This window comes from Geotrypetes seraphini, chromosome 16 (genome assembly GCF_902459505.1).
Source record: "Geotrypetes seraphini chromosome 16, aGeoSer1.1, whole genome shotgun sequence".
Lineage (NCBI taxonomy): Eukaryota > Metazoa > Chordata > Amphibia > Gymnophiona > Dermophiidae > Geotrypetes > Geotrypetes seraphini.
The window spans coordinates 6235694-6374793 of record NC_047099.1 but is presented as its reverse complement, the minus strand read 5'-3'; the positions used below and the strand labels follow the sequence as shown (position 1 = coordinate 6374793).

The 139100-nt window shown below is 45.1% G+C and overlaps 4 protein-coding genes across 11 annotated transcripts; 2 read left to right on the top strand and 2 right to left on the bottom strand.

Moving 5' to 3' along the window:
• Nucleotides 1-44309: 44309 nt before the first annotated feature.
• On the bottom strand, nucleotides 44310-90698 carry ACIN1 (apoptotic chromatin condensation inducer 1). Of its 4 annotated transcripts, none has more exons than XM_033924407.1 (18): nucleotides 90503-90698; nucleotides 85631-85696; nucleotides 84422-84533; nucleotides 83333-83403; nucleotides 75670-77376; nucleotides 69762-69977; nucleotides 68810-68937; nucleotides 56872-57007; nucleotides 49986-50028; nucleotides 49641-49792; nucleotides 48437-48586; nucleotides 47339-47507; nucleotides 47099-47244; nucleotides 46844-46951; nucleotides 46559-46666; nucleotides 46124-46454; nucleotides 45938-46038; nucleotides 44310-44852 (listed from the first exon to the last, which is right to left on the bottom strand). In XM_033924407.1, exons 1-18 carry the CDS (start codon nucleotides 90638-90640, stop codon nucleotides 44589-44591), a joined length of 4146 nt encoding a protein of 1381 aa, XP_033780298.1. In that variant the 5' UTR covers nucleotides 90641-90698; the 3' UTR covers nucleotides 44310-44588. The 4 variants fall into 4 exon arrangements, with proteins under 4 accessions (XP_033780298.1, XP_033780300.1, XP_033780299.1 ...); XM_033924409.1 differs by lacking the exon at nucleotides 90503-90698 and adding an exon at nucleotides 89721-89890; XM_033924408.1 differs by lacking the exon at nucleotides 90503-90698 and adding an exon at nucleotides 89556-89591.
• Nucleotides 90152-93870, top strand: C16H14orf119 (chromosome 16 C14orf119 homolog). Of its 5 annotated transcripts, none has more exons than XM_033924412.1 (2): nucleotides 90152-90308; nucleotides 92364-93870. In XM_033924412.1, the coding sequence occupies exon 2, from the start codon at nucleotides 92365-92367 to the stop codon at nucleotides 92722-92724; it is 360 nt and encodes a 119-aa protein (XP_033780303.1). In that variant the 5' UTR covers nucleotides 90152-90308; nucleotide 92364; the 3' UTR covers nucleotides 92725-93870. The 5 variants fall into 5 exon arrangements, with proteins under 5 accessions (XP_033780303.1, XP_033780304.1, XP_033780307.1 ...); XM_033924413.1 differs by lacking the exon at nucleotides 90152-90308 and adding an exon at nucleotides 90336-90577; XM_033924416.1 differs by lacking the exon at nucleotides 90152-90308 and adding an exon at nucleotides 90819-90956.
• Nucleotides 93254-119641, bottom strand: LMLN2 (leishmanolysin like peptidase 2). Its single transcript, XM_033924411.1, has 15 exons — nucleotides 118858-119641; nucleotides 109266-109359; nucleotides 105275-105326; nucleotides 104094-104243; nucleotides 103799-103924; nucleotides 101600-101684; nucleotides 97366-97511; nucleotides 97014-97200; nucleotides 96861-96930; nucleotides 96014-96110; nucleotides 94895-94996; nucleotides 94667-94789; nucleotides 94345-94586; nucleotides 94079-94249; nucleotides 93254-93535 (listed from the first exon to the last, which is right to left on the bottom strand). Exons 1-15 carry the CDS (start codon nucleotides 119177-119179, stop codon nucleotides 93364-93366), a joined length of 2139 nt encoding a protein of 712 aa, XP_033780302.1. The 5' UTR covers nucleotides 119180-119641; the 3' UTR covers nucleotides 93254-93363.
• A 10342-nt stretch (nucleotides 119642-129983) lies between these two features.
• On the top strand, nucleotides 129984-136660 carry NRL (neural retina leucine zipper). Its single transcript, XM_033923446.1, has 3 exons — nucleotides 129984-130139; nucleotides 133994-134444; nucleotides 135556-136660. Exons 2-3 carry the CDS (start codon nucleotides 134007-134009, stop codon nucleotides 135919-135921), a joined length of 804 nt encoding a protein of 267 aa, XP_033779337.1. The 5' UTR covers nucleotides 129984-130139; nucleotides 133994-134006; the 3' UTR covers nucleotides 135922-136660.
• Nucleotides 136661-139100: the final 2440 nt, after the last annotated feature.

Genomic DNA, 139100 nt, shown 5'->3' with positions numbered 1-139100 from the left:
CAATGGTGAGGTGGTGAATGGGGATTCTAGAACTATAGCAATGGAGGAGGAGTCTAGTGGTTAGAGTGCTGGGTTTAACATCCTATTTCCAATCCCACTGTTGCTTCTTGCGATCTTGGGCAAGTTGATTAACAAAATTAAATTGTGAGCCTTCCCCAGACAGGGAAATATCTGAAAGTAACTCACCTTGAGCTACTGCAACCCCCCCAAAAAAAAAAAAAGTCTGAGCAAAATCTAAAATCCAAATAAATTGAGATGGAGCAGAATAAAGATGATACCTCTTCCTGGTCACGGTCAAGACCTCCTCTGAATAGAAACCCTCTAAGAAGGATTATGAAAACGGTGCAGAATTTGCAGCAAAAGCCCAGTGAAATGCAGTGAAGAAGGCGATAAGCGACAAGAAAGCATCGTTCAGAAAATGGAAAAAAGACAAAACAGAGGAGAACCAAAAAGTGCACAAAGAACACCAGAAGGAGTGTCACCGAGCGGTTAGAAAAGCAAAAAGAGAATATGAAGAGAGACTGGCAGAGGAAGCAACAAACTTCAAGTCGTTCTTCAGATACGTCAAGGGGAAGCAACCGGCAAGAGAAGAAGTGGGACCATTGGATGATGGAGACAGGAAGGGAGTGGTAAAGGAAGAGAAAGAAATAGCTGACAGGTTAAATGAGTTCTTCACGTCAGTTTTCACGAGGGAAGATATAACCAACATCCCAGAACCTGAAGAGAGCGGAAAAGGAGACCAAGATGTAAAACTGGTCAATTTAGAGGTAAGCCAAGAAGATGTACTCAAGCAGATAGACAGACTAAAGAGCGATAAATCTCCAGGTCCGGACGGCATTCACCCAAGGGTACTCAAGGAACTAAAAAACGAAATAGCGGAGCCACTTCGACAAATATACAGCCTATCCTTAAAAACCGGAGAGATCCCGAAGGACTGGAAAATAGCAAATGTCACGCCCATCTTCAAGAAGGGCTCAAGGGGAGACCCAGGAAACTACAGGTCAGTGAGCCTGACCTCAGTCCCAGGAAAGATGATGGAGGCACTGATTAAGGACATCATCTGTGAACACATCGAAAACAATGAGCAGCTAAAACCGAGTCAGCATGGCTTCTGCAAGGGTAGGTCATGCCTCACAAACTTATTGCACTTCTTCGAGGGGGTAAACAGCCAGGTGGATAAAGGGGAATCTATAGATATCATTTACCTTGACTTCCAAAAAGCCTTCGACAAGGTACCACACGAAAGGCTGCTTAAGAAGATATGGAACCACGGGGTACAAGGGGTGATCCACCGATGGATCAAAAACTGGCTGGCGAACAGGGAACAGAGGGTTGGCGTAAAGGGCCATTACTCAGACTGGAAAGGGGTCACGAGCGGAGTTCCGCAAGGGTCGGTGCTGGGACCGCTCCTGTTCAATATCTATATAAACGACCTAGAGGCGGGAACCAAGTGTGAGGTTATTAAATTTGCAGATGACACCAAACTATACAGCAGGGCTCAAACCAGGGGAGACTGCGAAAATCTCCAAAAGGATCTAACGCAGCTGGAAAAGTGGGCCGAAAAATGGCAAATGAGCTTCAACATAGGGAAATGCAAGGTCATGCACGTGGGGAAAAAGAACCCGATGTTCACATACAGAATGGGGGGAAAACCGCTAGGGATCAGTAACCTGGAGAGAGACCTGGGAGTGATGGTAGACGCAACACTGAAGGCATCGGCGCAGTGCGCTACAGCCTCAAAGAAAGCTAACAGAATGTTGGGTATCATTAAGAAGGGTATTACGACCAGGACGAAGGAAGTCATCATGCCGCTGTATCGTGCAATGGTGCGGCCGCATCTGGAGTACTGTGTCCAGTACTGGTCGCCGTACCTCAAGAAGGACATGGCAGTACTTGAGGGAGTACAGAGAAGAGCAACTAAACTGATAAAGGGAATGGAAAATCTCCCATATACCGACAGGTTGAAGCAGTTGGGACTTTTCTCACTGGAAAAGCGGAGACTTAGAGGAGACATGATAGAAACCTTCAAGATCCTGAAGGGCATAGAAAAAGTAGACAGGGACAGATTTTTCAAATTAAGGACCACCACAAGTACAAGGGGGCACTCGGAGAAATTGAAAGGGGACAGGTTTAGAACAAACGCTAGGAAGTTCTTTTTCACTCAGAGGGTGGTGGATACATGGAACGCACTTCCGGAGGCTGTGGTAGACAGGAACACATTAAATGGTTTCAAAGAAAGTTTGGATAGATTCCTAGAAGAAAAAGGGATTGAAGGGTATAGATAGATATAGACCACTACTCAGGCGATGGGCCTGATGGGCCGCCGCGGGAGCGGACCGCTGGGCAGGATGGACCTATGGTCTGCCTCAGCGGAGGCAACTTCTTATGTTCTTATGTTCTTATGTTCTAAATGAGGATAAGATTGGATGAGATTTGACAGCGACATGCAAATACCTCAAAAGCTATAAGTAATGCACAAGAGGCATTTTCCAGTGGGGAAAATTCTAGAACGAGCGTTCATGATATGAGTGACATACAAGGAAATAACCCTTTCCAGAAAATGTGGTAGATACACGGAACAGCTATCCAAGGAAGTTGGGAGAGGCCAGCACAGGAGCTTTAAGATTTGCCTGGGGTAAGCCCAGAGGATTGCTAGGTGAAGGATATAAGGGCTAATGCCAGAGATTGAGTGGGCTGTACAGTACTGTGTCTAGAATGGACAGACTAGATGAATGTAGGATCTTCTCTGTGGGGAGAAGGGAAGAGATTTTGGATTTATTTATTCAATTTTCTATACCATTCTCCCAGGAGAGCTCAGAACGGTTTACATGAGTTTATTCAGGTACTCAAGCATTTTTCCTTGTCTGTCCCGATGGGCTCACAATCTATCTAGTGTACCTGGAGCAATGGGGGGATTAAGTGACTTGCCCAGGGTCACAAGATACAGCATGGGTTTGAACCCACAACCCCAGGGTGCTGAGGCTGTAGCTTTAACCACTGTGCCACTTATGCCTTTTTCAGAAGCAGCTCAAGACAAATTACATTTAGGCCTATGGAGGGCTGACAATCTAAGTCGTATCTGAGGAGATGCAAAATGAAGTGATTATTTTAAACCTTGGCTTCCGTGGTTTTCAATCCACTGCTCTAGCCATTAGGATCCTCCTGACTGCAAAACCCCACTAGGCCCTATAAATGGAAGAGTTTCTCCTTTGGTGAGTCTCATACAAGGCCATGTTCTGTAGATCCCAATTCCCTTGGACGGATGTGATGCATGAGACTACATGCTATGCCATGAATGTTGGGAAATAAATTGGCAATCCCTTACCCTGCCAATAAGGACAGGTTCTGGTCCAGCATATTCCTCGATGACAAAAAATTGATTCCAGACCCAGCTCCTCCGTGATCTCACCAGGGACCGCGGTGTGAGATCTGGCATGAGGCCGGTGGCAGAAAGTCCCTTCTTCTTCTCTGGTGTAGTCTCCCTTGTAGGCAGTGGGCCTTGGCAGCATCCACAGAGCCAAGCAAGGAAGAGGAGGAGGAGGCAGCGATGGGGTTTCATGAGAACGCACCTCTATCTTTAAAGTCTTTTCTCTTTCTTTCTCTGTTCCCTTCCAGCACACTTTTTTGTCCTCCGAGGGGCTGCAGATCTGCCTCAGACTTCTACCAGAGGCCGTGAAAAGCTTGGCTCTGTCTGTGGCACTGTCCATGTGTGTTGGCACAAGTTAGGGACAGGCGGAGGTCTCCAGAAAGGGAGTGTATGGAAAGGGTTTATCTCATAGACTGGACCTTAGCATTACATCCTTCTGCAGGGAGAGAGAGGAAATGAGAGGAAGACAGGGTGAGGGACATATGAAGGAGACACAGATGTCGGTTTGTTTTTTCTCTTTATGCTGCCTCATATTTTTGGTTCCTGCTCTTTCATCCACTTTCCTCTCTTTTTGCTTGTGTGTCTTTTCCACCCTCATTCCTGTCTTGTGCTCTCTCTTTTTTATTTTTTTTACCTCTCTCTGTCTTTTCTCATTCCTTCCATTTTTCTTTTCACGTCCTTCTCTGCTTCTGTTTTAACCTCTTCTCCACCAGGCCGCCCCCCTCCCTCTCCATCTGTCCTCTATCCTCATTCTCCTCTCCACTCATTCTCCTGCTCTTTGCATCCCCCCCCCAGCCATAGTCTGATTCTCATGCAGGTCATGTACTCCTCCCCCAGCGCAGCGGCCCCCCTCCCCTCCTATAAATCACCTGTCACAGAGCAAAGGAGAAAAAGGGACAGAGAGAGCAAAACCAGAAAACCCACAAGCAGTTGAGTGATTAAAGGGGTGCCTTCTCCTCTTCCATCCTCTGTCATCCCCTGGGGTGGATTATTGCCCTGGGGCTGGGAAACTGTAGGAGCATCCTGTGGATGTGAACAGTGCAGGGCTGACAGATCCAGAGATCTGGGGATTGTCAGAGGCAGATGGCAGTCTCTTCTGAAGGGGTTTTTTGAGGTCTCTGGGCTTGGTTTTCTGCAATCATTGCCCACTGAGACGAGAAACTGCAGGACACACAGGCACCTAACCTCCTCTATTTCTCCTTCTTCCTTCTTTATGTGCTCTCTTTAGCCATCCTCTTCCTTCCTTCATTCTATATGTCTCTCTGACTCTACTCTCTCTCTCTCTCTCTCTCCATCTCTCTGTCTTTGTTGATCTCCCTCTGCCCTTCCCCCCCCTAGAGTTTTTATTGAATTTTATATCCTGACAATAATATTATACTCCATATCAAACAAGACAGCATAATGCAGTGTATTTTTACTTAAAATGCAATGTGGAGATCTATCTCAATGCCTCTGTTTCTCTCTCTCTACCTCTACGTAAGTGTCTCTCTGGGACAGCAAAAGAGTGCCTTCCTATCTGAATAATGCTGCTTTTTCCTCCCAGCCCTCCTCCCCTCTAGATTACTGTCCAAAAACCTCCAAACCCATTTCTCTACACCCCCTCCCAGCCCCTTTTTTGCAGCACACCTTCAAATCCGCTTTTGTAGGCTGCAATGTCTGCTGCACTGAATGGAGAAGGTTCTTTAATAAAGAAAGAAAGATGTTGTTATATTATGGGTAATCGATGAAAGTACGATCCCAGGCTGACTTCTGCAGTCCTTGGAGGGCCATTGATGCCATCCTCAAGCTTCATCACTTCCTTTTCTCTCTTTTTATCAGCTTCATAATGAAAAAAACTGGGCTTTGCGTCCTTCTGCTGCCTGACCTTAGCCCTGGCCTCCTTCAGAGTAGTGACCAGTGTCCTTCTGGTCTCTAACCTCAACCCTGACCTTCCTCAGAGCAGTGACTAATATCCCTCTTGTTTCCTGTAGTTAATTTCAGGCCTTGTCTAGCATTGCGGTTTGCTGCCTTTCCCAGCTTTATTAAATAGCTTTAAGTAACTAGAGACATAGAAACATAGAAAGATGTCGGCAGCAAAGGGCTATAGCCCATCAAGTCTGCCCACCCTACTGACCCTTCCTCTTAAGTCTATACCTAGTGACCGATGTTTCAGTTCGACCCTCGTAGGGATCCCACATAGGTATCCCATTTATTCTTAAAGTCTAGCACGCTGCTGGCCTCGATCACCTGCGTTGGAAGCCTATTCCAACGGTCAACCACCCTTTCTGTGAAGAAATACTTCCTGATGTCGCCATGAAATTTCCCCCCCCCCCTGAGTTTGAGCGGATGCCCTCTAGTGGCCGAGGGTCCGGCATCCACTCAAACTCAGGGGGGGGGGGGGGAAATTTCATGGCGACATCAGGAAGTAGATTGGTTAATTTTTTTTGCTCCTCAGAGATATTTACAAAATGGTTTACGGGGCGAAAGGGGAATACGCTCTCTCCCACTTTCCCAGATTTGAAGTCCCAGTCCCCAAGATTAGGGACTTGGACACACACAGTAAGCAGAGACCCTGAGAGGGAGAAATTGTCTTGTGACTAAGAGAGCATATGGGCCTCAATTTCTCAGTGATTGCTTTGAAACCTCAACACCATTTACTGCATAGCTCTCTAAAAATCAGCCAAAAGGGAGGGAGGCACTTCTGTGGTGCATCTCTGACAAAACTATCTGTGCCTTACCCCCGGAGCATGAAAAGGCACTTCTCTCTCTTCCCTACCAATCCCTCCAGCTACCATTGAATCCCCTCCATCTTTATTCCTTCTGCTTTGTACCCAACTGGCACTCCTTAACTATTCCCTAATATTCCTCCCTCCCCCAGTTGTGCCTTCCTGCGTTCATTGCTCACCCCCAGCCAGTACTCAACCATTCCCTAATATCTAATATTTGTCCCCCGAGCTAGCACTACTCTTCCATTCATCCAACAACAATTTAATATTTCTATAGCGTTACAATTGAATTATCCAATCCAATCCTTGGTCTTGTATACTAAGTCATCCCAACTATGGGGCTCAACTCGGTGTACACAAGAATTAAATAATAGGACAAGGAAAACAAATTATTAGAGCAAAGAAGTCATCAGTTGTAATCTCAGTTAAAAATTTATGAAATAGATCAGTTTTTAAAGTTTTCCGAAAAGTTATCAGAAAGGAAAGGAGTCTAACTTCTGTAGGAAGATCATTCCAAATTTTTACAAAGGAAAAAAACAAAGATTGACAAATCTTACCTAAATTTAAATTTATGAATTCCCTGTTGGGAATTAGGGTTTTGGATGTTATACTGGCACATTTGAATTGGACTCTCCAATAAACCGGAAGCCAGTGCAAGGCTTTCAACAGAGGAGTAACATGATCATATTTACTCTTACCAAATATCAATTTGGCTGCCGTGTTTTGAATAAGTTGCATCCTTTTCATGTTACACTTGCTTAAGCAGATATAAAGAGAGTTTACATAATCCAAATGAGCCAGTATAATTACCTGAACTAAAACAGCAAAATGTTGCTGATGAAAGAAATGGCGAACCCTTCTCAACATCCGAAGACTGAAAAAACATTTTTTTGTTATTTTATTAATCTGATTTGACAAAGAAAGAGTAGAATCCAAAACAAACCCCAGGATTTTTGATGAAAATTCAATCTTCAAAGAATCACCAGAATTTAGCCGAAGTAAAGATGGTAATCGGTCTAGTTTGGGACTGAACCATAAAAGTTTTGTCTTGGTGGTATTTAATTTCATACACACAGAGGAAGCCCAGTCTTGAATTCTTGACATACAAGAATTAATATCTGCTGTTAAATTTATTAATGAGGGAACAACTTCAAGTAAGATGAAAGTGTCATTTGCGTCAGTAAACATCAATTCTGATATTTTAACATCGTCAGATATATATATATATATATATATATATATATATATATATATATATATATATATATATATAAAATAATATTGGGGACAAAGGTGAACCCTGTGGTACTCCACAGACAGGAGTCCAAGCTGAAGAGAATTTACCCTCAGCATGCACTTATCGTAACTTCAAATTATGACAGACACACAAATGGACAAAAGGGGGGAGTCAGAATATAATGCTTGTGTAAGGAATTAGAGGGGACTGAATGGGTGGTAGGAGACTATAGAAGGGATGACAAGGGTTCAAATTTAAAAGCAGCTTCAAATAAGTGGGCTTTCAGCCGGGATCTCAATACTGCCAAAGACAGAGGCTGATGTAACGAGCCAAACAGGTGGTTCCAAACATGCGGGAGTTGGCAGTAGAGGAGAAGGGTACATAAGAATAGCCTTATTGGGTCAGACCAATGGTCCATCAAGCCCAGTAGCCCGTTCTCACAGTGGCCATTCCAGGTCACCAGTACCTGGCCAAAACCCTAGGTGTAGCAATATTTCATGCTACCGATCCAGGGCAAGCAGTGGCTTCCCCCATGTATTTCTCAATAACAGACTATGGACTTTTCCTCCAGGAACTTGTCTAAACCTTTCTTAAAACCAGCTACGCTATCCGCTTTTACCACATCCTCTGGCAACGTGTTCCAGAGCTTAACTATTCTCTGAGTGAAAAAAAATTTCCTCCTATTTGTTTTAAAAGTATTTCCCTATAACTTCATCGAGTATCCCCTTGTCTTTGTCATTTTTGACGGAGTGAAAAATCGATCCACTTGTACCCATTCTACTCCACTCAAGATTTTGTAGACTTCAGTCATATCTCCCCCTCAGCCGTCTCTTTTCCAAGCTGAAGAGCTATCACTCCTCTCCCAGCTAGCACCACTTACTCATTCATTATACCTTCCCTGCACCCAGCACTCTTAAACCATTCTCTAATATTCTTCCCACCCTCAGCTAGTGCTACTGGTTTCTGTGTGACAGAGCTGTCTTAGAGGTTACAGGAATAGAATGGGTGCTGTAGGGCAGGAGGGAGGTGCATTGGCACTTTGAGGGGTCTTACTGTTGGTGGAATAGCAGAGGGTACACAGGGGAACTTTCATTTATTCATTTCATAACATTTACATTCTGCTGCTTGCTAGTCTCTATTTGTCCCTTATCATCATCAGGAAAGTGTAGTTACTTACCTGTAATGTAGGTTCACCGTGGACAGCAGCATCCTGCTGTCCACGGAGAACCTACGTTACAGGTAAATAAATACACTATTCTGCTGCTTGCTAGTCTCTGTTTGTCCCTTATCATCATCAGGAATGGAAGTGTTTGCTTGGCACCAGCTGGAGGCACTGTCACCAGGCTGGGAAAGGCACGTCCAGCACACGGAGAGGGAGTGAGAGTGAAAAATAATTCAATATAAATGCAGAGATAGGATCCCTTCTGTGTCCTGTTTGAAACCTGCGTCTTTTCAGGAGACCCATTCTCTGAGACTGCAGCTCCCTCCCTTTCTCCAGCCTTTCAGTTCCTTATGAACAAAAGAATTGAAGAGATAAGGGAGAGGAAAGAAAGGGAGGGCAAGGAATCTGTACTGTGAGAGCTCACAGGAAAAAGGAAAACAGGATGCAGATGGAGAAGGAAGTAACAGAGATGGGAGAAGTGAGGGGAGAAACAGAAAGGGAAGGAAAAGTGAGGGATAGAGGAGATTGTGAGACTGGGAGCAGGAGTGAAGGATGAAGAGAGAAGGGGGGAGAGACTGAGAGAAGAGGAGAGGATAAGATAAAAGATGGGGTGAGGGAGAGAGAAAGAGGAGCTGGGAAGTGGGTAAGAGAGACAGGAAGAGATAGATGGAGGAGGGAGGGAGAGATAAGGAAAAGAGAGATGAAAGAGTAAGGGGTGTGGACAGAGAGGAGGATGACCCTGCACATTGGTACACACACATACGCACAGGAGTACCCTTGGGGAAACAACAAAGGCCAACCAGTGTGTGTTTCTCTGGGATTTCAGTGACATACAGAGGTCCTGGCATGGTGGCCGCCTAACTCACATGTCAAGGTCCTAAAATGAGTAGGGCACATTCAGTCTGAAGACCATGGCTCAAAAACAACCCTGGTTATCAGTTGCTTAATTTAGACTTCAGACTCTGCTTAGAGGTTTAACCTGTTTATTTGAAAATTTCTTTAACACCTGGAGCTTTGAAATTCAACCCTGGAAAACAGAGCTGAAAAGAGATGCTGGGAGAGGTTAATAAGATCCTCTGGGGAAGACTCCGCCTTACCTCAGCCGCTAGCATCAAAGGCTTCATCAAAAGCCTGGTGTTTGATGCAAAGTGCTGCAGAAACCCAGGAAAAGTATCGCAACCTGTCTCCTCCCTAACTGCCTGTCTGCGATTTACTGTTTCAAATTCTCCTCTTTTGATGTCTTTTTCAATCTTCCCTCTAGTCAGTGGTGTAGTGAGGGTGAGAGGTGCCCCTCCCTTGTTCCTTCCTCGATCCCCCTTCCCCCGTACTACCACGATAACAACGTCAACGTGCTCCTCGCGACCCCTGCAGCGCTCCCTCTGACGTCACTTCCTGTGCACAGCAAGAGCTGATGTGGTCGCGGTGGTTAACAACTAGAGGTGCGGGGGAAGGGAAAGAGAGCGCACATATGGCGAGGAGAGGGGGCATGGCGCCCAGCACGGACCACCCCCCTTTACTACACCGTATTTTCTGGCTTCATGGAGATACCAGAAAATATTTCTTCACCAAAAGGGTGATCGCTGGAACAATCTTCCGCTACAGGTAATTGAGGCCAGCAGCGTGCCAGATTTTAAGACAAAATGGGATTGGCACGTGGGTTCTCTTCATAGAGGAAGGTACGGGGTAGGGGTGGGTCATTAGTGTAGGCAGACTAGATGGGCCGTGGCCCTTTTCTGCCGTCAGTTTCTATGTTTCACTGCCTCATGTTCCTCCTATTAAGCGATTCCATGGGCACTGCTCCACTGATCGCATAAATCAGCCTGTGGTCACATTTGCTTCCACGGTGGACTCTATACCAATACATCACATGGACACTACATTCATTGCACCAAAGTATCTCACCAACATTGTTCCTTCCATTACATTTAATCATTCCACAATCACTCTACCCTACCATCCCATGGTCACTCTTCTGCCCATTGCACCAATTGATAACACAGTCGGTTTACTAAACCTTCTTACGGTCACTGATGCATCCATTGCACCAAATCATTGGTCAGTTACTGAAACAAACCATTTCACCATCTCTGCTCCACCCATTGCACCAAATCTATTGATTTATTCCATTTTCTATACCGTTCTCTCCAGGGAGCTCAGAACGGTTTACGTGAATTTATTCAGGTACTCAAGCATTTTTTTCCCTGTCTGTCCTGGTGGGCTCAAAATCTAACTAATGTACATGGGGCAATGGGAGGGATTTAGTGACTTGCCCAGGGTCACAAGGAGCAGCATGGGGTTTGAACCACAACCTCAGGGTGCTGAGGTTGTAGCTTTAACCACTAAGCTACTAAAATCTAGTAAAAGTGAGCCAAGTCTAGGACAATGAAGCCATTGTGACATCACTGATGAGGTTGGCTCTTATTGGTGGAATGAGGCATTATGATGTCACAATACCAGCTCTGGTTATCAGAGGCTGAAACTTTTCACACTATTTATTTATTCATTCAATTTTCTATACTGTTCTCCCAGGGAGTTCAGAATGGTTTACATGAGTTTATTCAGGTACTGAAGCATTTTTCCCTCTCTGTCCTGGTGGGCTCACAATCTATCTAATGTACATTGGGCAATGGGGGGATTAAGTGACTTACCCAGGGTCACAAGGCGCAGCTTGGGTTTGAACCCAGAACCTTAGGGTGCTGAGGCTGTAGCGTTAACCACTGTGTCATGCCATCCTACAGTTACTGATCCATCCATTGCATTGCACCCAACTAGCCCACAATCACTGCTCCTTCCATGCACCAAATCATTCCACAGTCACTGTATCAAACCTTCGTAAGCCATTGCTCTATGCAAATTTTCCCACCATACTACTTCCCATGACCCCAAACCATCTCACAGCTCTTCCCACTTCCATGAAGTCAGTACCCCACACAAACCATTCGCCTTTTCCTCACTCCCACTGCTCCAGACCAGCTGTCATTACAAATAAAACCAGGGTATTTATTTCTACTTCCCTTTTATTTCCATGTGATAATAAGAACATAAGAATAACCTTACTGGGTTAGACCAATGGTCCATCAAGCCCAGTAGCCCATTCTCACAGTGGCCAATCCAGGTCACTAGTACCTTGCCAAAACCTAAAGAGAAGCAACATTCCAGAATCCCAAAGAGTAACAAAAGATTCCAGAATCCCAAAGAGTAACAAAAGATTCTAGATCCCCAAAGAGTATCAAGATTCCAGGCAGAATCTGAAATAATAGAAAGATTCCGGAACCCCAAATTGTAGCAACATTCTATACTACCGATCCAGGGCAAGCAGTGGCTTCCCCCTTGTCTGTCTCTATAACTGACTATGGACTTTTCCTCCAGGAAATTGTCGAGACCTTTCTTAAAACCAGCTACGCTGGTGCTACATGGTTTCCTTTGGCTCTCTTCCAGTTGCTGAGCTGAACAGAAAAGTCAGAGGAGGGCAGTGGAATGTAGCAAATTAATTTGGTTAATGAGCCAGGGTGAAACATCTGTCATTGGGATTGGGCAGATTCTAATCTCAGTAAGGTGGGATTTTTTTGCTTGATGTGTGTTGCTGGTCTCCACCATATGTTTGGGTATGTGAAATTTCACCAGTCCTTTTTGTAGACCAGGAATGGGTTTTCTAGGTTGTTCCTGGTTGTTGTGAATGTTTTATGTTCTCTTGGGCTTCCACGGTTGACGTCATGATGGTTGCAGTTGTCCAGGTCTTGCCTCATCTGGGTAGGTAAAACTGATGTTTCAGCCATCGTGCTATGGCTTTCCTCAGGGTATGCATACACTAAAGCAGGGGTGTCCAACCTGCGGCCCCTTGAAGTATTTTGTGCGGCCCCTGTCGAGGGCAATGCAGTGTTTTCCTCTGCTGCCCCCGGGTGTTTACTGTCTTGCTGACTCCCTACTCTGTCTTGCTGCAGCGTTTGTGCGGCCCCAGAAACATTTTTTCGGCCAGTGCGGCCCAGGGAAGCCAAAAGGTTGGACACCCCTGCACTAAAGTAAGCCACAGTACATAGAAACATGATGGCAGCTAAAGACCAAATGTTCCATCCAGTCTGCCCATCCGCAGTAACCAATATCTCTTCCCCTCTCTAAGAGATCCCTCGTACCTATCCCAGGCTTTCTTGAAATCAGACACAGTCTCTGTCTCCACCACCACTTCCGGGAGACTATTCTACACATCTACCACCCTTTCTGTAAAAAAGTATTTCCTCAGATTACTCCGGAGTCTATCACCTCTTAACTTTATCCTATGCCCTCTCATTGCAGAGTTTCCTTTCAAATTAAAGAGACTCGACTCAAGTGCATTTACATTACATAGGTATTATGTCTCTATCATATCTCCCCTCTCCCGCCTTTCCTCCAAAGTATACAGATTGAGACCTTTAAGCTGAAGTAGCAAAAAAAAACGCTACTTCAGCTTGTCTGCGGTGTTCTTTGCTCACACGTTTAAAGACAATAGACTGTTTTCAGTCCAAGTCTTTATATGTGCGTTTGCAAACCATTGGACCCCTGAGGAAGGCATATTTACCGAAACACGGACCGTGTAGGGTCCAGTTGGATTTTTATCACTGTATTTTTATCATTGAATTTTCATGTTTTTATGTCAGTGTACAATAAATTATCTCCAGAACATCTGTATCCACAGTTTTTGCTTTTGTTTTCATCTTAAGATCATCACATCCAATCACACCCAAGTCCCGTTCTTCACCCCCTAAACTGTACGATAGCTGAAACATTGGTTCTACCAATCCAGATGTGGCAAGACCAGGACAACTGCAACAATCATGATTGTGCCCTTCAACTGCAAACCGCCAAAAGACAGTCCTACTCCCACTTCACACTGAGCCACTGGAATTGACTGCACCCACAGATCAGATCCCTTGAAGGACTCCTCAACTTTAGAAAAGCAATAAAACATACCTTTTCACCTAATCCCCTGCCCTTGATCGATGGACTACAAAGAAATGTATTCTGTATTGGCACCAGAACCAGTATAAGACACATAAGGAAAACTTGTATTGCAAAATCTTGCACTGTAACTGGCAAATCTAACCTGTAAACTGTCCATGTGTATCAAATTAGGATAAAATCTTGTACTGTAAGGATAACTATGTCAAATTGTAACTGGTAAACTACTTGGGACCTGGGTTGGCCACTGTTGGAAACAGGATACTGGGCTTGATGGACCTTTGGGCTGTTCCAATATGGCTGTTCTTATGTAGTATGTGTCAAATTAGGATAAAAACTTGTATTGTAAACTTGTACTGAAATTATGTATGTTTAGCCTGTAACCTGTTCTGAGCTCTATGGGGATAATGTTGTCTATGAGAGAGGAGAAGAGATGAAGGGGAATTTCTGGGAAAGAGCAGGCTGTATGTAGGTGGGATAAAGAAGGGGTTACACCTAGAGGAAAAGACCCTAAGATGCAGATGAAAATTAAACCAAGCCCCTGGCCAATCCAGATCCCAAAGAAAAGATACAATTTCTGTGCATACCTCGGGGAAATCAATGACTTTCACAAAACTGTTTATGGATTTTTCTTCCAGGAACTTGTCCAACCCCTTTTTAAACTCAGCTATGCTAAGTGCTTTCAGTTCATCCCCTGGCAACAGATTCTGCAGTTTTACCGTGTGCTGAATTAAAAACAAAATGTTTTCAATTTGCATTAGCTTCAAGGAATGTTCAGTATTCCAAATACAATTTGAAAAGGTAAATAACACAGTAAAAGACCCTCATGGTCCATCCAGTCTGCCCAATAAGGTGGCCAAAGACATGCCTGTTACTCTGTGCAGACCCCAGTCACCACGTTCAAGTGCTGGTTGGAAATTCACCACTGGGCCAGCCATACAGGCTACCAAACACAACGGGGATGAGACGTGATTATAACTATCTCCTATTTTTCCGCTCCACTCAGGTTTTTACAGATCATTATTATGTCTCCTTTTGGCCATCTCTTCTCCATGGTGAAGGTGGGGTGGGGAGAACCATACTGTTTAGGTCTTCATTGTCCATGCGAATGTACCAAATCATTACTCTTTTTCTACCACCAGCACTCTTGTTATTGCTCCACCCAGCATAGGCCCTCTCCCCTCCCACTTCCTGCTTAAAAGCACCATACCACACCACAGCTCCATGGGCTACTGCTTCACTCAAGCTTCCAAGTTCAAGCTTCTAAGTTTCATCGGTATTTGATATACCACTCGTTTCATAGACCTTCTAAGTGGGGCACAAAGCTGCACAGTATTCTGGGAAATGTAAAAGGAACAGGAAATCAGGAACCATCAATAGAACAGCATAAAGGATAGGTGAAAGCAGAGTGCTTCCGTCCAGGCCTCAAGAGGTGCCTGAGAAGCAAAACAGAATCACTGACTTCTGCCAGAGTCACATATCATAGGCGTCCCTGAATAAAAATGTTTTCAGACCTTCCTTAAATATCTGTAAAGATTGTTCAAGCCTAAGATATAGGGGTAATGTATTCTAGAGGGTGGGGCCCATGATGCTGAAGATCCCGGCCAAAAATGAGCAGAGATGACCAAGTTATTCAATCTGGCAAAAACATGCATGGAACACACTTTAAACGCACCCGACACGGGCCGTGTTTCAGGGGGTTTATAATCTCCTAAAATTGTACTACTGTATTAAGTCTGTTATTTAGAAAATTTACCAATAGCACTCAACATTCTCAAAGTGAAAATGAATGAGCAAATAATATAGTGTTGAGGTAGATGACATGAAAGGATGAAATAGCAAGAGTGTTCTGTTGGGAACATCTAAGGGACCTATTAGGGGTGGTTCACTCACTGTGCCCAATTATTGCTTCTCCTACTATATCAGATGGTTACTCCTATATCAACTGTACTAGATTATTTCATGGTCACTGGTCCATTGATTTTACAGAACCAAATCATCTCATAGTCCAATGGTTCCCAAGCTGTGGGTGAGGATGCCAAATAAGGTTTCCTCATCAGTCAAAATGGGTTCATAGAAGCAGTGCTACATACTCCCACTCTGGACCTCCACTATGAGCAATGCCCTGTGGTGGCTGTCACTATTGAGGCTTGTAAGGCAGTGAATGTTCACAGGTTTTGCCTCCTCCTTTTCCCTTATAGCTTCCTATTAGACTGGAAACCCATGCAGAGTCTGTGAGTGCACACTGGTACCCGGGGCCTTGTGCTGACTGCTGCTACTGCCAGGAGCAAGTAGATGAGAGGGGGAAAGAATGGGGTTCATTTATTTTGTTTTCATCACCGTCTGAGGGCCTGTTTGGGAAAGGTGCCTAAGGCCCCTCCTGTGGGCGGGGCCTAAGGCGCCTGGTCCAATCAGGCCCTAAGGCCCGACATTCGGAGGATGACGGGCCTGCTAGATGGACGTGCTCCAACTAATGTAAGTGAAGGGGGGTGTCGGGGGTGAAGTGGGATGTCATGGGTGGGGGGGGTCACGGGGTTCGGGGGGCCGATCGGGTGTTCGGGGGAAGGTCATGGGGGGGTGCGTCATGGGCATGAGGGCCTGGGATCTCTCCTGCCCATATTGTAAGGTGGTGGGGGGTCGCCGTGGGCAGGAGGGCCTGGGATCCCTCCTACCAGTATGTTAAAGGGAGTGGGGGGGGGGGTCGCAGGGCTCGCACCTCGGCAGGAGGGGTTGGGCTCCCTCCTGCTGGTATTGGTTGAACATCTCTCCTGTCATGATTACGATCACCCCTCCCCCCGAACTGCCATGAACTGCGGCATGAGAGATTGGGCATCTCTTCTGCCGCGAGTCACGGCAGTTTGGGGATGGGGTGATCGCGGCAGGGGAGATGAGCCATCTTTCCTGCCGCGATCATTGCGGGGGGGGGGGGGGGAGGATTCTGTAACCGGTGTTGTTTTTGACAAATGCTGGTTTCAGAATCCAGCTTTTAGGTGAAGGAATGGCCCCTCCTTCGCCTAAAAGGTCTTGTTTTGGGTGTTTGGGACTTAGGCTATTTTTTGGTTGATAATGTGTTGTAAGTTTAAATGTAGTGGGGTCTGGGCGTTTAAACTGCTGAACGTAGAGGTAGGCCATTTAAAACAAAACAAAACAAAACCAACCCTCAATTTGGACGTTTTTTTGAGAATGGACATTTTCCCTGCTGTTACTTTCAGTGTTTAGGGTCTTAAGCTAACAGGGGACTTAGACGTTTTTTTTAAATTATGCCCTACCAAGTATCCTAATGGTTGAGACAAGTGGGCAAGTTATTTTCTTGAAAGTCAAGTTTTCCTCATCGTATTTAAATGAAGAAGCTAGGAAGAATCTGGTTTCTCTGAATTTAACTTGAGTTTATAATCTTTCATCCACTCCTCCACCGTTGCTATTATTGATGGTAATATTTGTAAAGTATTTGAAATATGAGAATGTAATGGAAGTACAATAGTTATGTCATCAGCGTAGCTGTACAATTTTATTCCGTAATGACATAATTTTTTGCCCAACGATGCCAAGCAGACGGGGAGCGAGGGGAACCCTGGGGAGCTCCACAAGGGTTAGCCCATGTTTCTGATAGCTCATTCTGAAAACCCTGAAACCAATGCAGCGCATTCCCTCAAATGCCGATTCCATCCAAACAATCCAGTAGCATTCTGTGATCCACTAGATCAAAGGCACTACTCAAATCTTATATTATGATCGCTCTTGAACCGACTGTAAACAAAGAGAACAAGTAATCTAGTAAAGATGCCAATACGGTTTCCGTACTAGGTTGAGAACAGAAACCTGATTGAGCAGTATGCAAAATAGAAAATGTATCAAGATATTCTTGTAATTGTAGATTAACTAAGCCTTCCAGTAATTTAAGAAAGAGAGGTATAGAAGCAATTGGTCTATTGATGGAAACTCTCCATTGGCTAACATATAGTTCAAGTAAGCTGAGGAAATACTGTACTTCTTCAGGGAAAGGGTGGTGAATGCGTGAAACGGCCTCTTGGTGCAGGTGGTGAAGATGTAGGGTTACCAAATGCCTGCAGAAAAAGGAGGACGGATTGAGACATCCGGGTTGTACTTCCATTGAAAGCAATGTCTTAATGCAGCCTTCTTTTTCGGGAGCCATATGGTAACCCTATGAAGATGAAGACTGTATCTGGATTCAAGAAAGCTGGTTCTCTAAGGGAGAGGGATATTAAATGGCATGTTTGGGCAACTGGGAGGCCATATGGTCTTTATTTGCCTTCATGTTTCTGCGTTTCTATGTACCCTGCCATGTACTTTATTTGACAAGAGAAGTTATAGATGAGATTAAACCCCATTTTCACTGCTCCACTGACTGTACCAAAATGTCCCACAGTTACTGCTCCATCTGTTTGAGTACTGTAGGGACTCACAGAGCAAAAAGTGCGAGGACATGGTTTGCTTTGGGGATTCATTTCTGCGTTGCTGCATGGAGAAAGGCCTTTGCTTTCAAGCTGTCTCCACATTGTTCCCATGGAGGAATGATCTCACTCTGGAAATCTTTTCTAGTTCTTTGGGGCAGGGAGAGAGGAAACTCCAAAGACTACTCTTCTGCCCTCCAACTGTTCTCCTTAACTGTATCCATGACATCCTGTTTGTTTGTTTAGATTGTAAGCTCTTTCGAGCAGGGACTGTTTTCTTTGTGACTCTGTATAGCGCTATGCACATCTGGTAGCGCTATAGAAATAATTCATAGTAGTAGTGTGAAGAGTTTCAGTCTTTGGGAAGCAGAGCTGAGATTGTGATGTCATAATGCCTCATTCCACCAATAAGAGCCAACCTCATCAGTGATGTCACAATGGCTTGATTGTCCTGTACTCCCCTCTGCCCTCCAATCCAGCCAGCAGATTAGCCATTCCCCTTAATTGTACCCATGACATCCTGTTTGTCTGTCATGTCTGTTTAGATTGTAAGCTCCGTGGAGCAGGGACTGTTTTCTACTGTATACAGCGTTGCGTGTGTCTGGTAGCGCTGTGGAAATAATTCATAGTAGTAGTAGTAGTAGTAGGGTAAGGATCATGCTTGTGATATGCTGCCTTTCTGTAGTTTACATACAAATACTTTCCCGGGGCTCACAACCAACGTCTTTGTCCCCCCCTAAGGCAATGGAGGGTTAAGTGATTTTCCCAGTGTCACAAAGAGCCAGAGCAGGAATCAAACCCAGCTCCCTGGGGTCTGCACTAACCCTTAGGCTGCTCCCCCATTCCAGTCCATCCACTTGGCTTTTTGCATAAACAACTTTGTCATATATTGCAAACTCCCGTCTCCATTGTGCCTGTCTCTTAAGCAGCCAACTTCAGGATTCGATAAGGTACAACATTCTGATATCTCTACAACAGCTGGATCTGCAATGAGGAGCTTTCCGCTGGTTGTACCACTGCATCACTGTTTATACCAGATATTCCCCACTCACTGCTCACCGATTGCACCAAATCCTGTCACGCATCATCCTCTGTACCAAATTGTTTCCTGGCCAGTGCTCCAAACCATCTCACGGTCACTGCTCCACTGATTGCACTAACCAGTTTTATGAACTTTTATTACCTCTCTGCGTCTTGTCTTTCTTGCGGCAGAATATTATCTACATCAGAAGCGAGGAATGGACTTCTCTGCTAGGACTCATCCCTGTTTAAGATGACTAATCCGCTAAACCTCCCTCTTCTCCCCTTTTCCCTCCCCTAGACAACTAGAGAAAATTCCAGAGTGAAGACATCTCTCCATGGAGCAATGCAGAGATGAATCCCAAAGCAGTATTCTCACCATCCCGGGAGAAAAAGGAAGGGAAGGAGGGGCCAGTCTCTGTCTCATACATTGCTAGGGATCTCCATCTACCTTTCTGCTCTGTGGGTCCCTAAGGTACGCAAACAGATGTTTCCGGTGAATACCAAATCGTAAGAACATTCATCTCCCCACATACATGTACAGACCCTGGCTTACAGTGTCACATGGGGGCAGTTGTGGAGACTGAACAGCAGTGTCACATACACAGCAAACAGGAGGCATCACGAAGAAACATGCTAGCAGTATCGCATGCACTCAGTACTCACGCACACGTCCACTCAGTTACAGACCATGTCTTCAGGTGAATGTACAGGATGCCTTTAATCTGCTGGACATGGAAATTCGGAAGCGTGTGTCTGCATAAGTTCTATGCTCAAAGGTGCAACGTGTGACTGTTCACATTTTAACACACGCATGCTTTTGCAGCAACAAGTACAGGATTGCCTTGCCCCATGTGCACACACACTCTGGCTTTAGACAGACGTGCAGACTGACTTGGACTTCATAGACCCACCTCAAAGTTCATCTCTGGTTCTGAACTTCACCTGTGATATCCAACTGCTCTCTGAGATCACCTATACCCTGAGAACCCTTCTGTCCATCTCATCCCACCTGAACAACCCCTTTGGCCATCACGCCCTTACAGCCCAAATGTCTATCCCACCAGAACAACCCCCTATCCGTCTATCCCCAGCAGACCAAATGTCCATCTCATCTGGACAACCTGTGTGTTCATCACTTCCTAGCACCCCAAAGTGATAAACTCCCCCCCCCCAGTCCACTACTCCTCAATACTCCAAACATCCGTCCCACCTAATCAACCCCTCTGTCCATCTCTCCTCAGGAACCCAAACCCTACCCAAGTGTCCATCCTACCCAAACCCTCTATTACTTACCAACATACAGTCCCTACTATTGATCATGCCTTCCCTCTGTACACGACACCCCTAAAAGTCCATCCCACTGAAACCCTCTCTCTGTCCATTGCACTTACATACCCATAACATTTATCCCATTGCATCATCACTTAAATCCCCTCCATTCATGGCTCCTGCTTACATCCCTAATACCTTTCCCACCAAAATATCCTCTCTGTTATCCCACCCAAAAGCCCCTCAGCAGCCACCATAGCTATTTCTGCCATGGGTTCATCCCGTGACTGATTCAGTGGCATCCCACTTTAACATCCTCACCCTCCACCCCCCACCCCCCTCCACCCCCATATCTATCACTCCCTGATTTCCCTTGTGTGCAGGTAGTGGGTGGAGTGATGAGTTAGAGAAGGAAGGTTGTCCTTACCTGCAAGTGTGAATCTCTCTTGCTGCAGAAATCCACAGACAGAAACGCAAGGGAGAAACTGAGGATTCTTCAGCAAAGGAAAGGGTGAAATTGGGAAGACGGTCTTATCTCACATGCACATCCACACTGTCTCTCAGGAGAGAAGGAAAGAGGACACCCTCCTGCTCACACACAAACCTTTCTTCTCCCGTTTCCCTTCAACACAACCACTAGGAACTGGAGAGAAAGCAGGGTTAGAGAGAACCCTAGACAGACAGACGGTGAGCGAGAGAGGAGCAGACAGACAGTGAAGCAGGCAGAGAGACAGAGAGGAACAGAGGCAGATAGTAGGAAAGCAAGACAGAGAGAAGAGGGCAGGTTTCAATATCAGATCGCCAGCATCTGCTCACCTGTCGTTCTCCTCAGAAAGGAGAGGGGGGTCTCTGTGAAGCCCCTGCCAGCTGTGATAAGAGCGGTGAATGAGCCCTGCTGGAGTCTTCTCTCTGCACAGTTGCCTTTACTGCTGTTCTGTGACAGTTTTTCACAAGCTGCAGGATGTGTTTCCATCAATAAATGGAGATAGAGTGATATTTCTCAGGAGAGGGAGAGAGAGACAGAGAGATACAGAGAAGGGGGAGGGAGAGAGAGAGGGGGAAAGTGCATAAGAGGAGTATGGGAGAGACAGGGAAAGGAGAGGAGAAGAGAGAGAGAGAAGTACTGAGGAGAGCTTGTTCTCCTTCTGAGCTTATATTTCTCTCCTCCTCTGCTTTGGTCCAGGCTTCCTCTCTCCTCCACATTAAAAAAAATTAGAACCCCCCCCCCCCATATGTAAGAATGGTGCTATATCTGTGTCTGTTGGGATATAGTTTTTGTGAAATGGGCCATGTCTATATCTATAAAGCACATAAGAACATAAGAATTGCCATACTGGGACAGACTGAAGGCCCATCAATCTCAGTATCCCATTTCCAACAATGGCCAACCCAGGTCCCAAGTACCCAGCTAGATCCCAAGTAGTAAAACAGATTTTATGCTGTTTATCCTAGGAATAAGCAATGGATTTCCCCAAACCATCTCAATAATGACCTATGGACTTTTTTAGGAAATTATTCAAAACATTTTTTAAACCCTGCTAAACTAACCGATTTCACCACATTCTCCAGCAATGAGTTCCTGAGTTTAATTCCAATTTGTGTACAAGGTAGTGTGTGTGTATATATATATATAGTTTGTGTGAAAGCTGTTATGTGTCTGGAAGTGCTAACAGGGTAAGTCTATAAAGGGACACTTTTAGGCACCAAAAATTTAGCTGTTTGGATTCTATTCTCTAAGAAAAAGCAGGCAGCTCTTTTTCTTAATCAGATACTAGTGTAATACCTGATAATGTGCCGTTATTTTAAGCCCCAGCCCCAGAGCTGGTGTAAACATCCACACAACATTTTTAAACAATATTATAGAATCCTATGATGTACACATGTAAGCATCCTATCTACACTCCACCCACCGAGAACTGGTGCAGCATCTAATGGGAAAAGGGTAATTTAAATGCGTGCGCATATGCATTTATTTGACTCAAATATCTGTACTGATGCCTAACTTGGGGCAGTTCTTTTCAAAATTACTCCCTCGGTCTCTGTCTATAAATGCTTTGGATAAAACAGTGCAGTGGCTCTGTTAGTCCACATTAGTCCTTCAGGTGACAAGTTAGCAAAGTTCTGGCCCTATCCACCTACCAGTCAGGATTCAGGAAATTTCTCAGCATCCTACTTCACATTATCGATGACTGCTGGAAACTCCTGGACAAGAGAAACAATGTCCTTCTGGTGCTACTTGATCTCAGCGCAGACTTCGACACCATTGACCATCACCGCCTCATTATACGACTCGCTGAGATTGGCATCCAAGGTGTTGCATTGCGCTGGTTCACCTCCTTCTTAAGTAACACAACCCTACTAATGGGCTCTACCCTATCAAAACCGAAACCAAACAAAGAGAGAGTACCACAGGGAGCCCTACTGTTCCCTCTCTTATTCAACCTCTACCTTAAACCCATCCTAGATATAGCGCACAATCCCCAAATTTGGATCCTCTCCTTTGCTGATGACATCTAACTATACCTTCCTTTAGGGAAGAGATGTGACTCCCAGATTGCGAAACTTCTCAACGGTCTAACGGAAATCAAAACCTGGGTGTCTATAAATAAACTGCAGCTAAACACCTCAAAAACAGAACTCCTTTGGATCCGCAACGAGCAGTGCACCTACACCCATCCCTCTCTTATCTGGGAAACCACTACCCTAACTGCAAAATACCAAGTACGCAGCCTGGGAATACTTCTCGACACAAACCTTTCACTCTCCTGTCGCATCTCTCAAGTAGTCTGCTCCTCATTCTACTATCTTTGACAGCTCCGGAAAATAAGAAGCTACTTCTCAGAAACAGACTTCACCCAACTTCTCTATGCCTTTGTTCTATCCCGCATGTACCACTGTAACGCACTATTCAATGGATTGACTGTAAAAAATCTCCAGCGCCTACAACACGTGACAATTAGACTCCTGAAAACCCTCCATGCCTGCAACTCCGTCTCAGAAGCACTATCATGAGCCCACTGGCTACCCATTATCAAATGTACCTTCAAGGGCCTAGTAATAACATACAAGTGAACGAGCAAATTGATAGTGGAAAGCCGGTGGACATAATATACTTGGACTTCCAGAAAGCATTTGACAAAGTTCCACACGAAAGACTTCTCAGGAAGCTACAAAGCCATGGCATAGAGGGAGATATACAAAGATGGATAGGCAAATGGCTGGAAAACCGAAAGCAGAGAGTGGGCATAAATGGGAAGTTCTCCGACTGGGAGAGAGTGACTAGTGGTGTGCCCCAGGGCTCGGTACTTGGGCCGATCCTTTTTAATATTTATATCAATGACCTGGAAAACGGAACATCCAGTGAGATCATCAAGTTTGCAGACGACACAAAACTCTGCCGGGCAATCAGATCGCAGGAGGACAGTGAGGAACTCCAGAGCGATTTGTGTCGGTTAGAAAAATGGGCGGAGAAATGGCAGATGAAGTTCAACGTGGAGAAATGCAAGGTAATGCATTTAGGCAGTAAAAATAAGGAATACGAGTACAGAATGTCAGGTGCAACTCTGGGGAAAAGTGAACAAGAAAGAGATCTGGGTGTACTGATAGATAGGACCCTGAAGCCGTCGGCACAATGCGTGGCAGCGGCAAATAAGGCAAATAGAATGTTGGGCATGATAAAGAAAGGAATCTCGAGTAGATCGGAGAAAGTTATAATGCCGCTTTATAGGGCAATGGTCAGACCCCACTTGGAATACTGCGTCCAACATTGGTCTCCCTACCTAAAGAAGGATATAAAACTGCTGGAGAGGGTGCAGAGACGAGCAACTAAACTAGTGAAGGGTATGGAGAAACTGGAATATGAGGATCGACTTAAAACACTGGGATTGTTCTCCCTTGAGAAAAGGAGACTGCGTGGGGATATGATCGAGACCTTCAAAATACTGAAAGGAATTGACAAAATAGAGCAGAGAAGATTATTTACAATGTCCAATTTGACACGGACAAGAGGACATGAAATGAAGCTAAGGGGGGGCAAGTTCAGGACCAATGTCAGGAAGTTCTGCTTCACACAGAGAGTGGTTGACATCTGGAATACTCTCCCAGGGGAGATTATTGCGGAATCGACAGTCCTAGGTTTCAAAAGCAAACTAGATGCATATCTCCTTGAGATAGGCATATAAAGATATGGTTGGCTATAAAATAAGCCAGGCGAATACCTAGCAGGGCCTCCGCGTGTGCGGATCGCCGGACTTGATGGACCGAAGGTCTGATCCGGAGATGGCGCTTCTTATGTTCTTATGTTCTTAAGTTCCTACACATGGCACTTGGCTACATATCAACCAAACTTCCTCTATATGTCCCAACAGACCACTCCAATTCCAGAGCGCCAGACACCGTTCCTACTCCCACTTCCTACCAAGCTATTGGAATCAACTGCTTCCTCACATCAGATCCCTCAAAGGGCTTCTGAACTTCAGGAAAGCAATAGAAACTTACCTCTTCCCACAAATCCAGTCATTCTCTTCCAACCATATGTATTTTAATGTACACTGAACTAGATCCACTCTGGTTGTTAATTGAAGATGTTATTTGGATTAGCTCCGTTATATCTATTCTCTCATTTTGAGCTGTACTGTTCAACTAGGCCTACTCAGCGCACTGGTTTATTCACTTTTCCTAATCCCCAAAATTGCCGTTATTAAAAGTATTTTGATCGATCTTTGGCTTATCAAGCAGGTAAAGTTCAAGTATGGTTAGATGGTCTGATTCAACAATCTGCATCTTATTGAACCTTTAGAAAACTGGTTAAGACCTATTGTTCAAAAAGTTGTTACTCGATTGATGACTACGTCATGTATTTTTCATTATTGAACTATTGTGCTTTGTATCATCACTGGAAAGTTCAGTCCTTTTTGTTTTGTGAACCGCCTAGAACTTTTTGGATGTTGGCGGTATAGAAAAATAAAGTTATTATTATAACCGTATATTAACTTAAAGACCAAATTGTATGCTAAACTTGACTCTATATCTTACGTTACTTTAATAATAATAACTTTATTTTTAGGTACCGCAATACCACAAACAGTTCAGAGCTGTTTACAGAGGAAGAGACTGTATACAGACAGCGATATTACAAAAAACCTTCAAAATTACATTAGCATGGTAAGATTAATCCAATTTTACCTGGAAGTGTTTTAGAATTCATAATCTGTCTTTGTATTACGTATGTCAACCTTGTTACCCGTTCTGAGCTAGTTGGGGAGAATATATAGTTTCTGACCCAAGGAAGAAGGTTCTGGCTTCAAACATTTGTCAAAAATTGTATTAAATTAGTCCAGTTCAAGAGCTATCACTTTATTTTGCTCTGCCTTGTTTTCTTTTATTTCTGTTTATTACTATACAGTAAAGTGCTTTGCAATATGGTTTGAGCACTGCATTCATGTCTGCATCTAGAGATACAATTTGTGTGGATTTTTAAAACGCACATTGGCACCAGCCCAATGAGGCCTGGGTAGTCAATGCTCTTTCATGTCCAGGAACTGGCACTGGAAATACAGGTGAGTAGTGATACATGGAAATTTTGTGGATAGAAACATAGAAAGATGATGGCAGATAAAGGCCAAATGGCCCATCCGCAGCATCCATGATCTCCTCCTCTCCCTAAGAGATCTCACGTGCCTGTCCCAGGCTTTCTTGAATTCAGACACAGTCTTTGTCTCCACCACCTCTACCAGGGGACTATTCCACGCATAAGAACATAAGAATAGCCTTACTGGGTCAGCCCAACGGTCCATCAAGCCCAGTAGCCTGTACTGACCTTTCTGTAAAAAAGGATTTCTGTAGATTATCACCTCTTCTTAACCTCATTCTGTGCCCTCTCACTCTGGAGTTTCCTTTCAGTTGAATGAGACTTGCCTCATGTGTATTTATGCCAAGTAGGTATTTAAACACCTCTATCATATCTCCCCTCTCCCACTTTTCCTCCAAAGTATACAGACTGAGATCTTTGTCTGTCCCTATACCCCTTATCACGAAGACCACACACCATTTTAGTAGCCTTCCTCTGGACCGACTCCATCCTTTTTATATTTTTTTGAAGGTGCGGCCTCCAGAATTGTACACAATATTCTAAATGAGGTCTCACCAAAGTCTTATACAGGGGCACCAATACCTCCTTTTTCCGACTGGCCATATCTCTCCCTATGGCTGATATTCTTTGCTGTACCCACACAGCTAAGCAGGGCAAAGTGAAAACTGCTTTTTAAGCAATCCACAATGAAAGGCACCAGTGCTGAACAGGCCTGGTTCAGCCACTGGCTCAGGACGCCAGTTTGCTAAAGAGAGCCAAAATCCCCATCTAGCGTCTCTTCCTCCTTCTTCTCTTCCATGCGCAGGTGGGAGAAGGAGAGATGGTGGACCTGGATGTGAGGTTTTAGTTCCCTTTATCACAGTAGGAGGGGAAAGGAACTTCAGGAGAGGGTGCTACTGGATCTTAGGTGGTGGGGTGCACCGATGCAAAAATTGGCTCAGGGCAGCACAGTCCTTTCAGCCAGCCCCGATACCGAATATCGCATACTGTAACTTCTGGCTCAGCCTAGACCTACTCTCAGACCACCCCGGCACTGCCTGGAGAAGCGCTTGAAGTGGTCAGAGGAGATATTTAGCTGCACTGTCTGGTTAAATTCCTCAGAATATCCTCTCTCAGCACATTCAGCCTCTCTTGCCTGGTTAAACTCTTTTGAATACGAGGTCCTGTGCTCTCTATAAAGTGCTGTGGAATACAGTTTGTATGAAAGGCACCATGTGCCTGTTTATTAAACATTTCGGGGTACAGTTTGTATGAAAAAGGTTGTATCCATGTTTGTAAACTTATTGGGATAGTTTTTGTGATAGACATGGAGTGGCATAATTTAAAAAAACACATCTAAATCCATTTTGGGCCTAAGAACATAAGAACAGCCTCCGCTGGGTCAGACCTGAGGTCCATCGCGCCCAGCAGTCCGCTCACGCGGCGGCCAACCAGGTCCAGGACCTGTGCAGTAATCTTTTATCTATACCCCTCTATCCCCTTTTCCAGCAGGAAATTGTCCAATCCTTTCTTAAACCCCAGTACCGTTCGCTGCCCTATAATGTCCTCTGGAAGCGCATTCCAGGTGTCCACCACACGTTGGGTAAAGAACTTCCTAGCATTCGTTTTGAATCTGTCCCCTTTCAACTTTTCCGAATGTCCTCTTGTTTTTTTATTTTCTGAAAGTTTGAAGAATCTGTCCATCTCTACTCTCTCTATGCCCTTCATGATCTTGTAAATCTCTATCATATCCCCTCTAAGTCTTCTCTTCTCCAGGGAAAAGAGACCCAGTTTCTCCAATATCTCAGCGTATGAAAGGCTTTCCATCCCCTTAATCAGTCGTGTCGCTCTCCTCTGAACTCTCTCGAGTAACGCCATATCCTTCTTAAGGTATGGTGACCAATACTGGACGCAGTACTCAAGATGGGGACGCACCATTGCCCGGTACAGCGGCAGGATAACTTCTTTCGTTCTTGTTGTAATACCCTTCTTGATTATACCTAACATTCTATTCGCTCTCTTAGCGGCTGCTGAGCACTGTGCCGTCGGCTTCATTGTCATGTCCACCATTACCCCCAAGTCCCTTTCTTGGGTACTCTCATTCAATAACATCCCTCCCATCGTATAGCTGTGCCTCGGGTTTCTGATTCCCACATGCAATACTTTACACTTCTCAACATTGAACTTCATCTGCCATCTCTCTGCCCATTCCCCTAATTTGTCCAAGTCCCTTTGCAATTTTTCGCAGTCCTCCTTTGTCCGAGCTCCACTAAATAGTTTGGTGTCGTCCTCAAATTTTATTATCTCACTCTTCGTTCCTGTTTCTAGATCATTTATGAATATATTAAATAGCAGTGGCCCGAGCATTGAGCCCTGCGGAACACCACTCGTGACCTTCCTCCAGTCTGAGTAGTGTCCCTTCATCCCTACCCTCTGTTTCCTACCCGCTAACCATTTTCTGATACATCTATGCACGTCTCCGATCACCCCATGGTTCTTCAGTTTCCGGAGTAGACGTTCATGAGGCACCTTGTCAAAGGCTTTCTGGAAATCTAGGTATATGTCTATGGGGTCTCCTCTGTCCATCTGTTTGTTAATTCCCTCGAAGAAGTGCAATAAGTTGGTCAGGCATGATCTCCCCCTGCAGAAACCATGTTGGCTGGTTATCAGAAGTTCGTGTTTTTCAAAATATTCATCGATTTTTTCTTTTATCAGTCGCTGGTCATCCAAAGTTGGCAGTGCCCAAAGTCCATTCTCGAAAAATACATCCAAAATTTTTTTTTCCTGAGAATCATGATCACTTAGGGAGTATGTGGGGGTCTGTACTTTGTCCCAGCAGTGGTTATCTAGTCACTTTGGATAGCTTCTGGGCACTTAGACCTGTTTTTAAATCGCCTAACTCACAACGTATAAGTTCCATCTAGGAAGTCTTGTTAAACTTTCGATTATCGCTGCAGGATGGCTATGTCTAGGTCAGCCCACATCCCGCCTACTCCTATCCTAACCACTCCTTCAAAGATGCCTTTTTCGTTCTGGGCGTACAGCGGCACTAAAAAGGCCTAAGCTGTTTTTAGATACGTCTAAAACCCGTTTCGATTATCGGCCCTTGGACAACCTGTCTTTTAGGTCGTCCAAGTACCGATTTAGGTGGGTTTTTAGACATATTTCTGTTTCAATTATGTATCTCTTAATGTCTATAAACCATTTTGGGGTATGGTGTCGCTGAAAGGCACTGGTCCTCAGTCTATACCTCTCTTTAGATTTTAGTGATAAAATCTGATCAGTTCTTTGCTGTTCCGACACCATTTAAGCCCACTTATATACAGACTTTGTAGAGGACTGTCTGAGTGCCCGGAGGGATTTCCAAAACCCTGCAGCTTGGCCGGGATTTGGAAGTCCCTGAGCTCAGGGCCACGTCTAGAGGCCCTCTGTGTTGACATTGACACAATGGTGTCATATGCACGTGCACGCACGTAACATCATTGTGCTGATGTCCGCGCTTGCACAGAGACCATTCAGCCCTCAGGGAACAGGAGATAGGAGGTTTGGTTAGGGGAGGAGCTGGAGGTGGCATGGGGAGAGGCTAGGGACAGAATGGGGCAGGACCAGGTGTCCTCTTTTTTTTAAAAAGGAAATCTAGCAACCCCCTTTAAGCATTTTGTTCAGCAGCATTTTCAGTCTGCTGGCTTTCTTCAATATTTTTTTGCCTAGTTCCCCATTTCCAGAGAATGTGCCCCCCCTCCTCAATCTCTTCCATGTGGCTCTTCAGAAAGCCTTAGCTGTGCGCCAGAATCCTCTTCCGTCTGTCGGAGGGGTGGCACAACTTTGGAGCTCCAGCAGAACTGGGTCTGAGACAGAAACGGTGCAGGACCTAGATGATAATCATATGGGAAAGAAGAGGAAACCCACTCCCAGGGAAAGAAAATCTTCTTGCACCTCCACCTGAAAAGTGCAAAGAACTTCCTGGAAGGGTTCCTGGAGAGAGCCTGTGATGAGGGGGTACAGGAGAACCTGAGACCATGCCTGTTTTTTATCATTCTGCACAGCTGGCAAGAAGAAAACATGTGTGTGTGTGCATATACACACAGATCTATACCACATACATAGGCGTGTGCAGAGCACAAGGACATAAACCCCGAGAAATGCATCATCTTGCTCTGCTCCTGTCTCAATATTTCAACCAGTCAGCTTCTGATTGTCTAAGCATGTCACGTATCATGCAGTCTCTCTAGTCTCAGGCTGTCTCTTTCCATCCCTCTCTACCTACAGCATCTCATTCTCTGGGATAACCATTTCCCAACTTGGTTCAGAATTCTTTACTGAATCGGTTGATTCAAGGTCCTGTGCATTGATGCGAGTTGACTGGTTCTCAGCCTGGGGGTTACTCATTGATACAGGTTTGTTCGGAGCCAGCTGCAACGGAAGGCAACGTTCCCTAGCTGCTCGCTCTCACCCCACAGGGCATCTCAGTGGTGTCAGAGATCAACTGCAATTTACCTTCTTCCTCTTGACTGCAGTACAGGGGTTCTGAGACTGGTGCTTCCTATGGAGCCACATTACCCCAGTGAAAATTCTGCACTCTTTATTTGCAGTATATTTTTGCATAGAGTTCTCCTATTATAAGGGCTGCTATCACCCCCTAGGCATGAAATACCCCCTTCCACCTCCAAAGTACTTTGCCACGTGTCTTCCTACAGACCTCCAACCAAGTCCCATAGCATGATCACACTTCATCCTCCTTTTCCAACCTCCACTCACCCCATCTGAATTTATTCCAGCCCTCCTTCCTGCATGCACACACCCACTAGCCACCTTTTTTTCCAGCCCTCTCATGCCTCATGTTCTTTTTACAGCTCCCTCCCTGCACCTTCACTAGCTTCAGCATGGCACAAGCAGAAGCTGCCCAGCAGCACATCCAGCTGCTTTCTGTTCCTCTGCCATCCTGGGACCAATTGTTCCTCTGAGCCATGTGGGCCTCCATACATCTGTGTGGCAGGAATTGCCAGGATCCAAGACAGCAGAGGATCAGGAAGCAGTCCTGTGTTGCTGGGCAGCTCCTCTTTGTGCCATGCTGAAGCTAACAAGTGTATAGGGAGGAAGTCAATTAGAAAGTCAGAATTCTGCACAGAGGTAGGGACTACAACACTGGGAGGAAATAGTCAGCATTTGAAAGGATCTGTGCAACAGCTTGTATTATATGGGATCTGCTGTGTGTGTGGGAATACCCATGGACCAGTACTTGTACTGCCCCTTCCTCACACCCTGCACCCCTGACCAGATGCCATGGGCTGCAGAAGAGAATCTAAGATCAAATTCAAGCTTGTCAGGCTTTTAAATGTTAACTGAAATGTTACTTCTGCTGTAGTTTGTGCCCACAACAGTAAATTTGATTGAGTGCAGGGATTATATATGGAAATGGCAATTTTGGTACCATAGAAACATAGAAATAGACGGCAGATAAGGGCCACGGCCCATCAAGTCTGCCCACTCTAATGACCCTCCCTATTTATCTATGCGGATAGATCCCACGTCTATCCCATCTGGCTCGCTGCTGGTCTCAATAACCTGGAGTAGAAGACTATTCCAGCGATCAACCACCCTTTCAGTGAAGAAGAACTTCCTAGTGTCCCCATTCAGTTTCCCGCCCCTGATTTTCCACAGATGCCCCCTTGTTGCCACGGGACCCTTGAAAAAGAAGATATCTTCCTCCACCTCAATGCGGCCCGTGAGATACTTGAATGTCTCGATCATATCTCCCCTCTCTCTACGTTCCTCGAGTGAGTAGAGCTGCAACTTCCCTAACCACTCCTCGTATGGGAGCTCCTTGAGTCCCGAGACCAAACTGGTGGCCATTCTCTGGACCGATTCCAGTCTCAGCACATCCTTGCGGTAATGCGGCCTCCAGAATTGCACACAGTACTCCAGGTGCGGTGTCACCATGGATCTATACAGTGGCATAATGACTTCCGGTTTAAGGCTGACGAAACTCCTGCGTATGCAACCTATGATTTGCCTTGCTTTGGATGAAGCTTGCTCCACTTGGTTTGCAGATTTCATGTCTTCCCTGACAATCACCCCTAAGTCTCTTTCTGCTTCAGTTCTTGTCAGGATCTCGTCATTTAGGGTGTAAACCTTGCATGGATTTCAGCTCCCCAGGTGCATGACTTTGCATTTTTTGGCATTGAAACTGAGTTGCCAGGACCTAGACCAGCGCTCCAGTAAAAGTAGGTCATGCATCATATCGTCTGCCAACACAATAATTCTCATCTGATGGCCCAAGTACCCCAAGTGGAAGAAATCTCAACTGAGATTTACTATAACTTGGTGGGGGTCACACTCAGCTGACGCTCAGTATCGTGAAACAGATAAAAAATCAGAAAACAAAAATTGCTCCCAAAGCTGATCCTGGAGGCACCCCAGCCAGTTAAGTTCTCAGGATTTCCACAATGAATATTCAGCAAAGTGATTTGCATGGAAATTTCTCTCATGAATATTCATGATGCATATCCTGAAAACCTGACCAGCTGGGGTGCCTCCAGGACCTGCCTTGGGAAGGAAGGTAAAGTCGTTTACCTGTATCAGGGGTTCTCCATAGACAGCAGCTAAGAACACCTCCTGCTGACATCCATGTAGTACTTCTCCAGACTGATCTCTGCAAAATAGCATCTGTGCTGTGCCAACAGCAATACTGCAGTCTCCTGCTCCCCCCATCTGATCACACTTATACCATTCTGTGTATCATTCATTGATTTTCAATTTTCGATTAGCTTTCAAAGGCAATGTCTTCTTCTTCAGATCAGATTGCTAGAAGACATTGCCTTTGAAAAATAAGTTTAATCCAATAAAAAAGTATAAGAACAGAAGCCGACCACGCCCAATTCTGGAAAAAAATGAAAACTCTTCTCTTTCCCAATTAATTTTATAAGATCACCACACGCTCTGGTTCTTTTGCTTAGTACGATTAGGTCTCCTCCTCCTTCTCCCCCCTCCTCATTATTTTCTCTCTGTCCTATCTACCCTTTTCCTTTTCAAGTCGCCTAGTTTGTTTAGGTTTGTGCGACTCACAAATATTAGATACCTTTAAAAATGGACTAACACTGATCCCCTTTATTCAAAATGTTTTGTTGTAACCCAAACATAATTTGGTCTATATAAATATACTTCATATAGTACTACAAGGCATGTAATGACTGGCGTCAAGAGATGTGACTCTTATGGGCGATAAATACCTTTCTAAGGGTTTCTGTGTAATAGTTACCCAAAAATAAAAGTTAATAAAAATAAGGTGATATCTTTTATTTGACCAAATATGTCTTGAATAGCTTTGGGAGGGCTAACATCCCCTTCTTCAGGTCAAAAAGATACCCTTTCTATCACCCAGCAGGAGACTAAGGCCCTGCTAAAGCTTCTGTAGCTGATTATTGCAGTACAAGCCTGTCCCCTGCTGGCTATAGCAGGATATACATAAAGGAATTAGTACTGTATTTGCAAATTACCTTTGCTTGCTGGATGTGCATGCAGAATTCTTCCTTGTGGTCTGAATGCATGGGCAGCAAAGAACACATAGAGAGGGATTAGAGTCCTGTGTGTAGCAGCGAACCAGATTTAGGACGCAAAATGCATTCTAAAACTGCAGGATTTGCCTGTTCTGAATTCCAGATGCAGTTTCACAGTAAATGTAGAAGAGGTACAGAAATGTGCAGGGACTAGAGGCCTGCAACAACTTCTAGAAAAGACACTCAGATAACAAGAACTCCAGTTTGGACAGCGCCATTAATACAAACTGATGAGGACCAGCCAGCACGGCTTCAGCAAAGGAAGATCTTGCTTGAAAAACTTACTGCACTTCTTTGAAGGAGTAAATGGGCAGATAGACAAGGGTGACCCGGTCGACATCGTATATCTAGATTTTCAGGTGTTCAACAAGGTTCCGCATGAACGCCTACTTAAAAAAATTGCAAGCCATGGAATCGAGGGTAATATACTCACATGGATTAAAAACTGGTTGGGGGATAGGAAACAGAGTGGGGGGTGAATGGACAATACTCGGACTGGAAAAGCGTCACAAGTGGAGTGCCGCAGGGTTCGGTGCTCGGGTCTGCGCTCTTCAACATATTTAGAAACGACCTCAAAATTGGCACGACGAGTGAGGTGATTAAATTTGCGGACGATACAAAGTTATTCAGAGTAGTGAGGACGCAGAAGGATTGCGAAGACCTATAAAGAGACAAAATGGCAAATGAAGTTCAATGTGGATAAGTGCAAGGTGATGCATGTCGGTAACAAAAATCATATGCACGAATACAGGATGTCCAGAGCTATACTTGGAGAGAGCCCCCAGGAAAGGGGAGTACTTGTAGACAAAATCAATGAAACTGTCTGCGCAATGTGCTGCGGCGGCGAAAAGGGCAAACAGAATATTAGGAATGATTAAGAAGGGGATCACAAACAGATCTGAAAAGGTTATCATGCCGTTATACCGGGCCATGGTACACCCCCACCTGGAATACTGCATCCAACACTGGTCGCCGTACATGAAAAAGGACATAGTACTACTCGATAGGGTCCAGAGAAGAGCGACAAAAATGGTTAAGGGACTGGAGGAGTTGCCATACAATGAGGCTAGAGAAACTGGGCCTCTTCTCTCTTGAGAAGAGAAGACTGAGAGGGAACAGGATCGAAACATTCAAGATATTGAAGGGAATTGACTTAGTAGAGAAAGAGAGACTGTTCACCATTCTCCAAGGTGAAGAGAATGAGAGGGCACTTGCTAAAGTTAGAAGGGAAAAGATTCCGTACAAACGTAACGAAGTTCTTCTTCACCCAAAGAGTGGTAGAAATCTGGAACGCTCTTCCAGAGGCTGTTATAGGGGAAAGCACCCTTCAGGGATTCAAGACAAGATTGGATAAGTTCCTACTGGAATAGAACATACGCAAGTAAGGCTAGACTCAAATAGGGCACTGGTCTTTGACCTAAGGGACACTGCGTGAGCGGACTGCTGGGCACAATGGACCACTGGTCTGACCCAGCAGCGGCAATTCTTATGTTCTTATGAATCAGAGCTCCCATTCCAGCAGTTCTTTCCTCTGTGCTGCTACACCTGCCATAGCAGAGGTAAATGAGGAGGGGGAAGGCCTGCAGAGAAGAGCCCAGACAGCTTATTTTTCATAAATAATAAGTTTATATATCGCAGTACCATGAAGTTCTATGTGGTTTACAATGATTAGAAAGCTGCTACAAATTGAGTGGAACTTACATAGTTGGAGATGATAGCTAACAGTTTAAGAGATCAGTTATTATGGGAGAGATTGAGATGGGAGAGATTGTGCAGATCAGCTACCTAAGTACTTCGGGAACAGATGTTTTTTAGGTGTTTCCTAAATTCCCCATAGTTATTGGCCTGCATAAATAATTTTTCCAGATCTTTACCCCATAATGCTGCTTGATAAGAGAAAAGATGTTGATGTCTTTTAAATTTACATCCTCTAACCCAGTGCTTTTCAACCTTTTTACACCTATGGACCGGCAGAAATAAAAAAATTATTCTGTGGACCGGCATCGGTCCATGGACCGGCGGTTGAAGAACACTGGGCTAAGTCGTGGGCCAGACCCCGCCCAACTCTATCCAATCTCCACCCCAGACCCTGCCTCCATAATAGTACTAATTGCACCTTGCACGTCCCTTGCCTCATCTGGAAGCCTTCCCTCTGACGTTGCAACAATTTCTAATACGGAGAAAACAAGTTATAACGAAGTTTTGCATACCCTCAACCTTTCCACTTGGTACAATTTCTTATAGTCGCTAAAACCGATTTTTGTAATATCGGATATCTAGATTGCTCAAAATCTCTCTACATAAGGATTCAAACAAGTCAGAATATTAATGATTGGTTGATTTCCTCTCTACCAAAATTTGACATCACCCCATTTTTTTTCTCAAATTACCAATGATTATCTAATCTGGCTTGAGTTCAGTTTAAACTTTGTATGTAAATCTTCAAAATATTGTACAGTTTAGCTCTATCATACTTGTAATCTTTCTTTAATTTTCCAATATGCAGAAACGCTGATTTGCTTCAAGATTAGTTTTAGACTATTTTCCTACTGTTGAACGTTTTAAAATAGTTAAGCAATGGTCATTCCTTTTCACTGTATAAATTTTTTGTCTAGATCAGTCGCTTTCAGACTTTTTTTTTAGCTCTGGCACATTAAAGGGAGCAAATGTTTTTCTCGGCACATAATTGAAATTAATTTGAGTTATTTATTTAAAGTTCTTTAGGCTATGTATGAGTAATTGTAACAACGGTGAAACTAAAGTAGATGGAATAGAATTGCTAATCAATGTGATGGATGTACTTGTTTTTGAGTGCAAATTAATTCAGTCCCCCTGATTGTTTAATATGTGACTGTACCACTTCAGGAATTTGAAATACTTTATTTAAACGTTGAGTCAATTTCACCTCCAGGGCATCAACAGCCTACCAAACCTCTTCCAATGTTATTTTTTTCTGGCCTCTTCTTCAAACTGGTGAAGGTTTTAGTATCAGCTTCTTTGGTGTCGGTGACTGCAGGAACAGACCTCGGAGAAATCTCTCCCGGCCCTCCTCCTGCCACTCCCGCACAGATCTCACTGGCTGATTGTTGCACCTTGTCGGGTGAAGGTCACATTATGATATTACTAGCAACCCAGACCCCGAGACTCATTTTTGGTAGATTCCTGGACAACATGAGCACGCAGATCCTAAACAAAATGGCTCCCATAAAAATCAAGGAAAATTAGAAACAAAAATTTGGATGGCTAGTTTGACACCAAACTAGGAACGGTGAAACGGGAGTTACGAAAATTTAAAATTGAAATACAATGGTTGAAATCAGGAGATAGTAAAGGGAGAGTGAATTGGAGAATAAAATTAAAAGAATATAAAAAACTAATAACTAAACACGCTAGCTTTTACGCACATGAATCATGAAAAGAAAAAAAATTGATCATGTAACCCCACTGTTAAAGGAAAATCACTGGTTACCGGTAAATCATAGAATTACAGTCAAACCTCGGTTTGCGAGTAACTCTGTTTGCGAGTGTTTTGCAAGACGAGCAAAACACTCAGCAAACTTTTGACTCGCAAACCGAGTGTTGACTCGATTGGCGAGCCCCCCCCGATAACAAAAATTAGTTCCTTAAGTGTATTGATGAACTAGTGGTGACTTTATTTTTGTTCTACTGACCTCTTGAGTCACTCGATAGTAATTTTGATTTGAATAAGTTACCCCTGCATATCTTTTTTGTCCCCCCGATAACCGGCATCGCTTCCCCCCCGCTTGCAAAGGCCCCCTCGCTCCAACCGGCCCCCCCGCCAGTACAACTTAAATTTACCCACCTCCCAGTCTAGCACTGGCACCGGCACGCAGGCACAGCTCGTGTGCCTAGAAGATCTTCCGGCTTCAGTTCATAGACAAAGCGCGCCTTTGTCCCGGCGCGCTTTTGACCTGACACCTCCGGCTTCTGCCTGCCTGCCTTGAGCATGCATCTGCACATGCTCAAGGACTTCTAATTCTCCCTCTCTCTCAATTGTACTATTTAATTGTTTTTAATGACCTGTTTGTTGGATTTTTATTTTGTCAATTTTTAACTTATGTAAATTGCATTGGATTTGGATATTGTGATTATATTAAATATTTTAAATAAACTTGAAACTCACAAAAAATTGGTTCTCCAAACACAGACATTAAAAATCTTTTCAAAATAGTCAATCTTTACGATATTCAGACCTTAACCCGCCCTACCCACCATTGGCCAATGCCCTGGCTGACTTTTTCAACAACAAAATCTCCATCCTGAAATCCACCCTATCGGTCGTTACAACCATCTGAAGAACCCAGTTGCGCAACACAAAGATGAACCTAGGACAGATATGATCTGGAATAATTTTACCATTCCTACCTGGCAACAATTCTGCAAATTTTACTCAAAATACGCCGGTTCTTACTGCAAATTAGACTGTTGCCCACCAAATGTTATGAACGTTGCCCCAGTCACCTTCAAAGCCAAGTTACACATTTGGCTTTCTTCCCTTCTACTGTCGGGTACTTTTCCCAAGGTCCTAGGTCAAATCCTGATCACACCGTTTGTAAAAATTCCCAAATAATCTATCCAGCTGACATCAAATTACAGATCCATTGTGAGCATTCCCTTCTTTGTAAAGCTGATGGAAGGTCTGGACAACCAGGATTTAGTAACCTATCTGGATAAATTCAGCATACTACATGATAACCAGTCAGGTTTTCGTTCCAGGTTTAGCACTGAAACTGTTACTGCTAGATTCCCTCCACAGCTTATTTAGCCAGGGCATAAGTGCACTAGTCCTGCAATTTGATTTAAGTAATGCCTTTGACTTAGTTGATCATATTTTCCTTATGGATTGTTTGGAATCAATTGGTCTCTCTGATAATGAGTTAAAATGGTTGCAGGGTTTTTTGAGTAAACGATCATACCAAGTTTACAGTGACAATACTCAATCCTTCAGCTGGGTAAACTCGTGTGGAGTCCTGCAGGGTTCCCCCCTATCCCCCACACTTCAAAATTTACCTGGCCGCATTATAGATCTATGCTGACGACATCACCATAGTCTTTCCCCTAACAAACCTAACTTCCGAGACGAAGAATCACCAGGCATCTATCTTAAAGCAATCGAACTATGAATGGCCAAATTCAAATTGAAACTCAACTCAAAAAACCATCTTCTTCCTGGTGAGTCCGAACGACAAAACAAAGATTCATTAATTTCCAAGTCTTTCCTTTTGCTGATTCCATAAAAATTCTGGGAGTGACTCTGGACTGCTACCTTACCCTTGAAACACACACTGATTCACTGGTCAGAAAAGGCTTCTCAACACTATGGAAACTAAGAACCATCAGAAAGTACTTCGATGCAACCTCATTCCATTACTGGTGCAATCTTCCATTCTAAGCTTACTCGACTACTGTAACATCATTTATTTGGGGTCTTTCAAAAAAACCACTCAAAGACTCCGAATCATTCAAAATTCGGCAGTCCGATTGATTTTGGGGTTAAAAAAATGGAAACACATAACTCCCTACTATCAAAAACTCTACTGGCTGCCCCTGGAAGCAAGAGTTCTGTTCAAATTTGCCTGTCTCTGTTTCAAATCCATTCTTTGGTTCGGCCCCCATGTACTTGGTTCCCCATTTTAACTTAGATTGTTCAATCAGACCCACACGCAGAGTACATTTGTTTAACCATCCAACAATAAAGGCCTGCCATTACAAAAGATACCTGAACAGGACACTTGCGTTCCAAGCAGGCCAACTGAACGATTGTCTGGATAACATTATCACGCACTCCTCATCCTAGTTTCAGAAAATTAGTAAAAACAAACTTGTTTAACCGATTCATAATCTAAGATCTCTTCAATACTCTAACTGAATTGTTGCCCAAGATCTCTTATGCCTTACCTTTGTATTCTGCTCACTTGTATTTTGATGACTTTACATTGTACCTATATTCACTGATTGTCCAGCTCTTCTTTGTTGTAAACCTCCTCGAACTAATACGGCTTTGGCAGTATATAAGAATAAAATTATTATTATTATTATTGTAACCTTGGTGAACGTCTGGGGAGCCATGGCCAGACCAAAGGGAAGCACACAGAACAGATAGTGCTGACCCAAGATTGCAAAGTGAAGGAAGCACTGATGGGAGGCCCAAATAGGAACATGCAAGTAGGCCTCTGTCAGAGAAGTCAGGAACTCCCCCGGCTGAACCACCAGAATGACAGACCGCAGTGGTTCTATGCGAAAAGAGGGAATTCTGAGAGCCCTGTTGACCCCTTTGTAAATCTAGGATGGACTGAAAGGTTACCTCCTTCTTGGGCACCACAAAGTAAATGGTGTACCTGCCGGTGCTACACTCCTGAGGGGCCACTGTAACAACTACTTTGAGATCTAGCAAACGCTGAAGGGTCTGGCAAAAGGCCAGCGTCTTCCATGCCACCTGACATGGAGAGACTAGATATGATCTGGCAGAGAGCAGGCAAACTCCAGAGCATAACCGACCTGCACCACCTCCAGGACCCACTAATCGGACGGGATCTTGGCCCACTTGGGAAAAAAGGTTGCACAGCTGGGCACCCACCGGAACCAAAGGGGGCGCCGGCAATGAGTCATTGTGCAGGACGAGCAGCAGGGGAACTGGTGGAGGGATTCCCAGCCCCCCGACAGGCTCCCTGAAAGGACTGCATGCGTTAATAAAACCGACCCTGGGAAAAACCTGAAGCCTGGAAAGTAGCAGCCCCATGCTCAGGGCGATCCTTGCGGAACTCCCGCAGACAGTTCCACCCCGAGACGATTGGCAGGCACGGTCCTCAGGCAGGCGGGGCACCTTAGAGTCCAAACCAACTTATCTCCAACTTAACTAAGTCCTCTCCAAACAAAAAAGACCCCCAAAAGGGAAAGATGGTAAGCCGAGTTTCGGACACGGCTTCTGCCAACCAAGCGCGAAGCCACAAGCTAAGTCGCGTGGCCACTCCAAAAGCCAGAGACATTGTTGACGTCCGCACCAAGTCATATAGAGCATCCGAGAGGAACGAGGCAGCCATCTCAATCTTTGCCACCTTCTGATCCACCAAGGACCAGTCATTAGACTCACGATCCAAGACATGCTCATCCCACCGTAACACAGTGCGAGCCACCAGCCCCCCACAAATAGCCGCCTGGACCCCCAAAGCAGAGACAGCAAAATTCTGCGTAAGAATGGTCTCCTCAGAATTCCGTAAGGCAGAACCGCCCCCAACAGGCACGGTATGCCACTTAGAAATCGTTGAAACCACCGCGTCCATCACTGGCGACTTTAAAGTAGCCCTATCCCCCTCCGGGATGGGATACCAACGAGCCATGGTGTGCGCTAATCGAAATGGCGCCTCTGGTGTATTCCACTGTGCCAGTACAATATCCCGAAAATCCTGATGCAGAGGAAAAGAGCGGGAAACAGTACGGATCCCCCTTAGAAGAGGGCCCTCTACATGCGGGGTCTCCGGTGGCGCTTCCTCAAAACACAGCACCAAGGAGACCTGCTTAAACAGGTCTGAGAGCTCATCCCTCTGAAAAAGGCACACCACGGATACCTCGTCACCAGAAGGCGGGAAACCCAACGCCCCGCTGCCAGTGGCCGTCCCCTCGGGAGTATTCTGGAATTCCTAAAAAGGGTCAAGGTCCTCAGCCAGGCCAACACGTTCTGCTGACCACCAATCAACAACCCAGGGCACTCACGGGCGCTTGGATGAGGGAGGAGGAAGAGGGAATGCCAAGGCCACAGGGGGTGTGGAGGGAACCCCCCCCCTTGGGACTTCCAGTGGCCTGAAAATAGGCTCTGCACAAAGAAAAATGTATATTCGGGGAAATCCCCCCCCCCAGGGGACCCAGCTGAAACCTGCCCCTGTGTTTCCAAACAGACGAGCCAGACAGAAAAAATGGCGAAGTTCCCGCCAAAAACAAACCCTCCTGGGCCTGTAGCGGCTGGGAACAGTACCAGCCGCTAAAGCAGGCAAGCTGGCATCAGCTGTTAAAAAAAAAAAAATCAGCTGAGGGAATCCTTTGTACTCTGACCGTCGGCGGTCAAGGGAATCCATCCGTGGGCGGTGGAAGAAGACAAGGCCTCCCCACTGCTCCCTGCTGACTTGCAAGGCACTATCGGCAGGGAGCTTTGGGCGCCTGCAGCCACTGCCGACGGAGTTCGACCACTGCACAGACCCGAACAACAGTTTTCAGGCTGGCCGCTAGTGTCTTGCATCTGGACCAAATTGTGTCCCACTCCCCCGGAAAAAGGCAACCTAGCTAGATTTAAAGTGCTGGTTAGTGCAAAAATACAGTAAATTTAAAGGGAACAACCCTTCAGACCGGCACTATCTCAGGATTTTTATTTTTTACAGAACAGACTCCACAGGCTCTCTTGATTTAGGGGCTTACTGCTGAGGCTCCTCTAAAAAAATGGGGGGAGGTGGAAGAAATAGGGGCAGGGACCCCACTCGAGACCCACCAGGTTTGACACCCCCGAGGTCGGATAGACCCCCAAACAGGGCCCACCCAAGCTCAATCTGGCCAAAAACAGGGACTAGAAACCCCTAAACAAATTCCAACAGCCCTACCAAGGGAGATGGGTACAGCTCACTCAACACCTGCTGGAGACTGAAAGAAGACTGATAGGAATAGGGGAAGGTATCTCTTATGTACTATTCCACAGTTTTGTTTTCAGTCTCCACCTGCTGGTCATGATTGGGATATATACCCACTTGTAAGAATTAACCTCTACCGGTCTGGAGAGTGCTAAAGAAAACACACTTTCTGCTTTTGTGAAGTGCCCATAATAAAAGCGCCAAAAACCCATGTACAACAACGCCGTATAAAATCAACAAACTCGGGGCTCTCTTAAAAAAAGCTCCTTTATTTCTTCTGTTTTGTAAGTTTTTCTTTTTCAGTTCTCACAGCTAACCAGCTTTATCAAGAAAAGGCAGATCCCATAGGCACTCTAAAATAGATTCAGAAAATAACCTGGGGAGTTTGGGGAAGGGACTCGACCCTTCTGAGTGTGAGACCTGAGAGAGTCTGGACAGACAAAGCTTAGTCTGGACAGACAAAGTGACAAGAAAGATTCACTAACCAGATCCAACAGGCCTTAACAAACCTCAGTACAGATTACACAAATAGACCTGCTGGAGACTGAGGAAAGACTGATTGTAAAAGGGACTGCACAATAGTGAATGATACGGGAAAAAATTTGCCCCCATCCCCGCAAACCATCTGATCCCATCTTTGCACAAGCCTCAAATAGTTTTATACTGAACTTATTTTAATAAAGTATAAAAAGAAACAACATTCTGTACAATTGTCATTTTATAAATCAGAGCTCTGGCTGCTGAATTAGAGGAAGAGATCTTAAGCTGGCAGGGCTTTGTTATCAACACAGTTACAATACTATGTTATCCTAGAGCAAAACAAAAAAGAAAAGAAATAGAATTTGTCTAGTTTCTGCTTTCCTCATCTTCTCGTCATTCTATTCTTCCATCCACTGTTTGCCTTCTCTCTGCCTCTTCCATATGGCATCTGCTCTATTTCTATGCCTCTCCTTCTCCCCATTGGTCTGGCACCCATCTTCTTCCCTCTGTTTCCCCCATAGTCTGGCATCTCTGTCGTCTTCCATCTCTCACTCCCTCCCCTAAGTGGTTCTTAGCATCTCTCTCCTCCCTTAGGATTTGGCATCTGTCTCCTCCCCCTCCTCCAATGCTCTGGTATTTCTCTCTCCTCTCCCTTCCTTCTCAATTTTTCTACCTCTTGCTTACTTACTTTCCAGTCCTCAATTTCCCTTTCATTGTGTCTACCTATAGCTTTCCACCTTTTCCCCTCACCCCTTCAAGTATCTCACTAAATTTATCATCTTCCCCCAATCCAGCATGCTTTTTTTTCTTTATCCTCCTTCTATCCAGTATGTGCTCTCTCTCCTCTTCCTTCCAGTCTGCTCCCCATTCTCTCCTCCCCACTTCCTTCTAGCATCTGCTCCCCTATCTCATCTCCTTTCCTTCAGTGTCTGCTCCCCTCTCTCTCCCTTTCCAACCAGCATCTTTTCCCCTCCCCATTTCCCTTCAGCATCTGCTCCCCTCTCATTCTCCCCTTTCAACCAGCATCTGTTCCCCTCTCTCTCCCCACTTCCATCCAGCATCTTCTCCTCCCTTTCTCTCCCCTTCAGCGCCACTCAACCTCTTCCCCTTGTTGGGCTTCCCTTCCCATCCCTCCCAGTCTGCAGCCCTCCTCGCGATACTTACTCCCTTTCTGCTGCTGGCAAAAAAAAACAACAAAAAACGAACCAAAAAAACCATCCATTCATCTCTTTCCTTCCCCTCACCTTCAGGGGCACTCTTCAACAGTTTTCTCTTTCAGAGGTGTTGGGTCGTGGTCACCATTCTCACAAGTCCTATGCTATTGCCCTCAAAACTGTTAAAGAGTGCCCGTGAAGGTGAGGGGAAGGGAGGTAAGATGGCTAGATGAACAGATTTTTTTTTTTTTGCCGGCGGTGGGAAGGGAGCGAGTGTTGCGATCGCGAGGAGGGCAGCAGACTGGAAGGGGTGGGAAGGGAAGCAACACGGCAGATTCTTTACTGGGGCGGTGGCTTTACCCGCAGTGACCAGATTTTTTTTCACTCCCTGTTCCGGCGTGTTACCCACAGGTAATAGTGTCATTCTGTACTGCACAGTCCACTTGTACTAATGTCAAAAGTTGTGTCTCAGTCTCCACCTGCTGGCAGAGGAGCGTAAACTCATCCATTGCTGTGCCGGTATGGAGGGAGCGAGGGATGAAGAAATGCAAATTCTCAAATATTGATCCCAGATACCTGGTAACCAGACTGGCTGTGGGGTTCCAAAGGACAAGGTCAGAAGCCCTGTTTCAAGCAGGAGGCAGCAAGAGAAAGAGTGACAAAAGCTAGGAACTGAAGCCTAGGCGCATGGTGTAAGTGACTTTGGGAGTGGGTGATTGATCTTGCACTAGGAGAGCAAGGGAGGCAAAGGTGTTTTGATCCTCGCTCCTTCCCACTCACTCGGAACAAACAGCAGCAGAAACCAGGCAATTAAAACTAATTCTGAAGTTTATTTTCTCTCCATAGACCACGGCATCTTAAAAAAAATAAAATAAAAAATAAAATAAAAAGATTACATAGTAAGGAAGGGAAATTGATTCTATCATTCCCTTCCTGTGCTGCTCTCATTTCCCAGGGCCCATCTTACAGACAGCCCCAAGTTCTTCAGAAAGTAGAATGCAGGGCCGGGCTGTCCCCTTCTGTGCCTCACTCCTGCTAATCAACAGTCCTGACCAATACAGTGTTCATGGAAACTGTGGCTCTCCTGTTTCATCGCCGCCCCCCCCGATCCCTCACTGGTGTACTGCGGCTCAGGCTTCGGCTGTGGTGCTTGGTGTCCCTGCGCTCCCGTTCGCGGCCCCGCTCCCGGCTCTGCTCGTGCCTTTTCTCCCGGTCCCTGTTGCGTTCCCGTTCCGCTTCCTTCTCTCGCTCCTTAGCTCGCCCCTTGCGCTCTTCCTCCTGGTCCTGCTGCTCCTTGTGTCGTTTCTCCCGTTCTTTGGCACGCTCTGCTCGCTCAGCTACTTTCCTGGCACTCTGTAAAGGGTTAAAGTGGTGGCAAGGGAAGAAAAGAGCATATATGAACAAGAGAAATGTAAAAAGAGTCAATGTACTATAATAGCTCTTTTGCCCAGCAGTCGTTTCAGCTTCTACTGGCCAACAGCACCATAAAGGGAGGGGAAAGGGACTTGTATACTGCCTTTTTGTGTCTTTAGCATTTCAAAGCCGACATTCCCAGTGGTGGACAGAGCGACTTGCCCAGGGTTACAAGGAGCAGCACTGGGATTTGATCTCACAACCTCTGGGTGCAGAGGCAGCAGCTCTACCAGTGAGACACCTTCCCTTAATTTAATACTGTAGGGGAGGGCAATAAGGGAGAAGGAAAAAGCAATTACCTGGTCTCCCCTCTATTCCAGCAAACTTCAACTCTCTCCTTATTCCTTATGCCCCAGCACATTTCCTCCGTTCTTCCCCTCCTAATCAATCACCTTGGTCAAACCCTCTGGAACTCTGCTTAAGAATGACATGGGGACAAATTTTTCCATGTCCCGTCGAGTTCTGCTGCTGTCCCTGCCTCATTCTTGCAAGCTCTGTCCTCATCTGCACAAGCCTCAAACACTTTAAAATCGTAAGTGAAATTGAGTTCCTGCTGCGACGGGGAAATATTTGTCCCCATGTCACTCTCTAACTCTGCTCTCTCATATCAGTATGGAACCTTCCTATCCAAAGTTCAAAATACTACTCAAAACTCATCTGTTCATTGTGTCTTTTGATTGTTCTACTCCTTGACCTTATCTCCTTCCAAATGCCTTTTTTTTTTTTTTTTTGTTAACTGCATAGTCCCTATATGGACTCCTTGCAGTATATCAAGCACTGACAATAGAATAAATAAAAGTCACATCTCCAAGCACATAGTTTAGCCCTGCCAAAGTCCTTTGCTTTCTTTTAAGTTTTGCTCAACTGTTACAGCACCTCTAGAGGAGGGAGGTGAGCTGTGCCTCTACCAAATGCCCAGCTCGAAAAGCAAAAGCCTGGTTAGAGTAAGATAACCATTTCATCCCTGCACATTAGCCTAGTGATAGATTTTTTGAGTCACCATTCAGACATCAGCTTCCTCTCACCTGTTCATCAGTGAGTGGAAGCCAGTATATACACGGGGCAGTCTTGGTCTTGCGGAAGAGGTCATCCAGGAGCTTGGCAGGAGGCTCTTCCTGGACTTTTTCTGTGGAGAGAAGGGATGCAGTTTCAGTGTTTGGCCATTATTTAGAGAGAAGAGGCAGCCTGTGGGAGAAGGGCTTTTCCCTCACCTCTCTTTTCACTCTTTTTTTCACTTTTCTTGTCCTTGGACTTAGCACGCTCCTTCCTACGCCGGTCCCGTGATCGAGAGCGTGACCTCCCACTCTCCCGGATCTTATCACGGTCCCACTCTCGCTCAGCACGGGTCCGCTCTCGCCGCTCCATTTCCCTTTCCCTCTCAGCCCACTGTTCCCGTACTGTCCTCTCCTGTTCCCGGTGTTCAGCCCGCAATGAAGGAGCGTGGGGGTGTGCGTGAGGAACACGTGGCCCATGCAGACGTGGAAGCTCCTCTACCTTAAGCTCTGTTGGCCGATTCACTAGCAGACCACGGTGGAAATCCAGCTAAAGGAGAGAACAATTCATCATAGAAGTCCCAGTGCCACATCTGCCTTTCCACTGATTCTACCGGGGTGCAGCCCCCATCAGAGACTCATACAATTTCTTACCTCATCTTGCTCTGCAAAGTCAGCAGAAAGAAACTTAGGGTTGGACTGGGGCCACTTGACACCATGGAGGGCATTGCGGGTCGTGAGGGCTTCTTCCACAGTAGAGTACTGCAGAGAGAGAGAGAGAAATCGAACAAAAAAGATAAGAGGGCATCCCCAGAAATGAGAAAAAAAAAATGTGACCTGAAATTTCAAGTGAGAAAGGTCACAAAATTCCACACAGCATACTCAGATCTATCACAGAAAGCCCTTGTACAATCTACATTGACCACCTTCCCTTCTCACCGTGGCATAGCAATGGGATTTGATTTTATCAATCCAGAAGTTTTCCTCAACTAGAGTGCCCGTACGGCCCAGGAGTTCCTTCAACTGACCCAGAGTAAAAGGTCGTACCTGAAGGAGAGAGGGGTTGAGAACAAGGTTCAGTATCTCATCATTTATGCAAACTTCCATCTGAAAAGTTCCCTCTCTAGTCTGGAAACGGCAGCATATATCTGCCTTGCTGGGAGTCGCTCAGAAAGCTTCTCCACATACACTCACCAGGTTGCAGATATGAACGATCTTGGAAACTTTGCCTCGAGGTGGTGATGGAGCCTGCGTGATACGTACAGGATCATCTATTGTGATGGATACCCCTGCCTTTTGCCGGCTGATGGACCTTCGGAGCAGTGTGTCGCTCAGTGTCACTGAGTAAAAAAGAAAAAGAAACCAAAACAGGGAATCAGAGAGTGCGTGGAGATGGAACATATGCGCTGAAGAAAAGATTGGATGCAAACAAACCTTTCTTCACTTCTGGTTCCACAGGGGGAGGGAGCTCCGGCTTGACAGACACTTCTGGAGCCTGTGGTGCTGGGGCTGGTGCTGGTAATGGGGCTGGCATTGGTTCTTCTTCCGGTTCCTTCTCTTCCTCCTCCCCCTGCCCATTTTCCTGAGTTTCTGCTGGGACAATCTAGGAAGGATATACAGAGAAAAACATGAGGGAAAAAATTGTTCTTGCTTATTTTAGCTCCCAGGGGGCACTCAAGGAACCCCTGCTGAGATTGGGGAATAGGGGTGAACTACTGAGAGGAATTCCTCTAAGTCGGGGTGGGGGCGAGTGGGAGGGGGTCAGGATCTGTAGTCCAGAAAGGAACCCCCAGGGAAACCCAAGTACAGAGGGTTCCAGCTTAGCTAATGATGCTAAAAGACTGTAGCCTTCCCAAGCTGGACTCTTTTTCCTTTTCTAATGCAAAACGAGACCCCTGATAGCATGCTCAAAGACCTAGTCCGTGTATATCAATTGCCAGGGTACCTCACTGGACATGCCAAGACTATATATGGGCTGCATGTGTACTCACCATCTGCTAGAGACCGAGAAATATTGACAAGTTCAGGGCTGCAGAGGTCTCCCTGTAGCAGGGGCAGACAAACACAGTCATTGAGGGCCACAACCCAATCAGGTTTTTAAGATTTCCCCAACGAATATGCATGAGATCTATTTGCATACAATGGAAATGCAAATCAATCTCATGCATAGTCACAGTGGGATTTTCTCCAACTCCGTTGTGGCCCTTGAGGACTGTGGGAGTCCACTTCTGCCTTATAGGGTGATATCACAGCTTTAGTGTTTCAGAAGAGCACAACCCACTTGTCTAGACTAGTTTGAAAGGATGAAGAGGAACATGAAACACTGTAAAAACATCACCTACTAGAATTTAGCCCTATGAGGAGACACTCACTGTTACACTATCCTACTTCTACTTCATCCTCGACCATCTTGGGTATGACAGACCCTGCTCCCCTCTCCGCCTCCCTTGCTACATAGCACAGCTCCGTCACACCTTCCCGCTTATCCTAGCTTTCCCTTGGCCTTGCACAAGTCCCTCGTCTCCTTCCAACCTGTGTGACCGTTCTGCATATCTTCAGTCCTTTGTCAGGGGGGCTCTCCCCCCCATTTCTCTCACTCTCATCCTCAGACATGTGAACTTCATCAGCGTGCAGATCCACTACCGCCTCTCCTGTCAGTGGTTTGATGTCAGGAATTAGACTCTGCATAAAAAGAGGGGAAATTTGTAGCTTGTTAATAGGACTACGAAATACAGTAATTATCTTCTGAATGCTTAACTTACTAATAATCAATTTTAAAAGCAGGTGCACATTACATGCAGGTGAAACCAACCTTAACCACTTTTGTAGTGTCTTAAGGTGAAGGACTTCTGCTTGTTGATTTTTAGCTACCATTTTTATACCATGCTGTCAATGCCTGTCTGTCATAGAAACACAGAAAAATGAAGGCAGATAAAGACCACATGGTCTATCTAGTCTCCCTTACTTGTCCCAAGCTTTCTTGAACTCAGATACACTTTGCCTCCACCAGGAGGCCGTTCCATGCATTCACTGGCCTTTCTGTAAGAAAGGATTTTCTGAGGTTACTTCTGAGTCTATCCTCTTTCACCTTCATCCTATGCCCCCTCATTCCAGGGCTTCCTTTCAATTGAAAGAGACATGCCTCATGAGCATTTATGCCACAAAGGTATTTAAACATCTCTATCATGTCTCCCCTCTTCCACCTTTCCTCCAAAATACGCATATTGAGATCTTTAAGTCTGCCCACCTTATGATGAAGACCCCCAACCATTTTAGCAGCCTTCCCCTGGACCGACTCCATCCTCTTTTTGAAAATGTGGTCTCCAGAACTGTATATAATATTGTAAATGGGGTCTCACCAGCGTCTTATACAGAGGGATCAAAGACCTTCTTTTCCCTACTGGCCATTCCTCCCCCTATACATCCAATCCATCCTTCTAACTTTTGCTAGTTTGTTAAATAGGTCGATTTAAGTCCACTAAGTGAGAATGCATGCTAATAAGAGTTTTTTTGCATAACAATTATGACTAATGTTGGCTTACTTCTTGTTTATTAACAAACCTTCTCTCCTTTCCTGTAACTTCACATAAAAGGTTTCTGTGCAATTTTTCTTGCTACATATCAAAATTTGTCCTTTTGTATTCACCCATCACTGTTGGAGGAGCCCTTTATTCATGGGAATTAGACTTCAAGGACAGCAAGCCGGGGAATGTGCTGCCGATCATACCACACCTACCTTCAGTGACTCTGTGGTGATACTGATGGACGGTTTCTTCTGTGTGGTGGCGGTGCTGGCTCCCCAGCGCCGCTTACGGGTGGGGTGCCCCGTCTCACTGTCACTATTGCCTGCCGTGCAGGTGCTCAGCTGGTTGGTCCCTTTGTTGGCAGCTGCACATAGAAATTCAGTAGCCAGTTACAGAGGAATGATGAGAAATAGCCCACACCCTATTGATGTTCCCTAGTTTGTGCCTTTCCAGCCTCGGGGCACAGTAAGATTCTGGTATCAGGATTTACACTCCCAGCTCCCAGAAGAGAGGCTGCACTCATTTGCTTACAGTTAGTTATTTAAAGGGTTACTTACAAACCACCGAGATCTTCCTTTTGAAAGCCTTCGGTGTGGTGCTCTGTAAGAGGAGAAAGGGGAAGAAAACAGCCCACAGAGCGGGCACAAGGTCAGCCATTGTAACACACCAGCTGTCAATAAGAGACACAGAAAGAGAAACAGACTTCAAAACAAAAGAGCCAGGAAACCTAACTATGGTCCTGTGCATCTAGACTGGGAGCACTACCAGTAGTGCATTGATTGCATGGCACTCCAGCATTAAAGGTTCATGCCACACTGATGCTGCTGTCCAAAGTGGGATATTTGTGGAGAACAACAGCGCAGACACTTCCAAAGAAACAAGGTGGGCATTTAAGCAGATTCAGATGGCCAAACACAGATGTCAAGGTTTGTCCTGATGATTCCTGGTAGTGAGAGCTTTGTAAAGCCTAAGCCTGTGTTCCCATGCTGAGGACTGCTGTCATGATAACTCCTCATTTCAATTGGCCTAAGTGGACAACACAACCCCATCAGAGCCTTCCCAGTTACCTTTAGGTTTCTCTTCTTCCAATGAGCAGACCTGGCACTCTTGGAGTGAGTGATCTAGATGTGTCCTCCCCATTTGCTGACAGACCAACTGCCAACACCCACTTGCTCCTGGGGCTCTATGGGAAAAACAAATAGCCTAGGCCAGAGGTTCTTAAACCTGTCCTTTAGGACCAAAGCCAGTCGGATTTTCAAGACATCCCTAATGAATATTTATACAAACACATATAACACTCAAAGCTAGATATATGTTAAATAGTTATACCATAAATATAATTATATCATAGCACTTAAATATTTATATAGTTTATTAAATATTACATATACAATAAATTCATTTCACAAATACTGATATCTTATACCCATTCAGAGCCATTCCAGTTCATAGAAATACTAAAAAAAAGTCATTAAAAAATAGTGTTTCACCATCCGGATACTTAAATAGAAAAAGCCAGCAGTCGATATGCTTAGACTTGTAACTCTTGTCCTCACAAGTTCAAAATTATTCCATAAAGCATACGTGCAGTTGATTTCTTAATAGCAATTGATGTCCCCTTCACACACACAAAGAAATTTTATCCAACTCGACACGAGTCCGTGTTTTGCCACCTGGCATCTTCAGGAGCTTGTACTGGTCACGGCTCCGCTCCCAATTTTCACACTTGTTGTTTCATCATACTTGTTCAAATCACGCAGCTCAAGCGATTGGAGAGTCCAAATGTCACTTCCTGTTAGGTTGTAGCAGGGAGAGAGATCGTGGTTTGGACTCTCCGACTGCTTGAGCTGCGTGATTTGAACAAGTATGATGAAATTACAAATGTGAAAAGTGGGAGCAGAGCCGTGACCAGTACAAGCTCATGAAAACGCCGGGTGGCAAAACACGGACTCGTGTCGAGTTGGATGAAATTTCTTTGAGTGTGTGAAGGGGACATCAATTGCTATTAAGAAATCAACTGCACGAATGCTTTATGGAATAATTTTGAACTTGTGAGGACAAGAGTTACAAGTCTAAGCATATTGACCGCTGGCTTTTTCTATTTAAGTATCCGGATGGTGAAACACTTTCTTTTTGTATTTCTATGAACTGGAATGGCTCTGAGTGGGTATAAGATATTAGTATTGGTGATAAGAATTTATTGTATATGTAATATTTAATAAACTATCTAAATATTTAAGTGCTATGATATAATTATATTTATGGTATAACCATTTAACATATATCTAGCTTTGAGTGTTATATGTGTTGTAAAGATAAATAGCTATTTAAAGGCTTTGATAAGCTCCGTGGGAAAATTTGTTGATAATGAATATGTATGAGTCAGATCTGCATATAATAGAGGCGACGGGCATGCAAACCCGCCTCATGCATATTTATTAGGGATATCTTGAAAACCCGACTAGCTGGGGGTCCCCCAGGACAGGTTTAAGAACCACTGACCTTGGCCAACGCAGACACACCTCAATCTGCCAGGCCATCACTCAAGACAGGTACCGCTGGCACTGCAGTCCAGCCATGTCCAAGCATGACATCACTGGCTCCGTCTCGGACCTCTGAAGTGACCCATTGTGCGGCCCACTGCAGAGCATCCAAAACTGCTAAGCTAAATACTCAGCCTAAGTAAAGCTCTGCAACTTCCACCCTTGAAGAGGCAGTATCTTTTCATAGGACCCTAAAAATACAAACTGCAAAGAGATCAGACACCATTCCCGGCATCGGTTTCTCAGCTACCCAAGTAGTATTCAAGAGCTCACTTAGTTTATGGCCAGCCAGACATTCAGTTGGGTGGTACAGTATACCTGGTGTCTTGCTGCATTAAACACCATACTTACAAAGTTCCACAGGTTCCTAAGTACCTTTGTAAGTCTAAGTGCTTTGAAACTACATCTCCATGCCTCGAGCCAGAGCACAAGAACAGTCTATAACTCTAGCTGTGACTGTTTTAGGCCTGGTCGTTTTTTTCTGCAGTGCACCAGGAGCGAGTGTGGCATTAGTGCCCTGTCTACCAGTCTGTGGGAAGGACAGAGGTTAAGAACATTGGAGAGGAACCCGCAGGTACTTGGGCAACTGCCAATGGAGTTGCATTATTAGCCACAAGGTGAACAGTAAGCCCCCTTCTTTTGCAGTCATGGCTGTGTATGGATTTTTCTTTAAATCCTTGGACTCGGGAGGAGTGGGAAAGACTGCTGACCGTTGGAGCAGTTAAACTGCGCTAAGGACAGAGGAGGGGCTTGGAACTCAGTATGGGAACACTTGTGCATACTCAGGTGAGCTTTCCTGAAACTATGGAAGAGCACCAGCACCAGAAGCCATCAGGAAGTCACCCATCAGTGCATTTCTCTGCTGTCTACAGACAACTCCTGTTAGAGGTAATCAGCCTTGCTTTTCTATGATGCAGATTGACAATTTGCCAACATTTTAGCTACACAAATTGAAATTGCCTAAAATTCTGCTTAATAGCCCAACTTTACCTTTGGAAAGGTGAATCTCAAAACTTGTCTGCGCCAAGGTGGGCATTACATCTAATTAATGGCCATAACAAGGTTGGGCTCTGTTTGCACCCAGATGATCATCATCTCTATTTAATGCTTTCCCAATTAGCAGCTCTGCAAAGAGTCGTCCTCTAACTGGACAATCTCTTTAGCCAATTTTACCACATCTGAGCCAACACAATAATGTTAAGCAAGAGACAGGACACGTGGAGCACTGCAGAAAAGTCCTAATCTACTGGCTGCAGCAATATGTGCGCATATGAGGGGATTTCCGGGGCCCACTGCTGAAGTGATGCGAGAGGTCTGTAGGTGTGCCTAGGTGGGTACAGGGTGCAAGCGCATGGTAAGGGGGGAAGAGGATGCGTGATGGTTCATGAAGTGTGGTAGATGAAAATGGGTGTGCAAGAGGTAGTGGGAAATATGTGTGCAGGTTTGCATGGGGGTAAAGAATGCAGCTGAGTGGATGTGTGTGCATGGCTGGGTCAGGGTAGCATCTACTTCTAGGCACAGAGTAAAATGACCATAAAAAGCAATCAAAGAAAGAAAAGAAACAGAAAAAGAATGACAAAGGTTCCGGATACCCTCTGACACCGGCTCTTCCTCTCGCCCAATCGCACCTCATTGTGTGCTGTATCTAGGCAACAGCTGGTCCAATCAGAGACAGCCCTCACTGCTAGGTGGCTTGTGTAGTGGGGTTTGGTTGGGTTGGGTGGTGTGGCATATTTGGTGTTTTTTGGCACTCAGTGCAGTCCTTGGCGAGGCTGGGATCTGGCTGGGTGATGTAGGATATTTGCTGTTGATGCTGGCAGCAGACAGAGCAAGAGAGGCATTGCTTCCTCAGTCACCCAAGTGTCCAAGAGCTCACATAGTCCACGGCCAGCTAGGCATTCAGCTGACTGGTTTAGACGGACAGATGCAGTTCTTTGGGAAAAGAGAATTAGTGCCAGCTTTCATGACATTCTTTGCTTTTGCATTTTTGGTGGAGCTAACAGTAGACCAGGTAGCAACTGCCACAATCATTACAGTTCTTAGAGGTGAAGGATGGGCAGAAATGAAACAAATGTGTAGATAAGTCCATAGTGAACCTGGGGTTTGCCCGTAGAGGACATGTATTCGCCCAGGTCAGCCTGTGCTAAGGTACTGGAGGAGTATTTGGCTATCAGCTGGGAAGAAAAACAGTTCTCACTCCATTCTTAGGCGTCCTTGATGACTGGACTGACTGAAGAGGGGGGGGGGGTCACAGTTCCACAAATCCCCCCCTCTCCCAGGTACAAAACTGTATAATCACAAGAGACATTTCAGTCTATGCATTACCTACATCAAGGCCTCACTTGGTATTGTTTCCTCCACGGTCCATCATCCTGATTTCTCACAATAGTTTTCTCTAAAGCTCTTTCCTCCCCTCAAGATACCAAGACAAGACACTCAGTTCCAGGAGGGGATACATTTTCATCTCCTGGTTCTGACCCTTCCACCCAGAAGCTCCTGCAGTGGAAGCTGAAGTTTCAGGAGCCAAGTTGTCAATCTGAGAAGAGTGCTGGCAGAAAACATCTCCACATTCCTGACCAGTCTCCTCTGGATGGGTGTCAGCAGAAGCAGCAGGGTCCTCAGTGTAAAGAAAGAGAACAGAGCTCAGGGTACAGGAACGATTAGTCCTTAGATCTCAGCTGGAAATTTCAGTTAGAGAATATGCCATTTATCCCCTTGAGACAGGCAAAATGTTTGGGATGGAGAATTTTAAAAGTTCTTGTATCCTCTCTATGAAGCTTACATATATGGAGGATTTAGAAAAGATAACCTCACTTTGTCCCTGGCGAAATCAGGCATGCCGGGTATCTTTCAGTCTCTATCACCAAGTCCTTTGATTTTTTTTTAGCTTCTCATGTTGGTCATGCACTGGTAGCTGTGGTGTGCATAGGGGTGCCTAGTCTTTGCTGGTTCTGGCACCCCATTTCCCTCTCGCTCATATCTTTTTATTTCCACATTGAGCAGATAATGGTGGTTGCCATGCCCACCCATGGGCCTGCGTAGTAAAACTCAGCTTTGATTGGGCAGCCCTGGGTCACGGTGGTAGGATGTCCGTCAGAGATTGGAGCATGATGGTGCCTTTGGGGCATGTTTACAGGTGTCTAACATGGGAGGAATAGCACACACAAATTGCAGCTTGTGGAAAAAGGGGAATATGGGAGTGGGAAGAAGCACCTTATCATACTGTGATACCCCCACATCATTACAGCCACCTGCTTTATATTGATGGAAACATGGAAGTGGTGTTCCCAGACAATCCCATTCTACCCTTTGGATCATACCCATGTGCTTCTGTCTGTGACTCCCAGCCAGATCATCTCTCCTCACTTAAAAGGAAAGCATATGTATGGTCAGCGATTAGTTCAGAAGCATTTTACCCCTCAGCCTTCTCCTGCACGCCTGAATGACTCTGCAGTTTCAGTGTCACCAGTGACGGGTGTGAGCCTGTCCTGGGAGTCACAGAGGACATCTTCACAATAAGGCTTTTCAGTAGGAAAACAACTAAAGCCATATGCTGGGGAGGGGTGGGGTGGACTTGCACATTCATGCCCCATTCTAAATCTATTATACACTTAACTCCCAAGCTACATCAGGGATCCTTTGCTGGCCCTCTAAGTGTGTGGCTAGTGCAGAAGGCAGCAAAGCACTGTCCAGTGTCTGCAGAAAGAAGCCCAATGGAGTGCTGTGCTCTCTCATAAGAAAAACAATGCCTTATATCTGCTCTAGGAAAGGAGAAAAACATCACAGGCGGGAGCGCCTGTACCATTTAGGTGACAGAGGAGAGAGTTGGGGTTTTAAGGACTGCTTCCCTAAGGCTGCATGTTAATTTCTCTAAAGTTTGAAAAAATATTTCAATGAAAGCAGAAGGGAACTAAGTATTTTTAAAGACTTCTTTAGCAGTTAATTAGTTTGGTTACAGGTAAAAAGCTCCTTGCTTTATGTCAACAGGTGACATTCCTAAGTGACTGAATTTACAATAAAATCTGGACTGGTCCAAGCTACTTCAAATATTGTCGGTGAATGTAGTGTAAGACTAGGAAATCAGTGTAACCTCCTCTCCCCACCCCCATGACCTGAGATATCTGCCTTGTTTTCAGAAATTTCAGGTTTGGTTATGATGGATGGGGGGAGTCCTAGGGCCAGGGCCATTGCCTTGGAGATGAGGAGACTTGGCTTTCCCTGACTCATCCCAGAAGAGGTGGTGGAGACAGAGACTGTGTCTGAATTGAAAAGGGCTTGGGATAGGCATGTGAGATAGATAATGGTTACTGCTTAATCTGCCATCATATTTCTATGATTCATCATCAGCAAAGGAGAAGAGGCAGCTTCCGTCCTCCTGTATGAATATGCATGAGACCTAAAGAACAGCCCCACTGGGTCAGACCACCGGTCCATCACGGTTGCCAATCCAGGTCAAAACCCAAGGAGCAGCAACATTCCTCCTTGCCCTGTATCGGTAGCATGGAATGTTGCTGCTCCTTGGGTTTTGACCTGGATTGGCCACCGTGATGGACCGGTGGTCTGACCCAGTGGGGCTATACCACAGATAGTGAATGCAGTTTCATTGTAGCTGACTGGCGAGATGTGTGCAGAGGACTGGGCTATGAACCGCTTGCTCTAGAGCCAGCAAAGTCTCCCTGACCTGTTTCCCCAACCACATAACTAGTGCCCTGTGATAGATGTCCCTGGCACATCCTGTCCATACTTTCACCAACCTAGTCTAGATGCCTACTACTTATCAAGCGTATACCCACCCCCACCCTCTCTCTCTCTCTGTTACACCACTCCCTGTTTCTTCTCATCACACTCTCTTGCCCCCATCCTGAGGCCATAAAAGTGCGCGGAGGGCATCGCCCCTTACCTCTTTCTTCTCGTCCTCCTCGGACGGAGGAGCCGCCTCGCTGGGCTCAGAGGCCGCGGCGTCTCGCATCTCCAGCTCGGGGGCTCCTTCCACCTCGGCCTTCGTCTCCTCGGCGTCCATGGCCGCTTCTTCCTCACTGAGGAAGGAAAAGAAAGCGTCAGATCCAACGGAGGATGGACGGGATTCGCATGTGGTCCTTTGCTACCAGGCGGCGGGGACTCCATGACCCCCGCCCGTCGCATCTAGCAGACCCCTCCCCCCACCCCAGGCAGACTCGCTCGCTGCCGAAACGGACAAAGGGGGGAGGCCCTTCTCACCAGGCCCGGCCTTCCGAGAGCATGTCCATGGGGCCCCGGGAGGGGGGGGCGCCCGGCCCTCGTCTTCCTCTCTCTCCTCCTCCGCCGCTTCCTCAGTGGCGGCCGCCACCGCCGCAGACACGCAGGACGGCCATCTTGGAACTTACCCGGCAGCCTCCGCGGCGGCAGGAGGGGGGGACTGCGGAGAGGGAGCGCCGGGCAGCGCGCGCGCCCCCAGAAACTTCCAGAGCGCAGCTGCCATGGCAACGGGCGGCGCGCGCGCACAACGGCGGCGAGTCCCCGCGCGCGCCCCCCTGCAAAGGCACGTTCAAAACGCACAGGTCTCGTGGCCGACACACTAAAAGATGCTTAGCACCCTCTTTGTACATTGGAATGAGGCGAGGCGATGCTTTGGAGTTAAAACAGCAAGGATCCACCCCCAATGCCAGTCAGCTTTTCAATAGGCATGGCATAAATTTGCATAAATGCAAATCTCTTTCATGCATATTCAGTGCTGGTATTCTGAGAAAGGATGAAAGCAACAATTTGGGCAAAAGCAGATAGTATTAAGCTCAACTTATGAATTCTTTCCCTTTCTGCAATGACTGATTTTGACTTAGGAGTATTGCTCAACCTTCCTCTCCAGAGGAAGGCCTAGCCTGCTTGCCTTTGCTCCCTTCTTCGGTCTACCTACCCCCCCTACCCCTTTTCCCATCTTGAGTGTCTGCCTTCCTTCTCTGATTCAGAAGCCAATACAGAAAAACTACGGTGTGCTGATGTAGTTACCACGATATGCACACAAATGTTATTGGCCAAACAATGCAAGAAGTTCAATGTTGGAATTAAATTGTGCAATGCATAGATGCACACTGCATTTAGGTGAAGGGAAATGAGGCCATTACAATACATGGAAGAAAGGATGTGGTGCCAGTCTTTGGACTTTTCAGCCATCTGCACATAGCTCTAGCACATGAACCTGCCCTTTTGTCTCTCTTGGCAACCGCTCTGGGCTGTGCATCTGTCTCCCTCTGATCTTCAACTCTCCTGTGAGTTGCTGGCTGTTCTTCTCCCTCAAGTCATTCCCTGTTGTGGGTATCTCTCTCCCCCCTTGGCGAGTCTCTCAGTGATAACTTTCCTTGAAAATTCCACATTTGCCATAGTCTGTTTTACAACCAAGACTCCTGCAAATGTCTTGTTGCATATAAACGATTGAGTTACAGTAATAAAGGTTTCTGCTTCATACAGGTTCCTTTCAGCCTCACTTATTTCTCCTCTGCTGTGAGTTTTTCAACAGTGGATCCATCTTCTCCCTCCTCTCTTGGTAGTCCTTTTTTCTAAAATAGCTAGCACGCCTTAGTAAAAGGACCCTTTAGTGAAGAGTTTGCTATCAACTCACTCACACTTAAGAACTCAACTCCCACCCAGTCTCAAAGATTTTACAGATTTATCATGAATTAATATATATCTGCTTTCTAAAATTAAGATTGATGTAATAAGAACATAAGCATCACCTCTGTCGAGTCAGACTATAGGTCCATCGTGCTCAGCAGTCCGCTCTCACGGCGGCCCCCCAGGTCCATGACCTGTAGTGATCCTTTACTTAAGACATTTTATCCTTTATAGTACCCCTCTAACTATACCCCTCAATCCCCTTTTCCTTCAAGAACATGTCCAAGCCCTTTTTGAAACCCAAAATCGTACTCTGTTCTACCACCTCCTCCGGAAGCGCATTCCAGGTATCTACCACCCTCTGAGTGAAGAAGAACTTCCTAGCATTTGTTCTGAATCTGTCTCCCATCAATTTTCTCTTGTTTTTGTTTCCCCCGCCAGTCTGAAGAATCTGCCCCTCTCTACCTTCTCTATACCCTTTATGATCTTTTAAGTTTCTATCATGTCCCCTCTAAGTCTTCGTTTTTCCAGGGAAAAGAGCCCCAGTTTCTCCAGCCTCTCAGCATATGAGAGGCCTTCCATGCCCCTTATCATCTTTGTTGCTCTTCTCTGGACCCTCTCGAGTGTCGCCATATCCTTCTTAAGGTACGGCAACCAGTATTGAATGTGTACAATTAAAATGATTATACTTGGGGAACCTTTGGCTGGCCATATAAACTTTGACATTATCTTACAGGGACTATTGAAACAGAAACTACTTTGCGCTTCCTAACACGTCAGCCTTTATAAATACCGCCTGTGAGATTTTGGGCCTTAAAAACCAGAGCATACTTCTACAAAATTGAGAGAACGTCGCTGGTTATCAGTCAAGCAGCATTTACAAATTAAGGGCCCCGTTTACAAAGCTGCAGTGGTGATCCCGGTGCGGCAACCGTGACAAAGTCTATAGGAATTGAATGGGCTGCATCGCATTTGTTGCGTGGGAATCGCTACTGCGTCTTTGTAAATGGGGTCTTGTCTTTGTATAATTCTTAAATTGCTTCTTGGGGAAACAAAGCCAGAATTGTTACTTTAATGCTGTATTACAAGCCAATAATCAGAAAGAATGATAAAATATTCCCTCAGTAAGGGCTCCTTTTACAAAACCATGGTGGTAAGTCCTTAACGGCAAATGCATCGAAGCTACCGCAGTTTTGTAAAAGAGGCCCTAACTATTGCATGTAAGGCCACTAGACAAACCCATGCCCTGACTATTCCACATATTTTATTAAGGAATTCACTTAGAAAAGGACATTTTTAAATTTCAAAAGAAGCTTAGGACATTTTTAATTTCAAAAGAAGCTTAGGACATTTTTTCAAGCTGTTTCTATAATTCAATGATTCTAACTTACTAGGTTTATTGTATAATGTTTTGGTTTTATTGTCATGTAATTTTCTGTCATATAACTTTATATATGTTATTGTGCTATCCAGCCAGTATCTTATAATAGGTGGAATATAAAATATCATAGATGAGCTACAGTAAAAATGCTTATAGTTTCATAGTTGGAAATCTTAACCCACAATAAATTCATGTAAACCATTTTGAGCTCCCCTGGGAGAATGATGTAGAAAACTGAATGAATAAATAAATATTTCATTTTCTCTGGAATGGGAAGCAGTGCGGTCTTTATACCCAAGCTGGTTTCTTCTGGTGATATGGGATGCTTTTGAAGTGTGTTTTTGCATATTCTTGTGTATGTGAAACAGATTAGGGTCTAGGTGCTCGGATAGTCTCCTAGAGACGGTAGAGAAAATCGTCATCAGAATTCAGGAAGACAGATGCTTCGTGAAAGGGCAGGCAAGGTGTTTGTTCTAAGGGCGAATGGATAGAGCTACAGCTGATCTGTGACTTCCAGACTGTCTCCCTGCAATAATGAAGTATCTATGCCTCAGTCTGAGCCGAGCTAAGAGATCACTATTATACAGAACAGGGGCACTTTAAATAAAGGTATTTACTGTTTCCAATGACAGTCAAGCCTAAAAATGTACCAGCTAACAGCCTTGGTGGTTACAAACCTCATATCAAAGGGCTGGATAAATCTGTATGTAAGAACCACAATAAGCATGACACAATGTCTTGTAAAAATCTTCACATATTTTTCAACATTCTGTTGTCTAAAAATTACACTTCAAAAAGCATTAGTTTATTTTACTGACCTACACACATTTTCTATACTTTCAAAGTGAAAGAACAATTATAGAAGTAGTCATAAAGTAAAACAATAGTCCTCACTGTACAAGTCTTCATAACCAGAGCGTTTGGTGATCTTATAAAATTAATTGTCAAAGAGAATAGTTTTCAATTTTTTCCGGAATTGGGTGTGATCTGCTTCTGTTCTTGTTGTTACTGCAAGATCATTCCAGATTTTGAATCTCAGGAAGAAGGTGAACATGGATTGGAAAATTCTTCTGTACTTGAGATTTTTTGTTGAGGGGAGGTTCAGTTGGATCACTTTTGCATTTTTCCACATTTATTGAGTTTTCTTTCAGTTCCTCTGCATCATCACCCTTGAAAACCATTTCCAGTTCAGGTAGATCTCTTACATCTTCTTTCATAAAGACCAAAGCAAAGAATTCATTCAGTCTCTCCGCTATGGCCTTATCCTCCCTTTTGCACCTTGATCATCCACAGATTCCCTCACTGGTTTTCTGCTTTTGATGTACCAAAAAAATTGTTATATGAGTTTTTGCCTCTTTGGCAAGTTTCTCTTCATATTCTTTCTTTATCAATGCTTTGCATCTTACTTGCCAGTGCTTGTGTCTCTTATTTTCTTCATTCGGATCCTTTTTACATTCTTTAAGGATGTTTTTTTGGCTCTAATAGCCTCTTTCACTTCACCTTTTAACTATGCCGGCTCTCGTTGCCACTTCTTTCCACCTTTGCCAATACGTGGAATACATCTGGTCTAGGCTTCCACAATGATATTTTTAAATAACATCTATGCCTGGTTTACAGTCCTAACCTTTGCAACTGATCCTTTTAGCTTCCTTTTAACCATTTTCCTCATTTTATCATAGTCACCCTTTCGAAAATTAAATGCCTCTGCAGTAGATTTCTTTTGCGACGTCACTCCCGGTATCAGCTCAAATTTGATCACTGTTTCCAAGCGGACCCAACACAGGTAACTCCTGTATCATGCCTTGCATTCCACTAAGGACCAAATCTAAAATAGCTCCCCCTCTTGTCGGTTCCCGGGCCAGTTGCTCCAAGAAGCAGTCATTTACGACGTCTAGGAATTTTACCTCCCTAGCACTCCTTGATGTTACATTAACCAGTCAATATGGGGGTTAGGCCGAAACTAGGATCCTTGTTGGGACTTAGAATGACATAATAAAATCATTATACAGCTGAATGGACTCCTCCACTTGCTTTTGTTTGTTCATAAGGATAAAGGACACCATAATTCCCAAAGCTATGTTCCATGGTCAGAAGTAAAGTGAGCACAGACCATGAGGAAAGGAATGTCTTCAAGAACATCCTCAATCTTAACCTTTTCAAGACAGACTCTGACAACTGGGAAGACATGGCTTTGGACAATGTCAGATGGAGCCAGCGCTGCCCATGGCTGTCAAAAGCTTGCAGACTAAGCAAATACACAAGTATTCTTGGTCTATGATGTGAGTCAAAGATTGGACTTATTTTACCTTGATGTAAACATAAATAAAACTTAGTAAAAAAAACAACAACAACCCTGCTATAATCCATACATCGTTATCAACAGGAAACTCACGTTACTAGATGAAAAATTAGATTGCCTCTAAAAAGAACGCATGGGAGAAAACTGCTAGGGCTGTCTGTGTGGAGAGACTTTTCTAACACACCAATCACACAGCCTCAGCAGGTACAGTGTTGATAAATAGTAAAGTGCTAAGCCGGCTCAATTATAGATAACCGCTGCAGCGATATAACAAGTTCTAATAAAACAAACGTATGGAGAAAATGACAACCCCCTGCTTACTTCTCTTAGTCAGAGGTTCAAGTTCCAGCCACACCATCCAGATCCTACCATGTCCCTGACGAGACAATACGGAGAAAATGCATCCAAATGACCATCCCTGTGTTCTTTACCAAATCCCTCCACACGAAAAGGTCAGTTGAACATCTAACAGGAAATACAGAGGATGGATTTAAGAATACAGTACTCCCCTGAAGTTCGCGGGGGTTGCGTTCCTGGAGCACCCGCAAACTTTGAAAAACAGCAAATATTGGATGTGGATTAGGAGCAGGGATCAGAGGCGGGAGAAGGCTGCAGGGGCGGCGGCGGGGGTCGGAGGATGCGCACGGCGGGATCCCAGAAGAGGCGGTCAGAAAAAAATGAGAATGACTGAGTCTGTGAACCGCAAATTCGCGGGGATATACTGTACTGTGTAAATAAGCACTATAGCATAGGAGCCTGAAATTTTGGAAGCAAAATGCACAATCCTGGAAAATAAAGTTGCTTACCTGTTACAGGTGTTTTCTAAGAATGGTAGGATAACAAGTCGTACATATGGGTGATGCCATCATATGGCAATCAATGATGAAGCACTTTTCTGAAAGTGTCTTAAGTGCTCAAACTGAGATGTTCCATATCATTGCTGGTACATGAGCCCCCCTGAGTCCTATGTACTAGCACTGGAAGATGACCCATCTCTTAGGGGGAGGTGGACAAGGGTGCTTGGACTGTTGCCTTCCAAAAACATCCATAACTGCTAAGAAACTTTGTTTTCTTGTTTCTTTCTAGGACAATCTCATAATGGTACACACGAGAACCCCAAGTTAGGGGCTGCTCCCTAACATAAAAGGGGAAAGCGTAACAATTTCAACAATTCATGTGATAGTCAAACGAGTTAACCGGCCCGGAATGGCTGCCAGCTAAACTTGCTTGTATGCGGCCATCTAGTTATTGTCAGAGACACTTCACTGATTAGTGTTGCTGAAAATGACCGGTTAGCGCCAAAACGGAAGCTGGCTACGTCAGAGGTGTTCTGGGGGTGGAGTCCAGTTAGCTTCCAATATTTAGGGCTAACTAGCCATATTTAGATTACTGTAACTCGCTTCTCACAGGTCTTCCACTAAACCAGCTCTCTCCCCTTCAATTTGTCCAAAATTCTTCTGCATCACCAGTATCGCATTACTCCTTTCCTCAAGTCACTTCATTGGCTCCCTATCCATTTCTGCATACAGGTCTAACTCCTCTTATATACTGACAAGTACATTCACTCAGCAGCTCCTCAGTATCTCTTCTCTCTTCCTATACCCCTCTCCCTGGGAACTCTGTTCATCGGATAAGAGTCTCTTATATGCACCCTTCTCCTCTATTGCCAACTCCAGACTTCGTCCTCTGTCTTGCTGCACCCGAGTCAGTACGTCAAGCTTCATCTCTGGCAGTGTTCAAATCTAGGTTGAAAGTCCACTTTTTCGAGGCTGCTTTTAACTCCTAATACTCACTAACTTCCTCCATGTCTGTTGTATCATTCCCTAACCCTATTTGTTCTGTTTGTCTAGTTTAATTAGATTGTAAGCTCTATTGATCAGGGATTGTCTCTTACATGTTTACTATATAGAACTGTGTACGTCTAGTAGCGTTATAGAAATAAGTAGTAGTAGTAGTAGTTTAGCACATAAATAGCTGTCTTATCTTTATGTTGAAGCCCATGGCCAATTAACTCTAAATATTGACTTAACTGGGCATACACTAAACATAAGTTCAATGTTCAAGCCCCCGGGCAATGAATTTTCAGTTTTAGTGCAGATGGCAGACAAAAATAAATGCTGACCACCGCCGGCTGAATATCAGCCGACATTTTTTTGTTGAGAGAAAACCCAAATGTATTTCATTCTTTTTTTGAAACCAACCCAAAATAATACAAATAACTCCAGATGGGATGGAGTTGGTTTCTACCCCTGAGCACTGACTGCCCAAGCCTTTTGTGTCAGAATAAGTGCCCAGTCAATAATGGGATACAAGTGTGTGGACTAAACCCCACTACAGCCCAGCAGATCTCTGCCACTGTCTTAGGAAGGTCACAAATGCTGCCACGACTTCAACGTCATCAGCTTCGACATGCCCTTTTAGTCAGACCTGCCTGGACGTTACAGAAAGATGTAATGTGCTAATCAAGTAGATGGCGTTCCTTCGCCTACAGCAATCCCAGGTTGGTTTTGGTCTAAAGCAATGTTCCCAAACCTGTCCTGGAGGACCTCCAGCCAGTCAGGTTTTCAAGATATCCCTAATGAATATGCATGAGAGAGATTTGCATACCTGTCACTTCCATTATATGCAAATCTCTCTCATGCATATTCATTAGGAATATCTTGAAAACCTGACTGGCTGGGGGGCTCCAGGACAGGTTTGGGAACCACTGATCTAAAGAAACAAAAGGCTGGGTGAATTTTCTACAGGCCTGTTCTAGATAGAATGCTAAAGTTCTTTTGCAATTAACATTGTACAAGGCTTGTTCACTTTTATAGACATGTGGCCTGGGAAAAACACACAATTAGCTTAAGCCATATCAGGCTCACGATAGTACCAGGTCTCCAGAAACTGAACGACATGGGTGAAGCCACTGCTTGCCCTGAATTGGTAGCATGGAATGTTGCTACTATTTGTGTTTTTGCCAGGTACTAGTGACCTGCACTGGCCACCGTGAAGATGGGCTACTGGTCTGACCCAGTAAGGCTTCTTATCGTCTTATGACTTGAGCAGTCTCTTCTTTTCTGTTCCCTTCTTTGTTCCTTGGTTTGTTCTGTTAAAAGTATGATTGGTTGTCTTTCTGTTCTATGAATTCTGTTTCTTATTTCCTGTTTTTAGATTTTATGTAAACAACTCTGACCTGATCTCAGATGGAGCAGTATTGCGATCCTTCAATGAAGCTTCCTTGAATGGCTCAAAAAGAGACCTCAACAAAGCCGCCTTGAGGGGTCTTAAGAGCTTCATGCTTCTCCAGATCGCTATCAAAGCCTTTGCCTTGACTAGAACCTATAAATTATGCCAAGGCCACAATTTGTACTTTTCAGAGAAGCAAAGACTAACTCTTCTCCAAGCTGTTCTCCTTTACCAGAGGTAGACAGAGTCTTAACCCTGAATGGGCTACTTTAAGTCCCACATCTGGAGAAGTCCATTCTGCTGATATCATTTCTCTAAAGGCTCTGTGCAAGGGAAGGCCTTCCAAATGCATTCCAATAGGGGATTTCCAGTTGATCACTCTCAACTGTATACTTCTCTGAGGTATCCAGTACTGACATGACCTGAGAAATCAATGCGGACAGCTCACCTCTGTGAAACATTCTCACTGCTGAGGGCATCACTTCCTCCTCCCAGTATGTCTCTCCATGGTCCTCTCCAAGGAGTTCACTGCCCCCCTTCCCTCAGATTGCACCCCATCCAAGCTGTTTCTGGCACTTTGCCTGCCCTGTATCATCCAAGGATAGACTTGTCACCCAACCTCAAGCAGATCTCTGGCTTGATACAAGCATAAGACCCGATGTATCAGCAAAACCAACTCTAACGAAAATGTCCATTGTATCGTTCCTCTTACCAGTGCTCTCCCTCAAAAGCACCATAGTCTCATATTGGGACCCAATTCTGAGTGAGAGGACTACAATATGGTAGTAGTTTTGGCCCCACAATGCACCAAGCCTCTGGTGCCCCCGAACCGCTTCAAACTCTCTCCCTGGGAATCACCTTTTGTATGGGAGTCTCTGGCCTTGCTTTCAGGGACAATGCCACATGACAAGCAACGCTGGCCTTTGACTCCATCCTCATTAAGGATGTGATTTCCAAAATGCACCACGTTTGCAACATCTGCCCCAGCTGGAGTTCTCTTTACTTCCACCAACAGCTTTCTGCAGCAGAGCCACAAAGGGCCAGATTCTAGAAATGGTGCTGAGTGGCACGTACATTGTAGGCGCCACTCGATGTCGCTGTCAATCAAAAAAAATGGTGCCGTTTATAGACTCATGACTAGCAGCATCTCAGCGTCTTTTATACCTAAGTGATGCTCCATTAGGCCAGCTTTACATTTGCCTAAATTGGCAGCGCCTAACAACGCCTAAATCAACCATGCCTATTCTCTGCCAAAATCCACGCCTACTTTTTAACATAGGCATCATTAGGCGTTGGATGGCACCTTCACGTAGGTGTCACTAAGCATCCTAAGACTCTTAAATTGCTTAATTATTTTTGGATTGGCTGAAAACCGGCGTGGGCAATTACGAATTAAAAAATTAAGTTTGGCATGGATCCCAAACAGGCGTTGCTAGGTAGCTCCGATTAGGATGCTGTTTAGAGAATATGGCCATAAGAGCTGGAGATACTGGCCCAATGCCTTGCTCAAGGTCTTGGCTGCATTTTTTTCTTTTTAAAATGTCGTCAGCTACCTAGTTGCCCCTAGTTCCGGCACTCATGATTCTTCTTCCAGTAATAGGTTAGCCAGGACATGAGCTATTCTGCATTACACTAGCCAGAGGGCCGGGGAGGGAGGGATCTACCCAGAACGGGCTACCCACTCTTTGCCTCCTTAGTCCACCCAGAAGTCTCCTGAGCTTCCTATTTTATTTTTAACAGGCTACAATAGGGAATCCCAAAACCAGGCCTCTCTAACCAGGTCTATCCAACCAGTCTAGTCTATACATGATAATGCATCTACCATCTGCGGGAGACTGAGAAATACAGGCAGTTCCCATTTTACAAACATCTAACTTACGTCAAACTCGTACTCTCTTCCTCCCGAGTCCCAACGCGCCCCTCTCCCTCCTTCCTGAGTTCCAACACAACCCTCTCCCCTTCCCTCCCTCCTTCTGTGCTCCATGTACATGCCTCCCCCTTTCAGCCACAGTCGTTTCTCTGTATAAAGCCACAGGTTCCTATGCGCGTCCCGTAGCTGAGCCAGAAGCCTTCCCTCTGATGTAGGAGGAGCTTCCTCCGATGTCAGAGGGAAGGTTTTCGGCTCAGCCACATGATGCGTGTAGGAGGGAGCTGGCTAGAAGGTAAACACCTGCCGGAGGCACAGAATGGAGGGAGGGAGGGGGGCATGAGCCATAGGATGGAAGAATGGAGGGAGTGAGGGAAAGAGATGCTGAGGTGGGGGAAGGAATAGAAAGGGAGAATTGGGTATCTGAGTGAGAAGGAAAGAGAGATGGTGCACATGAGGAGATGAAGAAAGAAGAGGATTGTTGGGCATAGGGAGGAAAAGAGAATTATTGGATATGGTGGTGGGAGAGGAGTGAGGTAGAGATGCGAGGGAGTGATGTGGTGGAGAGGGAACAGTGGGATAGATGGAAAGGAATGTAAAAGGGGCCTCAAGGAGGTGAAGGTGCGAAGAATACTTGGATCCGAGTTACATACAAATTCAACTCAAGAACAGTTTAAAAAACGGAACTCGTTCTTAACCCAGGGACTGCCTGTAGGCTGTTTGTGGGCTACATAGGATGTTTACAGGCTTAAGTTTGAAACCAGTGGTTCCCAGTCTCCATCTGATGGTAGGAATGTGTATATTCAAGATTCTGTACTGCCTAGAACCTTGTTCTCCCAGGCTATGTCACAGAACCCTCTCCTCAACCATACTTTAACTATATGCTACAGCTATCTTCCTCAACCCTTTTTCTTCCAGAACATTCTTCTATACAGTCTGAAATATATCTAACCATAACAAATATCATCTGGAATCTTCTTACCACCCCAACAACCGTAACCTTTGTTCTAATATCCTCAGGGCTTAATTTACAAATAAAAAGAAAGTGGATCTGTGGAGCCGGGAAAAGCGTGGGGAGGCCAGGAGCAACAGGGGAAGAGGGAATGGATTAGAGATTAAAGTAACTGTTCTCTGCTTTGTTTCAGGCTCACAACCTACCCTCTTCCTCCCTGCAGGCTGCTTGGAAGGAACAGTCTAGAGCAGAATTTCATTGCTTTTCTGGAATTTGAAAATAAATGGTGGAACTGCATTCTAGACTATTCCCCCACAAATTAAGCCCTTAATATCTCTTTCAAATCCTCTGGATCTTTTCTAGAACTCTTTATCTTCTGTGCTTACTAGCTTTTTTCCAAGAACCTCATCACCTGATTGATCCCTCAGCCTTTAAATTATACAATCACTGCCTGACAATCCTAGAACTTTTTGTCCTAGCCCAGGTCATGCTTTTCTGGTCACTTACATGTTGTCCCGCTCCCTGCTAGTGGTGTGCTTTGCTGTGACCGTAGCTGTTTATCACCTCCTTTCTGATCACTTACACATTATCTCTGCTTTTTCTTGGCTCAGGCACTTTCTGCACCACGAAGACTGTAGCATTTCCAGCAGTGCCACTAGCATGGGGCACCACCACCTCCTGTTCAGAGTCCAGGTGCAAAATATCTGTCTCCTGTCAGGAAAAAAGCAACAAAAACACACAGCACAAGAAGTTATTTCTGACACTTGCATCACTTACAGCAGAGAAGCGCTGCTTGTGGGACAGAACCATATGCTAAATATTGGAACTCTTACCCTGAAAGTATCCAGTGCTTGGAAAAATGACATTATAATCATTGCCTCAACAGCTCTCCCATCATACCCCCATGTCCCACAGAAACTCCTTAGAACATAAGAGTTGCATACTGGGACAGACATAAGGTCCATCAAGTCCAGTATCCTGTTTACAACAATGGCCAACCCAGGTCCCAAGTACCTAGATAGATCCCAAGTAGTAAAACAGATTTATCACCACATCCTCCGGCAACAAATTCCAGAGTTTAATTACACGTCGAGTGAAGACATATTTTCTCTGGTTTCTACTACTTAGTAGCTTCATTGCATGCCCCTAGACCTAGTATTTTTGGAAAGAGTGAACAAGCAATTTACATTTACCCTTTTCACTCCACTCAGTATTTTATAGACCTCCTTCACTTCCTTATGTTCATTTTGCCTTAGAAGCTCCTCTATTGATTTTGCATGGTCTTTCAGAACTTCCTCCACTTTTTCTCCACTCAGAAGCTCCTCCATCACTTTCTCATGCTCCCCTTCTCTTCACTGCTCCCCAATGTTTGCCTCATGCATCCTATCTTTACTTCAAGCCCTGTCCCTTAGAATCTTCCTCACAGTCACAGAATTATCTTCTTCACCGCTTTAATTACAAGAAGCTTCAACATCTTTGCTAGGCACTATCTGAACTTAAGTGGTTAATGCTTCTTTAAATACTTTGTATGTTACCTGCTCTGCTGGTCTCTGGGTCTCCTGCTGCTGGTTCAGTAACTCTGTTGTAACCGTATTCTGCTCAGGCCCCACATTCCAACGATTTCGACGCAGACGAGGGGGCTTGTGAGGAGGTGAGCATGCAGGCGTACTCTCAATAGCTGCAGGAGAGTGCTCATGGACTGTGATATTTCCTCTGGACAGAAAGTCTCTGCAAGGCAGAGGGCTGTGGGACTGGAAGTGAGATCAAGGGAGGGAGCTTCAGGTTATCACACTGTATACCTTTTCTTTGCTTTCATTTAATGTTTACACCTGCTCACTGTATCTATTTTATTGCTACAGCAGGAAGGAGAAATTAGGTCCTTACCTGCTAATTTTTTTTTTTTTCTTTTAGTCCCTCCATACTGGCACAGAAACAGATGGGTTTATGCTTCTCTGCCAGCAGGTGGAGACTGAGACATTGACTTTTGGTTACAGTTCAAGTGGGCTGTGCAGTCCCTCTCATGCTCAGTCTTAACGAATAGCCAAGCAGAAAGCCACTAGGCTGAAAACAATAACATCCCAACTTCACATGTACATGGAGAAGACAAAGGAAAATACTGTTGGATATTGATTAGAACAGGAGTCTTTCAGAAATGCCCCACAGATTGCCAGCTAAACCAGCCAAATCAAATGCCGCTGCTCTTTAAACGCCCAACAACAAAAAAACCTGCAGAAAAACCCGTACGTCTTGACGAAAAACACTGAACAGAATGACAGGGCGGGATCTGTGCCGGTCTGGAGGGACTAAAAGAAAGAAAATTAGCAGGTAAGGACCTAATTTCTTCTTCTTTAGCTTCTCTCCAGACTGGCACAGAAACGGAAGGAGTGTACCAAAGCAGTATCCATCATAGGTAGGACCCCTGAAAGGCCACCACAATCACACGCTCACCAAACACCACGTCCCGATCCTCACGGTAATGTCGAACAAAGGAATGGAGAGAAGACCAAACCACAACTTTACAGATATCCACAGGAGGCACAAGAGAAGCTGCTTGACCCCTAGTGGAATATGCCATTAGAAATTCAAGAACAGGTTTCTTTTGGAGAAGGTATGCCGAAGTGATAGCCTCCTTGATACAGCGTGCAATGGTAGTCTTGGAAGCACCTTCCCCATTACGAGGACCTGATAAGCAGAGAAAAAGATAATATGACTAGCGGAATTCCTGGATCTGCTGAACATAAGAGCAAAGGACCCAACGGACATCCAACTTGTGCAACTGCCTCTGTTCCAAAGACTACCCAAGACTGGTTGATATAAAACGGAGAAACCACTGTTGGCAGAAAGGAGGGAACCAGCTGCAGCATGACCCATTCCCCTGAGAACTCCAGGAACCTACATGAAAAGGCCTGCAGTTCTGAAACGCATCTCTCGGAAGTAATGGCCATCAAGAAAACTCTCTTAAGAGTATTGTAATGTCCTTCAACTTAGAGGCGCCAAGAGGCTAAAATGGAGGACGAACGAGCCCAGAGAGAACTAAATGGAGATCCCAGGCAGGAACCGACAGCCGCACTGGAGGCCATAGTAATTTTGCAGCTCTCAAGAACCGAATCACATCCGGAGAAGAGACCAAATACTTACCATGCAAGAGACCGTGAAAGGAAAATAAAACGGCAATCTGCATCTGAAGGGAAGACCAGGCAAGGCCTTGCTCCAGGCCTCCTGCAGAAACTCCAGAATGTGAGGCAAAGCCACTCGAAGAGGAACAAAGCCCTGCGCGAAACACCAGACCTCAAAGAGATGCCAAACATGGACATAAGCCCAAAGGGTGAAATTCTCTGAGACCCTAGGGGGTGGAGATCACCTTATCTGAATATCTCAACTTCCTAAGGCGAGCCCTTTCAAGAGCCAAGCCGTAAGACAAAAAGGGACCCGGATTGAACATTGGAATAATAATAATAACAGTTTATATACCGCAGGACCATGAAGTTCTACGTGGGTTACAATGATTAAACCCTGAGACAGAAGATCAGGCGAGAGGGGCAGTGGGAGAGAATCCGCCACTAGCAGACGAACTAGCGCATACCATGGGTGCCGGCCAATCCAGAGCCACCAGGCAATCCAAAGAAGAACTCTGTCCACCAGAGGCCACAGAGGAAAGACATTTAGCATGCTGGCCAATCTTGCACCAGAGCATCCAGCCCCTTGACATGGGAATCTCTGCAATGACTGAAGAACCTTGGTACTTTGGAGTTGACCCTCGTGGCCATGAGATCCATGATCGGCCAACTCCAGCCTGAACAATTAACTCGGAGGCTTCCAGCCCGAGACACCACTTGCCGAGATCCAGCGCGGAAGGACTTAGAAAATTCACCTGGACGATGACCACACCGGCTATGTGGGAGGCCAAGAAGTCCCAAAGATGAGCCTCTGCCTGACTGATTTTGCTAAGCTAAAAATTTAACCCACCAAAACCCAAGTTTACCTTTCCCAAGTTTGAATGCCACCAGACAAAATGTTCCAATGGATATATTTTTTATTTTCTCAGCAGAGTAGATCCTCTCAGTACCTCTTCAGGTGTGGGGAAAAGGGTGAGTTTCCAGATCTGGTGAGAGGGCTTGGGGGTTAGGTATTTCAGGCTTTGCAGCTTGTCCTTGTTAAGATCAGCTGGAGAAATGTGAAGGGTAATTTAGAAGTAGTATAAGAGTAATTTGAGCCTAGGGGTGGGTGGGCAGATAGCAGTTCCTTTCTTTGTTTTATTATAAGCAAAGAGGTCTCCAGCATCAACAGGTGACTTCAGGTGCCTCTCGAACTGACTTGCTCTCCTGCAAGAATTGGAATTCCACCAATGCAGGAAACGATCTGGCAAAGGTCGGGAAAATCGAGAACCCACTGAGCTGTTGTGAGCTCAGTCCATCGCTGGCAAATCTCCCGCAAACGGGCTCTGACTGGAACCGTGGGAAGGACTGCAACGCATGGGTAGAAAGAAACAGCCTCTGGAAGGAAAACAGGTCGCAACCCAGCCAGGGCAGTACCTATGAACTCCACTCAACCATCCCCAGGCAGAACCACCACATGGAACCGGGCGAGGTCAGACCCCCGGAGTTTTGTTTCTTTTTATTTCTTTTTTCACTTTACTGAGGCATATGAGAGACACTCAAGGCCTGAACTAGCTGATCCAACTTCTCCTCGAAGAGAAAGGAGCTCCAAAAGGGAAACTTACTGAGCTTAGCCTTAGACACCGCATCCGCCGACTAACCCCGAAGATACAGGGTACGTCGGGCCGTCACACCTAGAGCCATGGACTGGATTGAGGCACCCAACAGATCATACATGGCATCAGAGAGAAAAGAAGCTCCCAGCTCAATCTTAAGAACTTCCTGATCCGTGAAGGACCAATCAGCCACTGCATGGTCAAGAATACTTGCTGACCACAAGAAACAATCCCTGGTCACCAGACAGCCACAATTTGCCGCCAGGACAGCTACACCAAAACAGCATGTAAGTAGAGCTTCTATCTTATGGACCTCAGGATCTATCAAGGCCGAGCCACCGCTCACCGGCATGGAATGTCTGTGCGCAATAGCCGAGACATCCCCATCTGGAATAGGGTAGTCTGGCCACGGACCACATCAATCAGAAAAGTGCGCCCGGAACATTCCACGGAGCATGCACTACATCCCAAATATCCTGATGCATAGGGAAAGAGCGGGATGCTGACTGGATCCTTCTAAGAAGAGGGTCCACCACAAGAGGGGGTCCTTAACTGCCCTTCAAAGTGTAAAACTGAGACACCTGAAGAATGAACTCCTGCAACTCTTCCTGAGGAAAAAAACGCACAACATATGCATCCTTGCCAACTGGCGCCTCAGAAATAAATCTCTATCCAAAACAGCAGACACCCCAACGGTTCTGGAAAAGCCTCCCCAAGATCCAAGTCCCCTTCTGGAGGAAATGGATCAGGCATAAAAGAAACCTCGTCCCAAACACCCGCGGCTGCTGGGACGATGGTTGAAGGGGCCGGATAGAGGCAACCTAAGCAGGAGACTGAATAGTGTGGCTGTGGAAGGGAAATACCCCCCAGATGTCCCCTGGAACCGAAGCAGGATCTCCAGCCGCCTGTAAATAAGCCATGCACATAGCTAACTTAAAATAAGGGCTCAACAACCCCGGCGGCAATCTTGAAATCATAGCATAAGCAGAAGACACATTTAAGGCCTCAGGCAAGGTCGCCTGAGGCAGTGGGCAAAATGGATGCATTTCCTGCCCAAACTGAGGAAAGCGCCGTCGAAACTGGCACCTGAAATCAAACGTGGCACCGAAGCCAAACTCTACCCCGCCAGTACAAAAACACCGCTAGCAGCCCCAGTTGCAGCGACAAGGGAATCCCCTTCGTGAATGGCAGGGGAAGCCTGGGCTTTTCCAGCACCTCCTGCTGATACGCGCGCGAAGGAGAAACCGACACCCCCTCAAAGTGGCTGGGACATTTTGCACATGCCATTCGCATCCACCAATCAGCGCCCACAACCAGTGCACTTTTTAGAAGCGCTCATAAAGAAAACGCCAAAAACCCACACACAACACACCGTATAACAATGGTGGCTTCAGGCTTCTGTTAAACTCCTTTTATTTCTTGTCTTTTTTTTTCCAAACTTCTTACAGCTCACCAACTGTCTCAAGTTAGAGCAGACCCCCACATGGCTCTCTAAACTGTAGTCAGTGCCAGTATCGGTGGCAAGCTGTAAAGTTGAGGCTCCTTTAAACACAGAAAACCTGGGGAGGTGGGGGAAATGGGGGGAGGGACTTGACCTTTTCGAGTGTGGCACCCCCGAGGTTGGTAGGACCCCCAAGTTCTATCTGGACAGCAAAAGGGACCAGGTCCAACAGGCCCAAAACAAACAGACTGTACAACTTACCACTCCATCTGCTGGAGACTGGGAAAAGACTGACTGTAACAGGGACTGCACTGCCCACTTGTACTGATGCCAAAAGTCAGTGTTTCAGTCTCCACATGCTGGCAGAGAAGCGTAAACCCATCCGTTTCTGTGCCGGTTTGGAAGGACGCTAAAGAAAAGCCATGCTCAAGAAGACACTTGCAGCATTGTATTCAATGAACAGACTGAGCACTAAAAGCCGATGTTGCCAGGTTGTTGGCTCAGCCTTTTACCTTCACATAACATTCTTCTAATATTTTAACATAATTTCCTTTTTTTAAAAATCTTTATTCATTTTATAACTTACATCAAGTGTACAGTAAATATCAATCAATTATAATACAACATCACTTGAAAAAATCTTCAATATCATATACCAAGAAGATTTAATCCCCACCCCCCTCCCAAATTCATATACAACTAATATATACCACATGAAAATAATATCTTATGACAATCATATATATATTCTTAATGGAAAACCAAGAAACACCCCCCCGCCCCAAATTCACATAACATATAATTGGAAGGACTGTAGAAGACCGAATTATTGTTTTTGTTGGAATTCAGTTTGTCATGTGTATAAAATGGAAAGAGCGTTGGCAGTTCTAAAAGGTTATTATAATAAATTTAAGGATGTGTGGGGACCATTATTAAATTATAGTAATGAATAAGTTACACTTTTCCCAATTTTTTAATATTTTAACATAATTTCCTTTGGTATAGGAAGAATGTTGTTCTAAAAATGTCCTACCTTTAAAGGGACTATGCAGCTGTTAAACAGGCAGGACAGTCAAAAGTGAGTACACAGAACTGGTCTGTGTCCCGGATGGATGTGAGCAAAGATTTGTGAGAAGGGATAAATACTGGGAGAATGGTGGGGCTGTGAGGAGGAAAGGAAATTAATACGTGACCCCCCCCCCAAGCAGGAGAGAGATGGAGCTCTATGGGGATCTGGGAGAGGGGCTGTGTGAAGGAAGGTGAGCTAGTATATTTAAACAGAGGCCAGTACCTTTTTGGTGCTGTTGGAAGATGAGCGGGAACGCGATCTTGAATAAGATCTTGATGAAGAGCGGGATCTCTGGCGTGTTCTGGGGCTGAAGGATGATGTGGAGCTTGACCGGGATGATGAGCCAGAGTCCGATCTAGACCGGGAGCGGGATCTCATCCTGGAACGGGACCTGCAACTAGAGCGGGAAGACACTGAGGAACGTGATGAAGAGGAGGAAGTCCTTCGCTGGCATGGGGAAGACGGGGAATGAGAGGCTATTCTTTGAAAAGGCATCTCTACAGGGTTCTCTGGGTTCCTATCTTGTCCACATTCATTGCTATGAAGTTCCAGTACTTGCATGGCTCCAGCCTGGAGCTGGGTCATCTCAGAGACTCCTGGAAGCCCTGTTGGCATCAGGTCTTCCATTCTGCTCTGATCATTTGACAGATTACAATTTTCTGCCACTTCAGAGTTCAGGGATTCCAGTCTCAGTGTCTCGGGGTCTTGTATTATAGGGCTTGAAAATCTTTTTTCCTGCATCTCAGATTGCAAATCTTCCACTGCAGGGCCCGATTCTGGATCTTGGAATGCAGGTTTTGGGGATCCCAGTCTCTGTGTGTCAGACTCTGGATCCTGTATTGCAGGATTTTGATACTGTGCTTCAGCTGAAAGGTCAGGAGATGCCTCTCTCTGTCTCTTAAGCTCTGGATCTTTTTCTGTAGGAATTTCAGAGTCTTCCAGTGCAGGAACCGGGGACTCCAGCCTTGATGTTTTAGATTCTGCCAATCCAGTGGATTCCTGTCTCAGTACTTCAGATTCTGTCACTACACGGCCCAGAGATTCCTGCTTTTGTCTCTCAGACTCTGGATCCTGCCCTTCAGGGTCTGGTGATACTTCTTGTTGCCTTTCAGACGGTGGATCTTGCCCTGCAGAACCTGGGGAGTCCTGTTTCTTCACCTCATGCTCTAGATCATGAATCATAGTACCCAGAGATTCCATGTCATGCCTCTTACATTCTACATTTTGACCTGCAGGGTTCAGGGATTCATCTCTCTGTGTGTCTGTAGGGACAGAGTATTCCTGTCTCTGTTTCTCGTGCTGTGGCTCTTGGTCTCCAGGACCCAGAAACACAGTTCTTCCCTGCACCTTACAGTCAGGAGCGAGGGGTCTCTTGATTGTCTCAGTGACTTCACAGAGAGAGACAGGCATGTACGGCTGGATTGGTGTTGGAGGCTTCCTCCCTGCCTTAGCTGATACAGGATAAGCCACCACAGAAGCCCAGCGGCCTGTTTTTTCCAGTATGTGAAAACATGAGCCTTGTAAGGGAGGCAGGTCCTCTGCTTTCTCTTTTATAGGTGATGGTTTGTCTCTTGGAGGTGTCATCCCCTTGGTGCTTTCAACCGAGGGTGCATATTGATCCTGCAATGCTTCCTTGGTCATTAAAGCAGGCACTCTCTCCTCCCGAAAGGCAGGCTCCTCCCCTTCCATCAGCTGGGCAGGTGACGGAGAGCTGCCAGCCACTGGCTTTTTCCTCTGCTCATCACTAGGCTTCCTTGCCACTGCTGGAGCCCTCACAACTTTCTGCTCTTCCTCTTGCTCACTGTCCTCCTCCTCTTCCTCCTCATCCTCCTTTTCTTCTGCTAGCTTGACATCCCACTCCAGTTTAGATCTCTGTGGTCTTAGGAGTGGCTCTCGCTCATCCTCAGTTAACGCTTTCTGTGCTGTAGCCTGGCAAAATAAAAGTAGCAAAGGGCAGAGATTTATAACAATTCAAGAGATCTTTAGATTACATAAAAACATAAGAATAGCCACATGGATCAGACCAATGAGCCACCTAGCCCAGTATTTGATTTCAGGGATAATTAGTGGCTTTCTTCATGTCTATCTTAATAGGAAATTATGGACTTTTCCGCCAGGAACTTGATCAAACCTATTTTAAACCCAGCTACACTAACTGCTATAATCACATTCTCTGGCAATGAGTTTGAAAGCTAACTATTTGTTGAATGAAAAAAATATCTCCTTCTACTTATTTTAAAAGTATTGACATGGAATTTCATGGAGTGTCCCCAAGTCCTTATACTTTTTGAAAAAGCAATCAATCGATTCATGACTACCACACCACTCGGGATTTTGTAGATCTCTAACGTATCCCCCCTCCCCCTCAGCCGTCTCTTTTCCAAGCTGAAGAACCCCGACTTTTGAAGCCTTTTCTCATATGAGAGAGGTTGGCTGCCTTTCTTTGAACCTTTTCTAATTCAGTTATATCTTTATTGAGAGTCATCAAAATTTTAGAAGTATATTTAGATCAGTTTATCGTTTCAGTCAGAAAAAGCTTCTTCATGCTGTGGAAACTGCATACAGTAAAATCTTATTTTGACTTTTCTTCTTCAGACTATTGGTGCAGTCCTTAGGGCTCCTTTTACGAAGGTGCGTTAAGCGTTTTAGCGCACACTAGCCGAAAATCTACCACCTGCTCAAAAGGAGGCGGTAGCGGCTAACGCGCGGGGCAATTTAGTGCGCGTTAAGGCCCTAACGTGCCTTTGTAAAACTTACCAATTTACTTACGTGGTGGTGAATCCTTACTAGAAAAATTGAAAAGCACTTTAAAAAGTTAATCTTTATTCATTTTTATCTCTTACATCAAGTGAAGATACACATATTAAATCAATTTTTACAAAACACTTGATTGTAATTTCAAGTGTTTTGTAAAAATTGATTTAATATGTGTATCTTCACTTGATGCAAGAGATAAAAATGAATAAAGATTTATAAAAAAAAAGTTACTTGTATAAGGATGCATTTGAGACATAGATAGCATCATTCATCTATCATTTTAATCTGACTTTACGTATAGATCGCAATCTCCTTTACCTGTTGCTTCTCTTCACTTCTCACACAGAAGTGAGAAGTGAAGAGAAGCAATAGATTGCGAGACCAGCACCACTAAAGTTTGTATCAGGTTTTCTGAGGCAGCTGAATGTGAATTGCATCAAGACCAGCCTAAGCCTTTGCTCCGCTCCAGCGCAGATAAGTTTTTTTACAACTAAAGATTAGGTTCTTATCTCTGCTAATCTTCTTTCTTGTAAATCCACACTTTATTCTGGGACGGATGGGTGTTGTCTATCCTGGCTTGCCAGGAGCTGTAGGAATCATCAATTCATAGAAGCTTTGACTCCTCCCTCTGCTCTCATACCATGGAGCATGCTCTCTGGACCTCAGTTAGTCTTCAAGCCGCCAGGAACCACTATAGAACAAGAGAGAGAGGGGAAAGGGGAACTCCCCACCAAACAATCAATTCTGCTCATATTAACATATGCAATACAGCAACATTGAAACTTGAAAACAGGTTATGAAACATTAGAACCCGAACAATAAAAAACAGTGCTATTGGCCGACACAGCCTGCACAGTCAGAAAGGGGGTGCCAATCCAGGGACCCCCCCTAACATAATGCTACATCAATACAGATGGTACTTTTAGAAGGCTGGTCTGAGATTGAAATCCAACTTACCAGTATTCAAGCAGTCGATCAGCGAATCAGATAGACATAGGGCAGGTTCCCGGAAAAAGTGCAGATTTACAAGAAAGAAAATTAGCAGAGGTAAGAACCTAATCTTTCGTTCTTGTACAATCCCACTTTATTCCGGGACGGATGGGACATAACAGAGCAGTCCCGAAAAAAATCAGGGTGGGACCTATGAGCTCACTGCCAACACTGAAGCACCGAAAGCGACATCCTGCTTGGCTGCCACATCAATCCATAAAATAACCGCAGAATCTGTGATACGTAGGAAAGGATTCCGGCAAGAGAGAGCTTGAAGCTCTGAAACTCTTTGTGCAGACGTGACCGCACCCAGGAAAACTGTCTTAATGGAGAGATCCATCAAGGAAGCCTACTCTAGAGGTTCATAGGGCAGACGAGCCAGAGAGCGGAGAACCAGATTCAGATTCCAAGTCGGACAAGGGAGGCCTCAGCCGAACCATTCCCCTCAAGAAACGGACAACGTCTGGACGAGCTGCTAGGAACCTCTAAGCGCAACGGGTCCCAAACAGGAAAAACCTGCGATCTGGACCCTAAGTGAAGCCACGGCAAGGCCCTTTTTCAGGCCATCCTGCAGAAAGTCCAGTATTCGAGCAACTGAAGGAACAGAGGCATCCTCCTGATGACTGGAACACCAAGCCTGGTAACACTTCTAAGCTTTCGTATAGGTACTGAAAATTTAGAAATGAAACATGAGCAGAAGAGATAAGCTCTTACAGTCTGGCATGTAGAAATATAAAACTGAGGTCCAGGGAGCATGCTCCAGGGTATTATAGCAGAGGGAGGAGTCAAAGGTTCGATCAATTGAAGTTTCCTACAGCTCCTGGCGAGCCAGGATAGACAACACCCAACCGACCCGGAATAAAATGGGATTGTACAAGAATAACTAATGCAAGATTTAACTAGCAAGATGTTGAAAATTTATCAAATGGAAAGCCATGTTATGTGCTATGATTGAAAAAGGAGAGTTTTTCCAGCCTGATAAAAGAAAACTATAGTCATAATCGTCCTTGCATTCCTCAGTGCTCTGTCCCTTCTGGAGGGTTTCTACTGCTTCCAATACAGAAAAGTAAATCCCAGTCCTTAATCAAGAATTGGCCCACTAGGTTCAAGGCAGAAATCAGTGCCTTAGTTCTGAACAGGTATTTGTCCTTTCTCTGAAAGTGGCATGAATAAATGAATCAGACATACAGCTGCTCGTTATGCATTTATTCACATCACTTTCAAAAAAAGGACCGATCCCTCTTCAGAAGCTAGGCAGGCCCAATTGACAAAACCAGTTAGCCAGGGAAAGAAAAAACTAAGAATGAAAACTTTTTCTTCAGACTGGCACAGAAAGAGTTATGTCACCTCCAAATCATTCAAAACACTTAAATAAAGATCATCACCAACTCAAAAAAATACGATCATGTTACCCTCTTGCTGAAAAAGGCACACTGATTACCAGTCGGACATAGGATAACATATAAAATTCTTCTTTTGACATTTAAAATGTGTACCACAAACAGTCCCAAATACATAAATAGACTTTTGGTCCCCTACAATTCCGCAAGAGCCCTACGTTCAGCTTCAAATCACCTTCTATCCGTTCTATCTGTGCACATCTATCTTTTCAGTCACTGCCTGTCGCTTTGGAATGCTACTCCCTTGGATCTAAGAGAAGAATCATCACTGGATTGGTTTAAATCAAAATGAAAAGCTTTCTTATTCAGAGATGCATTTAATGTTTGAGCGTCCTTTTCAGGACGTCGTATGATTAACTACTTTTAGCCTCTTTTTTAGCTGGACTATGGATTCTAACACTCCCCTTCCATTTGTTTTTCCCGTTTATGTTACGTTCCTATTTTTACATTGTAATACAGTGGTACCTTGGTTTACGAGCATAATTCGTTCCAGAAGCATGCTCGTAATCCAAAGTGCTCGTATATCAAAGCAACTTTCCCCATAGCAAGTAATGGAAACTTGGACAATTCGTTCCACATCCCCAAAGTAGGCCTATGTTGCAAATAAAAGCTCATCCTCGCCTGCAAACTTTCAGTATCTATTGCAGTAGATACTGCACCCATACCGAAGAACACAGCATCAGCCGCTGGCCCCCGAACAGCTTTCCCTCCTCCCTCTGTGCACTATTGCTCAAGAAAGCCTTCCTCTATCTCCAGCCCGCCTCTTTTTCTCCTCTTTAAGCACAAACCAGCCCCCTTGCTGCCAACCCATCTCCCTGGCTCTGATGCCAAGCTTAACCCACAACTCTAGAAAGAATATCAGCCACACTTACCCCCGGCAGCTGCCTGCGCTCATGCAGTGGGTGGATGGTTTCTCCCCTCCAGATTTAAGCACTGCCAACATTCAAACCTGGTGTGCAAAATTAATGAGGGCGACATCAGGCGAAGCACTCCAATGGGAGAAGGGGGAAGCTCCTGTGCTTCTCTCCAACTTCCGGCTAACACGTTTTTGGAGAAGCCAGCCCAGCGCTCCGAGCCGCGTTTGTGATGTGGGCCAATGGGAGAGAGGCCGGAAGTGAGTTGGGAGGGGAGCTAGGAATCGCGGCCGGCATGCTGCAGCTGAAGAACGCGGAAAGCAGCCCCGCAGCCAACTGAGGTCAATAACATGGAGGTGTCCTTTACTCCCCCAGGTCCTCCAGCTCCACCCTATGGCCCTTAAACATCCGCAACCCGATCCCGCAGTACTTTCTATTCCGGGTGAGTACTGCTCTCTGCCTCAAGCCTCCTGTTCCTCTCGTCCGGTGCCGGTGTCCGCTAGAGGTAAGGGTTTGGGGGTGGGCCGCGGGGGGAGTGAATCCGGATCTCGGGGTGGATTCACTCACTGATCGAGTCAATGTTCATTTTGCGAGTTAAAGTTTGCTCGAGTGTTTTGCTCGTCTTGCAAAACACTCGCAAACTGCGTTACTCGCAAACCGAGGTTTGACTGTACTTCCCTTTTTTATCCTATTGTATCTGTAAGTCTCTAGTCTCAATTGTGAGTCTTTTAAGTGTTGGTCTTCGTAAAAAACAAAAACTAAAGTTATTGTTTTTTTTAATTGTATACCACCTTGAAACTTTGTCTAGGTGATTAATCAAATTTTTCATAAAATTTGGAAACTAACACTGTGAATGGCTCTTCCTGCTTTTTTTAAATTAAAGGAGCAGATCCACTGGTTCCCTAAACTGTTTTCAGTGCCCTCAGGCAAGGCGTACAGCTAAGGCACCACTAACACAGAGGGAGAGGTGGGGGAAGTGTTGGAGGGACTTGGCCACCAAGTGTGACACCCCCGAAGACAAAAAGGGACCCCACAGGACCAAACCTCTGTCCGAACAAGAACAATGACAGAAAAAGGACACCTCCTATCCCTTTCAACAGCCACAACCCAAAGGCCTAAAAGGACTGCACAGGCTTACCGTCTCCACCTATTGGAGACTGAGAACAGACTGATTCTAAGAGAGACTGCAGTGCATAGCCCACTTGTACTGCTGATAGAATTCAGTGTGTTCTGTCTCCACCTGCTGGTAGAGGAGCGTAAAACCATCCGTCTGTGCCGGTCTGGAGGGACGCTAAAGAACAGAGAGACCCTTTCTATGAATGAATGAAAACTGAAAGTAAACAAGCCAGCAATAAATGCAGGGTTTTGAAGCAGGGAGGAGGTTAGCATATCTTCTACCGCTGTCTGAGTACAGAGGCCTCCTGGATAGGCTGTGAAGCAAGGGGAGGGAAGATAAAGGGGACGGCTCAGGCATCTTTTTCCTTAAGAGGCTGTGACCTCCACCCAGTGTGATGGAAGGGAGGTGGCAGAGTGTACTGTGGAGGGTAGAGATGGGCTGCTGACGGTATTCCGCCTGTCACCAAAGAAGAAATGGAAACGTGACACCTGGTGGAGCCCATCCTACATTCCTGCTGGCTTCTCAAGTGTTAGCAAGGGTGTAGTTGGCTCCGTAAATCTTTTCAGATTTTTTATGGTCCGGACTTGTGTACCTGTTTTGATCTCATGAATTCCAAGATCAGAACAGAAATCTGGCTGTAAAAGTAAGAACAGAAAACTAAACTGTGCCGAGTCCATCTTTTGTCTCTGGGTAAGAGGTCATCTTGTTTCTGAGGAAAAATACTTCCAACCATGGAATACTGGTACAGCTACAGACCTGGGACTCACCTGCTGGACCCACGGGGATCGGCACTCATCCTCAGAATCTTCCTTTTCTGATGAGGCAGCATGCACGTTCTCTGAGGGAATTAGATGGAAAGGCACGTTAACTATTGCCAAACATCTCTTGACTATGCAATGTTAATTACTTCCCAGAGATTTCAACCAGCAGAAGAATCCCAGCTAGTTGGAACATCACCTTGGCAGAGTAAAAAAGCAGAAAAAAAAAAGAGGCATCACCAGCAAGATATAGGAGGTACCTTTGTATTGATCAGAAGTGAGACCTTAGTTCTGGAGGCTGTTCCCACATTAAGGACATTGGGAAGATGGAAGCAGCTCAGAGAAGGAGTACCAAAATGATACAAGTTCTGCAACACAAACTCTGCAGAGAGGCTTAAGAAATTTGAGGAAAGAGAGGAATGAAGGGATATGAAAAACATCCAGAGGTCTAGCAGGAGGGAGGCACTTTTCATAAAATGACTAATTGGTTTTCTGTTTGTATCACTCTATTGGCCATTTATTTTGGGTTTTCTGCTTTCTTGCTCTTTTTTGTCAAACTTGGTAGGGAAGGCTTTTTTGGTCTATCCCCTTTCAGCTAAGAATAATTTTTAGGTGCCTGACAATTTTCCATTCCTACGAGTAAAGAACAATTTGAAAAGTAGTAGGTAGAAGAAATAGGGGATGGGAAGAAGGATGGCTTGGGACATCTAGGTGCAGAACTACCTTGAACTACTATTGAAAAAGGCACGAGTGGTCTTGTATATTTTTTCAGCTGGAATAGAGGGCCACAAAGAGACTAAAATGAAGCAAACAACACAAAGCAATGGCACATCTCTAGCAAGCTACCAAGAAGACAGGGCAGGTCAACCAACAGTAGTGTGGCTTGAGGACATTCTTAGATATTACTGGGAAAGGTGGAAAAGAATGATCGTCTAGTGGTGATTCAACTTACATACTTCCATAGGACCCCAGAAGAAGGTTGCTTAATACTGAAACACAGACCGTGTCAAGTCCACACCAAAAAACTGGCACTGTGTACTACTAAGACTTTTACTTGTGAAGACTTTTTATAATAAACTTGTTACAGAGATCACCCACCTTCTGTCTCTGCTGCCTCTCTGGCTTCCCTCTCTAGACGCTGACGTAGCAATTCCTGTTGCTTTTCCAGGTACTGCTTGATGAAGCTGTTCTGGCTCATTTCCTCACCAATCTGTAGGGAGAAAGAAAAGACATGAGGATAAGGCAACACTTCCAAGCTTCACTCTATAACCCCCCACCCCTCCTCCCCGAGAGGGCACAAGGGACTTGGAACCCGCTCTGATCATTGCTAATCCATCTAGTTGGATTGGAGATAGAAAAGCACATCACAGGACAAAAGTGGACAGGCTCAGGACAGCTGTTAATAAAAGCAAGAAAAAAAAATACTGTAACTTGGCACATAAAACCAGAAAATACATCCCAAACGACAAGCTTGCCCTTATAAGAATCAGATCGTAGGGTAGGTTCCAAGTATGTCTGCTTTATGGAAGGATCAGATCCTTGGGTTCCATGCCCACCCCCCTCCCTGGGATGCCCAGATCCACCCCCATCCCCTCTATGTGAGGATTAGATCCTCAGATTATATCTTTCCTAGCCAGCTGATTTCCTTCATTCTTATTCATTATCTGAAAATACCATATATAGCATCTTCTTCTGTCTTGCTCACCTTTTTTGTATTATCTCCTGCTCTAGTCTCTGTTAAATATCAGACAGTTTTCAAACTGAGTGTTATTAGCAAACATTGCATTCATGCTTCTACCCCTCTGTCTCTCTCTCCTGCTCACTCTTGTCTGCTTGTTTGCAAGTTTTTTCCATTCTTCCACTTTCCTGTCTGACATCCCAGAGGCCTCTGCCTTGATCTTATTCAGGTGGAAATCAGTTGTTTATGCTGCCACATAGATACACTGAATATATGCCCAGTTGCATTGTAAATGTGAGAGTCACATTCTGACTCTTAATGTTTCCTGTGAATTTCAAGCTGTTCTCATTTTCCTCCTCACCCCTTTTGCCATATCATTAAACTGGGTTGCCTAGCCCTTGTGTCCTAGTGAATAGGATATGCTTCCAGGCACAGCACAAGAGAGTAAGGAAGCAATTTTATATAACAGTGAGAGCAACCTGCTTGTGCAGAAGACTTAGGACAGATTGATTAAAAGCTGCATGTTCTTCCCCTGAAGGAGTAGCGGAGGTCAGGGTAAGGCTTGCCACCCCCCCCCTCCACTCTCAAGGTAGAAGCTGGACTAGGAGCTGACTCTTTCTCTTTCTTACCTGGGAGTTGGGCTGAAGCCCAGAGTGAGGCGTCGAATGCTTCTGCAAATTCTCCAGCATCAGCGCCTGAAATAAGAATTATCCAAGATAAGAGCCTTCCATTAATGTAAGGGCAGTGTGTTTGTAAAGGGGGTGGTGGTGTCAAGAAAGGACACAGAGCTAGCAGTGGCATTCCCAGAAATGTGCTGGAATTCCAAGGAGAACTGCTATCACTGAACAGAAGGGAGAAAAACTGAGCAATAGATCATAAGAACATAAGACTAGCCATACTGAGTCAAACCAATGGTCCATCTAGCTCAGGTCCTGCGGTATATAAACTGTTATTGTTATTATTATTATTTATTATTATTATTATTATCCTGTTTCCAGCAGTGGCCAACCCAGGTCCCAAGTACCTGGCAGAAACCCAAAGACTAACAACATTCTAGAGCTGGGATTGTGATGTCATAATGACTCATTCCACCAATGCCTAAAAGCCAACCTCATCCGTGATGTCACAATGACTTGGTTTCCCTGTACTTGGCTCACATAAGAACATAAGAATTGACTTACTGGAACAGATTGAAGGTTCATGAAGCCCAGTATCCTGTTTCCAACAGTGGCCAACCCAGGTCCCAAGTACCTGGCAGAAACTCAAAGAGTAACAACATTCTAGAGCTGAGATTGTGATGTCATAATGCCTCATTCCACCAATGCCTAAGAGCCAACCTCAGCAGTGATGTCACTATGGTTTGGTTTCCCTGTACTTGGCTCACATAAGAACAGAAGACTACCCATACTGGGTCAGACCAATGATCCATCTAGCCCAGAATCCTTTTCCAGAGTGGCCAATCCAGGTCCCAAGTACCTGGCAGAAACCCAAAGAGCAGCAACATCCCCAAGGCAAGCAATGGCTTCCCCCCAGTGTGATGTGTGCCACGGATGCCTAGTCGGGTCTCTCCATAACACAAAGACACCTGGCAATATCGTCATCCTCTCAACACTCACACATGCATGGAAGCCATCTTATTCACCATCACATGCAGCACAAACTTCAAAGATGACCATGTGCTTCTGCCACACAATGTGGATGCTAAATAGTGGCAATGTATCACATCATACAACAGGTACTGGGCAGGGTTCATATCTGTGTCGAACGCTGCAGATTACCAATTTTGATCATTAAGGCCTGTGATAACTTAATAGGCCTCTGTCATAAGCCATCAAATCCAACTGTTGACTACACGCCTCTCACATAAACCAGATGCTCAAAGCAGGCCATCGTATTTCACAAGCACTCAGTAATGACACTGTGCCTTTGACCAGAGGAGGAGTCTAATGGTGGGAGCACCAGGCTGACAACCAGCAAAGCCAGGTTCAAATGCCACTGCTGCTCCTTGTGACCTTGCACAAGTCACTTAATTACATATGCATTTATATTCCGCATCCATCTTTCAGCTACATAATGTTGGGAAATTAACAATTAATACTCTCTAAATCCAATAAAACTATAAATTTAAAATAATTCAATCTCCTAAAAAAATGACTTAACAGATAAGACTTAACCTTTTCCTGAAACAAGTCACCATTCAACTCCTTTCTGATCAAGAAAGGAAAAGTGTTCCAGAGTTTTGCCACCTGAGATGACACCAAAAGAGTAAATACACCTTTCATTTTTACTCCTCCCACAGAAGGGTAGCCTAACTTCAACTGATTTGTAGAGTGAAGGTTTTTACTATGAGAGCCAAAGCACAATATGAGAGAGGCAGGGGCCAATCCATTATGATACTGAATATTAGTGTTCCCAATCTGAACATTGATCATGCTTCTACAGGCAGCCAGTGCAGACCCTGCAACAAAGGCACCCTAATAAAGAAATAATCCAAATAAAGTCCCAAATAAAGACCAATACAACTTACTAACAACTAAGGTTAACACTAACTGATGAAACATTTGAAGTAAAAAATATTTCCTTATGTCTTAGTTGTTTCAATCTCCAGAAAATCCTTTTGGTAAACAAATTAATTTGATGTTCAAATGTTAACATGGGATCCACCATAATTCCTAAAACCTGCCAGGTGCAAACTTATCTTCCCTTTTATGAAGCCATGTTAGGCTTTTTTTCTTTTTTCGCCAGCCACGATGGTATTAGCTCTAACGCTAATAGGAATTCTATGAGCGTTGGAGCTAATACCACTATGGACGACGATAAAAAAGCCTAACGCAGCTTCATAAAAGGGGGGGTGTTAGATTATAAACCCTTTGAGGACAGGGACATTACCTACTATACCTGAGTGTAACTCACCATAAGCTGCTGTTGACATCAGACCCCATTGCCTGCAGCTTGTGATAGAGGAATATGGTGTGTTCCTAACATCTGTGGCAAGTGATGGGGCATATGGCAACCGCTGGCTGTTTGTGGTATGTGTCAGATGGTAAAAGCAGTTAGCTTAGCAGGGTTTAAAACTGGTTTGGACAATTTCCTAAAAACAAACAAATGCCCATAAGCTATTATTAAGATGGACTTGGGAAAATCCACTACTATTCCTAGGATGAGCGGCATAAAATCTGTTTTACTTGGGATCTTGCCAGGTATTTGGACCTGGACAGGCCACTGTTGGAAATAAGATATTGGGCTTGATGGACTTTGTCCCTGGCTATATAGTAAGATGTCTCAGTGTATTGTAAGAACAATATTAACATCATATCTATGTTATTCAAATGTTCTAATGCATGCTTATTAGGTGTTTCATGCCAACATCATATTATGCTCTTATTTGAATCTTCTTCTATGCTGTCTCTAAGTTATTGTGTGTAAGCGTTTATTTTTAATTATGTATGTTTGTTGTGATCCACATAGGTATATGATGAAATATAAATAATAAACCAAACAAAGGAGGATCCAACAAAACTGCAGTAAACATGGGCCCAAACAAGACAAAGAAAAATGCTGCAGGGACGATGTACTTGATTCCAAGTCTTTATTAGAATGTACTTGATTTCAAGTCTTTTATATAACATAACAAAATTTCTTATATACCGCAGTTCTGTGCGGTTAACAAAAATTAAAATACAAGTATACACAGTATGAACACAATTAATTAAAATATTTACCAAATAGATCAGTCTTCATAAATTTTCTAAATAAGAAGTAGAGATAGAAAGATACATGCTAATTTGATTATCCCATAATGCTGCCTAATATGCTAAGCGTTTATACACACATCCTTTTACAGAAGGAAAAATCAAAGAGCCGAAGATCACGTAGATGTTTTCTACTGGCAAATATAAAATGATCCATGAGATAACTGGGTAATAACCCACTGAGAGCCTTGAAACAGATACAGCCAAACTTAAAAATCACTCTTGCCTCTATTGGCAACCAGCGCAGTTTATGATAATACTGCGTCACGTGATCGGATTGTTTCAATCCAAAAATCAAACGCACAGCAGTATTCTGGATAATCTGCAACCTTTTTAGATTTTTCTTGGATATCGAAAGATAGAGCACATTACAACAATCCAATGTACTGAGAACAAGAGATTGAATTTGAACCAAACAATATTTTCCACTTTTGTATAAAAGGACCCAACACGGTCCATGTTTTGATCAACACATCTTCTTCAGGGTCTGGATGTGTTCCTGATTAAAACACGACAACGTGTAAAGTATCCAAAACTCGTAAAGGAGTGCAAATATCACAAGAAATTGCTAATCAGTATGTGGCTGACGAGCAAAAACTTGGACTCAAGTACATTGTAATAAAGCCTTGGAATCAAGTACATTGTCCCTGCAGTATATAAATAATAAACTATAGAATTATTATGGTACTGTTTGTACTGTGCTGACATTTAGGAGGAAATTCTAAAACTGGTACCTAAACTTCTATGAGCGTCAGAGCATTTAGCACTCTGGGCCATGCTAGAAACCTTTACCGCAGCTTACATTTAATGCCAGTGATATCATTAGAATCTGGGAAGTACACCATGATGCCAATCAGCATTCATTTGAAAGTAAAATCCCAAATTAGAAAGAATGTTGCACAAAGATCGTAGATGTGGGTTACAAAAAGCTGTTGACAACAACAACCCCATCTTTGCCATATCTTACTTGCTGCCATCTACCACTCAATTAAGCAGGGAGCCACTGCAACAGGGATGCAGAAATTCCATAATCCTTAAGCAGTAAATCAGCAGCCAGTGGACTAATGCTGACAAACCAACAGGGTTTCTGAACAATGACAGTCTCAAAACTCTTGATGGTGCTGGTGTAACCACCCTTTCTTATCACTGTAGTCAGATATGCTCTATTAATGGTCGTTATTGTATTAAAACCATTGACCTGGTATTCTCAAGCACTAGTTCTTTCAAATAGAACCATAAGTCCTTTTATTGCATTGAACTTTGAGAAACAAATGCCATTTTACTACAGCTGTTCAAGTCCAAAGCTGAGCATGTGCCAAGCAGATAATCCCCGCCCACTTCCTCAGCACACGCGCAAACAGAAGCACGCCGCTTCCGGTCCCTTTATTTATGGGCAAAGCCCCAAGCACCGTCAGCACGCGTGCGCACCGCTGGGTGGGGGAGGAGGAAGCGCGAGCAGAGATAATAATAATGATAACAAATAACCCCGCTAACGGCAAACAGGGAAGATGTTATAAAGCTGAGGTCGGGGAGAAGCTGACAACCTGAAGCTAAGGTGACTGTCGTACGCATGCGCACTGCGGCCGGGCTCGCGCGCGCACTCGCTCCCCCTCCCTCCCCGCACAGCTGCAGCCCCGAAGAACGTTGCGGAGACGGAAGGCGCGCGCGCAGGGAGCAGAGGGCACGCGCGAGCGCCGCAGCCGTTATGCTGAAAAGGAGTCGCGCGGCTGCACGCCGCGTGCCGCTCACCCCCTTCAGGCGCTTGACGAGCGCGCTCTTCTGACCGCTCTTGGGCAGCCCGCGCTCCTCCAGCGCGGCCTTGAGGTCGGTGACGCGCAGCGACTGCAGCGGCCGTCCGTCCAGGGTCACATCTTCCAGCTCCGCCATCTTTAATGCCTCTCTCCTGTCCCCCCTCCCTCCCCCACCCCTCGGCCGCCGCTGCTTCCGGGAGTGCCGCCTCGACCTCCCAACGCCGCCGCCGCTGCGGCTGCGTCACGTCGGACCCCCCCTCCCCTTCCTCCTGGCTGATGTCAGGCTCGTCTCCTTCCGCCTCGCCATGACGTTGGCTTCGGCTGCTTCCGCCTTCCGGGAGCTGAGGCTCGGCTCCTGGTGACGTCACAGAGGAGCGTCTGGGCCAACGTTCCACGGCGTCTGCGAGCTTCGGCTGTGATTTCCCTGCAAATCGGTTTCATCCTGCAGCGCTGTACACATTATATGCATTGCATTAAAAGGAGACAAGCTGGTGGGGTGCTTTAGGAATGGCTCCACTGAGCATCCTTTGATTATTGGGATTAGCTGGTTTAGGGAAAAGGGATGGTATTGGAAGGTTAAGTGACTTGCTCAGAGCTGCAGTGGGGATCAGACAATGTTTTTGTGGGTGTCCTGACTTCTAAGTTTGCTAGCTGTGTTCAGGCTGTAGCTGCTATTCTCTGCAATGCTTAATGTTGCAGTGGTTCAGCGTAGAATTAATTGTAGGCTCTGAGACAGAGCCCCTCAGGTCTGTTTCTTGCAGCAGCACAACTCTTAAGGGAAAATAAATGAAATGCTTGGTTTATATAAGTTTTTCTTCCTTCTTCCACACTCCCAAGGATCCAGAATGTGAGGGGGGAGGGAACCTTAGCCTTGTGTCAACCTGAGCTTGCCACTTTTTCTGTCAATCCTGATCTGGTGGTGCTTTGAACCTGGGGTAGCAACCTTAGAAAACATAGAAACATAGAAAAATGACGGCAGAAAAGGGCCATAGCCCATTAAGTCTGCCCACTCTACTGACCCACCCTCCTAATTCTAGGTTATAGAAATGATCAGGAACCACTTCACAGGTCATGGACCTGATGGGCCGCCGCGGGAGCGGACCGCTGGGCGCGATGAACCTCTGGTCTGACCCAGTGGAGGCAACTTCTTATGTTCTTAGATCCCTGCCCTAATGACCCATCCCCTAACCCATCCCTCCCCTAATTAACCTTGACTGTTAAATACTAGGGGTTCAATATTCAAAATGATTTAACTGGTCAGAAATGGTTCCTGGCAGGTTAAATCACCTGTTCAGGGCTAACAGCTAATTTTCAACGGCTCTTAAACAATTAGTGCTGAACTGAAAGCTGGTAATTTTGGGGATGTTCTGGGGGCAGCGTCAGCCCTTGGCTGGTTAACTGCTAATATTCAGTCCCATCTTTATGTGGTAACTCATAGCTAGTTAAGTGCTGAAAATAGCACTTAGTTGACTCCAGAAACCTTGAAATTCAGTGCCAATGCCCGGATGTGGCTCATCTTTGAGTTTTTGGAATAAAGCTGGCAGTGATCAGTTGAATATTGGTCCTTAGGAATTGAGAAGTAGGCTACTCTCTCCTGTAATTCTCTAAGGTTTTGGGCAGCAGTGTATACTCACAGTAGTCTCGGATAAATTAAGGGGGCTTATTTTTACCCTGTTTTATGAAAGCTGTTTGAGAGTGCCATTTGTTCCCACTCCTCCAAAGAGGGTAAGGCGGCATCTTTTCTTAGTAAGAATGTGTGGGTATTCCATACTACAGGAGGGATGTTAAGTGGAATTAGAAGGACTGGACAACATTAACTGACTTGCCAATTTTTTTTTTTTTCTCTCTTTATCATGCAGCATGTCGGTACCGCCAAATTCTGGTAGCACCCCACATTCTTACATCACTGAGCAGGAGATGAAATGTGTCCTACACTGGTTCCTGGGTTGGACAGCATCACAGCGGGAACGCTTCTTGCAGGACCTGGTATGCAAAGCGGTGCCTGGGAAAGTATGTTCCCTGGAGTTGGGACTAGAACACTTGGTCATGGCAGATCGCCCTCCTAGCATCTTCCAGTGTCAGCTGCGTCTCTGGGACCAGTGGTTCCAGAGCTGGGCTGAAGATGAACGCAACATGTTTCTTCACCGTTTGGAGGAGGCTGACCCTAGCTTTGTGGCTAGGTTCTATCAAGAAGTAGCCGGCACCGCGGGCAAGTCATGAACTAGTGTCACATAGCTGCAGATTGTCACGAAGAACCTTTACAATGAATTTCACTTCCTAATAAGTGAAGTGGAGAAGGAGGTTGGATAACTCACAAGGTCTGACAAGGTAAAAAGGACTGGAAGTTGGAGCAGAGTCTGACCAAAACCAGGATCTTGTATGAAAACAATATCTTAAATCAGGGTTGAGAGAACATGCCAGACTGTGCTTAAAGACTAGTTTGTCACACATGAGCAGCTATGATGTGTCTTTCTCTCTGCTTCCAATCTTTTGTTGTTCAGTGAGTTTTTTGCTCTTATGCTACCTTATCTTTGTAATGTGGTGTTCTATCATGCTTTTAACTGCCATCTGGTGGTGTCAGGAGGAACATAAAACTGAAAAGAGTCAATGGATGTAAACTGCGTTAAGTAGAGAGGCTGGCCCTGTCAGAAGAAAGAGTAAAAGAAGAAAAAATTTTAGTTCCTTTTCTTTAAAAGAAAAAGAAAAAACAACCTTCCAACAATAAAAGCTCTTTTTTCCTGGTAGTGGCTCAAATCCTGTCCCTTTGCCTCCTTTTGCAGATATTTTTGTTCATATGTCTTCATCCTTTTGGTTCTTTTGTTTCTGCTTTGCTGGGAGATAGCGTTTTATAGGAACTCATCACACTGGGATCCTGGAAGCATCCCCTACTCTTTGGCCTGCAGCTCTGTGCTGCTGATATGCAAAGGCCCCTATAACAGTCAAGAGCAGGAGGAGAATGGAGACGATGACGTATGGCAGCGCAGTAACAAGGTGTTTGGCCGGAGCGGTTGGATCTATGTCCTCCACAAACCTGCAGCGAAGGCGAAAAACAAGGGAACTGTGAAAACATTTGCATACATACGATTGTAATTTCAGCCTTTGATAGCAGAACAGCAAGACTAGCACCTGGGGAAAGTTAAAACACAGAAGAAAAGATATAACTATAAGTGATTTCTTTATATAGTTCATGTGTGAGTCCTCCTGTGAAACATTGTCTGACTTTGGAGCCTGTACCTTTTGAAAGAAAGAGATGATGCCAACATTGTAGCTTTTTTCATGAAAGCCATGTGAAGAGACTTAAAAAGACTTAATTATATATCTTTCTTGCCCATTAAATATTCATAATAAATATTCTCTTCTTATGCATTTATATTTGAATTATTGAAACAGTGCAAGAATTCCAAATGAGACACTAGAAGGCTGAGTGAATATTGGTAATATCCTCTCTGTAGGGACTTAGGAATTACTAGCAGTGAGTCCAAAGAGCGAACAGAAGACAGCAGTTTTGCAGGGATGAGAACACAGCACCAAACTCTCACAAGATGGAATACTCCTGCGAACCAAGGGTACTAACTTAGTGCTCACTGGAGTGTAGCTCTTCTCGCTGTAGACCCAGGGTCCATGAAATGTTTGGTCCAGTTTGTGGTGAAGCATACCAGCCTGGGGTTCAACACACGCCTCTGAGACCCATAGTTCCACGGTGAACAGGAGCGATGGTGTTAATGTTGGGTGTTGAAAGTGACATCTGTAATAAGAGGGGTCCAGAAGAGAGTGAAATTGAAGTAGAGCCCTTTCTTCCTTGTCCCTCTTTCCCAACCTTACCCCTCTCCTAAATCTTACCTAGGGATGGTAGAAGAATCGGCCAAGGCCTTGGTTAGTGCTGTGATTAACTGCCCCCAATGTGTCCTGTCCACAGCTGGTCCCTGGAAATGCATCTGAAATGTGAAGACCTTCTGTCCTAACATATCCTCCGTAACTGCAGAACCAGGACTGTCTTCTAAGATACTAGGTGTGCCTGTGTCGTGGAAATCTTGACAGAGCCGTTGATCTGGACATAATAGGAGCCCGTGATATCCAGGTACCTGTAAGTGGCAAGGAGTTGAAGGAGTATTCTCACTAGTCATAAAGTCAGTCTTTTCCCTTTCGCCCCCAGGGCACACACCTGAATAGATTCTCCTGCAGGACAGTTTAACCAGGCTGTTCCCTCCACTTGCACCTGATAGGTATTTTCAGCTATACAGCGGTGGCGGTAGCAGCGACCTGTCATTGTCACAGCCGAGGCATTCTGCAAGCAGAGAAGAGAAGTGAGGAAGAGGGTACCTTCTCCTCCCCCCATACCTCTTAAGGAATTGGGGCTTTGGCTGGGCCCACCCCCCCGTACAGGACTTACCTCTTTGATGAGGGTAGAGAAGAAGCATCGGCTGCTTTTGTGGTAAAACTCTCCATAGCCAGGCTCTGCTTTTGCAGCATTCTCTGCTTTCCAACACTCACTCTGGGGGAGGAAGAGAAAGATGAGGTTTTGCTAGTTCCATCTCCCTTACTGTAGCTGTTCTATCGGACTCTTCCTTTGTCGGCCTCGGTGACTTGTCTCCTACTTACATTACAACCCTTCCTCTTGCTGCTGGAAGGAGCTTGATAGAGGTCCCACTTATGGGGCACTATGATGAGAGTTTTTCTGGTGTCATTAACTGGGGTACTACAGTGACGAAGCCCCCCCTGCTGGAATTTATTTATTTAATTACACTTCTCCCTCCGTATTTGCAGTTTCCGTATCTGCGGATTCGCTTATTCGTGATTTTTCGGATGCTGACTCCGCCCCCCAAAATTACATCATCACTAAAGTTCTTTTTCCTTTTACTGTACCGATAAAAAAGTTTATCGCTTACCATTCACTCTGAAAATCACTTCTTCCATGCTTTCTCCCACAAATTTGCTGCTTCCATGCTTCCCAGTGTGCACTGAGAAAAACGCTTCTTCCCAGCATCCATAGAGAGAAAGGCTTCTTCCCCGCATGCTTGCCTAATCAAAGCCCAGAAATCACTGGCTTATTTCAAAAACCGTGAATAACAGTAGAAAAGTTATTTGCGGTTTCAATAATAAAAACAGAAGGCTTTTTCTAAAAACCGCGAATAACATTTAAAAAGTTATTTGCGGTTTTTCCATATTCGTGCCTATGGTCCACCCGCATCCCTCGTGAATAGGGAGGGAGAAGTGTATTCAATTTTCTATACTGTTCTCCTAGGGGAGCTCAGAACGATTTACATGAATTTATTCAGGTACTCAAGCATTTTTCCCTCTGTCCTGGTGGGCTCACAATCTATCTAATGTACCTGGGGCAATGGGGGGATTAAGTGACTTGCCCAGAGTCACAAGGAGCAGCACAGGATTTGAACCCACAACCTCAGACTGCTGAGGCTGTAGCTTTAACCACTATGCCACATGGCAAAGAAGCTCCTGCCTCACAGTTCTTCTGGCATTCTGTTTCTAACATGCCTTTGTGTTTTCTTACCCCAACTGTGAGTGGTTTGTACATTTTGCATCCATCGAGAAACTCATCAGAGGAGCATGTCCCTTTATCTAGGTGCAGGTAATGACAGCCAGAGCCACTGAAGCAAAAATAAGAGTAGAATTATTCCCTGAGAACACGAGAGAATAGAATTATTCCCTGAGCCTTTCTCCAAGGAACAAGCAGAAAATTACCTTGACATTTAAAGAGGGGGAATTTCCAGGCTTTTCTAATGTACAGAACTGACGGAAGATGCTTTCTAACCAAAAGTTAATGAGAGCCTAGCCCTATCCACTCAACTTCATGCAATACATGGGAATGACACAGGGATAAATTTTTCCCCCTCCCCGCAGGAACTCATCTTCCCGTTCCGGCCCGGTGAGTTCTTTTCTTGCCCCTGCCCCATTCCTGCAAGCTCCGTCCTCGTAACATAATAGCAGATTTCTAGACCACATAGCCATAAGTTCAATGTGGTTAACAAAAGATTTGTGCTATGAAAAAAATACAGGAATAATATGATATACAGAAATCTAGTTGATCAGAAATTTAGAAAAAAAAAAGTTTTCAACAGTTTGCTAAAATGTTCATAAGAGGTAGATCTAATTAAGCCTCAAACACTTTAAAATCATAAGTGCTCCTAGGTTGTGCGGTTAAAGTAGAGCTTAAAGAGATGGGACAGCGACAGAACTCAGGGGGTTGGGACGAGGAAATTGTCACCGTGTCATTTTCTAGTCAGGGTAACACAGATGATCTCATCCTTACATGGAGAAACCTCAATTAAAGGTATGCAATCCTGCTTTTCTCTGAGAATGTTGCTTCTTTAGCGAGCAATCCCACCCCTGCCACTCACTTGCCAGTGCAGAAATAACCAGAGGTGCTGTTCTTGCAGGTCATGGTCTGTCCAAAGGTGGGCCCTGCTCCTGGGGAGAAAAAAACCCCCAAAGCACGCTGTAAGAAAAGCTGCTGATGTTGTGGGCATCCCTCCTCCCCCATTCACACTCACCTCGGCCCCAAACTAGCCTCTTTCCTGCACTGGTGTTCACCTGGTACCAGCCCATGTCTCTGAAGGCTGCCAGTGTGATGTCATCCAGCTGTGTGAGATGTACTGGGGCAAGAGTCGCCAGCATGAGGGAGCCCTGCAGCACTCTTGCTTCCCAGTGTGAGGAGGGTAAGCCAGGGGCTGTTGCATCCTGTGAGGAAAGCATAGGCACGGTTAACAATGATCATACATTTTTAATATGGAATCTAATCTGGCTCAAATCACCTTTCGTTGATACAGGACCTGCTCCATTCCATATCTGAGGCCAAAATGAAATCACGTTTCTCCCCTTTCTGCCAAGTGTGTTCACGCTCACCTTGTTCTCCAGTGGGGCCCCCAGCCATTGCTCCTGAACCCCCAGGTGCTCTCCCATTTTCTGGATGATTGCTGGTGTGAAGATCCTGATCTGGCCCATCTCGTCTGTGTTGGTGATTCTTGCCCTTGAGGAGCAGTTCACACCAGCTGTTGGCCCACAGATAAACATGGTATTAATTATCAACAAGTTGATATATCACTAAACAAAATGGAGCCCAGCACTTTAACCAAAGAGCAAAGGGAAGACCAATACCAATAAAGTATATACCATGTCTGTGTAAAGTTTTTATGGGTGCTTTATTGGGCTCTGCCTAGTATGTAGGTAGAATATAAATAAAACTAGGACAGCCGCATAAGGAGGATTGGTTACAAACTTAAATCAATTATTCATTCTATAAAAGCATTTAAGGGCTAATATTCGCCAGCATTTATATTATCTGTGTCTGTGCTTGGGGTGGGGGGGAGGCAGAGCTGGAACTTCACCAGTAACAGTGATATTCTTTAAACGGATAAAGTTACTTTATCCAACAAACTGCACACCAGTTAGAATATTGATCTGTATGCAGTTGGCTTCCAGGTGATTGCACATATCCAGAAATTCAATGGGCACTCGCTAAAGTTAGAAGGGAAAAGATTCCGTACAAACGTAAGGAAGTTCTTCTTCACCCAGAGAGTGGTGAAGGTCTGGAACGCTCTCCCGGAGACTGTTATAGGGGAAAGCACCCTTCAGGGATTCAAAACAAGGTTGGATAAGTTCCTACTGGAACAGACCATACCCAAGTAAGACTAGACTCAAATAGGGCACTGGTCTTTGACCTAAGGGCCGCCGCTTGAACGGACTGCTGGAGACGATGGACCACTGGTCTGACCCAGCAGTGGCAAATCTTATGTTCTTATGCCAGAGATTGTATGTGGACAGCTATTGAATATTGAGTTAATTTAGCCCTGGCTTTAAGCCGTTAAAAAACTGCTGCCTGCTGCAAGTTAAGAACATAAGCAGTGCCTCCGCCGGGTCAGACCATAGGTCCATCCTGCCCAGCAGTCCGCTCCCGCGGCGGCCCAAACAGGTCACGACCTGTCCAAATCACCAGAAGGGGCCCCCATGCCACCTTGGTTTCCTATTGAGTCCTATCTTCCCATCAAAGTCCTAGCCCTCCGGTCTTGCACATGCACGACCTGGTCGGGTTTCTATACTTATTTTCTGGTTAGCTTTCTCAGTATCCCACGATCCCTTTATCCCTCAGGAATCCGTCCAGTCTCTGTTTGAATCCTTGTACCGTACTCTGCCCAATCACGTCCTCCGGTAGCGCATTCCAAGTGTCCACGACCCTTTGGGTGAAAAAAAACTTCCTTGCATTCGTTTTGAACCTATCTCCCTTCAGTTTCTCCGAATGCCCCCTCGTACCTGTTGTCCCCTTCAGCCTGAAGAATCTGTCCCTATCCACCCTCTCTATGCCCCTCATGATCTTGAAGGTCTCTATCATATCACCCCTGAGCCTCCTTTTTTCCAGAGAGAAGAGCCCCAGCCTATCCAACCTCTCGGCATATGGGCAGTGTTCCAGCCCTCTTACCAGTTTCGTTGCTCTCCTTTGGACTCTCTCGAGTACCGCCATGTCCTTCTTGAGGTACGGCGACCAATATTGAACGCAATATTCCAGATGCGGACGCACCATCGCTCGATACAGTGGCAAGATGACTTCCCTCGTCCTGGTTGTTATGCCCCTTTTTATGATGCCCAGCATCCTGTTGGCTTTTTTTGAGGCCGCTGCGCACTGTGCAGATGGCTTCAGTGATGCATCCACCAGCACTCCCAAGTCTCTCTCAAGACTGCTTTCTCCCAACAATGCCCCCCCCAATTTGTAGTTGAACAACGGGTTTTTTTTCCCTATATGCATGACCTTGCATTTTTCCACGTTAAAGCGCATTTGCCATTTGTTCGCCCAGTCTTCCAGCTTGTCTAGGTCCCTTTGCAGGTCCTCAAACTCCTCCCTGGAGCTAACTCTGCCGCACAGTTTGGTATCGTCTGCAAATTTTATAACCTCACACTTTGCCTCCTTTTCCAGGTCATTGATAAATATGTTGAAGAGTAACGGCCCCAGCACCGATCCCTGCGGCACACCGCTCGTGTAATTAAATTTGGAGGGGTTTATAGACACAAAAGAGAGAAATAGGGGAGCTCATAAGAATTGCCGCTGCTAGGTCAGACCAGTGTTCCGCTCCAGCGGTGGCCCTTAGGTCAAAGACCAGTGCACTAACTAAGTCTAGCCTTAACTGTGTACGTTCTGGTTCAGCAGGAACTTATCTAACTTTGTCTTGAATCCCTGGAGGGTGTTTTCCTCTATAACAGCCTCTGGAAGAGCGTTTCAAATTTCTACCACTCTTTGGGTGAAGAAGAACTTCCTTACGTTTGTACGGAATCTATCCCCCTTTTAACTTTAGAGAGTGCCCTTGGAGAGTTCACCTTGGAGAGGGTGAACAACCTGTCTTTATCTACTAGGTCTATTTCCTTCGTTATCTTGACTGTTTCGATCATGTCCCCTCACAGTCTCCATTGTAATATCAAAACGCTTGACCCTAAACTAAATTGCTTGTAAAGATAATCTAATAAGGATGCAAGAACTGTTTCGGTACTGAAACCAGCACGAAAACCAGACTGATAATCATGAAGAATATTGAATTTATCCAAATAATTTACCAGATCCACATTGACCAAACCCTCTACAAGTTTTACAAACAATGGAATACTAGCTACAGGCCTATAATTGGTCTCACAAGTAATAGGTTCTTTTGGTTTTTTTTACAATGGGAGTGATAACAATATGACCTAGGTCTTCCGGAAATAAACCCTCTTTAAATAAGAACGTAATTCATCTGAATAATTCAGTTTTGAACTTGAAGGATGCATTTCTAAATAAGTTTGGAGGACAAATATCAAGCCTACAATTTGATTTTGTATACTTTCTAAATAGTTCACAAAAAAAGTAACCAATTTGGAGAATTGAAATTAGACCAATTCATATCTACTCTCAATCCATCCATCGGTTGCATTAACTCACCTACATCCGTATTCGTTACTGAGTCAAAATCGGATCTTAACTGAATGATTTTACATTTAAAGAAATCAGCCAGGCAATCTGCTGTTGGTATACAATCCATATTTGAATATTTTTTTGGTTTCAGTATCAAATAAGCTGTTAACTAATTGAAATAATTTTTTACTATTAATATAGTTCCAATTTTTTGTGTGTAATATTTGCTTAGTTTTTCTGTAATTAAGATTTTATACTCGTTCAGATTTTGTCTCCAGGTAACCTTATCCTCCTGTTTGCCCGATTTTAGCCACAATTTTTCCATTTTCCGTAATTTTTTCTTAAACAATAATAATTCCACATCATATCATTTATTTGTAGATCTTATTCTTTTAGAATAGGTTTTCAAAGGTGCAATAGTGTCTAAAGTCTGATTCCTAAAAGTATTCCACTCGGTTAAAAAATTATAATCAAAATCTAACCCAGCCTTTAATTCATAATATGCCCAAAACTCCACTGGGTTGACAATTCCTCTACTAACAATTGTGATTCTCTTATCAGAATTATCAACGCATTGACTTCTAGTTAAATTTTTCTACCATTTAATGTGTAAATCACACAAACGATGATCGGACCAGATAAAATCGGACCAGCTAGATTCAAGCAGATCTATTTGCAGTGAAATACTGTCAATGGAGGAAAAAGTAACCAAATCAATGTGATGACTTTTTTGATGTGTTTTTTCCGGATTGGGTATGAAAAAAAGAAAACAAATCTTTAACCTCTACCTCAGCATGGCCTTAAAAAGAAAGCAGCAGTGGCATCAGGTCCGCAGGGATCCTCCTTTTAACTCCCGCAGACCTCATGGATACCACGCCCCCCCCTAAGATGGAGCAGATGTTTAAGGGCGTGCAGTTAAGAACCGCGTGGATCATGGGCTCCATGAGGTCCGTGCTTTACTCAGTCTCTCTGGGACATGAGCTCCCCATGGAGGAAGCAAATGTGCAGAGGTGCTAGGTGTTTTACCGCTTTTCTTGCATGGACTTTGTAGTTCAGCTTTTGAAGGAAAAATGTGTTACAAGAGCATTGTTTTGAAGATGGTGAAATTGAGATGGGGTTGCCTGTCCTGAAAAGAACAGAGTCAGCTTGTCTCTAAAAAGCAGGCAGTGGTGATGCAGTGTTGAGGCCTTGAAGCCCAGCACTCACCGCTGGGTGCATGGGAACAGTCTTTCCATTTACTGAAGAGGCCACGTGAGAACCCCAAGGTATGGAATACCTCGTGCAGTGATACCTGCAAAAAAGATGATAGGAGAGTCAAGAAGACGTGATAAATGGGTATTACAGCAGCCATTATCCATTAGGTACACCAGTATGCCTTATTTTGAATGGTGGTAACAACTGTTGTATCAATTCATGTATCCATTTGAGGAGTACTGGTCCTACCACTCCAGTTGCAAGTTCACAAGCCAGGAGTTACGATACCATTTTGTGGTTACTCTGGGTAGTGTAGCTAATTAGGCCCATCTCTGAGGCTCTCTTGCTTTCTTTGATGGTTTTCCAGTGGTATGGAGTGAAGTCTTCTTCTGGTGGTTCTCGTGGGTATTACAGATGTACACACCCATTGGCACCCCAGTTTGAGAATGGCACAGGGACAAAATTTGTCCCCATTCTCGCCCCATCCATGCGAACTGTGTCCTCATGCCCACGGACTCTGTCCTCATTTGCACAAGCCTCAAACACATTTTATATTTAAATCTTTTTATTAAAGTATAAAAAGGGACAATATTCTGTACAACTGTTTATACTTAAATAACAGACCTTCCATTATGATCTGATTTTGGTACAACCTTCTCAAAGATTCAGCTGCTTATGTTTTTACATCAGCTGAGAAGATAATTGGATAATTTAGAAAACCTAAACTGTAGTGCACAGGTGTCAAACTCAAGGCCCGCAGGCCGAATCTGGCCCACTTGGTTGTTTTATGCAGCCCACAGTGCGATCGATGCAGCGTTTTCATTGCCGCCCCCAGAGTTATCCTCTGTCCGGCTCTCTCTTCCTCACTGCCGCAGTGCACAAAGCCGCAGGCGGTGGCTCATATGCGTGTCCACCTGAACCGGAAGCCTTCTTTCTGATGTCGCAACGTCAGTGGGAAGACTTCCGGATGAGGCGCGGGCCGCATGAGGAACCGCTGCATGCGGCTTTGTGCACACTGTAGCAGTGAGGAAGAGGGAGCCGGCCAGAAGATAACACCAGGGGCGGCAATGAAAATGCGCATTGCTCAGTGGGCAGCATAAAACGGCCAGGCGGGGAGCAGGCCAGAAAGTAAGACACCCGCCAGAGGGAGGCACCTAATGGAGATAACAGCATGGAGGGAAGGTGACAACAAAGGTAGGGGGGAATGATTTTTTTTAAATTTAGTGATTGAATTGTGTCAATTTTGAGAAATGACATCTGTTGTCTATATTTTGCACTGTTCAGGAAGAAATGCATTTGTTTCTATTTCTCTGGGGGTTGTACTGCATGCAGAGTCTTGAATATTAGGATTTTGTTTGAATATATTAGTACTTTTAGTTTTTGGTCCAGTATTTGCATAGGGATTATCTGTGTTCTGGTAGGAATGAATGTTGAGAAGCATACTGTGTGCTTTGTCTAGTTTAATGTTGTGGTTAACCATTATGTGTTGTTAATAAGATTATATTCTGTGTATATATGAAAAATGAATGGAAAAATTGTGTTACAATTAGTACTATTATGGGGGCGGGGTCTGGGGCAAAGATGGGCAGGGTCTGGCCCGCGACTTAATCTGTGTTTTGAATTTCGGCCCCTTAATGTGATTGAGTTTGACACCCTTGGTGTAGTGGATGAACAGGAAAATGTTCCTTGATGCCAGCAATGATGAATGAATCTGTTGTAGTAACAGTAAGAAGCTTAAGCAGCTGGGCACATGATGGAAGGATGTTGCAGATGATAAGAGTCTGATCAGCAGACAAGCCTCTTCTTGCCACATCAAAGGCAGACAAGACACAAATGATGTCATTTAACAGTAGTTCATTAAAATCCAAAAGCAGCTTCTGCAGTCTTTTAATCATTGAATTTAGTTGCCAATTGTTTAAGATATGCTAAGTTTTACATATTGATACTAGTCTCAAATATTAGAGAATGACACGAGGACAAAACTTGTCCCTGTCCCCGTGGGCTCTGTTCATGTCCACGCCCCTGCAGACTCTGTCTCCATCCCCACCCCATGGGCTCTGACCCTGTCTCCACGAGTACCTGTCCCCACGTCATTTTCTACCCCTCAACTCTTCTTGCCCTAGCTTGCAGTTGTTCAGCCACGTGTTGTTGATGTGTGTCTCCAACAGTCCAGTCAGAGAAGCCGCTCGTGCATTTTGCCAGGAAACTCACCTGCACTATGTCCTGGTGGTCCAAGGTATTACTGGCCAGGCGGGCATGGCAGAACACGATGGCTCCTGCCACAGGGCGATCTGTGGGATCCAGCTGGCAGTACGAGGCATAGGCAATAACTGAGGGCTGCAAGAGAGAGGGAGAGACAGATCGGAGCAGCAGATGTAGTAACAGGGAGTGGGTGGACCGCCCTGGATGCCGTCTTGGTGGGACCACTGGTGCTGGCTCCGCCCCACGCCCCACGCCACACTCACACCCTCCAATTTAAAGGCCAACATAAGAGCTCCTCTCTTACCTCCTGATTGCACTTCTCCGTATTTGCCACCTTCAGATAGAGGAGAAAGTCTGCATCAGGCACCCCTGCCCCATCGTGCTTCACAACTTCCCGTGGAACGGATCCGTGTTCTGGCCAAATGGAAAGCCCAGCCAGATGATCATCGGGGATCTGCAAAAGAAGAGCAAGATCTGCTAGGCTGGAGAGCTCACGGGCTTGCAAATGAAACGGTGTAAACATTCCATGTGCCATTTAAAATGTCAAAATATTATAGTCCCACACAGGGAAAATAGTCACTGGAGAAAGGACCTCAGTGTCTCTCAGGATACCACAGCTTGAGTATCCATAAGACTTAACCTGCCTTCGAACTATTCAATTTGAAGGCAGGAGGCACATCCTCGGTCGTAAAAACTCCACCATACAGAAACTGGCTACTATTCAAATTATCTATAGATAATATAAAATCGGATGTATTTGTGTGTGTGTGTGTGTGTATGTATGTTCCAGCATAACTCTGAAACGCATGGACAAATTTCAACCAAACTTGGTATAAATATCACGTACTATCTGGGAAAAAATACTGTGGGGGTGGGAAGGAGGTGATGTAAAAATGATAAAAAATGACAGATATTAGTGTCTAACCCATAGTTTTCAGGCTCGCTGAGATGAATACTGACACTCCCGATGCCCTTTAAATCCAGATTCAGCCCCATAGAGAGGGACATTCTTGTGGGAAGGGGGAGACATGTAAAAATAATCGAAAACGACAGATATTAGTATATAATCCATAGTTTTGGGGCTCACTGAGATGAATACTGACATTCCCGATGCCTTTTAAGTTCAAGGTCAGCCCCAAAAACAGGGCCATTCTTGCTGCTAAAAATGAAGATGTCCACAAAATAAGCAATCAAATACTTCCCGTTTTACCAGGCGTAATCACTGAATACAAGTCTATTGATGCTGGAAGATTGGGATAAATATCTGGGCAACGCCGGGTAATCAGCTAGTTAATAATAAGACAAAATATTCATAATAAGCCAGAGTCACTTATCTGTAGTCAAAAAAAGTTCCCTTGTCATCCAGTACTTTTTGGAAAAATCAAAGGCTGGTGCAGCTTATCACGGTTGATCCCTCTTTACAGCTTTTGGATTCCCCAAAATTACATAGTCCCCAATCTCCCCATATTAAGAAATGAAGAATACCGTAACTTCTAGGCAAGTCTCGCTGTGGTAATTGGGGTTCAGGTAGCCGCACCTGTAAGAGAGAGACAAATCTTAAGATATTGACCTTGCTGCAGACATTTTATTTACTGTATTTTGATTTCTAACCCATCCTCCCCGAAGCTCAGAACAGGTTACATAAGAACATTCACAATGCAGACATATTACAAAAGTGCAGACATTTTACAGAGATGAAGGTCATGACTGGTCAAGGGGTAGTGGGTACATAGGGGGAAAAGTGTTGAAAATTCACAGAGACTAAGGGGCTCAGAGGAAGGAAGAGAAAGGGAGAGGCAGTCTGTCAAGAGTCTGTTTAGCTGCTCTTCGGAACGTCTTTAGTGAGTTATGAGATCTTATCTGATCAGGCAACTGGTTCCAGAGCTGAGGGATGAAATGACTGTATGAGCGTTTCCGGGCCATTTCCATGTGGAGAGATTTTCCTTGTGGGATGCACAGTCATCTTTCCGCGGCTTAGCGGAGGGAGCGATTGGAGGTGTACTGTTGTAGTTTGGAATCTTGACACAATCCTAGACGAAGAAAAACTGTGTGATCCACACCAACACGGGTTCACCCAGGATAGATCCTGCCAATCTAATCTGATTAGCTTTTTTGACTGGGTTACTAGACAACTGGACGCCGGAGAGTCACTGGACGTGGTATATTTGGACTTCAGTAAAGCATTTGATAGCGTCCCTCATCGAAGATTACTGAACAAGCTGAAATCGATAGGATTAGGAGACACTCTAACTACTTGGGTTGGAGATTGGTTGAGCGGTAGACTTCAGAAGCTGGTGGTGAACGATACCCCATCCGAAGCATCGGACGTGATCAGTGGAGTGCCGCATGGCTCGGTCCTGGGCCCAATTCTATTTAACTTATTCATAAGAGATATGACGCAAGGACTTAGAGGAAGGGTATCACTGTTCGCCGCCGACGCCAAACTTTGCAACATAGTAGGCAAAAGTTTATTACCTGATAATATGATACACGACCTACTGTTGCTGGAACAATGGTCAACTACTTGGCAGCTAGGCTTCAATGCTAAAAAATGCAAGATAATGCACCTGGGTAAGAGAAACCCGCGTAGAACTTATGTACTAAATGGTGAGACCTTGGTTGGGACCACAGCGGAATGCGACCTAGGGGTGATCATTAGTGAGGACATGAAGGTTGCCAATCAAGTGGAGAAGACTTCCTCCAGGGCAAGACAAATGATGGGGTGTATCCGCAGAGGTTTCGTCAGCAGGAGACCTGAAGTTATGATGCCGTTGTACAGAGCCATGGTGAGGCCTCACTTGGAGTACTGTATTTAGTTTTGGAGACCACACTACCGAAAGGACGTGCTGAGGATCGAGTTGGTTCAGCGAACAGCCACCAGGATGGTCTTGGGGCTCAAGGATCTCACGTATGAAGAAAGATTTAAAAAATTGCGGCTGTACTCACTTGAGGAAAGAAGAGAACGGGGAGATATGATTGAAACATATAAGTACATCACGGGACGCATTGAGTCAGAAGATGATATCTTCTGGTTCATGGGACCCTCGACCACCAGAGGGCATCCGCTGAAAATCAGGGGAGGGAAGTTTCATGGCGACTCCAGGAAGTACTTCTTCACCGAAAGAGTAGTGGATCATTGGAACAGACTCCCAATCCAGGTGATAAAGGCCAGCAGCGTGACAGATTTTAAGAGAAAATGGGATACTCATGTGGGATCTTTAAGGGAGTAAATTCAGGGGAGGGGATACTTGGAATGGGCAGACTTGGTGGGCTATAGCCCTTTTCTGCTGCTTTTTTCTATGTTTCTATCTGGTGACTTTAGGTGGGTTTTTGTGACTTAGACCAGTGGTTCTCAATCCTGTCCTGGAGGACCACTAGGCCAATCGGGTTTTCAAGCTAGTCCTAATGAATATGCATGAGAGAGATTTGCATATAATGGAGGTGACAGGCATGCAAATCTGCTCCATGCATATTTATTAGGGCTATCTTGAAAACCCGATTGGCCTGGTGATCCTCCAGGACAGGGTTGGAGACCAGTGACTTAGACAATGTCCAAGTTCCGTTGATTGTGAGCTGTATAACTTTCGGTTATACATGAACGATTAAGTCTAAGCCGGCCCATGTCCCACCCAACTCCTGCCCTCGACGCTCCTCCTCAAACGCCCCGTTTAGCTTTGGTCGTTCAGCGGCACTATGAAGGCCTAGGTCGTTTAAAAATATGTCCAAAACCCGTTTTTATTATCAGCACTTGGACGTATTTGGGAAATGTTCGTCCAAGTGCCGACTTAGGCCGGTTTTTGGACGTTTTTCCTCTTTCGATTATAAGCCCCATAGCGCACCTTTGTAAAAGAGGGCCTATGTCTGTGCTGTTGTCACCCGCATAGATGTTTGCTATGAGGGCTAGAAATGTTAAAAAAAACCCCAAACAAACTGAAAACTCCAAAGCTAAAAGCAGCTTTCACAGGACTGGACTCTGTCACACAAGCTCCCCCAAAAGGGTTGATCCTCTTGGGCAAACCTCATCTAACCAGGAGAAGAGAAATGGGGCAAAGCCCTGCTTCCTAGAGCCACTGTATGGTAGGGGCAAAGTCAATGACATCATCTTTCTTCTCTCCCTATACTCCAGTAGTTGTTGCATGTTTTTAGTGAATACAGATGAACCGGAAAAAAAATTTTTTTGTGGGTTTTCTTTTTTTTGCTTGCTGATAATAGTGTGTACCCTTTTGGAAAAGATGTGCTTTCTTTTCCCAATAGCCTGTGCATGCACAGTGGTTCAAATGGATGCACTATCGGGAAGTTAAAAGGGGATAGATTCCATACAAACGTAAGGAAGTTCTTCTTCACCCAGTGGTGGAAAACTGGAATGCTCTTCCGGAGGCTGTTATAGGGGAAAACACCCTCCAGGAATTCAAGACAAAGATAGACAAGTTCCTGCTGAACTGGAACGCATACAGGTGAGGCTGGTCTCAGTTAGGGTGCTGGTCTTTGACCTAAGGGCCACCGCGTGAGCGAACTTCTGGGCACGATGGACCACTGGTCTGACCCAGCAGCGGCAATTTGTTTGTTCTTAAGAATGTACACTCTTTTAAAAGTACGCAGACTCGGTGACTTTCTTTTCTGACTTTCAAGAAATTCCTGCAAACGACTTGATACCGCTAGCTCCTTCCCACTTCCCAATACCTTCCTGATTCCCCAAAGCAACCTCACCTACTCTTTATCTCCTCTAGAAATTACCAGATATCGTCTTGTAATACATTTTTTGTAATTCGTTTGTAATCTGCCGTGAACCGCAAGGCAATGGTGGAATAGGAATCTCTAATGTAATGTAAAATGGCCAAACACACACACACACAAAGAACCAATGAAATAAACTTTTCTGGAAATGACACAAAACAAACATTGTATGGCTGCTCAGTGGTGTAGTAAGGGGGAACAGACACCGGCATCTCTCTGCCTCCCCCCCCTCCAAAGCCATGCTGGCGCCTTCCCTACCCCACCCACAGTATCTGTTTAAAATCTTTGAGAGCGCGAGCAACTATTCTAGCCTGCTGCTTGTGCTGGCTCCCTCTGAAATCACTTCCGGGTCATGGGGCCAGGAAGTGATGTCAGAGGGATAGCCAACGCCAACACGAGCAGCAGGCCACAGAAGCTGCTCATTCTGGGAAAGATTTAAAGAGATACGGAGGTGGAAAGGGGTGGCGTAGGGGCACTGATGGAACAGAAGTTGGCGCAGAAGCCACGGTGGGGGGGGGGGGCAAAGGGAGTTGCCACCACCCCGGGCTTCTCCTACCCTTGCTACTCATCCTTACTAGATAGCATCAGCCATAACTATGCACCTGGTGGCAGGAGAAAATCTGAGCAGTGCTATGTAGAAAAAAAGTTGCCCCTAAATGAGCCATGGGATTGGAAGCTAGCCCCCATGAATGTGTCACACGATTCGAATCCTGGCTGGAAGGATGAAGCAGATAGAACTGACCTGTTGTGGTTCTCAGCAGTAGCGTTCCTCCAGACCGAGCGACAGTATTTCTTTATGTCCCGGGTTAGGCGCAGACGCCCAGGCACGGGATTCACTGAAACAGAGAGAGGATGAAATTTGTTCTTTGAAAATATGGAGTCATGTGATCTGCATCAGATGTGTCTAAAGAGCACTAAGTAACTCTGTCCTTCAACATTTGGACGTATCCCCTCTCCAACAACGTCACTGCATGGGCCTCTTACCTTGCAAATCGCCTTGAAGCTGTGACGTAAGTGTGATTCAGAAATTCTGATTAGGTTAGATGGCCCGGTAGAGGCACTCCTTTAGAGCTTGCGATTTGGGCAGATTTAGATTCATTTGCAATGTAGCTGGAAAAGGGGATTAAATATTGTTGCTTCATATACCACCAATAACATCCTAAGCGGTTTAGATTAAAATAATAAAAATTATATACAGTACTTACAAGGGAGGGTAATACAGACTTATTTATTTATATTTAAAGGATAAAAGGGGAGATTTCACATGAGACATTAGTAGAACCGCGAGGGTTACATTGTTTCAAAAAGAAGAGGATAGGGAAAGGACCAAATAAGCCTGAGCTAACACCAGTGGTTCCCAGGATATCCCTAATGAATATGCATGAGAGAGATTTGCATACCTGTCACTTCCATTATGTGCAAATCTCTCTCATGCATATTCATTAGGGATATCTTGAAAACCCGACTGGCTGGGGGTCCCCCAGGACAGGATTGGGAACCACTAAGCTAAGCTAAAGACATAATCTCAGGCTCATTCCATTGCCCCCCCCCATCCCCCTGTTTTGACAACAGCTACGAAATGTGGATCAGGGTGCAAGCGTTCCAGTTTCCCACAGAATTGTGGGAAACTAGGGGACCAATAGCAGGAGGGCTGAGATGGGAGTTGGGCTGGGGCTGGGGAGCTAACCACCATCTTCCTTTCCTGTAGGTGGATTTTGCCATTCTTTTGTGCTGAGGAAACGAAAAGCAGTGCTTCATATTATATCCACCACCTCCTACTGCCAAGCCCAGACTTGAGGACTGCATTGTGTTGAGGTGTCCAAATTCTGATAGATACAAATACATTTGTACAGGATCTCAATGTGATTTTAAGCTCCAAGTCGGGGCCTGGGCCTGGCAGTGAGAGGAGAGAGATGTGACCCAAAGCATCACCACTTCTCTAGGGAAAAGGGGAAGAAAGATGAGAATGAAGGGTGAGGGAGATGACTACAGATGAATAAAACAAGGATGTGAGGGGTCTGCGAATGAGGGGGAGAGAGGTCTCCGTGCACGGAAAGAGGATTGTGAAAAGTTTTCTGGCAGAAGAGAGAGGGTGGGATGGATAAGAGACCGAGGCCTCACTCTAAAATCCTGTTCTAAAAAGTTCACATGGAAATAGGTTCATGGAAATCCCAACAGATCAGTTGTTGGAGAAAGCGAATGACACGCGCATGATAGTCCGCAGCTAGAGGCATAAATGTAGGCATGCGCGCAGGGAAAGCTACATCGTAGGCACATATGAACATCGATCAGGCTTGCCTTATTGAAGTGTATCAATGGCGGACATCATTAGCGCACATCGAGAGGATGGAGAACTACCAGGAAACCATGCAAATGTGGAAAAAAAACACAAGAAGCTCGTATTTGCTTATTTTTTTTCTACACGGCTTCTGCGGGACACAGCTTACGTTTCCCCCTTATTGGTTATCAGTTGAGAGGTGAATTAAGCTTAAATCAGCTTGCATAGTTCATCATATACAGTACTCCTCTGATATTGATGAGGGTTCTATTTCAGGAAACCTCGTGAATATCAAAAAACCGTGCATACGTTTTTTTTTGCCTGGGGAGGCAGGAGAGGGCGGCTGGAGCGCTGGCGAGTGAAGGAAATCACTCGTGGTATGCTCCGACCGCCTTTTCCTGTACTAAAGTCAGGCCACACCAATCAGGAGATGCTTTGACACGCAGCTCCTGATTGGTGTAGCTCGACTTTAGTACAGGAAGAGGCGGTAGGAGAATACCGCGAATATGTGAAACTGCGAATTCATGGGGGAACACTGTAATACAGACTAACTCTTCAGATCATCTGATTTTGCTTTCTTCTCGTTTGCCTCATTCTTCCACCAGATTCTGTGGTACTTTATTACTACATTTTCCACAGATTAGATTATAAACAGCAAGAAACAACAACAAAGGTGCCCAATTGGTGCTCAGCCTCTTTTCATTATACTTGACTCGACACGATCGTGTTTCGGCTCAAGAGGGCCTGCCTCAGGAGTCTTGTCGAGTCAAGTATAATGAAAAGAGGCTGAGCACCAATTGGGCACCTTTGTTGTTCTTTCTTGCTGTTCACTGGTGTGAAGGCAGATTCTCCTGTTTGGTTTCTGTACGATTATAAACAGCAGCTCAGTTCCTCTTTTACTTATGCTGCCATTACAATTTGGGATAATCTACCTGTTTACATTAACATAACATAAAAATCAACTTATAGACCTCATAACCGTGAAGATCTATGCGGTTTACAAAAATTTAATCTAGATCACAATAAGAATCTAAGGAATTTAGTTACCCAAAAATCTAGTGAACAAATAAGTCTTCAATTGTCTTCTAAAGTCTGGATAAGACGTCGTAGATAGAAAACAATAATTGTTTAAAGTCTTTATCCCAGAGGGTGGCCTGATAAGACAATGTGCGTTCATGATATTTTTAAAACCTACATCCCTTCGCTGAAGGGTAAACATACAGAGCACGTGCATGACCGGTTATGACGTACAACCAAGTTTGAAAAGAATTCAGGCCTCTTTAGGTAGCCAGTGTAATTTATGGTAAAAGGGGGACCCATGATCATGTTTTTTCAAAAACCAAAACTCAATCTCACCGCTGTGTTTTGTATGAGTCGTAATCGAGAGATGTTCCTTTTTACTCCTGCGAGATAAACTAAGGGCCTCTAAGTTCTATCAAGCTAGCAGTTTTTAGCGCAGAGAGCCGCGCTGAATGGCCCATGCTGCTTAGTAAAAGAGGGCCTATGGTTTTTTAATTTCCTTTCTGAAAGTTCTGCAATCTGACACTGCAAATAGAATTCTAATAATATCAGGGACCAGGTTTGCAAAAGACCCTCAAGCATTCCCTTTTGTTTAAATCCTTAATTGCAGGGTAAGTAAATGGGTTCTGGGCTCGTATTGACCTGGACTTGTACCTCTGGACGAAACGTTCATTCAAGTAGGTTGGAGCAAAGCCATTCAGAGCTTTAAAAAGCAGGAGCAGAATTTAAATACAATCTGCTCTAAGTAGGCGGAGGATATGTGATCATTTTTGCTGAGAGAGAAGATCAGTGTAAATGCCGTGTTTTGTATGGTCTATAATTTTATCATTATAGCGAGACAAGGTAGATATAAGATGTTGCAATAATCCAAAAGTCCCAGATGCTAAACCGGTTAGATCTTGTTTAGCGTCGATTGTTAAAGGTAAACGTAGAGTATCGGAGCTTGAGTGAGAGATAAGGCAGAAGATGAAAAGATATTGCAGCATCGAGGGAGCGAGAGAGAAAATAATTAGTGGAGGCGTCCAAGAGGGCAAAAACGAGAGTAAGAGAAAGTGAAAGAAAATAGAAGGAGACAAGTGAAATGTAGAGTGAGAAAAGATAAAAGGAATGGAAACAATAACAAAAAAAAAGGCTGGGAAATTATTTTCATAGTAACCCAGTAGATGATGGCAGATAAAGACCTGCCCAGTCCAACAAGATAAGCTCATTGCATATAATATGATGCTTTATAAATAATCAAACTGTACAACTTTTGCCAGGTACTTGTGACCTGGATTGGCCACTGCTGGAAAGAGGATGCTGGGCTAGATATATTCTTATGAAAGTAGACCCTGTAAGACTAAATTCCTATGTGGACAAATATGTTTTGGAAATCAGGCCACAGTGCTTGAATGTGTCATCTTTGATTTTGCACTATATATATTTCCTTTCCGGGCATTTAACGATTAGGGTCCTCAAAATAAAGATACCGCAATTCAGGTATCTTCCTGAACAAACACCCCTTAGTACAGCTTCGATCCTCACTTTGTGTGGTGATGCGTCAAAAGTGCGCCAGACTTTGGTGCGCTGACAATCCTGCGGTGACATTTGCATGCAGGAAATATGCGCACTGCCACTTCTACCGTTTTTAAGCCTTTCCGTTAGCGCTGTGAGGAGGGGTGGGGGGGAACCCCCACTACTTTTACAAGTCCTTGCGTTCCTGTGTGTGTGGGGGGGTGTTGGAGCGAAACCCCCCCCACTACACTGAAAACCCCATAACAGCAAAAATGGAAAGGAAAATGGGAGTGCAAGAACTTGTAAATATAGTGGGGGGCTTCCCCACCCACCTCCTCACAGCGCTAACAGAAAGGCTTATAAGCGGTGGAAGCTGCGGCATGCATATGTCCTGCATGCAAGTGTCACTGCGGGATTGTCGGCGTGCCAAAGTCTGGCACACTTTTGATGGTGTACCCTCTGTGTTCAATAACTTTTCATTACACAGAGCTTTATGTGTTCTATCATCACCGGATCATATCTTAATTTTCATTAAGTTGAACATCTTTGATGCTGGACATATACAGTGTTCCCCCGCTGATTCGCGGTCTCAGTTATTCGCGGTATTTTCTGGCTGCCTCTTCCGGTCAGAAAATACAGGGAATGAGTCCGCGAATCAGCTTTCTGCACAGCCGATTTCTCCTCCCAGCTCCCGCTCCTGCCTTTTTACAGACTCAAAACCGCATTTGCGGTTTTTCAAAATTTGCGGTTGTTCCTGGAACGGAACCCCCGTGAATTTCAGGGAGAACTGTACTAGACATCCACACTTCATGAAATGACGCAGGTAACTTCACAATGTATCTGGTCACGGAAGGTACAAAACCAAAATTTGCTTGGAACCTATCCATCAAATTTGGCATCTAAAATGGCACTAACTTCCAGAACTTAAATAGCAAGAACCCTACCCAAGAGAAGCAAACGCTACACTTTCCCCTCTGTATTCGCGGGGGTTAGGGGCAGAGCCGGCCCACAAATATGGAAACACCGCAAATAATATTCGGGCTGGTTCTGCCCTTATTCCCCGCTTCCTCTGGCTATTTTTAGCCCAGTGAGCCCCCCCTTAAGCCTTACCTGGTGGTCTAGTGGGTTTTCAGGGCAGGAGCGATCTTCCCACGCTCCTGCCCCATGCAGATCGCTCACAGGAAATGGCTGCCTTGAGCTCCCGTTGTCTCTCGAGCCATTTCCTGTGAGTGATCCGCATGGGGCAGGAGTGTGGGAAGATCGCTCCTGCCCTGAAAACCCACTAGACCACCAGGTAAGGCTTAAGGGAGGGGGGCTTACAGGGCTTAAAATAGCCCAAAAAATGAGTCATTTTTTTCCATTTAAAACCGCGAATAAGCAAATCCGTAGCTACGGAATTTGTGAATATGGAGGGGGAAGTGTATACCAATGCCTTGCACCCTGGGCTCCATTTTGCTAAAGGCATGGCACCCCTCCTCCTCCTCTCTGCCCTACCCCTCCTCTCCTTGCTGCACATGCGTGCCCCTTGCCTTCCCCCCTACCTTTTTTACTTCCCTGGCATCGGCGTTCTCTCTGATGTCAGGTGGGAATGTTTCCATTTTTGTTTTTGTGCTGTTGCACTGAATATCGAATCTGGATTTATGTAGTTCTCGAGTCCTAGCGATTTGATGAATTGCGGATCTAAAAAGAAATCGGTTTTGTGCTAGTCCAGAAAGGTCCTCCAGCGTCCTCCCCATGGTTGTTTTCAACGTGTCCAGCCATCTGGCTGCAGGTCGCCCTCTTCGGTTCATAGCGCGCAAGACGAATGCACACGGTCAGATGCATGCAAGTCTTTATAGCGCTGAGTTGTCTTTGCGCATTTGTCTTGCGTGCATTTGTCTTGCCACCGCTCTCTTCGCCTGGTTCCTTCAATCTTCCCAAACATATTGTCCTTCTCCAATGATCTCGCTCTTCTGATGGTGTGACCAAAATAAGACAGTTGTAACTTCATCATTTGGGATTCAAGTGACATAGCAGGAGTAATCTAAGGAAATACTTTTTGACAGAAAGGGTGGTAGATGCGTGGAACAATCTCCCGGAAGAGGTGGTGGAGACAGAGACTGCATTTGAATTCAAAAGAGCCTGGGATAGGCAAGTGGGATCTCTCAGAGAGAGGAAGAGATAATGGTTACTGCGGATGGCCATTTGGCCTTTATCTGCCATCATGTTTCTACGTTTCCATGATGTCTTCCAGACTCGATTTGTTAGTTCTTCTGGCGGTCCACACACACCTAAAATCCTTCTCCAGCACCAAAGCTCAAATGAGTCAATCTTCTTTCTGTCTTGTTTCCACAGTGTCCAGCTTTCGCATCCGTAAATGACCACTGGGAAAGTGAGTGCGTGGACAAGTCGGATCTTTGTTTGGAGCGTTACCTCCTTGCCTTTGAATACTTTGTCGAGAGCCTTCATTGAAGAGCGACCACTGCTATTTCTAATTTCAGGTCCCTTAGACATTGTGGTGAGACATTCTGGGAATGTAGAGCTTTTTTGGTTCTAGAGCTGAGTGTAATATTTAATAGGATTGCTTTTTCCTAGCTAGGGTTGTTGCTTTGTAAGTCGCAATAGTTCGTACCATTTTGGCATGCCGGGTTCCCCCCCATTTTTTTCTTTTTTCCCCTTTCTGGTTTTTTTTTAATCATTTTTCATTACAATTCTTACAGAATAGCAAACAGGAATTGGAATTTATACAGACATTTATAATCAAATAATAAACATAATATTCAATCATTAACCCTTTAGCCCACATTAGAGGACGATCTCTCTTCTTTTAGGGGTCGTTTTACTAAGGCGCAATAACTGATTTAGCATGTGCTAACAATTAACGCACATTAAAAGCAAAGGCGTACATTAATCTTTAGCACGCGCTAAATCGGTTAGCGTGCTTAGTAAAAGCACCCCTTAGGGCTAGATTCATCAACCTGCCCAGTCGGGCCCGATCCGGGCAGGTTCGACAAATTCTGGAAGCTAAAATATGTAGATGGGGGCGATCGGAGGAACGCCCCCATCTGCGGCACGGATCACTGTTGTGTGATCCCCGCGCAAATGGTCTGCGCTTGCCTGGCTCTCCTGCTCTTCCCTTCCAGCCAATCTTGCGCTCAGACTCTCCTGCTCGCTGTCGCCTTCTCTGCAGTGCGAGCCCGCGGGTTCCCGCTTTAAACCCGTGGGCTCGCACTGCAGGGAAGGCAGCACGAGATCAGTCTGGGCAGCGAGAGGAATTTGGTTTCTCTGTTGTGATCTCTATTTTACAGGTTCCCTTTTCCTGGGCTTATAGGATTAGTCAGAAACCACTTCACAGGTCATGGACCTGATGGGCCACCGCGGGAGTGGACCGCTGGGCGCGATGGACCTCTGGTCTGACCCAGTGGAGGCAACTTCTTATGTTCTTAGCAGTTTCTTTTTGGACTTCCAGTTCAACTAGAACCAGAGCTGGGATCTAGTTCATTGGTTGCTGGCCATGCACTGTGGCATCTTTTATTCATGAACCTCTAGTCCGTCCCCGGCCCCAGGGCTTCTGCAGCCCCTGAAACAGTGAGATCGGTGGCGATGCTGGAGGGTAGGTGCTGGAGAGTAGGAAAAGAAGGTCTGAGACTGGTCCCCAGCAGTCGCTTCTGGAGCTGATCGGCCAGCCCAGTCGGATCGTGAAATGTGTGTTGTGAATTGCATCCCTGCCTCATTTGCATGCACGGATTTGAAGCGGATCGCTGGAGAGGTTAGTGAATGGGGCCAGAGGGAAATTTGATCGTAAAGGGGTCACAAACTGATTGGTACATGATCAGTTTGCTTTGTGAATCTAGCCCTTAGTTGGGAAATAAAATAGTAAGCTAATACTAAGAGTTCTTGATAGATCCTCACTAATCAAAAAAGGAATTAAAAATAACTCTCTACTATAAATTGGTGATAATTGTTTCATATACTCCTCAAAAAAACGCCAGATTAATAATTAACTATGATTCTTTCGAGACTTGATTACTGTAATGCCCTTTATCTTGAAATAACAAAGGTTAGATGTAAAGCGTTACAGGTTACACAGAACGCGGCAGCAAGATTGATACTGGGTTTGCCCAAATATGATCATATTTCCCCTCATCTCCAGAAACTCCATTGGCTTCTGGTCGCCTTCAGAATACAGCATAACATTTTAATGATTTGTCATCAATTTTTGTACGGAAATATCTGAGACGACCGTGAACCCAAGGTTGGTTGATACTGGCAAAAAGACTCTGCTGTGCAGGAGTTAAGTTTTGGAACTCTTTGGTAGGACAGATACGGAATTGTTGTGAGAGGAGTATATTTAGAAAATTACTCAAAACTTTGCTGATGATTTCTTTTAGTCAAACTCTCTTCTTAGGTAAACTTGATGAACTGTTTGCGATCCACAGTTATAATATTAATTTGTATCCATGACACGATATTAATGTTTATCTCTTTTAAGGTTTGTTTTTATGTCAAGCTTTGCTAGCATTTTTCAGCTATGAGTTTTAGGCCTTATTGTATGCATATTTCATGATGTTTTAAGATTATGTATGCATACTTTGTTAACTGTTTAGTTGTAAACAGTATAGAAATTTTTTAAATAAATAAAATAACTCCGTTGTTGCTCATGCAAATTTAAAAATTGTTCCAAGTGCATTACATCCCAAAATATTAATTCTTGAAACTTAATTATACATTTACATGGAAATTTTAAGTAGAAGGTAGCACCGAAGGTTAATAATCTAGGTTTCAACAATGAAAAAAGCCCTTCTTCTCAATTGTGTGGCTTTAGCCACATCTGGAAATATCAACATTGTGTCACCACAAAACTTTGCCACCGTATTCTTAAAATAAGTTCCCATAATAAGTCCTTTATTCATCTCATTATAGTATCTGCGGTTGGCAAACCCAGTATCTCTTTGAAATACTTCTATAACAATATCTCAGGTGTTAATAGACGAGTTACCGGGAAATTAATCAAACGCAGATTTCTAGAACGATGTCAATTTTCCATAGTTTCAGGTTTAGAATGGACAACATAAGAATCTTTGACTGTAGTAGAGGAAGAAACCTACAGAGTGGAAATATGTGATTCAGACACCATTATTCTTGGCACACCGACAATTGCGCCCTGTGAAATGCGCACACCAATCTGAATCTGCCATAAGTGGATATCTGGAAGGTCCTGATTTGCTCAGACACCTCAGGCCCCGTCCCTTGGGAGGGGCTTGAGGCAGTCTGAGCAAATCAGGGCCTTCCAGATATCCACATATGTAAAGGGTTCCCATAATCATAACCTAAACCTTACACTAACACTAGATACCAAGTGAATATTTTAAGTGTAATGAAAGGAGGGTTCCCCCACCCCCCTCAAAAAAGAGGGTTACTTCGTAACACTCAAAAACAAACACTGTGGATTGTGATCGGGGGCGCATTTGCCGGGTCACCTCCCATTCAGTGCGTGCAATTGTCGTGTGCGCATTTGACGGGTCAGATTTGAATCCACACCCTTCCTCTTTCTGCCACTTACCTGCCAACACTCCTGCGATGGTCTGGGTCACTTCCCGCAGTGCTGCTTCCAGGTGGTCTTTCTGCTGTGTGCTCAGCTCCACAGTCTGGGCTGGGGGGTACCAGGTTCTGATGCGGATGGGGAGGTGCTGGGGCTGGGAGAGGGCTCTCGGGGCCCTGCGTCCAAGTCTTTGTACATCTGGTGGACTGAAAGGGTGCAGGTGGACAACGTTAACTTCTCTCTGCACGGCATCATGGATGCAACTAGAGGCAGCCAGAGAAAAGGTCAGGAGACTGAGGAAAGTGTGGCTTGCATGTTTGGCTCTTGGCCTCACACTCAGCATCACTTCTTATGACCCGAACAGATCCTTGCCCCCTCACTGCTCTTTACAACCTGATGCTTGACTGCTGTATCCTACGATTCATTTTTTTTTTTCTGATCACTTCATAGTTACTCTTTGTCTCTCTTTGTCTCCTGCATGCGGGTTCCTGTGCTTCTCCACCGCTTGTATGTCACAGCAGATTCACATTCCTGCTTCACACAGGGGAGGGGGGGGGGGAAGGATTTTTCCTATCCTGTGCTTAGAAACTGAAATATTCCCTTTGTCTCTGTCCTTCTTTTTACATCAGTCCCAGCTCAGAGACTGAGTTTCTTCCCTTCCTTTCCTTTCTCTTTCTCCTTCCCTCCCTTCCTCTCTGTCTTGCCTTTGGGAATGTAGATCACTTTTCCCTGGAGTCTGTATGTTGCTTGGGACTGGACAAACAGGTTTCACGGATGGCCAGGAAGTTAATAATCAGGGAAGGGTTTGCGGTTGGGGAGGGGGGAGTGAAGCCCTCTCCTATTACAGTCTGGACACTTCTCCCTGCAGGGGGCAGCTTAACGCAAGGACTGGCTACAGTACACAGAGAAGATCCTTCCCCTTTCTTCCCAGCTGAGCACAGATTAATCTACCAAAGAGAGAGAGAGAGAGAGAGAGAGAGAGAGAGAGAGAGAGAGAGAGAGAGAGAGAGAGAGAGAGAGATACCCATGTGGGAGGGGAGATAGCCCTGTGTGTTTGTGAGACTGTGTATGCCAGACCAGACCACTGAGGCAAGCCACTCTGCAATTAGGCCCATCATGTGTAATACCCAAAGTTGATCACAAGGTGGCGCAGGAGATCCAAGTATCCCTGTTTCTTCCTTTTAACACAGAGATTTTACATTTCAGAGCTACTGAGTTACCCAGCTCCAGGAGGGAAACTATTTGGCCATCATCCCAAAGCAGTATAGGATTTGTAGTCCCTGATTGTGCCCATTGAAATCAATTCTGTAGGTCCCATAATGCAGGTAGTCAGAATCCAGGACTGGCTTGAAATCTCTCTCCTGGAACAGGGTAACTTGGAAGCTCTATTTGTTATATATGTATGTTGGTTTTGTCAGATGTTTACCATCAGGCACAAGGTGTCATCAAAGCTCACCTTTCATTGTTCCATAGTTGGAAAACATGTTCTGGCCATGGATATAGTTTTCTGTGGTGCCTGGAAAGAAAAAAACACCAAACTAACAACCCTTCCATAGTAAACCTGTACAAATGTAGAACCTTTAGTGCTAATGGACTCTCAACAGATTCTTGAAAGGGCAGATGTCTTTGCCTGAGCTCTGTGCTTTTTTCTTGTCTAATTTGTAAATTGTAAAGTGGGCAGATACAGAGAGAGCGCCCTACACAAGTCTTTCCCTCGTCCTCTGAGTGTCTCTTTGTTTCTGAGAGCACCCTGGCATTTTGTTTCTCCAGGGGGATCTTTGCTCTCTGCCATCAAAAGGCTGAAGTTCAGCTTCTGAAGGAGGAAAACAAGAGCGGCCAAGATAAGCAAGAGAGAGAGCGAGCCAGGAGGAAAGAGCAGATTTCAAGGTGGAGGGTGAGGAGGGCTAGAAAAATACCTGCTTCGTAACAACCCAGAAGGACAGAAACTTGAAAGACCTTCTCATGACTACAACCCAAACCCAAATCATCGAAGCCCCTCTTTCCACTCTTAAAAATGTCAATAATTCCAATTGATACAAGGGGGGTCAAACGAATATACATGATGTGAATACAGTGCGGACACCTGAAGAGAAATGCTTGAAGAAGGAGACTTTTTAAAATCAGGGATTATTGATGCATAACTGGAAATGTACATCCTAAGTTTCAAAGCATCGCTAAATATATCTGGACCAAAATGAAAAGAAGGGAGAGGAAGGAGGCAAAAGCCCTGTGTGTAGGTCATTTTCTTGAACCTTGAATGAGGCATTACTTTCTGGACTTGAGGTTACACTGTATAGTTCCCACTGCAATGGGGGAGGGGGTGGGGTGCAGATCATCAGGCCTAAGCGGTGCTAGGAAGATTGGGATTAGGAAAAGGATCTGGGTCATTCAGGGATGTGGAGGGGTGTGAGGCATGGCAGGGATTAACTCTCCATTTATACTCCCCACCCCTCTGCCTTGGAGAGAGGCACAGTCTGACCAATGCATGGCCTATATAGGTTTCCCACGGGCATGCAAGGACTCACTGAGGGTGGAAGTGCCCTGAAGACCATCCACTCTGGCCTCAGAGCATGACTATAGTGTGAGGTCAAGCGAAGATGCTTACCTGTAAAGGGAGTTCTCCGTGGACAGCAGGATAAGTCAGCCACACTTTGGTGACATCATCTAACGTTCCCAATTCGGAATTGCTCTCTCAGGTTCAGATGAGGCTTTTGGGAGCCTCATCTGAGCATGTGCAGGTTGCCCTGTATATACCAAGAGAGGGAACAGAAACCCCACATAAAATCAAACGAAAGGAAAGGAAAACAAGTGGGAAGTGGGATAGACCACGTCATCCTCAAGATACACAATCTTTATTTCTATGAACTCAAAATATAATACATATAAAGCCACATAAAATAAAGCCCTTATAAACGAAATGTCCTTATTGTGGAAGGATTCATATTTCCACTTTATTTCTTTTATTTTTAAAATTCTAAACAAACAACAAAGATTACCATACTGGTGCCAGTGTACACTTTTTCTTCTATGCAACCTCCAAACATCTCTGAACAAAACTCACCTTCCTTCCTAGAGGAAGAGATCTTCAGCTGGCAGGGCCGTGTTTCGGCCTCCAGGCGGAGGCCTGCCTCAGGGGTGTGGCTAGGGATTTAAAAGAAATACGCTTTACATGAGAAAAGGTCAAGACTGCTTAGATAAAATACAAAGCAGAATGAACTCAAAGGTATATAAATAATATAAAAAAGCATTAAGAGTAAGGAACATCAATAAATCAATAGTGTGAGGTCACCATGCAGTGTTTCAGTTGCCTTCTGATTGGCCGTTATTAGTATGATGCATTATTTCAGCTGCCTGTGAGTGGCTGGCCCATTAGCACACATATCAATGACGGAATCCCATAAAGCGGTGCATTCTGGGATGCCCTGTCTACCCACCTACGACCCTTTTTGTCAGGGGCAGACTATAGCCCTCGGTTCCCTCCTCCTCCCACTTTTTCAAGTGACAGACATCTCACCCTCCCTTTCTCCCACAGGGGAAGTTGTCCACATGAATCTCACACCCCTCATAAATGTTAATCCCCGTATGTTGTCAAATGCTGTGTTTGCCTTAATCATTTCAAGCACATTGCACCTCTAACACTCCTCTCTCCAGCTAAAAGGCCCAATCTGTTGTGTCCCCTCTTTAGACCCTCAAAGCAGGGAGATCCCAGCACACAGAACCTCCAGCCAGCGTTACTAATGCACTCTGACAGGGGATTAAAAGGAACATTCACAACCAAGAGGTAGGGTGACCTCAGCGCAAAATGCACCCCACCCCATCCTACCCCACAAACGTTTCTAGGCAGAAAGTTCCATTCCTAAATCAAGTCCACCTCAGCTACAGTGTAGAGTGTGGCGCAGAGGTTTAAGCTACTGCTCCTTGTGACCTTGGGAAAGTCACTTAATCCCCCCATTGACCCAGGTACATTAGATAGATTGTGAGCCTGCTGGAACAGACAGGGAAAGATGCTTGAGGACCTGAATAAATTCATGTAAACCATACTGAGCTCTCCTGGAGATCAGTATAGAAACTGAATGAATAAATAAATACAGAGAGAATTAACCAATGAACAGGTACTACTGGGTTTCCCCGAAAATAAGACAGTGTCAAAAAAATGCACTAGGGCTTACTTTTGGGGATGTCTTATTTTTTTCATGTAAAACAATTATCTCTCCCTTTCTCTCCACCCCAGTTCTTTCTCTTTCCTTCCTACCCCCCCCCCCTTGTGCACCATCTTTCTATCCCTCCCTCCCATCCCCCTGTGCAGCAGAACCCCACCGACCTTCCCACTGCGAGATAGAAATACCACCGCTCCGAACCTCCTAAAGCAGCAGGGGTACAGGTTGTTGAATCGACGAGTCCAATTTTTTCAGCAAATCGGGTAGCACTAGTGGCAGGGATGGAGTCAGGGAGTGTCGGGTGCATTGTGGGGGCTTCAGGGGTTGATCATAACTAGGGCTTATTTTCGGGATTGGTCAGGATATATGGTGCCCCCCCCCCCCAATACACTCTAACTATCCCACCACAAGCGGTTTGACAAAACAGGCAAAATGATGCAGTGTTTGTGTAGTAAATTAGATTTCATGATAAGAATGTCTTATTTTTTTAACATTTTGCTTGCATACTTTATTTCAAGACACCTTCAAACCAATTTAGAACATTTCGCATTACTCTTATTACGCTCAATTCTGTCTGAAAAATGTATATAATTAACCTCCTTCTCTACAAAGCCATGCCAGCGCTCCCAGCGGCAACAGCTCGGACGCCCATAGAATCCCCATGAGCATCGGAGCTGTCACTGCAGCGGCCAGCGCCAAAAACGCCAGCACGGCCTACTTATAAGAATGTCTCAATTCCTTCACGTGTCAACATTTGGTCTAAGTTCAAGTTTTTCAAGTTTTAATCAAATTTGATATACCACTTATTCCAACTTCTAGGCGGTTATACATATTTAAAACTATAAAATTTGGGTACCGGACATTATGACAAAAAAGACATACTGCGACGATGGGGATGGAGGTACGAAGCACATTTCAAAATAGGAAAGAGTATAAAAGGGAGGGGAGCCCATCTGTAAACCGAAGCAAAAGCATAGCTCTAGAAAGGAAAGTATATTAGAGGTTAAAGGCATCTTTAAATAGAAACATTTTTAATTTTCCTTTGAAATGTTCCCGTAGGTCTGGGGGCATTGTGTTCCAGAGAGCAGGGGCTGTAACAGGAAACATAAGAACATAAGAATAGCCTTACTGGGTCAGACCAATAGCCCAGTAGCCCGTTCTAAGGGTGGCCAATCCAAGTCACTAGTACCTGGCCAAATCCCAAGGAGTAGCAACATTCCATGCTACCAATTCAGGGCAAGCAGTGGCTTCCCCCATGTCTTTCTCAATAACAGACCATGGACTTTTCCTCCAGGAACTTGTCCAAACCTTTCTTAAAACCAGCTACGATATCTGCTCTTACCACAACCTCTGGCAACGCGTTCTATTCTCTGAGTGAAAAAATATTTCCTCCTATTAGTTTTAAAAGTATTTCCCTGCAATTTCATCGAGTGTCCCTAGTCTTTGTAATTTCTGATGGAGTGAAAAATTGATTCACTTGTACTTGTTCTATTCCACTCAGGATTTTGTAGGCTTCAATCATATCTCCCCTCAGCCTTCTCTTTTCCAGGTGTTCCTCAAGTGGCCCCCGAGATCACCGGACATTACTGTTTGTGACTTTTTCCTTTGGAGGTACGCACCTCCATTAGCCGCAACTATGGATGATCTGCAGGAACGCATCACTGAAGCTATAAATGCGATCACGCCAGATATGCTTTGGAGAGTCTGGTCCGAGCTCGATTATCGCATCAATGTTTGTCGACTAACAGGTGGGGTGCACATATGTAATCAACAGATACCATATGAAACTTTATGAGTTGATGAAAGCATCAAAGGGGAAAGAATATTCCAATAAAGTTTGGATTTGTAACCATTTAAAATCAAGGAGTGTTTTTGTGGGTATCCTGTATAAAAAATGATTTACAAAAATTAGAAGACTGGTCTAATGTTTGACAATTCAAATTTAATGCAAAGAAGTGATGCATTTGGGATATAGAAATCCAAAGGAGCTGTAAATGCTAGAGGGTGAGAGGTTGATGTACACAGACCTGGAGAGGATCTCAAGGTGACAAAACAATGTGATGAGGCAGTGGCCAAAGCTAGAAGGATGCTAGGCTGCATTGGGAGAGATGTAACCAGCAGAAAAGTGTAGTTACTTACCTGTAATGTAGGTTCTCCGTGGACAGCAGGATAGTCAGCCACTGTGTAGATGCCCCTGTTCAGGACATTGGTGAGGCCCCATTTGGAGTACTGTGTTCAGTATTTGGAGGCTGTATCTCACTATGGACATAAAAAGACTTGAATTCGTTTCGGAAAGCGGTTTTGTTCCAAAAGCTATATGAGAAGAGATTTGAATACCTGCAATGTATACCTTAGAGGAAAGAAGGGTTAGGGGGAGATATGATACAGACATGTAAATATTTGAAATGTATTAATGTACAAATAAATCTTTTTCAGAGATTGGAACATGATAGAACCAGAGGACATGAATTGAGGTTGCAGGGTGACATCGAGAAATACATTTTTTTTGAATGGAGAGTGTGGTAAACGCCTGAAATGCCTTCTCAATGGTGGTGGTGGTGGTGGGGACAAAAACAGGATGGAATTGAAGCAAAACCTTAAATAACCTTAACACTTAAACGAGGCATGGAGATGCAGATACAACTCTTACCAACTTATTGGGGAGACTAGATGGACCATATCGTCTTTATCTATCATCATTTACTGTTACTATGAGGGACTGCTGACAAGTTCTCAGCCCAACCGGGAAGAGAATGATGTGGAGCCTTGAAACTTACTTTTCGTTTCAATGAAGCAAATGCATCTACTAAATGGGCACAAGTATAGGGGAACCAAGCCATTGTGACATCACCGATGAGGTTGGCTCTTAGGCATTGGTGGAATGAGGCATTATGAGATCACAATACCGGGGGCCGCTGAAAAGTTCTCAGTCCAACCAAGAAGAGAATGATGTGGAGCCATGAAACTTACAAGTTATTCCACATTTTTCATTTCATTTCATATAACTGAGATGAGAAGTGTGGAATAACTTGTAAGTTTCATGGCTCTGCATCATTTTCTTCTTGGTTGGGCTAAGAACTTTTCAGTGGCCTCTCTAGGGTGAAGAGTTTCAGTCTAGAGCTGAGATTGTGATGTCATAATGCCTCATTCCACCAATAAGAGCCAACCAAATCAGTGATGTCACAATGACTTGATTGTCCTATACATGGCTCACTTTTATTATATACGAGGGGGAACTGAAAAGGTCTCATCCCACCCAACCAACTTCCTAAATTCTGAGCGTTATTTTGCTGAAAGGAGTGTTATCTTATTTCATTAAGTGCCAATTTGCAGAAATATTTTACATTGTTTCAGATCATTGATTGAACCATGTCCACGTCATTCTATTCTTGGTTGCGCTGAGAACTTCTCCTTTGAGAACGCTATGTGGTGTTCCCTAGGGATCACCCCTGTCCCCTATTCTTTTCAACATTTATATGTCTTCTTTGAAATTCTTCCATCTATCTCCCTTTGAAACTCTATTTACATATGCAGATGACATCCTTGTCCTTCTCGAGATAGATTCGAACCTCACTAACCTCACCAAAAATATAACAGCTTGCATAACGAAACTCCAATCCTGGGCCCTCTCCGTACAAATGAAGCTGAATGAGTCCAAAACAAAACTACTCTGGCTTGGCCCAAAATTAGATCAGTTACCCATGGCTCATTTCACTACCTTCTGGTCCCACAATGCAGATCGAATTCTCAAGCAAAGTTTTGGGCATCATTATTGACTCTACACTTTCCTTTAATGATCATTTCAACTCTCTGGTTAAAAAATGTTTTTTTAGTCTTCACATGCTGAGGAAAGTGAGATCCTGCTTCCGCCAACAACATTTTGCTGTCCTTGTACAATCGATCATTCTTTCCAGACTGGACTATTGTAATTACATCTATCTAAGTCTAACCAAGAAAAATCTTCAAAGACTTCAGCGGATCCAGAACACTGCGGCTAGGTTGATCTTTGCAAAAAGCAAATTCGATCATGTTTCCCCGCTTCTGTCAAAACTTCACTGGCTTCCGGTGATTTCTAGAATTCATTTTAAATGTACCTGCCTAATATTCAAGATCCTACATGGCATTCTTCCTCCCCTAATTCCACTATCCTGGAATTCTTCGAGACCTGACACTACCAGATCCACCCACAAACTTAAACTATCTTTCTCTTCATTAAAAGGCGTCATGTATGCAGGGAAATTAGGGAAATCCCTTTTCTTCAAATTCACTGAGCTTTGGAATAACCTCCCGGCCCCGCTGCGGAACCCAGGCTCATTCTAATTATTCTGAAAGCATCTGAAAACCTGGCTTTTCTCCAAAACGTAAAGCTATCTATTTAAAATGTAAAGCTAGCTATCCTCTTTATAATCTCTAATTTCTTATTTTGTCTTTCCCTCATTTATTGAATTACCTGTAAACCGTGCTGAGCTCCATCTTTATGGAGATGATGCGGTATACAAACTTAAGGTTTAGTTTAGTTTAGTTTAACTTTTCAGCACCTAGTGTGAAGAGTTTGACTCTCTGGTAACCAGAGCTGAGATTGTGATGTCATAATACCTCATTCATATGATGTCATAAAACCTCATTCATATGCTCTTCAACAGATTTATAAACGACCTTGAAATTGGTATGACGAGCGAGGTGATTAAATTAGCGAACGATACGAAGTTATTCAGAGTGAAGACCTGCAATGTGACATAAACACGCTTGAGAAATGGGCTGTGACATGGCAGATGAGGTTTAACGTGGATAAGTGTAAGGTGATGCATGTCGGTAACAAAAATCTTATACACGAATACAGGATGTCTGGGGTGGTATTCGGAGAGACCCCCCCAGGAAAGAGACTTGGGAGTACTGGTCAACAAGTCAATGAAGCCGTCTGTGCAATGTGCGGCAGCGGCGAAAAGGGCGAACAGAATGTTAGGAATGATTAAGAAGGGGATCACGAACAGATCAGAGAAGGTTATCATTCCACTCTACCGGGCCATGGTACGCCCCCACCTGGAATACTGCGACACAGTACTACTCGAAAGGGTCCAGAGAAGAGCGACTAAAATAGTTAAGGGGCTGGAGGAGTTGCTGTATGGTGAGAGATTAGAGAAACTGGGCCTCTTCTCCCTTGAAAAGAGGAGACTGAGAGGGGACATGATTGAAACCTTCAAGATAATGAACGGAATAGACTTAGTAGATAAAGTGAGGAGAGGGAGGAAATGTCCTGTAAGCTCAGGTGAAGACCCCCGAGAATTTCCCTGCCACAGCAGGAGCAGGCCAAAGCAAGGCCAGTACAGCTAAGACCTACAAGATATTTGACTTCTGTCTAGGAATTGGAGGTAACATCTCCATGCTAGGGGAATACAGTGGCATGGTAAGGGTGGTACGAGGGGGCAGGCAGGCAGTCTGCCCCGGACGCAAGTCTCCTCTCCACCCCCTGCCTCTCTCCTTGCCATGCGCATGTGCCCCTTGCTTTCCCCATACCTTTATTACTTCCCCAGTGCGAGGTTGCTGCCCGCGTCGGAATCGGTAGAGATAGACTATGAAAGGGTATAGATAGAAGGAAAAGGGGGATTAAAGGGTTTAGACAAGGATCACCTTACAGGTCATGGACCTGATGGGCCGCCGTGGGAGCGGACTGCTGGACGCGATGGACCTCTGGTCTGACCCAGCGGAGGCAACTTCTTATGTTCTTATCACTTCCGGGACCCACGCCTACGTGGGCATTGCTGCTCACGCTGGAGAAGTTAAAAAGGGACGGGGAAAGGGGAGGGAGCGCGTGCAAGGCAGAGGGGTTGGCGGAGGGGCGCCACTGCCCCGGCCACCGCTCACCTTTACAACGTCACTGGGTGAATACACCCTGCCTTATTTAATAGAAACAAAAATGCATTTCCTCCTGTACTGTGCAAAATCCAACGAGAGAAGAGATGCCCATTTCCCAAAGGGCTGAGAGAGAGAATCAAAGACTTCCCACAAGAGTGAGCAGGAAAAAGTGGAGAAACAGCCGCTGGAGCAGCAACATCAGAGGAATTTTGTCATTGGGTCAGAAACTCACACTAGGCCTTTTCTGCTATTTGTGACCGTCTGGGGGAAAAGGCGACGAAAGTCTCAGATCCAAAATGTTGAGAAAGGCCAATTTTTCAAGTCAAGGGTTAGGCGCCATCGACTCGTGCTCAATACCTAGCCACTCGATGAATTACGGATCTAAAAAGAGATCAGTTTTGGTGCTAGTCCGGAGAGGTCTTCCAGCGTCCTCCCCATGGTCGTTTTCAACGTGTCCAGCCGTCTGGTTGCAGGTTGGCCTCTTTGCCTGGCTCCTTCGATCTTCCCAGACACGATGTCCTTCTTCAGTGATCTCTCTCTTCCAATGGTGTGACCAAAATGAAACAGTCGTAACTTCATCATTTGGGCATTAAGTGACATAGCCGGTCCATAAGCAGTAAGAAAAAGCTAAAACGTGTGAACTTCTGTAACTTTTGTGTTCATTTTTTTTCACATAAAAGGATGTGGTTTGGACTGTTGTTTGCTGTAACAGAATAATTATTTTGTTGTTTGTTTCTGGAGGCTTTAGTCACCTTTTCCCAGAGATGGTCACATTCTCCTTTTTTATTGCCTCACATATGACTTTGTCAACCCAGTCGAAATTGTCAGGCCAAGAAAAGTGTCCTGAATGTGAATGTGCTGGAAAGCCAGGCAGAATGCAGCTGGGTTGAAGTCGTGGGAAGGGTGCCCAGGCTTCTATGTAGTACGAGGCAGAGGAGGAGGGACTGGGACAGTGCTGGGCAGAAGGGACTGTGACTCTGGTTTAATGATTCACTGCCTATGTGTGCAGGGTTCAGTGCTCTATCAGCCCTCTTCACCCCTCCCCTCCATGCCCTAGGGCACTGAGCACTGACAAACACGTGATGCTTAGGGTTGGCTATTTAAGGACCTGTAGTGCCAAGCCTCTGTCCTCAGAGGGAGAGAGCCAGTGCACGTGTGACAGCCGGGGAGCCCCCTCCCTCCCCCAGGCAGGACTCTCAAAGCCAGGACCCCATGGCACTTTCAGAGGGGGTGCAGGAGGGCAGCTGACCCCCCCCCCCCTCGAGGACGGAGAGAGGGAGAGTTTGTGCAACGGTAAGTGCTTGTGCCATTACAGAGAGGCATTGGAACTGTCTCTTTCTCTCATCTTGCCCCTGCTGTCTCTCTCCCATGCCGAGCTGACATTTCTAGACTGGGTCGCAGAAGTATACCATAGTGTTTGCAAATCCAAGAAATGAGAGCAACGAGCTTTGATCTAGTCAGTCTCTCTGGGCATAGGAGGAGCAGCTCTGTGGCTGTCACCGGGCACCGAGCACCCCAATTCTGAGCAATATTGTGTTTGGCACACCTAATCTTTTGGAAATGTTTTGGCACCTTTGACATTGTATGCCTCTCTGCATTGTCTGTCCAATTTCTCCGAGGCATCCTACGGAAGATTTTTATCAGCTCCCTAAACTTGGCTGACATGCTGTCTGTCTCTTTTTCTTTGGTTTTGGAGATTCACTGAAGTGCACTTACCAAGGACAAATTAACTAAAACTAAAACTCAGTTTTATAGACCGAGTCATCAACCAAGAAGAGCTCGACTCAGTTTACAATAATGTAATACATAATACATAAACATGACAAGGAAAAGGAGACTGAAATAGTTAATTTCCAAAATGTTTAGCAAACAAAAAAAGTTTTCAGAACTTTCCGGAATAAAGCAAAAGAGCCTAAACTTAATGTTAGCGGTAAAGCATTCCAGAATTCGGTAAATTTAAAAGCAAAAGAATGACTAAATCTCTTAAAGGTTCTGTTTTTACCACTGAGAGAGGGAAATGTAAGTTTTAATTTTTGAAAACTTCTGGCAAGATGAGATCTATGAACATTCCAGTCTAAAGGAATCAAAGAGGCAAAAATGCCAAATAGGATCTTAAATGCACTTGAATTCTGAGATACGCTGGAAGCCAATGGAATTCCCTGAGCAGAGGGGTTACGTGATCACATTTACTCTTACCGAAAACTAGGCTTTTGACTCCTCTCTTGCTTAATTGCTCCTGTTTTTTTTTCCCTTCCTACCCCTCTCTCTCCCTTCAGCAGTTCCTCTATCTCTGGCTATTGCCCCCCACTTTTCCCCTCTTGCCCCCCTCTCTCTCCCCTCAGCAGTTCCTCTATCTCTGGCTATTGCCCCCTGCTTTTCCCCTCTTGCCCCCCTCTCTCTCCCCATAGCAGTTCCTGTATCTCTGGCTATTGCTCCCCCCTTTCCCCTCTTGCTCCTTTCTTCCCTCAGCAGTCCCTGGATCACCCTGCTTCCCCTACTCCACCCCCACCCTCTCTTCCACAATTACTGCTCCTACTGGTTCTTATAATATGTGGGGTGAAGAACACACAGGGACTTTGAAATGAAATCCCTGTACCTATCTCAGTGCCCTCCCTACTGCCTACACTGAAAGGGGGGGAGGCAGTTTTCAAAGGTATCCCATTTACTTACATATGTTAAATTACACAGGGTTCCCTCATGGTTTCCCTGAACTGTTGGGGACAGTCTTGATAGGAAGTGACCTCACACCAGTATACCATACAGACCAATCGTATACAGGACTAGTGTCCTAAATGAACTTTGGCCTTCCTCGAGGTTTGGATAATGAAACTCAACCACGGCCTACTAATACTATTTATTATTTCTAAAGTGCTGTACATTTTAACATACAATAGACAGTCCCTGCTCTGAAGAGCTTACAATCTAATTTAGGACATTTCGGGGTTGGGGAGATAATGGTAGAGGAAATGATACGGTGGGTCAAGGTATCTGACAGCAGTGAGTGGGAGTTAAGAGTTGAAAACAGATTTTTTAAAAGTGGGCTTTTAGCTTGGATTTGAACGCTGCTAGGTAGCGATACAGCGTGCATGTGTAGTGAAGGCTCTTGACCCGCCCACGTTCCTCTCTTTTGAATTGCACGCGGTAAGATGTGCCCACTGATCTTTATAAAATAGTCTTTGCAAATCCAGATTGTTGCCAATAAAGGATTGTTAGGACCCAATCATTGGTATTAATTGGCTCATTAGCCAATTTCATTGCACGCACATCTCAGGACAGTGTGCAATTTTGTGCACCATATGTAGAATCTGGAGCGTCTCTGAGAATCCAGAGAATAAGATGCCCCAGTTGCCCCTGTCTCTGGGATGTCTCTCTCCTGGATGGGCGTCCTTTGAGAAGTCACAGAATAAGATGTCACAGTGTCTGCTGCCTCCGGGGTGTCTCTTCTGGTCGGAGGCCCTGTGAGAAGTCCCTTCATAACCTCCTTAAGATTTGAAGTAGAGAATGACACGGTGACAAAATTCATCACTGTCCCCGTCCCCGCGGATAACCGCGGGAAATAATCCCATGTCATTTTCTAGTGTCTATTTCAACCTCGGTCCTTCTACACCAGCATTCTTCAAAGCAAAGCTTGAGGGTCAGTGGCTGGGCCCATCATACTCTGATTCTTATGTGAGCCAAGTAAAGGATAATGAAGCCATTGTGACATCACTGATGAGGTTGGCTCTGAGGCATTATGACATCACAATATCTGCTCTGGATACCAGAGACTGTCATTCTTTGGTGTCTATCTCAACCTCAGTCCTTCTACACCAGCACTCTTCAGAGCAAAGCTTGCGGGTCAGTGGTTGTGGCCATTCATACTCTGATTCTTCCCTCTCTCCTTAATGAATGACATGAAGATGGTTTTCCGCGGTTATCCACGGGGACGGGAACGGTGATGAATTTTGTCACCGTGTCATTCTCTAATTTGAAGCTTAAACTGACAACAGATCTTTCCTCGCATTTTGACTAGTATCACATGTGTATAGTGGATGGAGGACAGTTTTATCTGAATCTACAGGGAACATAAATCCTCTCATTCTATAATCCTTTGGGCACAGGTTAGAATACTACCAGTTAGAGAATGACACGAAGATCAATTTTCACCGTCCCCGCAGGATCTCAATATCCCTGTCCCGTCCCCGTGAGTTCTCTCCCTGTCCCATTCCTGTAAGCTCTGCCTTAACCGCACAAGCCTCAAACACATGATTTTAAAGTGTTTGAGGCTTGTGCAGATGAGAACGGAGCTTGCAGGAATGGGGCAGGGACAAGAAAAGAACTCGCCGGGACGGGAAAATTAGTTCTCGTGGGGATGGGGGAAAATATGTCCCTGTGTCATTCTTTACTTGGGAGAACAGTATAGAAAATTGAATCAATAAATAGTGTGAAAAGTTTCAGCCTGTGATAACCAGAGCTGAGCTTGTGATGTCATAATGCCTCAATCCACCAATAAGAGCGAACCTCATCAGTGATGTCACAATGGCTTGACTGTCCTAGACTTGGCTCACTTTCACTACATTTTGATTTCTAGAGTGGTGCAGTATAGAGAATGACATGGGGACAAAGTTTTCCCCATCCCCACAGGAATTCAATTTCCCTGTCCCGTCCCCGTGAATTTTGTCGCTGTCCTTGTTCCTACCCCATTCCTGTAAGTTCTGCCTTAACCACACAAACCTCGAACACTTATGATTTTAAAGCATTTGAGGCTTGTGCAGATGAGGGCAGCGCTTGCAGGAATGGGGCAGGGACAGGAACGGAGTTCGCGGGGATGGGACGGGGATGGAGAGACCCTGTGGGAATGGGGAAATGTCATTCCCAACATTAGATCTAACTGCAGATAATTGGAATTAATTGGCAGAAGCTAATTTGCCTTTGTGCATGGAAAGAGAAGGAGGTATGCACATGGGAGGGGCTTAGGCAGGTCAGAGGGGGTGCCTAGCACGTACATGTTAAGATTCTAGAATGCCGTCAGTTACCTGCGCAACTGCAACATTTAGGGCTTTTAGAAAGAGCTGGTCTTGCATAGAGAATAATGGGTGATTACCAGTAAGCCATTACCTTCGGGTACCCTATGAAAATGTGGTAACACCTTGTTTTTTGATCCACAGGTCTTCTGATGCCATGTCCCTGCACGTACTGGACCTTCCCACTAGTCCCTTGGCCATGGAATATGTTAATGACTTTGATCTCATGAAATTTGAGGTGAAACGGGAGCCCCTGGATGGAGCACCCTGCCCCACCACAAGAGGGGGTGCCTCAATCAGCTCCACTCCCTGTAGCTCTATGCCTCCCTCTCCTACTTTCAGCGACCGAAGCAGCAATGACCAGAAGGCCACTCTGGAGGACCTCTGTTGGCTGGCCACCCTCCAGCAGCAGATGGGGACCGAGGGGCTAAGCCTGATGCCCGAGGATGCCATGGAGGCGCTTCTGAACTCCACCACAACAGTCACTGTGGGTCACAACAGTCAGACCCAGGGCCTGGAGGTGTACAGGGGGTCCCATCACCATGCCCACCAGGGATATCTACTGAGTATGGAGGAACTGAGAAGCCACCAGCAGGTGAGAAGTGGAGTTAGCAGAAGTCCATGAGCTTCACCCAGAGCTGAGGGGGGGGGGGGACTTTTGGGGGACTCGTTTTATCTTTCTCTCATTTCTGATCCACATCTCTACCACTGATTCTGCGTGTGACCCTGGGGGGAGTCATTTTGTACCCCTGTGCCTCACTTCTAATCCCCAGCTCTCTCATTTACTTTCTGTGTGTTACCTGGGCAAGTCATTTTACCTCCCTAAGCGTTGGTTCTAATCCCCGGCTCTGTCACTGACTGTGTGTGACCCTGAGGGAGCCACTTGATCTCTATACTCTGGAGAAATCTCTTCCTTTCCCTGTGCCTCAGTTCTAATCCCTGGCTCTGCCACTGAATCTCTGTGTGTGACCTTTGGGGAGTCCTTTATCTCTCTGTGTCTCCGTTCTAATCCCTGGCTCTGTCAACTGACCCTGTATGATGTGGGGAAGTTATTTTATCTCCCTGTGCCTCAGTTCTAATCCCCGGCTCTGCCGCTGAATCTCTGTGTGTGACCTTTGGGGAGTCCTTTATCTCTCTGTGTCTCCGTTCTAATCCCTGGCTCTGTCAACTGACCCTGTATGATGTGGGGAAGTTATTTTATCTCCCTGTGCCTCAGTTCTAATCTCCGGCTCTGTTCCTGACTCTTTGTGATTGACCAAAGAGAAGTCACTTTATCTCTCTGTGTGTAAGCCCCATCTCTATCACTGACTGTCTGTGTGTGACTATAGGTGGTCATTTTTATCTCCCTCAGTTCTAATCCCTGGCTCTGTCACTGACCCTGTGTGACTGTGGGGAAGTCACTTTGCCAACCGCATGGGAGACAGAGGGTGAATGGAGGCCTAGTCTCCTTGCAGAGTTCCAGCTTAGTCTCACTCTGTGCATGTGTCACTGATCTGGGCTCTTAGGACTTTAATTATAGCACAGATCAGGACAGATTACGGATTTAATGAATCCACTTATCTCGTCCTGAAAAAATCCTGTTGGGGAGGGGGTCCCAAGAGCCCCAGTAGGCAGGAGTGCTCAAGGCAAGACTGAAGTGCATGGTGGGAAGGATGCCCTGGGATTCTTTTAACCCTTTGTTACCCCCCCCCCTTTTTCCCACTCAGTTCTTTCCACCGGAGGAGCGCTTCTCGGATGACCAGCTGGTCAGCATGTCGGTGAGGGAGCTGAACCGTCAGCTGCGGGGTTGCAGCAAGGAGGAGGTATTGCGACTGAAGCAAAAGCGACGGACGCTGAAGAACCGAGGCTATGCGCAGTCCTGTCGCCACAAGCGGGTACAGCAGCGTCACGTCCTGGAGTCAGAGAAGAGCCGGCTGGCCAGGCAGCTGGAACAGCTGCAACAGGAAGCTGCCCAGTTGACCCGGGAGCGTGATGCCTACAAGGCTCGTTATGAGAGGCTGCTGGCTGGTGCTTTCATAGGGGCAGATAGTGGCCTCTCACCACCTTCCTCTCCCTCCCACTTTTTCCAGTGATGGGCATTTTCTCCGACAAGGCTAGTGAAGGGCAGAGGTACAGGGGAGGGTGAGGATGGAAGACCCCACGCTTAGCTGAGATAGAAGCAGCAGTGCATTATTGAGGGAATCTCCTAGCCCAGTTGCTTCATATTGCAAGGGACTGTGGTATTGATTTCACTGCCAGGTCAAATGCAGAGATACTATTTCAATATGTAAACCTAGGGTCTTGTCTGGGAAAGAGTCTCTCAATGCAGACCCACAGAGCTAGACCCCAGACCCTTTTCCCTGTATTTGAAGGTGGTACAGTGTATGGAAGGGCCCACAGGAATTTGCTTCTTTTGCAGACCTCAAGGGATATGTCCCAGAGCTGTTTCCTGGACATGAAAGTGACACAATAACTGGAGAGGGGTCATTTCCTTTATCAGTGACTGGGGTATGCAGACCCCCCTGGGGATAATCCTCAGATCCTGTATGTAAAAGAGGTGAAAGGTCTCCTGGGGGTGTTTTCCTCTGTTAAGATGTGTGTACCGGTATATGTCATACCTAGGGGACTGTGCATGCAACTCAGTACCAACTTCTTCATCCCACAACCTTTTCCTGATGTCTGACCCCCTTTCCCAGAGTGCATTGTAGACCCAGGGATCCAGCATGGTATAAGCATCCCCTGTTCTCCTGTAAATCATAGCCTTGTCTATAATAGTGTTGAGTGTTTGCTAATGTCACAGTCTGCTCTGATGAAGGCTCTCTATAATGCAAATATTTGGTCTCCTGGAGTGTTTGTAATAGAGAGAGGTCTGTTGGCCCTTGCAAGTGATGGTTCTCACTGGAATGGGTCCACCTCTTCGTCATTGTACACTAGTCATACAAAAAGAAGACATAACAGAGAACCACAGGGAAATAATGGTTTCCTGGACTTAAATATCCTCAAAGGTGGGCAAACCTTTTCCCTCCAACGGACAAAATCAGGGACCATCACAAGATGGGCATGGTATACTGGAGATTGGTATTTCAGAATGCTGGGGGTTGGGGTGGGGGAAAGAGAGAGAGAGAGAAAGAAACTCAGGATTCTCTAAAGAATCCCCCTTCACCCAAGATCATTTGAAGACAGTGAGGTAACACAGCTCAGTTTTTGTTGTAATGTGGTGTGTAGAGAGTTGCACGGGGACAGAAATCCCACCCATCCCCGCCCTTCCCCGCCAGGATCCTCTCCGTCCCCACCAGGATCCTCTCTGTCCCCGCCAGGATCCTCTCCGTCCCCACCTGTCCCCGTCAGGATCCTCTCCGTCCCCACCCGTCCCCACCAGGATCCTCTCCGTCCCCACCCGTCCCCATCAGGATCCTCTCCATCCCCACCCATCCCCGCCAGGATCCTCTCTGTCCCCACCCGTCCCCGCCAGGATCCTCTCCATCCCCGTCAGGATCCTCTCTGTCCCCACCCATCCCTGCAAGGAATTACCTCCATCCCCGCCCGTCCCCATAAAAAGCAGCAATTACTTCTGACAGGATCATCAATTCCACAGTTTCTTTTGCTGTTTTCCTTGTGGAATCTCTTTGGTGGAACCCTTTTTTTGTTTTCTGTTCAGGTAATTAACTTACAAACCCCTTCTTTTACTAAGGCTGATGTGTCCATTATATTATAAGGACGAACCCTGCTTCCAAAGCCTTCCATCCCCGTGGGAGACCCGTTGGCTAGAAGGGGGGTCCCCGTGGGAGTCCTGTGGGTTAGGGGAGGATTCCCGCGATCCCCGTTCCCGTGCAGACCTCTAGTGGTGTGTTCATGCAAGTGTGAAATGTTTAGGTGTTTGTGGTGTGATTGTGAAGGAAGATAATTGTTAGGGGTTTGTCCTATCATTGAAGTCACATCAAATTATACTTGATACCCTCCCAATATATTATCCCTCTCCCAACCAACCTGGTCCAATGGAGAATTGAATTAAAAGGGGGGGGGGGGGAGCAGAAAGGACAGTCACTTGATTAAGTATAAGGGTAATGGGACTTGGGGAAGGGGCCCATGACGCCCCTAATTAGGGTTACCATATAGCTCCAGAGAAAGGAGGGCGGATTGAGACACCCTAGTTTTACTTCCATCAATGGACGTAAAATCCGTCCTCCTTTCTCTGGAGCCATATGGCAACCCAACATCTAATCATTCCCTGCCCTACCCTCTCAAGGTACCTCATTTCCTTCCAGCAGGGCCGGGATGGTAGATTCAAGAGCAACGTAAGGAAATTCTACTTTACGGAGAGGATGGTGGATGTCTGGAATTCGCTCCCGAGAGAGGTGGTGGTGAGGAAAACGGTGACAGAGTTCAAAGAAGAGTGGGATGAATACAGAGGGTCTAGAATCAGAAAATAATAGTAAATATTGAAGTTTCAAGTTTTCAAGTTTTTATTAGGATTTTATATACCGCCTATCAAGGTTATCTAAGTGGTTTTACAATCTGGTACTCAAGCATCAAGAACTAAGGCCAGTACTGAGCAGACTTGCACGGTCTGTGTCTGTATATGGCCTTTTGGTTGAGGATGGGCTGGGGAGGGCTTCAATGGCTGGGAGTGTGTAGATGGGCTGGAGTAAGCTTGATGGAGACTTCAGTAGTTGGTACCCAAGCACAGTACCAGAAATAGCTAAGAAGAAAAACCCCCAACATATTTTTAGATTGAATCAGGTTGGGCAGACTGGATTGGACATTCGGGTCTTTATCTGCCGTCATCTACTATGTTACTATGTTAATAATAATAATAATAACAGCTTATATACCGCAATACCGTGAAGTTCTTTGCGGTTTACAAAGATTAAGCAAAGGTACAAATTGATTGACTTTAAGAGGGGAGGAAGAAAGAGGGTTAATAGGACAGGAAATCCATTTTTGAGGAGAGAGTGATCAATAGAACAAGTTAATCGCTATAGAGGGGAGAGAGAAGAGAGGATCAGTTGTCTAGATACTTTAGGAACAGGTGTGTTTTCAGACGTTTCCTAAATTCCTCATAAGTAGTGAGCGAAAGCAATTGTTCTAGGTCTTTACCCCATGATGCTGCTTGGTGCGAGAGAAGATGTTCATGGTGTTTTTTCAGTGTACAACCTCTCACTGGGGGGGAAACGAAGTTGGAATGTGAGCTTCTCTTATGTCTGTTGGCTGAGAAGACGAAAAGGTCAGTTATATATTTAGGGGCAAGTCCGTGTAGTGCTTTGAAGCAGAA

What these genes read in the sequence shown, in the direction of transcription:
- ACIN1 (XM_033924407.1), bottom strand. Translation starts at nt 90,640, where the DNA reads ATGGCGGAGCTGGAAGATGTGACCCTGGACGGACGGCCGCTGCAGTCG. An exon ending in GGCTTCAGCCCAACTCCCAG is followed by an intron (nt 84,534 to 85,630) that starts GTAAGAAAGAGA and finishes TTCTCCCTACAG; the next exon opens with ATTGGTGAGGAAATGAGCCA. An exon ending in CTTCCAACAGCACCAAAAAG is followed by an intron (nt 69,978 to 75,669) that starts GTACTGGCCTCT and finishes TCTCACTTCCAG; the next exon opens with TCCCACAGCCCTCTGCCTTG.
- C16H14orf119 (XM_033924412.1), top strand. Translation starts at nt 92,365, where the DNA reads ATGTCGGTACCGCCAAATTCTGGTAGCACCCCACATTCTTACATCACT.
- LMLN2 (XM_033924411.1), bottom strand. Translation starts at nt 119,179, where the DNA reads ATGCTGAGTGTGAGGCCAAGAGCCAAACATGCAAGCCACACTTTCCTC. An exon ending in ACTGCTGAGAACCACAACAG is followed by an intron (nt 105,327 to 109,265) that starts GTCAGTTCTATC and finishes TCTCTCTTACAG; the next exon opens with GTGCGGCTACCTGAACCCCA. An exon ending in TCTCTACCCTCATCAAAGAG is followed by an intron (nt 94,790 to 94,894) that starts GTAAGTCCTGTA and finishes CTCTGCTTGCAG; the next exon opens with AATGCCTCGGCTGTGACAAT.
- NRL (XM_033923446.1), top strand. Translation starts at nt 134,007, where the DNA reads ATGTCCCTGCACGTACTGGACCTTCCCACTAGTCCCTTGGCCATGGAA. An exon ending in AACTGAGAAGCCACCAGCAG is followed by an intron (nt 134,445 to 135,555) that starts GTGAGAAGTGGA and finishes TTTCCCACTCAG; the next exon opens with TTCTTTCCACCGGAGGAGCG.